The 144,179-nt window shown below is 44.1% G+C and overlaps 1 protein-coding gene and 1 non-coding gene across 3 annotated transcripts; both read right to left on the reverse strand.

The window, feature by feature from the left end:
• Window positions 1-2,390: 2,390 nt before the first annotated feature.
• RP1L1 (RP1 like 1) lies at window positions 2,391-71,694 on the reverse strand. Of its 2 annotated transcripts, XM_073673885.1 has the most exons (5): window positions 71,555-71,664; window positions 55,193-55,491; window positions 29,117-29,759; window positions 16,765-16,936; window positions 2,392-10,238 (listed from the first exon to the last, which is right to left on the reverse strand). In XM_073673885.1, the coding sequence occupies exons 3-5, from the start codon at window positions 29,738-29,740 to the stop codon at window positions 4,657-4,659; spliced, it is 6,378 nt and encodes a 2,125-aa protein (XP_073529986.1). In that variant the 5' UTR covers window positions 29,741-29,759; window positions 55,193-55,491; window positions 71,555-71,664; the 3' UTR covers window positions 2,392-4,656. The 2 variants fall into 2 exon arrangements, with proteins under 2 accessions (XP_073529987.1, XP_073529986.1); XM_073673886.1 differs by lacking the exon at window positions 55,193-55,491 and having other exon boundaries at window positions 2,391-10,238; window positions 71,555-71,694.
• A 62,304-nt stretch (window positions 71,695-133,998) lies between these two features.
• On the reverse strand, window positions 133,999-134,081 carry TRNAL-CAG (transfer RNA leucine (anticodon CAG)). Its single transcript has one exon. It is a non-coding gene; the product is annotated as a tRNA-Leu (tRNA).
• Between the last annotated feature and the right edge of the window lie 10,098 nt (window positions 134,082-144,179).

The raw sequence follows: 144,179 nt of genomic DNA on the forward strand, positions 1-144,179 counted from the left end.
GGTGCTTTCAATACACTCGGATGCCGTTCAGACTACAAGGGGCCCAGCCACCTTCCAGAGGGCTATGGATCGGATCCTAGCCCCACATAAGAAGTGTGCTGCAGCCTACCTTGATGACATTGTAGTCTTTAGCCCAGACGGAGCTAGTCATCTACCTAAACTACAGGCCGTTCTGGATGCTCTAAGGAAGGCGGGATTTACCATAAATCCGAGAAAATGTGCCGTCGGAAAAGAGGAGCCAAGTACTTAGGCTATGTCTCTGTCGTCGGGAGAGGCGAAATTAAACCACAAGTCAATAAAGTAGAGGCAATCCAGACCTGGCCGCAACCGCTCTCCAAGAAGCAAGTAAAAGCATTCCTGGGAATGGTGGGATATTACTGGAGGTTTATCCCAAATTTTGCCATGATGGCCGCACCACTGACGGATCTCCTGAAAGGCACCAGATCAACCATGGTGAAGTGGACGGAGGAAACATCTATCTATCCTATATCTATCTACAGTCATGGCCAAACGTTTTGAGAATGACACCAAAATTATATTTTCACATGATCTGCTGGCCTCTGGTTTTTATTAGTGCTTGTCTGATGTTTATATCACATACAGAAATATAATTGCAATCATATTATGAGTACCAATAGGTTATATTGACAGTTAGAATGAGTTAATGCAGCAAGTCAATATTTGCAGTGTTGCCCCTTCTTCTTCAAGACCTCTGTAATTCTCCCTGGCATGCTCTCAATCAACTTTTGGACCAAATCCTGACTGATAGCAGTCCATTCTTGCATAATCAATGCTTGCATTTTGCCAGAATTTGTTGGTTTTTGTTTGTCCACCCGTCTCTTGATGATTGACCACAAGTTCTCAATGGGATTAAGATCTGGGGAGTTTCCAGGCCATGGACCCAAAATCTCTATGTTTTGTTCCATGAGCCATTTAGTTATCACCTTTGCTTTATGGCAAGGTGCTCCATCATGCTGGAAAAGGCATTGTTGGGCGCCAAACTGCTCTTGGACGGTTGGGAGAAGTTGCTCTTGGAGGACATTCTGGTACCATTCTTTATTCATGGCTGTGTTTTTAGGCAAGACTGTGAGTGAGCCGATTCCCCACACATGAATGGTTTCAGGATGCTTTACAGTTGGCATGAGACAAGACTGGTGGTAGCACTCACCTCTTCTTCTCCGAATAAGCTGTTTTCCAGATGTCCCAAACAATCGAAAAGGGGATTCATCAGAGAAAATGACTTTGCCCCAGTCCTCAGCAGTCCACTCCCTGTACCTTTTGCAGAATATCAGTCGGTCCCTGATGTTTTTTCTGGAGAGAAGTGGCTTCTTTGCTGCCCTCCTTGAAACCAGCCCTTGCTCAAAGAGTCTCCGCCTCACAGTGCGTGCAGAAGCACTCACACCAGCCTGCTGCCATTCCTGAGCAAGCTCGGCACTGCTGGTAGTCCGATCCCGCAGCTGAAACAGTTTTAAGATACGGTCCTGGCGCATGCTGGTCTTTCTTGGGTGACCTGGAGCCTTTTTGACAACAATGGAAGCTCTCTCCTTGAAGTTCTTGATGATGCGATAGATTGTTGACTGAGGTGCAATCTTTGTAGCTGCGATACTCTTCCCTGTTAGGCCATTTTTGTGCAGTGCAATGATGGCTGCACGTGTTTCTTTAGAGATAACCATGGTTAACGGAAGAGAAACAATGATACCAAGAACCAGCCTCCTTTTAAAGTGTCCAGTGATGTCATTCTTACTTAATCATGACTGATTGATCGCCAGCCCTGTCCTCATCAACACCCACACCTGTGTTAATGGATCAATCACTAAAACGATATTAGCTGCTCCTTTTAAGGCAGGACAGCAATGATGTTGAAATGTGTTTTGGGGGTTAAAGTTCATTTTCTGGGCAAATATTGACTTTGCAAGTACAGTAATTGCTGTTAAGCTGATCACTCTTTGACATTCAGGAGTATATGCAAATTGCCATTACAAAAAATGAAGCAGTAAACTTTGGAAAAATTACTATTTGTCTCATTCTCAATACTTTTGGCCACGACTGTATATATCCTATATCTATCTATCCTTCTGTTTATCTCTCGCTATCTATTGTCTCTATCTATCTTTAGTAAATAACTGGCAGTAACCCAAAAATTAGCAATGAAAACATAAAAGTGTTTCTTAGCCCATATCAGTGTGACATTTTGAGTCTGATACACACTGAGCCTTCCTCAACAAATTCTTAGAGTGCTGTTTGTTCTTTGTTTGATATGTTATAGACGGCCTCTTAGGTTTGCACCTATATTTTTACGTAGATCTATCTCATTGTCGCCTTTCATTCCAGTGTTATTAAAAATGTTTAAAATTGTTTTAATAGTTTATTTTTATTATTTTCAGATAAAGTTACAATCAGCGTTGCTTTTTACATGTTATACAGCAAGTACAGCACATGTCACCTTCTGTGTGATCCGATAAGATGCTGCTAGTGACCGCGCTACAACTGTACATCATCTTACACTCTCAGAGATAAGCGTTTACATGATACAAGTTACATCACATCACCGGACGCTGCTTGCTGGATGAATCCTGGTAACTGTAAACTCAGCTTGTTCTGGCACCAGTGACTGTGGAAGTCCATTGTTCCATGGAAAGTCTGTTTGTTCAGTCAGATGTAATATACAGGTGCGATAATTATGAAAACCGAGCAAGACATTATTAAGTAAAATTATTACCAATCACAGAAATGATTACAGTGATCATTGAAGAATGAGAAGATTCGCGCCCCCAATTTTTTCCATTTTATGTACAGGCGAAATGTTCTATAATTTATTTACATATTCAATATTCTTGTGCAAATAGTTAATAAAAGTAACAGTGACTAGCAATGGTTATTTTTTTTTAGTCATTTGACAACATGAATGGATGGATAGATTTTAGATAGATAGATGGATAGATATGAGATAGATAGATAATATATTCAAAAAAGTTGGAACAGCACCAAATGCAGTGAACAGCGGGTACAAGGCCTCCCAAATAACTCTCCTGTTATCAAACATATAGTTTTAAAGAAAAGCAGTCAGCCTTCCAAAAAGTAGTGAAAAAAAGAGCTTTATTAGCCCATCAGGTGATAGATAGATAGATAGATAGATAGATAGATAGATAGATAGATAGATAGATAGATAGATAGATAGATAGATTGCTATATTTAGAAATTAGATAAATAGTTGCATGGATAAGTGTCATATAGATAGAATTGAGATGGATTGATAAAAATAAGGAAAATAGAGAAATAGATAAGAAATAGATAGCAATGAAATAGAAAAATAAATACTGTAGATGTTTGACAGAAAATAGATATGAGATAGATGATTGGATAAGATAGATAGACAATAGGTGATAGATAGACAATAGATATGAGAGATAGATAATATATAGAGAAATAAATAGATGATAGATAATAGATAATTAATAAATAGATAATAGATAGAGGGATAGATAGAGAGATAGATAGATAGAGAGATAGATAGAGAGATAGATATTCTACATATAAAACTTGAGCATCTGCAGATTTTTGCTGGTTGCTTGTAGAACAGTTGACAGCTTGTAATATATGGGGATTAGTGCACAAAAACATTTCACAGTATAGGTGATAAAAGTATGATCGGTAGTAGTCCAACCACTCAGGCCTCCAGGAATCCCGAGAATGGAGGTTCCAAAATCCCATGTGTGCATGTGACCACCGCTCCATTGACTTCTATTGGTCTATGATCAGGATTATACAGTATGACCAACTCTTCCACAGACAGTGAAAGAAGCTGTGTCCATGCATGTGCACTATTGCTCCCTTCACACAGGGGACAAGGAAGCCCTGTTCTTGTGATATCATATTGGTCAGACCCTACTGTCACACATTTATGTCATGTATGTTTACAGGTAATTTGATGGTGGGATAACCTTTTTATGCTCTGTTCATACTTGCATCCTAATAAAGCCTCTGTGCCAGATTCCTTTGTTCTTGAGATGAAAAATAGGGAAGGAAGATGAAGGAACACATTTTCTGAAACTAAGTTTTATAAAGAGTCCCTGGTGCTCTTGTTACAATCCAGTGCAACATTGTGTCTGCCGTCCAAGTGGAAGATGCAAAGCGTTATCTGTAGTTCATTGCTCACTCCTGCACTGTGCTCTATTAAGGGTCGTATTCCTGGATCAGAATCCTGTGAAGGTCTTGTAAAGTCTAAACTTTGCAGATGCAAATCACCCGGTGAGGGGACCATGTATAGACAGTGACCAAGAAGTGAATTTGGGTTGTTTTGAACTTCACAGATGGCAGAATCGTCAATGGAGCTATGAATTAGAATGGGCTGTAATACCAGCTGTGTCACCAGATCAGCAGAAGATAGATGATACAAAGTAACTCAACCTCTTTTATGTAGATCTTAAACTTTAAAACATTTTTAGAGATAAACCACTCTAAAAGATGAATATGCTACATTCATGATAACTCATAGACAAGCAAAGGCTTGTCTATTTTAGCGACTGCCAATTGATATCAGTATTTTGAAGCTGTTTATAAGAAGAATCTGCAAGAAGAGGGGTAATCTACATTGTAAAACATCATTTTAGTAAGATCCAAGCTTCAAACATGACCCTAACGGTTATGGTCTTTTTTCTAGAAATCCAAGTCATCTTGATCAATGATGTCTTCATCTCTACAATTTTTGGATTTATTGTCACACTCTTCAAAGCTTCCATTGTTGTTTACATACACTTGGCCAATTGTTTCATTTTTTAATACACCGTCAGGGCTATCCCGTGATGAGTCTCCATCTTCATCTACGGATGAACTATCAGGATACATCTGTGTGTTATTTGACTGTCCATTTGACAATGTTTCTTCTGTATCATGGTTTTCTTTGTATTCTGCTTCGGCATTTTCTTCAGAACCATTATGTGTTATGAGAGAGACTTGACCCATACAAAGTTTATGTAAATACGAGCCGTCTTCTTCTCTGACATCTTCCTCAGTGTTGTTAACAGAGTTCATTATTTCATCTTCTTGGCCATCATCTTCGGCGTTGATTACCGGGTTAGTGGTTTTGTTTTCATCAATGTGGGCTTCATCTTCTTGGATATCTTCCTCTGTATTCATATCGGGGTTAGTTGCATTATCAAGGATGTGGCCTTCATCTTCTTGGACATCTTCTTCAGTATTAATATCAGGATTAGTGGTTTCATTTTCAACAAGGTCATCTTCATTTTCTTGGACTTCTTCCTCCATCTTAATAACAGGGATAGTTGTTTCATTTTCGACAAGGTGGTCTTCATCTTCTTGGACATAGTCCTCCGTGCTGACATCAGGGTCAGTTGTTTCATTTTCGACAAGGTGGTCTTCATCTTCTTTAACATTGTCCTCTTTGTTGACATTAGGGTTAGTTGCTTCATTTTCAGAAATGTGGTTTTCATCTCCTGAAAATTCATCTGTTGATGCATGAACTTCTTCAGTATATATTTCCCCTTCATTCTCAGTCTCATTCGTTTCCTCTAGATTACTTGTTAATTGTTCTTCCCCGGGTGGACAATCGGAACTATGTTCATCATCATTCTCATTCTCTTCACAAATTGATGTATTTCCATCAGGGCAATTAATGCTTGTCTCTTTTTCAATGGTAGAATTTTTCTCCAACGCATCAGAATTAGAATTTTCGAAATCCTCCTCCAAATCTTCTGTAGGTTTAATTTCATGAGGTCCATTACTTTCCAGTTGTTCGCTTTCTCTTTCTTGATCTTCAGCTATAGATTGAAAATCACTTGAGTCACAGCCTTCACATTGATCTTTTACTGACTTTATTTCTTGACTAACACTATCTTCAATTAAAATATCTGATTCACTGTTATGAATTTCTTCACCAGCTGCTTCATTGGAAGCTTCTTCATTCTCGGTCGAGCAGCCATTCACTATGCTTTGTTCAGCTTCTGTGCTTTGTTCCTTTAGTGATGGAAGGACTACACCATCACCTACATCATTTTTAGGGTCATTGTTCTCTCTCTTTACTTTTAAAATTTGTTGTAGGTCAAATGCTTTAATGATTGGGGCATTGATAGCAACTGCTTGTGGTTTAGCTAATTTCAATGCTCTTTTTTGCTTGATACATTTTTCACATGGGCAGAAGTCGTCATTAGGTTGCCCACTGCTGTCATCTCCAAAAGAAGCACTGAATGTTAGATCTTCTTCATCAGTTTCAGATGAAATTTCATTTGTTCCAACACCCTTGTTGTCTCCACATGCATAGCGGTGCATGGACACTCTATGCATTGTTTGTAAACGTCTTCTTCGTTCATCGGCTTGCAGAGAAAACTTGCCTTCAACTGGAGGCCGCGGAACTCTAGCTCCTGTCTGAGATTTTATTCTCTTGAGTTCATTCGAAATGCTCCTCTGGATTCTTTTACTTACTTCATTTTTAAGTTCAGCAATCATATTATCGAGATTTTCATTATCTTCCAAATTCCACCGGACTTTGAACTCATTCATGGCATCTACATAGTGAGTCATGAATTCTTTCTCAATTTTTTTCAGCAGTTTTAATACCCAAACTGGATCGGCTACATGTCCTTTTTTCTCCTTATTTTTCCCATTTGAATCAGATGTAGAAATGACGGTTGACGGACTATCACTTGGAGAATTGATGTTGTTTGTCTCTGGTGAGTTGGACTCATTGGACTTTGGTTCTCCATCGTGGCTAAGAATATTCATGTTATCATTATTTGAAATCCTGTGTTCTTCTACCACTTCAATACATTCAGCATCATTTACATTATTTACTGAATTATAAACTCCCTCTTCTTCTGTTTCATCTTTTACATCTGTTTCAAATGCGTTGTCACTTTCGTTGAACTTCTTCTCATTCATGTTTTCATCCACGCTGCATGGTTTAACCTCCTGAAAACTAGCTGTATCTTCCTCATTTGTAGTTTCTTGTCCGTTCTCTTCACCGTGTTCTTCGAAAACTGTACTTCTGTGTTCACAGCTTTGCATATTTGCAGTAGCACATTCTACCTCTTTAGCTACTATAGTAGACAATTTTCCATCATCAGCCCTTCCAATTGCCACCATGTGGTCACCTCCACCAGTTATGCTTCCATCACCAGATCCTTCAAAGCCACTATTAATGTCAACTCCTGAAGATGAAACGGGTGTTAATTCATCATCTCTAGAGTAGCGTTTTCCAGATTTAATGTTGGTGATACTCTTGTTAGTTGAACCCTCTGCCCATAATGCCTGTAATATGTTTAACAACTCAAAGTACTTTGGTTTTCTTAAGTCATTCGTACTCTTTGTGATCTCTGTTTGGCCTTCATCTAGAAGCTGTAGACTAGCAAGGCATGATATTAGGATAGTGGCAGAATTACTGAGCTTTCTTCCCATGGTCTGAGATACTTCTGGTAAGCTGTTCGAGCGATCGAATTTTGAGTCTTGAAGAGGGTTTAGCAATGCTTTCATTATTTGCACAGAGGTCTGTATATTTTTCGGGAGAAAATTTTTGTCACAAGTAAACTCGTTTTGTACTGCCTCATTTTTAACATTATTTGCTGCTACCTTACTTGATAAAACAGATTCCTCAACATCTATCCCATCAGAAATATTTATGTCCTGAATGTCATTTTCAGTAATAATGCAATTTATGTCTTGAGATATCTCTTCTTTAGTCTCATTGCTGTTGTGCTCCTCTTTTACAGACTCCTCAAGCAAATGTCCTTCTTCTGGTTCCATATCAATGTCTGTTTTTGAAGCATCTGTTCCTATCTCAGGATCAATTTTTTTCTGGCATTCTTCCACTTCATACTCAACAACCATTGTTTGTGAGGGAATCTTCCTTAGCCATTCATTTACTACTTCCTCTGGGGTCACATTTGGTAATTCAGATGGAACAAGCTCGATGTTTATACTGTTTACTGCATCTAAACATTCTCCCTTGTGTTTTTTCTTGGAAGACCTAGAACTATTCTTACGTTTTTTGGTACTTTGCAAGCCTTCTGTACTATTATGACTAGTCACAACAGTTTTTGACCTTTTGCAGGTCTCCGTACTCTCTCTAGATCCTGTCATTCCCTTTGATGCTGGTGTTGATGTTCTTGAGTTTACAGTATTTTCCCCATTCATGGTTTTTACCTGGTCACTCGATATACTAGAGCTAGATAATCTAAAATGTGCTAATCTTACATTTTGATGGGTTGGTTTTCCTTCAGGAGGTGATGGACTTTGGATACAATTTGTATCAGAAGCTTCGGTTTGACTAGTCGCGTCAGCAACCATGACGTCATTTACTGCTTCCCCTGCTTGTGACATTTCTCGGTTACTATCATGGGTAGAGTTCTGGTCAACTTTTTCAGAAGAACTTTTAACTATACTGCTCCTTTCAGACAATGATGACACTCTAGAGCTAGCATTGAAGATGGGTTCATTTTCATGACAACTGGCACAGTTGAATTTAGAGCTAAGGGATTTACTTGAAGCCCTCGAAATGGGAAGTTCACCATCGTCATTTACTCCGTGATCTGACTTTTCAGCACAAATTGATGATTCATTGCAGCTTTCCTGATGGTTTAGCGTTTGCTCATCATCTTGTACACAACTTGGTTGTATGGATTCAGATATTGAGGACATTGACTGATGTGACGTGGTGGATTGAAAGCTCTGCCCCTGATGTTCAGTAAAGGATGTGCTCTTGGATTGAGACAGGATAGCTTCGCACTCACCCGCACTGTTCTCACAATTATCTATACTTTCAAGTTTCGTAATCAAACTTTCACTGTTTTGTTTCGAAACGGAAGATAAACAAGGAGAGTTCCGGAAACTATCTTCATCGAGTCCATTGACCTTCACACTTTTTTTAGAGGAAGATCTAGATTTAGTTGAAGATCTGGAAAGTGTTCTTGTTGAACGCTTATCATAATCATCAAGACTAGTTTTCCTAGAGGATTCTTTTTCAGAATGTATACTATTGCTATCATGTGAGCTATTTTTCTCTTCCGCAGGTTCACTTCCACAGGGATCTTCTGAGTTTTCTGTTTCCGCCGATATGTCTTGCATATTCTTCAGTGATCCCTTAGAACTAGGTTGATTTGTTTCTTCTTCCTCCTCATTATAGCTAAGGTTTGATGCAAAGCTTTTTGTGTTTGTGCTATTTTTTTTCATTATTCCATTTTGACGCTTTCTAGAATGTAACGATGACTGTGAACCAACACTTACTCTTGCACTACAGTTTTCACCATCAGAACAAGGAGTGGGAGATGCTTCTATACACTCTTCTGAGCTGTCGGCATGACTTCTATGGCTACATTGTTCTTCAGACTGTTGGTTCTTCAAGGATCCTTGACTTTTTAGGCTGGAACTAGACTTACTTTGACTCCTGCATCTTTTTGTTTGTTCATTATCTGATACTGCATCTACGTTTGAGGCTACGGTTGACCGACCGCTCCGGCTTGCACATTGACTAACTGTTGAATATGTAACCGTTGTATCTCCATTTTCTTTGATTTCGGAATAATGTGAAGACTTTTGCACAATATGCTCTGTGTACTCTTCAGAGGACATAGAATGTAAGCTATCAATCGATGCCTTTTCATTGCACACCAATCTGTGTCGTGAGGATGTACTTGAAGTCGATGATCGAGTTTGCCATGTAGCTCTTTTCACATAATCCTCTTGTTGGTTGATATGCATTGGGTTTTTCCAAATATCATACTCTTGACACTGCATGCCACAGTGACTGCAATACATGTCCTCTGTGCCCACGTCGTTTATCTTTGAGGTATACGAGTCACCATCACATGGGTAAAATGATTCATCTGTCTCTGAATAATTTTCAGTGTTCAATTCTCCCATCTTCATATTTTCATCATATAAGCAAAGTTGTTCGCACTTTGCTTTACCTATCGTACTGGACTTTTTTATCTGTGTGGACCATTGAAGCGTTTCCTCGTTAAGGAGACGGAATCGAACCTTCATCTCTACTGAAAGGCTGCCATCTTTGTTTACGTGAACTTTTTTTTCAATGTCATCATTGAGTAAGGAGTGTCCTGTGTCTGCTGATTTTTCACGAGGACACATATTGGGATAAGACCCGTAGCCGCTGTTTACTGGTGACATGTTTAATCCATTTGGATATGATTTTTCAGATGACAGAGATGTCCTCTTGCTTGATGCTGACCGAGGGTGGATCACGCTCTTTTTAGCTTTTAGTCCAAAGTTCGCTGCACAAACATAAATAAACAGAAAAGAATGTTAGTTCTATATAGACATCAAACTAATGTGTAGTGTTTAATTGTGTTACGTCTATAAGGGTAGAGAAGAGCATGAGACAGGGATCTAACATGCAAATTAGATGTTCCCCCAAAGAGAATTTTGGGAGGAGAGCGCATTTGAAAACATTTTCTCATAGCCTGTAAAGTCTTCCAACACCAGATGGATCTCTACAAGTAGAATTGGAGCCTAGAACCCAAGGGTCCCACTCCCAAGAGGACCCTTTGACCTATATGAGAAAACCAACACAACTAAAGGCCTATCATAGTTGGGCCCCTGTTGGAGATTTTGCATTGGGGTTTACAAGCTTCAAGTTAGGCCACGTTAGGCTTCTTTTCAGATACTCTTAGTGAAGGGGTGCTATATGAGTGTTGACCCTACAGGTGTCTGAATTCATTGAGAATGAGAAATTACTGAGGGACGCCACTTTATAGGCACCGCACTTTCCCAACTTAATCACACCTCTCTTAGACCAGGCCATGTCGCCAGAACTAATAATCGGGACTTATGTATACTTCTGGTTGTATGTCTGAGCTGTAATGACATGGCACACATCTTTATTGAATTATTTTTTTCTGCTTGATTGGCTTGACCATTGCAGGGCCTTTTGGTCTTTAGGGTTGAGGAATCATCTATGTGGCCTTTGTCCTTTCTCTACATCTTTGCACACATTTTTGTAGCACAGGGGTGAGAGAAAGCAATGTCTGAGGTTTTCAATAAAAAACTAAATATGTAAGCCAGTGTGTGAAGCATAAAGTAAAATGTTATGTGAGGGCATGTTAGGTTTTGTTTTTTTTAATACAAGGTTCAACCTAGGAGTTCTTTAGTGCTGCCAATACTTCAATCTGTCAGCAGATTTTGCTATGTAATCTGAGAGCAATATAATGTAGAGGCAGAGAGTCTGATTCTAGAGATGTGTCACTTGTTCGGCAGCTTGTTGTAGTTTCAGTACAATTAGTGTTCTATCAGCAGGAAATTACCACTGCAGGACTAGGTGTCACATGCAAATCAGTCCAGCTAATATGTGTAACCCCACCCCCACCACTGATTGGCAGCTTCCTATGTACACTGTCAGCAAGCTGCCAATCAGTGGTGTGGGGACGGGGTTATACACAGCTCAGCATTCTGTCCACTGCAACATCTACAGCAGAGAAAACAGAGATTTTATCAAAACTACACCAAGCAGTCCTGTTGATCTAGTGATCAATGTGAATGGTATGGAGGGCTAATCACGGAGGGAGGCAATACCGGTTGGCATACCGGATGGAACCATCCTGTGTCTGAATGCAGGTCAACCCCGACGCGCGTTTCGGACGGGGAGTCCTTCGTCAGGGTATAGATACATACACACCCCTTTTTTAAACCTCTCCGGTTCTAAGGAACACTACCACCTGTACTAGATCTTTCCTTCCCTCTCCCACCCATCCCATCCCCCTCCCTTACCCCCCTCCTCCCCTCTGTTCCTTTGTCATGAGGGCATCACGTATCAGCAATTATACACCATGTGCACTGTAGGAGTTAGGCATTGTTATACTACCATTGATTACAGACTTTTATGAAGTGCCTAATAATACAACATTGTTTACTCATCAGTTTTATATTTGATTGATCTAATTATTTATATCTTTATACATAAGATCATTAAAGTATTATATAGGTGTATCAAATGGGCACGGCATAACATCATTTTTGTACCTGGTGGTAGTACCTTGGTTTCTACATACTATAATTTTTTGTATCTGCTGGTAGTACCTTGGTTTTTACATACCTTATTATAACATTATTTATATGTTCATTCTCTATTGATCCTTTTATCATGATTCAAATGTCTAATTTTTGTATTTGCATGCGGGCATTCTCGTGCTTGTAGTGTCACTGTAACCAGTACTTTAATAAAGGTTTTTTATGTATCCCAATTATTGTCATACTGATAATTGGACTCGACGTTCGGTGGTTCTCTTGTTTGTTGGGTCACCAAATATTGATGTGATTTACATTTCTCCTTTGTTCAATCACTTTGCATTTTGTTAATTGATAAAAAGAAACCATTAAATTTTTAATTTTTAAAGCAGTCTTACTACGCAGCATTTTTCAACACCTGCCTACCTGGAACTTTTTCATGTGTATGTTGATATCTAATTGCTTCCATTTAAAGGCCTAAAGCTAGAGGCTGCACTACTGAGAAATCCTGACGACAACATATTCATCTCTAATTTCTGCTGTTAGCATTGACAGTGTGAGGGTCTAAATCATGCATGTCAAACTCTGGCCAAATTTGGTCTGAAGGAGTATTATATTTGACCAACAACGCCAGCACCAACTCCCCCATTATACTGTATGGAGGACTATATGGGGCCAATATATTGCATGGACGACTATGTGAGGCCTATTATACTGTATAGGGGACTGTGTGAGGACCATTATACTGTATGAAGGACTATGTGGGGCCCATTATACTGTATGGAGGACTATGTGGGGCCATTATACTGTATGAGGGACTGTGTGAGGCCCATTATACTGTATGGGAAATATGTGGGGCCCATTATTCTTTATGGAGGACTATGTGGGGCCCATTATACTGTATGGAGGACTATGTGGGGCCCATTATACTGTATGGAGGACTATGCGGGGCCCATTATTCTATATGGAGGACTATGTGGGGCCCATTATTCTATATGGAGGACTATGTGGGGCCCATTATACTGTATGGAGGACTATGTGGGGCCCATTATTCTTTATGGAGGACTATGTGGGGCCCATTATACTGTATGGAGGACTATGTGGGGCCCATTATTCTTTATGGAGGACTATGTAGGGCCCATTATACTGTATGGAGGACTATGTGGGACCCATTATTCTGTATGGAGGACTATATGGGGCCCATTATTCTGTATGGAGGACTATGTGGGGCCCATTATTCTGTATGGAGGACTATGTGGGACCCATTATTCTGTATAGAGGACTATGTGGGCCCATTATACTGTATAGAGGACTATGTGGGGCCCATTATTCTGTATAGAGGACTATGTGGGGCGCATTATACTGTATGGAGGACTATGTGGGGCCCATTATTCTGTATGGAGGACTATGTGGGGCCCATTATACTGTATGGAGGACTATGTGGGGCCCATTATTCTGTATCGAGGACTATGTGGGGCCCATTATTCTGTATCGATGACTATGTGGGGCCCATTATACTGTATAAAGGACTATGCGGGGCCCATTATACTGTATAGAGGACTATGTGGGCCCATTATACTGTATGGTGGACTATGTGGGGCCCATTATACTGTATGGAGGACTATGTGGGGCCCATTATTCTGTATCGAGGACTATGTGGGCCCATTATACTGTATGGTGGACTATGTGGGGCCATTATACTGTATGGAGGACTATGTTGGGCGCATTATACTGTATAAAGGACTATGTGGGGCCCATTATACTGTGTGCAGTGCTGTTAATAGATATCAAGGTTGGCCTGCGACTTTGTCCAAGTTTTTTATTTTAGCCCCTTCTGTATTTGAGTTTGACACTCCTGGTCTAAATCATTAACAATGGCAATATGTACTTGGCTTGAATAGTGGGAATATTGATATATATTACTATTTGGATCTACATGAGTTTTTCATGGACAAAATGCACCTAGACAGAAATCAGTCGGGGACTTGCTGATATAATAATCTCTCAGTAGAGCAGTCTAAAACTTTGGACCTTTGACATTGACACCGGATACAGTTTTGACTTTGTTTTCCTTTTTCTTCCAGTAGGTTGAAAATGTCGAAGCCATGAGAATCCAGAAAAATTCATTCTTTATCGTAAATCTTCTGCTTCACCTTCCCACAAATAGTCTTAACCAATTCCGATTTAAGATGCTCAGAAGTCCCTGCAGTTTATGCAGAAAGATTTTTAAGAGATTGAGAATCTTCATGTCCTTCCTCTCCTAGTTGAGTTCTCACGACAGTCTTCCCCCCTTTTCTGGCCACGAGAACTTTGAAGTGCATTTCTACAAGCTAATTCCTGTCTGGGATCAAACACTATTTCATGGACCTTGGATTAGCTGAAGAAGGGGAAGCTCAAGGAATAGACAGTAAAAGATGGTGCTCTTGTATAAACCTTCCTGGAAATAAATCCTGACTTGAGCTTCCAGACTCAACATCTCCATAATTTTAACTTTATTACACTGTGATGGGACGTAACATTCACACATGGACAAAATGCAAAATGTACGATTGTGAAGACCCAGCCCCGGAAAGGATGATTATTCTGAACTTTTTTTTTTTTTTATAACAAAATATTACTTTATATTTTATTATATATTCATTTTTAAAACATTTTATGAATCTTGAATGTGTATATAATAGAAAGTGTGCTGATGTGTTAACTAATAACAGGATTACAAAGCTCATGACATCAAAGATAAACTACCCGACTCGTAAAATCTCCAGTTTCACCATAAAAGTTTCACTGTCCTCTTAATGTTTATGAAATGGAAACTCTAAAACTTTATTGACTGATATATAGAGATCTGGATCAGGTGCAGGTGGGTTTTTTTGTTTAAGATTCAAAAAAATACTGAGGTTCCTGCAATTACTGTTCTAAAAGTCACCATAAAGTGGTGTTCTTTAGTCCCGTAGCATTTCCTATCATTTGGTAAATTTGTGGGGTTCCAGTTTCCATGCTGAAACTTCAGCGTCTCTCTTTGGGCAAAAAAAGTTGCACACAACCATAGAATGGTCAGATTTTTTGGGGATGGTTGCAAGATCTCTTGGCTACAATGAGGACCCATTGCATGCTGGCTTTAAAGGGAATCTGTCAGCAGGTTTTTGCTAGGTAATCTGGGAACAACATGATGTAGGAGCAGAGACCCTGATTCCAGAGATGCATCACTGCTTAATGCAGTTTTGATATAATCCCTGTGTTCTCTGCTGTAGATGTAGCAGTGCTCCGAATGCTGAGCTGTGTATAACCCCGCCCACACCACTGATTGGCAGCTTCCTGTGTACACTGTACATTGTCATCAACCTGTCAATCAGTGGTGAGGGGGCGGGATTACGTAGATTAGCCTGACTGCCTGGCACGAGACACCTAGTCCTGCAGTGATAATCTCCTGCTGATAAAACACTTATTGTATTGAAACTACCGTAAGCTGGTGAGCAAGTGACACATCCCTGGAATCAGGGTCTCTGCCCTTACGTTATGCTGCACTCAGATTACATAGCAAAAAGCTGAGCTCTGTTACCACGCCACCACCACTGATTGTCAGCTTTCTGCCTATGCACAGTGTGCACAAAAAGCCGCCAATCAGTGGTGTGGCCAAGGTTATAGAGATCTCAGCACTTAGAGAACAGCTAAATCTGCAGCAGAAAAAACTGTGATCAAAACCACAGCAAGCAGTCCAGTAAGTGACCCATCGCTGGAATCAGAGTCTCAGCCCCTACATCATGCTGCTGTCAGATTACATAGGAAACACCTGGTGACAGATTCCTTTTAAACACAACCTGAATACAAACATATTCATGTAGCTTAAAAGGTGAAACAAAGTCATCCATGGATCATAAATTATTCCACCAAAGGACATTTTTTTATTTCTTTTATTTTCTTGTATTTGTGTGGTTACTGATAGGAATTGTAAACCCCAAAAAAGAACATAATCAGCTATTTATTTTGTGTAAAGGGGGAATTTCCACAGTTTTTTTCCCTATTCTGTAGTTATATGTAATATGGTAGTAAGTTGTGGTTTACATAACATCTTCTCCAAGATTCATTTAGGTGATGTCAGGCTAAAAAAGGACGGGACATGTTCAAATTCAATAAATAAATATGCCCAATCCCTTGATCTTAAAGGGATTGTCCATTACCAGACAACCCCAGCTTAAACAATTTTGAACCCAAGTTAAAATGAAAACAACGTATACTCACCTCCTGAAGTGGCGCTGTTCCAGCGATGTTGGCGCTGCTGTCCTCACCGGTGACGAGACTTGTGCCATATACTGGTTGCAGCCAATGAGTGGTCGCTCGTCAGCTGTAGCCTTTACCATTTCATCCGAGCGGACGTCCACCAATAAAATATTCATGAGCTGCAGCCAAAGAGCAGCTGCTGATTGGCTGCAGCCAGCATGTGACCCAACTTGTTTCCCTCTACTCAGAATACGTGCATTCTTGGCCAAACTGAGCATACATGCATGCAGGACATTTGCTGTCCGCCCAGTGAGTGTTCAGCCAACAGCTATTAAAAGTGCATGAACAAGAAGAAAAGAAGCTGGAGATTAAAATAACAGGGAATGTGGAAATATCAGAGGTAATATGGCTGACATTATGGACAGACAGCAATGGCCTGTCCCTGAGATGAGAAGTCTGGATATTGTTGAGGATACAGGATACAGTCAAGATTTTTTTTTTTCCGAAAGGTAAGCTCCAAATGCAATGCGGGAAAAAAGAGTCAAAGCTCACATAACCTCTGACTACGACTACACTTACCATTTTTCTTATTGTCCATGACCTCAGAATTGTTACTTAGATGAGATCGGAGGCCTGGGAGCTTGTCAGTAATGCTTTTACGCATATTTTCCATTTGGATTGGCTTGAAAGGCTCTTTCCCTGCACAGATGAGGATGTTGGAGGACTGCAGAACTGATTGTATATTTTCAATCTGTGGAGCACAAACACTATGTTTATTAACTCTGCTAAATTGTACATTAAAAATACAACCTTTATTATTCACAATAATAAAAATACTTATTTTTTTTTAACCCTATGTGGATGTTAACTTACTCTTGCAACACCTACCTAATTTGTTCAACTTCTTTGCCGCTGCCATCTTTGTCCTCCTATGAAGGTCAGCCAGATGCTGAGCTTTATAAGAGACCACAATTTACACTATATAGTGCTGCAAATATTTTAAGGGCAATCAAAGGTTCAAGCCCCCTAAGCAAAACATAAAAACAAAAGTAAAAAAAAAAACAACAAAATAAAATAAAAATACAAAAATTTGAATAGTTAATAATTGGAATGATGGAACTAAAAAAAATGAAAATAAAAATAAAAAAAAAAGACTTAAAAAAAAAAATATATATATATATATATATATATATATAAAAAAAAACAGTACAATTATTCAAATCACTCTGTTTCCCTCATTAAAAATAAAGAAATGAAAATAATTAAAAAAATAAATAGATTTGATATTGCTTGGTCCATAACAGTCCTGCATATAAATATATAAAATGAATTAATCCAAAAGGTAAATGCCATAAAGAGAAAAAAAATCAAAAACACAATAATTGCATTTTTTTTTCTATCACACCTCCCTAAAAAAATAAATACAATAAAAAGGATCAAAATGTCGTATATACCCCAAATTTGGTATCAAAATGGTCAGCTCGCCATGCAAAAAAACAAGACCTCACACAGCTCCAATGACAAAAAAAAAAAAATATTATGGGTCTCAGAAAACGGTGACACAAACTAATTTTTTTTTATTTACAAACTTCTGAATTTTTTTTTCACCGTTTAAAGTTACAATGCAAGTTTGGAATCTCTGTAATCTTACTGACCTGAGCAATCATGTTTGCAGGTCATTTTTACCATATAATGAATGATGTAGAAACAAAACCCAAAAAACCAATGACACCATTTCAACCAACTTTGAATTTCTTCCTGTTTTTCAGTACATTTCAGTAAAATGAATGATGCAAACTCATCTTGAAAAAAGAAAACCCTCATATGGCCCAGTGAATAGAAAAAAAATAAGTTATTGTCAATTGACAAAAGCCTTGGAAGGGCTGAAACGTTTTGCTATCTGATATGTGGAATAAATGAGTTGATTTTCTTCACATGAGTGCCGGGACCGGCTTTCTTTCTTGGAATACCATTCCTCCACGTGCACCACCTCGTAACCAGTGCCGACTATTTTTTATTATACTGTGTTGTTCAATATCTTTATCAATGATTTAGATGAAGGAATTGAGGGTAAACTGATTAAATTTGCTGATGACACAAAGCTAGGAGGGATAGCTAATACTAGAGAAGAGAGAGAGAGAGGATTCAAAAAGACCTAAATAAACTGGAGCAGTGGGCAGCAACCAACAGAATGGTTTTTAACAGGGAAAAATGCAAAGTACTACATCTGGGCAATAAAAATGAAAAAAACATATACAGAATGGGAGGAATAGAGCTAAGCAACAGTACATGTGAAAAAGACTTAGGTATACTAATAGATCATAGACTGAACATGAGTCAACAGTGTGATGCAGCAGCAAAAAAGGCAAATACAATTCTGGGATGTATTAACAGAAGCATAGAGTCTAGATCATGTGAAGTACCGTATCTTTCGGACTATAAGACGCACTTTTTTCCTCCAAAATTTTGGAGGAAAGTGGGGGGTGCGTCTTATAGTTGGAATGTACTATATTATACTGTTGCTGTGGGTGGTGGGGGTGTGGGGCGAGCGGAAGTGCCGGAGGAGCGGGGCACAGGAGGCGGCGGCTGCTGCTGACACTGTGCACGCTATTAAGGAGAATGAATATTCACTGTTCCCCATGCCCATGGTCGTGTGGAGCACTGAATATTCATTCTTCTTAATAGCGCGCACAGTATCAGCAGCAACCGCCGCCTCCTGCTGCATACCAGGATGGGGGTATTAGTACAGAATTGGGGGGGCATTACCCTTATAACAGTTTCAGCAGCAGACCCCCTCCCCCATAACAGTGCATCATGACCACCACATTTTTTTGCTTCAATTTTTTTTCTATTTTCCTCCTCTAAAACCTAGGTGCGTCTTATGGTCCGTTGCATCTTATAGTCTAAAGAATATGGTAATTATTCTCCTCTACTCCTCTTTGGTCAGACCTCATCTGGATACTGCGTCCAGTTTTGGGCACCACATTTTAGAAAAGACATTGAAAAACTGGAGCAAGTTCAGAGAAGAGCGACCAGAATGGTGACCGGTCTGCAAACCATGTCCTATGAGGAACGGTTACAGGATTTGGGAATGTTTAGCTTGCAAAAAAGAAGACTGAGAGGAGACTTAATAGCTGTCTACAAATATGTCAAGGGCTGTCACATTGTAGAAGGATCATCTTTATTCTCATTTGCACAAGGAAAGACTAGAAGCAATGGGATGAAACTGAAAGGGAGAAGATACAGATTAGATATTAGAAAAAACTTTTTGACAGTGAGGTGATCAATGAGTGGAACAGGCGGCCACGAGAGGTGATGAGTTCTCCTTCAATCAGAGGCTGGACAGACATCTGCCTGAGATGGTTTAGTGAATCCTGCATTGAGCAGGGGGTTGGGCGCGATTACCCTGGAGGTCCCCTCCAACTCTACCATTCTATGATTCTATGAAAGACATCACACACATCCAGCCTATATTACTGGGAGAGACACACAGACCTCACATCCAGCCTATATTACTGGAAGAGACACACAGACCTCACATCCAGCCTATATTACTAGGAGAGACACACAGACCTCATATCCAGCCTATATTACTGGGAGAGACACACATAGACCTCACTTCCAGTCTATATTACTGGAAGAGACATATGGAACTCACATCCAGCCTAAGCCTATGTTATAGGGAGAGACACACAGACCTCAAATCCAGCGTATGTTATAGGGAGGGACACACAGACCTCACATCCAGAATAAGCCTATGTTATAGGGAGAGACACACAGACCTGACATCCAGCGTATGTTATAGGGAGGGACACACAGAGCTCACATCCAGCCAATATTACTGGGAGAGACACACAGACCTGACATCCAGCGTATGTTATAGGGAGGGACACACAGACCTCACATCCAGCCTATATTACTGGGAGAGACACACAGGCCTCACATCCAGCCTATATTACTGGGAGAGACACACAGACATCACATCCAGCCTATATTACTGGGAGAGACACAGACATCACATCCAGCCTATATTACTGGGATAGACACACAGACCTCACATCCAGCCTATATTACTGGGATAGACACACAGACCTCACATCCAGCCTATATTACTGGGGGAGACACACAGACCTCACATCCAGCCTATATTACTGGGATAGACACACAGACCTCACATCCAGCCTATATTACTGGTAGAGACACAGATCTGATATCCAGACTGTCACGGGGTTCTTTTTCCAACATCACAAAATCAACAGAGTGAGAGAAGAGTGAACAATCCCAAGACCTTTATTATAGGAAAAACCAAAAGTTCCATATATAATCCACCACACAGAGGATAAAATAGTCCAGAAATACAAATGCAGTCCGGTAAAGGGACAAACACCCTGGGAGATGAGAGTCCAACAATCCAGCAGACAGAGGATAAGATAGTCCAGATGCTTCTCCGTATATATTCCTCCAGCAGTATTTCCATAGTCATCCAGGTTTCTCCCATTCTCTCTGATGTGCTGTCCTCACATCATCGTCCCACACAGAATCTAACTCACTTGTCTCTCATGGCTGATATTTAAAAAGTCCCTCTCCTCATTCACAGGGCAGTGGAGGAAGGTGGCAGGGCTAAGGTGTCATTGTTTGAGCATTTTATCAGTTTGCATTGTTGGTCCTTCCATTGCTCCCCAAATAAACAGCTAGCCTGGTTCAATATGTAGTTAGCATATTAGCAAACAGTATTGTTCACTGACCCTGTGCAAAGATAACAGTACAGTAAACTGTGGGAGCTGATATCAGATGATAAATAACAGCTATTCATCAATTAACAAATATCAACTCATCCTACAAGAGAAGTCAACATTAGAGGGAAGGCACAGAGGGCACAGAGCAATAAGAGAACGCTCTGAAAATCAGTAAAATATAAATATAGACAAAATGATACCCACATACCATATCACACCATCACACAGACTATGTTACTGGGAGAGACACACAGACCTCACATCCAGCTTATATTACTGGGAGAAGCACACATAAACCTCACATACAGCCTATATTACTGGGAGAGACACACAGACCTCACATCCAGCCTATATTACTGCGAGAGACACACATAAACCTCACATACAGCCTATATTTCTGGGGGAGATACGTAGACCTCACATCCAATCTATAATACTGGATGAGATACACAGACCTCACATCCAGCCTATATTACTGTGAGAGACACACGGACCTCACATCCAGCCTATATTACTGTGAGAGACACATGGACTTCACATTCAGCCTATATTACTGGAGACACACAGACCTCACATTCAGCCTATAATACTGGATGAGATACACAGACCTCACATGCAGCCTATATTACTGGGAGAGACACACAGAGGTCACATTCAGCCTATATTACTGTGAGAGACACACGGACCTCACATCCAGCCTATATTACTAAGAGGGACACACAGACCTCACATCCAGCCTATATTACTGGGAGAGACACACAGAAGTCACATTCAGCCTATATTACTGTGAGAGAAACACAGACCTCACATCCAGCCTATATTACTGGGAGAGACACACAGAGGTCACATTCAGCCTATATTACTGTGAGAGACACACGGACCTCACATCCAGCCTATATTACTGTGAGAGACACACGGACCTCACATTCAGCCTATATTACTTGGAAAACCTCATTCCACAAGAGAAAAATCTGCAACTTGGATGAGGCTGCAAACTGCTTATGAAGTAGTCTGAAAATTAATGAAGGAATGAAGACTGAAACTTGGTGCAATTTTATTAACTAAAGATAACCAGTGGCCACTACTGTCAAATATCAGTAGTGGAAGAGCTACTTTTAAGCCCTGTGATGAAATTCTGATTTGCTCATAACAAACTGTATTCTGTACAAAAACATTTCTTATATTGGCTGTTTCATCAATGAAAATGCTTTTATATGCCCTATACATGTCTATCATATATTACTACAGCATGCCTTTCTATATCTTTCCTATACACCCATCCAATCCATCCTCAATCCACCTGTCTCCACTTTCCTGTATCACCTATTTTATGCATTGCCAAACAAAAATATTTTAAAATACTCACAAATGACATGCAAAGCGGTCTACAAAATGTCCACTGCATATATCTTTGCCATTATATGCCTCTTCATTTCTGCCTCTTGCAATCCCTGGTCCTCACAAGACCTTCTTCTTTCTTGACTTAGATTTCTCCTGTGCTTCCCTTATACTGTAGAATGCATTAACCCAACACATTAGACTTTCTCCAACCCTCGGACTTTCAAAAGCAACTTGAAAAGTTGTCTCTTCATAAAAGCTTTTTACCTGCAACAACCCGATCTCCAGGACACAACTTTATACTCAGTTTATTACTGTTTCTTCATCTTTGCAACATCTGGTCTGCCAAGGTCATCAAAGAACAGAAGGTTCCTTTGCAACAAGGAATCAGTAAGTTCAACATCTTGTTTGAGATGGAGTTTCAAATAAGGTTTACAGCTTTCTTGAAGAAGCCAGAAATTGCTTACATTTTCCTGCAAAGTCTTTCAGGTAAATTAATCCTGGGTTCTGGAGAAAGGATGGTGCAACAGCTGCATGAGAAGATTCGCTCTGAGTCTGAAGTCATCTTTGCCCTTATCTACCGCTTCTGTCACACGCAACCTCCAGTCCTCATCAGACCTTCTTGTCTTCTCTCCTTTTGTCTCCTTTTTTGCAGGAGGTTCCAAGATTTTTCCTGTGCTTCCCCATACCCTAAGGCTACTTACCCCAACACTTCAGACTTTTTCCCATCCTTCAAATTTCAAAAATCAACCTGAAAAGTCCCCTCTTATGAATCACATTACCTGCAACAACCCTATCTCCAGTACACAACGGTATAAGAAGCTTACTGCAGTCTCTTTCCTCTTAAGTTGTAAGCCCTCGCGATCAAGGTCCTCTCTGCTTGGAGTTTGTCGTATTTGCTCTTATCGTAATGCTCTCTGTATTTCCCACATGGTGCCATTAATGGTATAGCAGTAAAAGAGCCACAAGCCATTTATTGTCGGGAGCATTGTTTAAGTCCTAAAAACTTATCAAAAAATTGTCCTCATCATAAGAAATTTAAAGTGAAACTGACAGCTGATACATGCTGCCCAATCCATGGCCAGCATGTATTGGTCAATGGATGTATGAACTCAGCCAAGTATGTTTGTCTCTGAAATGTTGCGGCGTTTCAGAGAAAAACATACTTTAAAATGCACTGGGGACCGAGCCTTGCTGGAGACTAGTCGGACAGGCAGGTCCCCGGCCGCTTCTCCCTGCCTGCTGCCCTGGATTGCCCCTTTAAGGCTTTAACAATCTCTCAACCTTGACAGCCAAAATGAGTGGTACAAAGCAGGTTCAGGAGCTGAAATCGATCCATATGCTGCTTTGAGAGATATTTGATATACAACAGGCTCCTGCTGCAAAGGCTAGAATCAGAAATATTTCTGAACCACGCTATTTAACCCCTTAGGTGCCAATCCCTTGTGACCATGGAATCTAAGCTGTTAAACAGAGGCAAGAAACTTTATCATCCCATTGAGGAATGTCGATTAGCTGTGATGGTAGCCAGTGGCTTAATAAAAGCCTCAAAATGTGCCATCTTTGTACACTTATTAATCCCTGCCAAGGACACAGATCTACAGGATAACAGTAACACAGGAGTAGAGAACTGATAACACAGATTCACGAGGACCAGTTTTGCTGGCCCTTTAATACCTCCTTGCACTACAAACATGCAGCGTTTACTACTGAATAGTGATGAGCGAGTATGTTCTGTTAACCCTTTCGGCGAGCATGATCGGGTGCTCGCCGAGTATCTTCAGCGGTGTTCGGTGTTATGTTTTAGTCACTCAGTGCTCATGATTTGCGACTGTTTGACAGCTTTAATACATGTGAGGAATGCCTAAGAAACAAGTATTCCTCACATGTATTAAAGCTGTTAAACAGTCGCAAATCGTGAGCACGGAGTGATTAAAACATAACACCCAAGCACGCTGAAGATACTTGGAAAACACCTGAGCATGCTCGTAAATCTCGAGTAACGCTCATCACTACTACTGAACACTGTGGTGCATACAATGAAGGATTACATTCTGACTCTGTCCAGTGCCAGCCTCAGGACGTTCTTTGCGGGAGGAATTAGTGTGTTATGCGCTCCCGTTCTGTTCCTATTAAGAAGGCAGCAGTGCCTCCTGTGATGCATATGCTCCAGCCCTAGCGTCTTCTATGTGATGTATATGCTCCAGTCCCAGTATCTCCTTTGCAATGTATATGCTCTAGCACCAGTGTCTCCTATGTGATGTATATGCTTCAGCACCATTGTCTCCTAGGTGATGTGTATGCTCCTATCCCAGTTTATACTGTGATTTATATGCACCAGCTCCAGTGTCTTTGTGATGTATTTTCTCCAGTCCCAGCATCTCCTATGTAATGTATATGTTCCAGCACCAGTGTCTCCTATGTGGTATATATGCAGCAGTCCCAGTGTATCCTATGTGATCTATATGAATCATCCTCAATGTATCCTATGTGATGAATATACAGTAGTCAGTAGTCTCAGAGTCTCCTATGTGATGTATACAGAAGTCTCCATGTCTCCTATGTGATGAATATGCAGCAGAGTCTGTCTCCTATGTGATGTACACTGCAGTGTCCATGTCTCCTATGTGATGTATATACAGCAGTGTCCATGTCTCCTATGTGTCCATGTCTCCTATGTGATGCATATATAGCAGTGTCCGTTTTTTCTATGCGATGTATATACAACAGTGTCTATGTCTCCTATGTGATGTATATACAACAGTATCCATGTCTCCTATATGATGTAAAGTGGCGACCAAAAGTTTTGCATTTTTTTTTAAAGTATGATTACTTCTGTCTGGTTGTTGTGATGCTATTCTTCGGGTGATTTTAGTAAACCGGAAGGAAATTATCACTAGATGTCATGAAGCTTATTATTCTGAGAGCGAAGTCAGGCAAAAGTCAAAAAGAGCTAGATATTGAATGCAACTGTTCTCAGAGTCAAGTGTCATGTATATTAATGAAAGAAAAAGAAGGTTATGAAACAGCTGACAAACCTAGAAGTGGACGACCACAGAAAACTTCCTCCAGAGTTGATCACATTATTAAGAAAAAGTTAGTATCCGATGTCCATAAAAGTGCTGTACAGATTTAGCACGAAATGAACAAAGGGGTCAAAGTGAGTCGTCAAACTGTGGTGCGACGCTTAAGAGCAGTAGGGCTGAATGCACGAGTTCTAGTCAAGAAGCCTTTCATCACTGCAAAGAAACGCAGTCTGACTTGAGTTTGCAAAAGAACACAGCCAATGGAAAGAAACAGATTGGTCTAAGGTGTGGTCGGAGATAGCAGTCTCCATGTCTCCAATGTGATGTATAATCAGCAGTTTTGTGTTTCCTATGTGATGTAAATACAACAGTCCTAGTGTCTCCTATGTGATGTATATACAGCAGTCTCTGTGTCTCCTATTTGATGTATATACAGCGGTCTCGGTGTCTCCTATGTGATGTATGTACTGAAGACCTCCCACTTCTTGAGTTCTATAACGTTCGGTGAGCTGTGCTGAATACAACATAACACCACAGCTGCACTAAAGAGAAGAAGCTCCAGCAATCACTTTAGGGGGGAGTTAATTAAATATTGGACCAAATATAGCAGGATCATTTTCAGGTTGATGATTTTGTACAGCCCGCAACTGAGGTTATAAATACCCAAATGCCCTTGGCTAAAAAAAGGAACAGGACAATAAACTGCAATCCAGATGAATTACAGTTTATTGTACAAGCGATCACACGATCAAGTGTCCTTGTGGGATTTAAAATAAATAAACAAATAAAAAATATTTTAAAAAATATTAAAAAATAATAAAAAGGGACATTAAAAAAAAAATCCTTTTCCTGTTTGATACTTAAAAAAATATATATCAATAATAAAGAACACACCTAATGGTCTATTAAAATATAACAAACAAAATAAAGCAAATATTGTCAGCTCAGCTCACACAATTGACAAAAAGTGCCCCTCCCTGGCACAAAAGCATCGAGACAGAGCAACAGCAAACCGAAAATCCAGCATCCAGAGAGCTCATTGGGAAAACAGCTTTACTCAGATCATAGTAAAGTCCACATGGAGCCTATGAATACAGGGTGGCTGACATGTTTCACATCGCATCAGTCCGTACTCATGGTTTAATACCAAAGATGAGCGAATACATATGGAATTAAGTTCTACTCTAACATTACAAAAAACACATTCGCCAAAATGCAGATTTTTTTGTAATTTGCACTGCACTACATAAGTACTACAGTGTATTATCAATGTGATCCCTTTGTGGGACCAGTAAGTACAGTAAAAAGAAAAAAATATGTTTTTAAGTATAACAAAAAATTTAAAAATTAAAATCTTAAAATCACAGTTAATAATAAAAATATTGCATATTAGTAAAAAATAATATAACCCTTAGATGAAGTCATATATTTGGTATTGCCACATTCATAATGACCCGAACTATAAAATGGTATCAATTTTCGTCCCGTTTATTGAACGTCGATAAACTATATATAAAACACTATGCCATAATTGCCCTTTTTGTTAGTCTTGGCTCAAAAAAATAAAACCTGATCCAAAAGGTGATATGTAATCCAAAATTGTACCAATAAATACTTCAGCTTGTTACCCCAAAAAAAACTAGCCCTGATACAAATCTATGAAGTAAAAAAGGAAAAAGTTAGGGCTGTTACAATATGACAACCTCAAAAAAGTGACAGTTTTGAAAAAAAAAAAAAAAGCAGTTTTTCTTGTGAAAAAAGTAGTAAAACTTAAAGAAAAAGTAATAAATCGGGCATCAACATAAATGTATTGACATTCAATATAACAAAATTAAGCCCTTATACATTGTGAAACTTATAGCTCTCAGCATATGCCGACCCCAAAACAAATGATTTTTTTCTAAGAGTGTATTAATTGTACATAATTCCTTCCCATAAAGGTTTAATAAAAGTTTAAGAAATTATATGAATCCCAAACTAATGCAAGTGAAACATACAACTCAGTCTCCCCTAAAAAAAAAACAAGCACTCATATAACTACAGTATGTCACCAAAAAACCTACAAAAAAAAAGTTTGTGACAATAAAAATGTAAAACAAAATGTTCTGACATAAAGGCCAAAACTGTCTGGGACGGCAAGAAGCTTGAGAATTGTATTTCTGACAACTTACAATCTTTTGTTAAATTGAGCAAGTGTTTTTTGTTTTTTTTATAAACTTTATCTTTAAGTTAATATTTTCTTGTGTTAGATGGAACCTACAGAAAACACAGTACAGGGATGAGCAGGATCCATCCTTCAGACAATGTATGACAATGTGACTAGGCCAAACCCGATAGAGCAAAGCCTGATTAACAGTTAATGATGTGTAATCTGATAATGTCTTCCTTGTTCCTGAGCAGCGTGAGGAGTAGTCACACAACAGCGGGAATTTTACATTTGGTGTAAGAGTGATACAACTAAAGTGATACCAAAGCTGTCTCTCCAGCTTTGCACATCTAGAGGTGACATTTTGCCCCTTCTTCTTTGCACACTCGCTCTCGCTCAGTGACATTGGATGGAGACGTCTATGATCAGCAATTTTCACATCTTGTCACAGATTCTCAATAGGATTTTGGTCTGGACTGTGACTGGGCCGTTCACACACAGGAATATGTTATGCTCTGTACCAGCCATTGTAGCTGTGGCAGGATGTTTAGGGTCGTTGTCCTGCTGGAAGGTGAACCTATGCACAGCCTCAAGTCTTTTGCAGCCTCTAACAGCTTTCCCTCCAGGATTTCCCTGTTTTTAGCTCCATCCATCTTCCTATCACATCTGACCAGCTTCCCTGCTAAAGAAAAGCCTCCCTACAGCATGATGATGCCACCAACATGTTATACGGTGGGGATGGTGTTTTCAGGGTGATGTGCAGTGTTAGATTTCCGCCACACAAAATTCTATTTTTTGTCTCATCTGACCAGAAGACCTTCTTCCACATGCTACCTGTGTCCCCTACATGGAATGTAGAAAAAGGGGCTCTAGTCAGATGAGACTAAAAGAGAACTTTTTGGGCTTAATACTAAACGCTATGTGTATAAACTTTTCCATACCAGGGGTAACAACTTGCCCACCATTCCATTCTCTGTGCTCCCTAACTATCTGGTCACATAAATGCTTACTTTTGGGTGGCTGTTTGCATGTAGTTTTCAAAAACAAACTGGGTGGCATGCACATATGGCCCACCCCTATCCTAAGTGGGAGGCAAAGTGGACTCCTATAATCCCCATAGGTGCAACCTCCACTTTCTTTACTACTCTCTATAACTCATTTTTGGCATATAATTTTGATATGCTAGAAAAGTCTCAGATACCCCTCTAACTTTTATTATGGCAGTTTGGCATGATTCAACATGACAATGTGTCCCTTTGTTGTGCACTTCTTTTTCTATACAAAGGAAAACACACTGTCTAGCACTAGGAAGACCACCATGTTTTGTCTTTAAGGGGTTTTCCAAGCAAAATTAATTTTAGAAATTAGTTTCTAAGTTTCCCTAATATAGTTGGTTTAGACCAGGTTTCCCGATCATCTTGTAGCTCTTCCATCAATCTACTTAACACAGGAGAATGTGTGAAGGACGATGACTGACTTCAAACACTGTCAACGCGGGGTGTAAAGACAGAACAACTACCAGAGTATCAGAGCACCTTGCGTAATATAGGACTGTATTAATAAATTACCGTATATAAATTATGATTTTTTATTTTCCTAGAAAACCCCCCTTTAGACATAATCTATCGTATACAGCTATTCACAGTTAAGAACATCGTGTTTCATATAGTCACATGAATACTTACTCTTCTTCCATCCACAGTATATAACCTTCGCACAGAATATTGCAAGAGATCGGAGGCGTCCTCCACAAAAGTCCTGAAATTCCGCGCATTCCTCCGATTTAGGATGATAGAACGTCTAATTGTTGGATCCCCATTCTTCACAAGTACAATTTTCTTCCTTACTTTCGGCACCTGTTGAAAATGTGTAGCAGAGTATTCCTCTTCAGGGTCCCCATGTTGACCCTGCTTTCTGGAACTATCTGGACGACTGCCTCTATGATTTCCCCCTTTGCGTCCAGTAATAGGTAGCACATGCTTTTTGTCAGAGCAGATATAACTTCCTCCATCCTGAAGTTGCTCCAGTCTGCTTATATTATGTGTACCCCGAGGAGTAGTAATTGTCCGAACCCCAAACGGCAAAGGAACTTTGCTTGAAAGATCGTCCATGAGGGCGCTAAAACTTTTGAAGCTACGACGATTAATGGCCATCTTTACTCCACTGAACTGAGGATCTCCGCTCTTAAAGAAAGTTATTTTCTTTGCTGGGGTCACTACAGAGACCGCATGAGATCGAACCACTGGCGGAAAAGGCCGATCTGGACTGGATGGAGGGGCCGAGTAACCTTCAGTTACTGATGGATTCATTCTGCTAGGTAATCTGGATCTGAAATTTAGAACAATTGTCATTACCATCATATCAATTTACAAAAATACAGATAATAAAACTTTTCATGTATACCTAGGAAATGTAGAAATAAATGATTGAGATACAACTCACCAGACTTGTTTGATACATTGTCATAAATAGACAAACTGCAAATCACTTTATTTAATAATTATATTGTCTTAAGCCAAAAAAACACTTCAAAATGCAGACTACTAGTTGTCTCTCTGCTGTGTAACTTACTGTCCTCTGCCCATTTTTAGGTGTAACCTATCTCTATCAGCAGAGATGCAGAAACAGATTACAGGAAGTGGGAGCAGGTCTTTGTTCTTTCTCTCGGAAGTGACAATGAGTTTTTGCATCTCTACAGGAAGTGGTGGAGAGTCTTTTTTGCTTCTACAGGATGTGGGGAGGATCTTTGTCTCTCTACAGGAAGTGGGGTAGGTCTGTCTCTCTACAGGAAGTGGGGTAGGTCTGTCTCTCTAGAGGAAGTGGTGGGTTGGTCTTTGTCTCTTCTACAGGAAGTGAGGCTTGGTCTTTGTTCCTCTTTAGGGGGTGGGTTTTTATCTCTCTATAAGAAGTGGGGTGGTTCTTTGTCTCTCTTCAGGAAGTGAGTGCCAGTCTTTATCTCACTTCACAAAGTGAGAATGAGTGGGTTTATCTCTGTATAAGAAGCAAGGGTGGTGCTTTGTCTCTCTTCTGGAAAAGAGGTCTGGCCTTTCTCTCTCTTCACAAAGTGAGAGTGGGGCTTTGTCTCTCTAGAGGAAGTGGGAGCAGGTTTTTGTCTCTCTAGAGGAAGTGGAGGTAGGTGTTTGTCTCTCTTCAGGTAGTGAGGATGGGTCTTTCTACAGGAAGTGGAGGGAAAGTCTTTGTCTCTACAGGAAGTGGGAGCAAGTTGTTGTCTCTCTACAGAAAGTGGCGATGGGTGTTTTTCTCTTTACAGGAAGTGAGAGCAAGTCAACGTCTCTCTGCATCTGCTCTCCTTTCTCTTAAATTGTATACAGTGTAATCTATGTCTATCAGCAAAGATGCTGAAACAGATTACAGGAAGTGGGAGAGGGTCTTTGTCTCTCTATAGGAAGTAAGGATGGGTCTTTTTCCTCTCTGTATGAAGTTACAATGAGTTTTTGTATCTCTATAGTATGTGGGAGTGATTCTTTGTCTCTCTACAGGAAGTAAGGATGAGTTTTAGTCACTCTACAGGAAGTTGGGGTGGGTCTTTGACCCTCTATTAGAAATGGATGTGGGTCTTTGTTGCTCTTCTGGTAGTGAGGGTTGGTCTTTGCCTCTCTTTATGAAGTGGTAGGAGTTCTTAGTCTCGCTGCAGGAATTGAGAGCGGCTCTTTCTCTCTCTAGGAAGTGATGGCAGATCTTTGTCTCTCTAGAGGGAGTGGGAGAAGGTCTTTGTCTCTCTTCAGGTAGTGAGCGTGTCTTTTTGTTTCCCTTGAGGTAGTGAGGGCAGGTCTTTGTCTCTCTTGAGGTGGAAGCTGGTCTTCATCTCAGTACAAGAAGTGAGGGTGGGTTTTTGTCTCTCTACAGGAAATGGAGGTGGGTGTTTGTCTCTCTTCAAGTAATGAGGGTGTGTCTTTATCTTTCTACAGGAAATGAGGGTGGGTCTTTGTCTCTACAGGAAGTGGGAGTTGTTGGGGGAGGGTATTTACCCCTGTACAGGAAGTTGTGAGGGGTGTTTTTCTTTACAGGAAGTGAGACCGGTTCAATGTCTTTCTTCTTTCTCTTAAATTGTATACAGGTATAGTAGAGAAACGAGCTTTCAGTTCAAGGAAGGCAGGCCCTTGGACAATTACAGACACAATTTATGCTGGGAAGTGAGAGAAATAAGCATGCCACATCTATGGAGCTTACAGAATGCCGATGAAGAAGAGCCACCCTTTAAAGGGAGTGGATGGCAATTTCTAGAGTAAAGCAATCAGAATAGTTCCCGGGCATATTACACTGCAAAACAGTTTTACCTTGAAGTATTTGTGTGAATGGACATGTATGCTTTTTTTTACAGCTGTTTTTGAATTATTTGATTTATTTTTAATAAAGACACGGGAGTACACAGTGAAACTTCTCTAAAACTCCCACTTTGAGAAAACCAGGCCCTTATTCAAATTACATTTCCAGTTCCACTGAATATCATGCATATTGGCCATCTACTTGGATGAAGACCATTGCCCAGAAAACCACCCCTCAATGGAGCTTTGTGTGCTCGCTGTTCTATAACTGGGCTCATCTGCAGTTATGTTTGCCAAAATAGCATCTAGTAAACACTGAAGGAGTATTCCCACCTTATAAAGTCATGGTGTAGCACCCTGAGGATTCGGCTGCTACAGGGGTATTGCACCTCACTCCAGAGGTGTGGTATTCCACTCCCAGGTAAGGATGGAGTGTGGGACTGAGCTTAGTAGGCTGCATGCACTACATACATCCCATTTCCGGGGGACAGAACAACGGTACTCCCACCAGTATATGTGCAGGTACGACAGCGTCTGTCCCTGGCTGGAGTGGGAGGGGGGTGGAACATCCCAGTAGTGTAGGGGCAGATAGGGGGAGTAGTCTGGGTAAAGCTAGGAGCCCATTGGGTGCTGGTCACCTGGGTTCACACATAGAGGGAGTATATAAGGTGGGCACCATCTTAGAATAGGGTCTTTGGTAGAGTTCAGCCTGAGGAGAAGCAGAGCAGAGGAGCTCAGCCAGGAGGGCTGACAGGGAGCTGTGGCTCCGGCTGGGCCCAGCTCCAGGGCCAAGCCTGCAGTGAAGAGAGAGGAGTAAGAAGGACCCAGAGAGAAAGACAGAGGGAACCCCAAGAACCCAGAATCAGACCAGAAAGGGTGAAGGGTTGGCAGAAAAGGGCACCGGATCCCAAGCTGGCAGAGGCAGAAGTAACCCTTAACCAGGAACCGGAGGTTGTGGTCAGGATCTGCCGCGACCCTCACCAAATCCACTAGAAAGGCACACCAAGTATAGGGTCAGGGAGCCCAGAGGAGGCTTGACCACCAAGAGACCCGAGGGAGCCGGCCAAAAGTGGATCCCTGGTGGGAACGGCCAGAGGAAGGGAGAGTCAGAAAGGAGCTCAGGACCACGCTCCGGAATTGCCTGGGGGTTGGCCGAGTCCAGGACCTGGTGGACGCAGCACGGCTCGGGTGGTCACTCAAGGCCAGAGTGACTAAAAGGACACCAGTAAGTAAAAACCCTGAACTGCATCTCCTGACTCTGCCTCTCCTTCCTGCACCATCACAACCCCCATCATCCACACCTGCTGCCCTGAGGCCATACCCCTCCCGTTGGGGGTTATACCATCACTGCTGCACCTATACCACCGGCCTCAGCGGACTGCTCCGCAGCGGCGGCTTCAAAGCCGCACTCAACGGGTGGCGTAGTCGACATCAAATTAACATCTACTGCCATAGACTGCCACTTAGTTTGACACCCTGGGCACGGACCGGGTCACCGCCACAAGGACTACTACCCCCATACAGATCCGGCTCCGGGTATCCCCTTGAACATGGCCCAGGGGGCGCGTCAATGGCATAATGCCGATGTATAGGACTCCAGTGATCCAGAGAATAAACTGAATGTGGTGCTCCTTTAGTGCGGAGTTCCCTCCTAGGTTTTCCCTGCACAGAGGGGCTCTTGTAGCTGGTCCCATTTTTATTGGTGTTGTGCTGCTTTTTCCTTGCACAGTGTGCAGTTGGGACTTCACTGTGCAGGTAAAACCTGTAAGAGGAAGCTGTGAGAAAGAAACACTGTTCACTTTATTCACAGGAATATTGACCTCCACCGCAGCATCACCTTCATTCCCAGGATCAGTCGGTGTCCCAAATGTTGGAAACTGCCCAATCGTAAAATGATGTCAATATGCCATTAATTTACAATATGAGACTACCTACTGGGCTTGCATCATATTTGGGCCACACATTTGTGGTTCCACTGGGGTTTCTGCCAGAATCTCTGAAAAACTTGATTCAGATAAGACAGAATCCCCGACGGAGCCATTAACCATAGCGAATCAGTTTTGTGCTCCATCTGGCCTTCATTCTGGCAGTTTTTGTCTTTTTAGGAAGCACAAAAGAGTGGTCTACTGCCTAAAAAAGAAGGACATTGTTGGAACGGAGTCCAGATGGAGCACAAAAGGGACTCATTATCGTGAAAGGCTCCTAAGGTGGGATTCCATTCAAATCATAATTTCTGGGGGATCTTAAGACTGAAACCCCCTGATGGAGCCACAAAAGTGTAGCAAAAAAATGTATGTGCACATAGCCTTTAAACCAGGGGTGAGGAAAATTCTGTCGGCCAAGGGGCATTTGGATATTCATACCATCCTTCGGGGGCCGTACAAATTGTACGCTAACTCTACCCACAAAGTAAGTCTTGACGTTGGCACTGGTGTCAGGACGTAATCTTTCATTGCACATGCCTCATCATTCAGTAGTGAAAGAAGCATTGTGTGTGCTCACAGATCAAGAAGAAACGAAAGGGCATCAAAACGCAACTGCCGACCCATGCACTGTTGTCCCCAGGAATCTGCCCAGGGGCTGGAAAAATGGCCATCAAGGGCCATAAATGGCTTCCCCATCCCTGCTTTAAACCCACAAGGAAGCTGAGCCAAAGAGAGATAATTTGAAGCCAACTCTTTATGGCTTCAAGCAGAGCTTGCTCAGCAACACATGGAGTCCCTGTTGAGCCAGGCTGCGTGGTGCCATAGTGTACTCCCATATCATCCTCTAAATGATTGATCAGAGAAATCTATCGATGCCAGCATAGGGCATCATAGAAGTCAATGGAGAACATAAAATGTGCATGGGGTCTTAGATAGACAAGCTAGTATGATCAAATTTAGAAGTCAAGCACCTGATCAAGACCAAATCATTTTTTGATACTCCTCGTGGGCTGGTTTTGATGCTCAGATTCCTGTTTAAAAGGGCAATCCAGCCAAAATATGATGCACATCTTCTTTATGGGGTATATAGCACATTGTTCTGCAGCATTATATCCCACTGATGTAATAATACCTCAGCTATTCTTGCAGGTCATGACACAGGAATATTAGGCTTACAGGGGATTATCACGAGTCAGGATGGTATTAGTATGCAGAGGAAGGTGACAGCTATCCAATAAACCCATGCTTATGCTTGGTACAGTGAATCGGATGTAACGGGACACATACCTGTAATAAGCATAGGATGTTATATTTACCAGTAAAATTTATTCTACAGTCCTCAACATTGATGTTGCTAAACTAAGTACGAAAAATTGCGGAATTATGGAAATCCCAGGATGGACTCACATCATAATTATTTGCAAATGATGAAGAAATAGAAGCAATATTTTAAAAACGTTACGATATATTCAGTATCGAGTATGAGCACCATGCGCAGAAATAGAGAGAGATCATCACAAAAGAATGTCACACTGGTCTAACTCCCTGGATTATGGTGTGGGGTGAGCCGGGTCCTTCTAGGCTTCATTCCAGATTTACTAACAGCTCAGCGATACATTAATTTGGTGGTGAAACCAGTGGCTTTCCATTTCTCCAAAGTGTCTCTGGAGAAGTTTTTTAATACCACAATGCCAAGAAGCATGTTGCTTGTGCTACTGTGAGCAGCCTGCATGGCCTAAACATCCTCCCATGGCTGCAGCGTCTCCGGACTTGTCTCCATCGAGCACATCAGGGATGTCATTGGTCGGTGATTACACAGGAGCCGCCAGCAGCGGATCTTGATGGTTTGCCCAAGTGCATTCAGTGGCAGAACGTATGTATGTTGTGACAGAGTCACTGGTGTTATATGCGAGGAAAGTTATGTGACTGTGCTATCGTTTATCTTTTGTTTTGTTGTTTTGCCAGTAAGGCCGTGTTTATTTTGCTGGAGCTGAAGGGCTTTATGCCATACAATAAAGCCTGCAGAGAAAACCCGGTTCCTGAGTCTACTTCCGAAAGAAGCCGAGTGAGTCGTCTTACCACATTGTGCATATAATATAATAACATGACAAATGTAAATTAGGTGACAGTGAAAAAAAAATAAAAACACCAAATTCATATGTATTGTATACATCTGAGGCTAGAGCTGTTCTGCCAGCGTACCTCACTTAACCCAACATGTGTTCCAGCTCATGTCTTTGGTATTGCTATAGTTTTTTTGTATTTTTTATACACAGGGGCGTGACTCCCACATTTTTGAGCTGGGCATTTTGTCTATATAAACAAAATGCCCAGCTCGAAAATGGGGGAATCACGCCCCTGTGTATAAAAAATACGGGCAGGTGCCTGATTAGTCAGGCCTGGGTACTGCTTTTCCCCCATCCGTTTTGAGCTCTGCTGACACATAGGATAATTAGTACTATGTTATTTACTTGTACCATTACTATTTAATTTAGTAACTTACCACAGGATATTTGCTTATTTTGTTCTTATCTTAGATTTTGTCCGTACGTCAAACTCAGTTAAAGTTTCAATAAATCTATGAAATACCATGCAACTATTGTGCAGCTATTGTGTAAAGCTTGTCTACATTACAATCACATTGTCTCCATCATGGCCAGAGTGCCCCTCGTACAACCACATTGTCTCCATCACAGCCAGAGTGCCCCTCGTACAACCAGGGTCTCCATCAAAGCCAGAGTTCCCCTCATACAGCCACAGTGTCTCCATCACAGCAAGAGAGCCCCTCGTACAGCCACAGTGTCTCCATCATGGCCAGAGTTCCCCTCATACAACCACAGTGTCTCCATCATGGCCAGAGAGCCTCTCGTACAGCCACAGTGTCTCCATCATGGCCAGAGTGCCCCTCGAACAGCCACAGTGTCTCCATCATGGCCAGAGTTCCCCTCGTACAGCCACAGTGTCTCCATCATGGCCAGAGTGCTCCTCGTACAGCCACAATGTCTCCATCATGGCCAGAGTGCCCCTCGCACAACCACAGTTTCTCCATCCCGGCCCGATAGCCCCTCGTACAGCCACAGTGACTCCTTCATGGCCAGAGTGCCACTTGTACAGCCACAGTGTGTACATCACGGCCAGAGTGCCCCTCGTACAGCCACAGTGTCTCCATCTAGGCCAGCGTGCCCCTCATACAACCACAGTGTCTCCATCAAGGCCAGGGTGCCGCTCATACAACCACATTGTCTCCATCAAGGCCAGAGTGCCCCTCGTACAACCACAGTGTCTCCATCAAGGCCAGCGTGCCCCTCATACAACCACAGTGTCTCCATCAAGGCCAGCGTGCCCCTCATACAACCACAGTGTCTCCATCAAGGCCAGAGTGCCCCTCGTACAACCACAGTGTCTCCATCAAGGCCAGAGGGACCCTCGTACAACCACAGTGTCTCCATCAAAGCCAGAGTACCCCTCATACAACCATAGTGTCTCCATCAAGGCGAGAGAGCCTCTCGTACAGTCACAGTGTCTCCATCACGGCCAATGTGCCCCTTGTACAACCACAGTATCAGAGTGCCCCTACTTAAACCACAAGGTCTCTATTATTTCCAAACTGACCAAACTAAAATCACAGTGCCTCCATTACAGCCAAGTACCCACATTGCAGCCAAAGTATTTGCATCCCAACCAACCAGAGTGCCTACTAAAACCACATGGCCTTCATTACAGTCATGACAGACATTATGTCACAATGTTCCCATTACATCCCCAGTGCTTCCATTACATCCATGCTATTCCAATCAAAGCCAAAGTAACCCCATCACAGCCAGAATGCCTCTATCATAGTCACAGATTTCCTATCATCATTAAGAGTGCTACCATCAAAGTAACAGTGCCCCTATTACAGTCACAGTGCCCCCATCACAGCCAAAGTACAACTATCACAGCCAACATGCCAATGACTGCTGTTACACATGACTATACTAAATGTTGAATAAAAAAAAATAAGAAAAGAGAGAAAAAAAGAAAGCGAGAGAGAAGAAGAAAAAAAATGAAGAGAAAGAAAGAAAAATAAAGAAAGAAAAAGACAAAAAAAGAGAGAAAGACAAAAAGAGAGAACATTAAAAAGACAAAGAGAGAAAGAAAGAAAGCGAAAGAAAGAGAGAAAAAGAGAGAAAGAAAGAAAGAAAGAGAAAGAAAGATGGGAAGAAGGGACTGAGGATTGTCAATACCTGCTGCTATACATACTGTAAGTCTACTAAATGTTGAATAAAAAAAAGAAAAAAAAAGAAAGAAAAGAAATAAGGAAACTAAAGGAAGAAAAGAAAGTAAGTAAAAAAGCATAAAAGTAAAGAAAAAGATAGAAGTAAAGAAAAAATGAAAAGAAAGAATATAAAAAAAAGAAAGAAAAAAGGAAAAGAAAAAAAGTAAAGAAAGAAGGAAAAGAAAGTAGAAGAAAGATTGAAACATATGGGGAAGGAAGACGGGGTAGAAAAGGAAATAATGGATAGAGGGAGTAAGGAAAAGGAGGGAGAAGGAATGCATAATTAAAAAAGTGGAAAAGATGGAAAAGGGAAAGGAAAAAAGGAAGGAAGCAAAGAGGCAGTGAGGGAGGGAAGGAAGGAATGTCTCATGGCCATCTAGGATTCTTCTTTACAGTAGTGGAAACAAAGCTCGTAGCCAGTATCATGCAGTCCTCCTGCCATTTAGACATTAATGATATGATTCCATCGATCCGGACATGGTCTTGTTAATGAAAGCACATTGTACATGAATTATTGGAAAAAGCAACCAATAAAAAGAACCTGAGCTGATCCGTAGGTTAGAATGAGGCACCATGGTAGAGCCATAAAATATTTGCCCTTTTGAAGCATGTGTATGTTTACTATCCTATTCAATAATAGAACTGTGAGCGTTGCATGAACCCGCGATTACGGCATCTTTAAAAGGGTTGCTCATGATTAGAAGATCATGGTTGCTTTCTTTCAGAAACAACGCCACCCCTGACCATGGGTTCTGTCTGATATTGCAACTCAGCCCCATTGAAATGAATGAAGCTGAGCTGCAATACCAAGCACAACCCATTGTCAGGCGTGGCGCTGATTCTAAAAGAAAGTGGCCATATTTTTCTAATCCTGGACAATCTCTTTAAGAACTGCTGAATCTACAGCTTGTGAATGTGACGCTTCGTGGCTCTGGACCCACAAAATCTGAAGAAAGAACAAGTTCTCAAACAGCTGTGTCGAAAGAACAAATAAAGAAAAGTTATGGGTCCTGGAAGAAGGGATGAAAAAAAAAGGTAAAAAAGTACAAACTCCTGCCTTGTCTATCATCCTACCCATGCTACCCATAGCCAGCTGAAATCAGCAGGACCGGCCGACCATGTGTATGGTGGACCCCCGGTTTCGTATGGATCAGGCAGTTGAATTTCAAACATCTGACCATTTGTTTGTCCATTGAAAACCCATGATAGCTTGGCCAAGGCAAGTGTTCATGTGTGTGGAGGAGGAGACATGGGTGAAATTATCACAAACTCGGCCCAGAGGAAAAGGCTCCCTGCTCCATCGCTAACTCTGGTAAATCACAGGTTGTTTAAGGTCTATGGCCTATCAGTGCTCGGGAGTGTGCGGAGTAAGTGAGGCAGCGCAATGACATCACATCATTGCATCACCTGTGCATGGCCATGGGCTGCAGGGAAAAGAAGAAGGAGGATGTCGCCGCCGCATTAGTGTTATTATTATTGCAAGAAAGCAATGGCAGTTAACAGGAACAGTGGAAGTCAAGATAAGGTCTGGAAGATGAAGCAAAATTTGAGTGAGGGCTGCTCGTAGGATTGCTAGAGAGGCAAATCAGAACCCCCTCTTGACTGTAAAAGATCTTCACAAAGATTTAGCAGACTCCGGAATTGTGGTACATTGTACTGTTCAGGGACACCTGCACAAATATGGCCTTCATGCAGGGCCGGCGCCACCACCCGGCGCACCCGGGCAAGTGCCGGGGCCCTGGACAAACAGGGGGGCCCACTGGCTATCTGGGACAAAGCAGCCTCCTGGTATTAGCTCCGCGTAGCGTCTATACTGGAGTTGCTCCTGGGAGGTGATGATGTGGTTGGAAGGGGCGGGGCCTCCTCCCGTTCAGTGTGGACCCCATACCAGGAAGCAGGGTGGTGCTGCTGGAGATGAGGTGAATGCTGATACTTCACTACAGATCCTGAGAGGACTGAGGAGCTGCAGAATGGGTCAGTATGGAGACAGCAATTATGTATTTTAGTTTTGTATACAGTATATAGGTCTAAGTTTAAAGGGTCTAATACTGTGTTTTGGGAGTATAAAAAGTGGATCAAGTTACTACATATGGGGTTGCATGTCGTTTATCTTGCACAGGGAATGTGCATAAGTTGCATGGACGGTTCTGCAGGTTGTGGGGGCTTGCATAAGTAACGGCGTGATGCTGGGGGTCTTGCACAGGGCACGGGTGAAGCATGCATGTGCAGTATGTTGTGGGGGCTTGCACAGGGAATTAGTTAATGTTGCATGTTGGGGCTATGTAAGTGAGTGATGCATGTTCTAGGGCCTTTCACAGGAAAGGGGTTGTCCACTACTAGTACAACCCCTTCTCATACCCTTATTTTGGCCCCAATAAAATAATAAAGCTTATACTCACCTCCCGTGCTGGCGCCGTTCCCGCAGTATCGGCACTCGCAGTCCCGGGGTTCTCGTGCGGTTGTTCTGACACGTGATTCCGGTGCTCAATCACCGTCACTGTCCCCACCTTCAGACAAATCTAACATGAAGGGGAAGTCAGAGATCAGCTGCAGCCCGGACTTCCAAAGGTGGGGACAGTGACGGTGATTGGGCACCGGAATCACGTGTCAGAACAACCGCACAAGAACCCCGGGACTGCGAGTGCCGATACTTCGGGAACGGCGCCAGCACAGGAGGTGAGTATAAGCTTTATTATTTTACCGGGGCCAAACATGGGGTAGGAGAAGGGGTTGTCCTAGTAGTGGACAACCCCTTTAATGTAGCATTGTGTGGGTCTTGCACAGGGAAGGGGGGTTATGTTGTATGTCATTGGTCTTGCACATGGATGCATGTTGCTTCATGCACAGTGATGCATGTTGGGGGGACTTGCACGGTGAAGGGGGCGATGCAAGCATGGCAATGCATGTTGTGGGGGATTGCATAGGGGAGTGATGTTGCATGTTGGGGGCTTGCATATGCATGTAAGTGATGTTGAGGGTCTATCACAGGGAAGGGGATGATGCATGCATGTGCTGCATGTTGTGGGGGCTTGCGCAGGGAATGGGTTAATGTTGCATGTGGGGCCTTGCATATGTAAGGGGGTGATGTTGCATTTCTTTCCTTTTGCACAAGGAATTTGACTGAAGCTGCTTGCACAGGGCTGCATGTTGGGGGTGTACACAGTGAAGGGGTGCATCTTGAATTGTGGTATGTGTTAAAGGGGCCCACTGAGACTCTTTCGCCCGGGGCCCACAAAAACCTGGAGCCGGCCCTGCCTTCATGGAAGAGTCATCAGAAGAAAACCTCTCCTGCGTCCTCACCATAAAATTCAGCGTCAGAAGTAGCAAAAGAACATCTAAACAAGCCTGATGGATTTTGGAAACAAGTCCTGTGGACTAATGAGGTTAGAATAGATCTATTTGGCCACAATGATCAAAGACATGTGTGAAGAAAAAAGGGCCAGAATTTCAGGAAAAGAACATATCGTCAACCATTAAGCCATAAAGTATGAGGGTGAATCAATCATGCGTTGGGGTTGTGTTACAGCTGATGGCATGGGAAACATTTCACGGGTAGAAGGAAGAATGGATTCAATGAAATTTCAACAAATTCTTGATGCAAACATAACACCATCTGTAAAAAAGCTGAAGTTGAAAAGAGGATGGCTTCTACAAATGGTTAATGATTCCAAACACACGTCAAAATCCACAATAGATGACCTCAAAAGGCGCAAGCTGAAGGTTTTGCAATGGCCCTCACAGGACCCTAATCTGAACATCATTGAAAATCTGTGGCTAGACCTCAAAATAGCAGTGCGTGCAAGACGACCCAGGAATCTCACAGAACTGGAAGGATTTTCAAGGAAGAAGGGATGAAAATCCTTCAAACAAGAATTGAAAGACTCTTGTCTGGCTGCAAAAAGAGTTTACAAGCTGTGTTACTTGCAAAAAGGGGTGCTACTAGGTACTAACCATGCAGGGTGCTCATACTTTTGCATTGGCCCATTTTCCTTTTTGTAATTTTTAAAATGTAAAAAATTACAATATAAACATATTTTGCCTAAAATATAAAGGAAATGTGTCATCTGTAACTTTAGGCCTTTTAGAGATCATTTCATCTTCAATTTGCTTAACTGTTCACAATAACAGTAATTTTGACCAGGGGTGCACAGACTTTTACATGCCACTGTACGTCTAATATGTATGGCCAGCTGACGTCTAAAGTGGTCTGCAGATGGGTGAAAGCAGAGAAGATTCAGATCTTTCTATCATGTTGTTCACTTCAACTCTGGAAACATGTTTTTAGGATGTATAGATGGGTGGATCTCTAGGAGGAAGGACCTCTCGGAAGAATATACACCTGTACAATTTCTGCTCCTCTAATTTAGGCAATGGGTTCACTTTTTGCCACATGAAGAAAAAGACTGAAAACTCCCTTGGGAACATACATTAAACTTTCTTACTTTGCTCGGTGCAAGGGAAGTCTAAACTAGGCTGCACCTCGTAGGCATTATGAATCAGAGATATCTTACCACTGCAGGAAACGTAACAGGGGTGCACAGTTTTATTATTTCTACTCCGAAAACCCCCATTTAACACTACTTAAAACTTGTGCCTTTCACCAGGGTAACATTTTTTTGATCTTGTGTAACATGTTGGTGGATTGTTTTCCACAGGAAGAAGATAAGTGGTTTCGTCTTGAATTACATCTGATCAGGATTTGTCCCCATCTGAACCTGGCTTTGTGTTTATATCTTGGCAGGCTATGAGGATGTTGTATGAATTTGATATCACTTTATAATTTCCCATACATGGAGCGCGGCTAATGCCGTCATCACCAGGAAGGGAATGGTAGAATTGTACCCGCTGTGGAATAGGATAGGAAGTTCGTACAGTCGGGCACAAGCAACGTGACGCAGAAGAGTAGCATATCTCTGGCCTGACCATGTAACATGTTACTTCACGGTACGGTTTCGTGCCGAGGAAGCTGCTTCCAGTGCTAATCCTTCTTCCCAGAAGACATCGGTGTTAATCAAGTCATCTGCTCCGGTAGATTAAGGTCAAAACATTGTCACTGGAGTGCAGTTTGTACTGTTATGTCATGGAGCTCAGCTTGTGCATGGACATCGAAAGTGCCATTCAGTACACCCATGAAGTGAATTGCAAAAAGTTATTTTTTCCTGCAACTTTTTGATTCTTTAAGAGAAGAGACCTCAAATCCAATCAGTGACCCATAATTTGGGGAAACTTGCAAACATCTATATATGAAGCTCCCACATATGTGATTAAAGCATAAACATATATTGGTTTGATTTTTGATGCTATTGCATGGGTCCTGAGTATATCAAGGGGGAGCTATGGTGCATCATGACCAGAAGCAGCAGACAGACAGACAGCCAGACAGCCAGACAGACAGCCAGACAGACAGATAGATAGATAAAGCCTTCCTAGCTTCGTGATTAGTTGGTACAATAAGAGACCTTGAAACCTGCATGGGACGGCAGCAATAATTGAGCCAACCTGGAAAGAGAGGCATGGAGAGCATACGATGGCTTTGAATTGAGTGAGTTGTTACATATTGCTCCATGATGACTTATTGGCTTTGGAAGAGGAGGAATTCCCTGAGCTAAATTGTAGACAGTTGGCACTGTATGGTGACATGTAGAGATTTGCAGATTTCAATTTGCAGGACCTTGGTTTAGCGGCCATGTCACTATTCTGTGGCCGTCAGAGTCCTGGAAACCATCTCCTTATGTTCTGATTAGTAGGCCCAACGCGATGTCATGCATGCATCACACCCCAAAGATGAAGATGCGCTAGACCTACAAATCAGAAGAGATGCTGGGGACCTGAGCAGGTAGGAGGCAGTTAGCAGGTCTCTGGTCTTGCGGCCATGGATAAGGGTCCTGCAAGTTTATTTGCTCATCTCTAGTGAGGTGCATTTGACTCTCCCAGCCTGTTTGCTCTCAGATTACCAATGGGGAGGCACAGTGATAGAAACTATGGCCTCTAGGCAAAGCAGCCCTGTTGCATAAGAAAAGAAGAGGACATGTGGCCTGTACTATTGATGCTGCTGGTGCTGTGGCCTGAGACTGCATGAAGCACTGAAAGAGTTGAGTAAACTGTGGCCTGGATCGTGGCCTGATTTAGCAAGGAAAACTTTAAGCTGCACTAAAAAAAACTTGCTGAGAGTGTGTGCATTTCTGATATCGGTTCTACCCTGGTTTACCGGTTTCCAATAAAAAATACTTTTATTTTGTGTGCAACTGTTCCTGTAGATTGCCATAACCACCAAACTCTGTGCTGTAAAATACCTGAAAAGCTCTGTTTCAATGGAAACTAGTGTAACTGTCAAGCTCTGTGCCACTCTAAAGTAGTGTAATTGGCAAATCGTTTAAAGCTGTAAAGTAGTGTAACCTACCAAGTTCTGTGTCTCTGTAATGTAGTGTGACTGACAAGCCCAATGCTGCCTTAAAAGTAATTACAGTGTAACTGCCGGGCTCTTTGTCGTTGTAAAGTATTGTAGATTAAATGCCAAGATCTGTTTTTCTGTAAAGTAGTTTAAATGCAAAGTTCTGTGTCACTGTAAAATGGGATAACTGCTATGCTCTCTGCAGCTGTAAAATTAGTGTAACTGACAAGCTCTGCATTGCTGTAAAGTAATGTAGCTGCCAAGCTCTGTGCAGCTGTAAAGTTGAGTTACTGCCAAGCCCTGTGTTGATGTAACAAAGTACAACTGTCAAACTGTCGATGTAAAGAAGTGTAACTACTAAGCTCTGTGCAGCTGTAACGTAGTGCAACTGCCAAGCTCTGTGCAGCTGTAACGTAGTGCAACTGCCAAGCTCTGTGCAGCTGTAACGTAGTGCAACTGCCAAGCTCTGTGCAGCTGTAACGTAGTGCAACTGCCAAGCTCTGTGCAGCTGTAACGTAGTGCAACTGCCAAGCTCTGTGCAGCTGTAACGTAGTGCAACTGCCAAGCTCTGTGCAGCTGCAACGTAGTGCAACTGCCAAGCTCTGTGCAGCTGCAACATAGTGCAACTACCAAGCTCTGTGCAGCTGTAACGTAGTGCAACTACCAAGCTCTGTGCAGCTGTAACGTAGTGCAACTGCCAAGCTCTGTGCAGCTGTAAAATCATGTAACTGCCAAGCTCTGTGCAGCTGTAAAATCATGTAACTGCCAAGCTCTGTGCAGCTGTAACATAGTGCAACTACCAAGCTCTGTGCAGCTGTAACGTAGTGCAACTGCCAAGCTCTGTGCAGCTGTAACTTAGTGCAATTGCCAAGCTCTGTGCAGCTGTAAAATCATGTAACTGCCAAGCTCTGTGCAGCTGTAGTGTACCTGCCAATCTGTGTCGATGTAAAGTAATGTAATTGCCAAGATCTTTGTCACTGTAAAGTAGTGTAACTGCCAAACTCTGTACAGCTGTAAAGTTGAGTAACGGTAAAGCCCTGTGTCAATGTAAAGAAATGTAATTTCCAAGCTCTGTGCCATTGTAAAGTCATGTAACTGTTAAGCTCTGTGCAGCTGTAACATAGTGCAACTACCAAGCTCTGTGCAGCTGTAACGCAGTGCAACTGCCAAGCTCTGTGCAGCTGTAACATAGTGCAACTGCCAAGCTCTGTGCAGCTGTAACATAGTGCAACTGCCAAGCTATGTGCAGCTGTAACATAGTGCAACTACCAAGCCCTGTGCAGCTGTAACGTAGTGCAACTGCCAAGCTCTGTGCAGCTGCGACATAGTGCAACTACCAAGCTCTGTGCAGCTGTAACGTAGTGCAACTGCCAAGCTCTGTGTAGCAGTAACGTAGTGCAACTGTCAAGCTCTGTGCAGCTGTAACGTAGTGCAACTGCCAAGCTCTGTGCAGCTGTAAAATCATGTAACTGCCAAGCTCTGTGCAGCTGTAAAATTATGTAACTGCCAAGCTCTGTGCAGCTGTAACATAGTGCAACTACCAAGCTCTGTGCAGCTGTAACATAGTGCAACTGCCAAGCTCTGTGCGGCTGTAACATAGTGCAACTACCAAGCTCTGTGCAGCTGTAACGTAGTGCAACTGCCAAGCTCTGTGCATCTGTAACATAGTGCAACTACCAAGCTCTGTGCAGCTGTAACGTAGTGCAACTGCCAAGCTCTGTGCAGCTGTAAAATCATGTAACTGTCAAGCTCTGTGCAGCTGTAGTGTACCTGCCAAGCTGTGTCGATGTAAAGTAATGTAATTGCCAAGATCTTTGTCACTGTAAAGTAGTGTAACTGCCAAGCTCTGTACAACTGTAAAGTTGAGTAACGGTAAAGCCCTGTGTCAATATAAAGAAATGTAATTTCCAAGCTCTGTGCCATTGTAAAGTCATGTAACTGTTAAGCTCTGTGCAATTGTAATATAGTGAAACTACCGAGCTGTGTCAGTTTATGGAAGTGTACCTGCCAAGCTCTGTGCAGCTGTGAAGTAGTGTAACTGCCAAGTTCTTTTTCAATCTAAAGCAGTGTAACTGCTAAGCTCTATGTCTTTGTAAAGTAGTGTAACTGCCAAGCTCTATGTCTTTGTAAAGTAGTGTAACTGCCAAGCACTGTGCAGCTGTAAAGTAGTCTAACTGCCAAGCTGTGTCGATGTATAGAAGTGTAACTGCCAAGCTCTGTGCCACTGTAAAGTAGTGTAACTGCCAAGCTCTGTGTCGATGTATAGAAGTGTAACTGCCAAGCTCTGTGCCACTGTAAAGTAGTGTAACTGCCAAGCACTGTGCAGCTGTATAGTAGTGTAACTGACAAGCTCTGTGTCGATGTATAGAAGTGTAACTGCCAAGCTCTGTGCCACTGTAAAGTAGTGTAACTGCCAAGCACTGTGCAGCTGTAACATAGTGAAACTACCGAGCTGTGTCGATTTATGGAAGTGTAACTGCCAAGCTCTGTGCAGCTGTGAAGTAGTGTAACTGCCAAGTTCTGTGTCAATCTAAAGCAGTGTAACTGCTAAGCTCTATGTCTATGTAAAGTAGTGTAACTGCCAAGCTCTATGTCTTTGTAAAGTAGTGTAACTGCCAAGCTCTATGTCTTTGTAAAGTAGTGTAACTGCCAAGCTCTATGTCTTTGTAAAGTAGTGTAACTGCCAAGCACTGTGCAGCTGTAAAGTAGTCTAACTGCCAAGCTCTGTGTCGATGTATAGAAGTGTAACTGCCAAGCTCAGAGCCACTGTAAAGTAGTGCAACTGCCAAGCACTGTGCAGCTGTATAGTAGTGTAACTGCCAAGCTCTATGTCTATGTAAAGTAGTGTAACTGCCAAGCTCTATGTCTTTGTAAAGTAGTGTAACTGCCAAGCTCTATGTCTTTGTAAAGTAGTGTAACTGCCAAGCTCTATGTCTTTGTAAAGTAGTGTAACTGCCAAGCACTGTGCAGCTGTATAGTAGTGTAACTGCCAAGCTCTGTCGATGTATAGAAGTGTAACTACCAAGCTCTGTCCAGCTGTAAAGTCGTGAAACTGCCAAGCTCTAGTCCACTGTTAAGTATTGCAACAGCCAAGTGCTTTGCCACTGTACTGCATTTTAACTGTCAAACTTTGTGAAACTGTTGTGTAGTGTAAAGGCAAAACTAAGGGACTGTTCCTGTTATCATGTAACGGCCTCAATATTGACATGTAACCATTAAGCTTGTATCCTTTAATGGGAGATTGTAATTCATAACTACTAACTACACTTGCCAGCCTCACTTCAAATAAATTTGCATTATTTCGATCCTGCCATGTCTCTGTCCATCACTGCACCAACCTTGAGCCGTGTCCTAGTTTACAGAGCCACATATAAGTTCTGTCTCACAAAATAGAGCAACATCCCTCATAATGCAACCAGAGTGCTCCCATAACAAAGCTAGCCAAACTAAACCACTAGAGAGCCAGCCTCAGCCTTCAGAATAGTGACAACCATAATCTCCGATAACAGAGCAAAAAAAAGGGTCAGTTACAGGGCCATCATAAAAGACAGAGATTTACTTACCTAACAGTGACAGCCATATCGCCTCTATTGAAACCATCCCAAATAATATCTCCAAGTTTATGCTTACTTCCTTCATGTCCCTGCATCCCTCTGTCTTCAGCTAATAGGAATGAACTCTGGCTATAAAGTACAATACACCCAAAATGATAAGTTTATAGATAATAGGAAAGGGAGAAATTATCATGCTCTTTTTCAGAGGTGGAAGGGGAAAATGAATTGAAATAGAGGCAGCAATTGTAAAGTAGCAAATTGTAAAGATGATTATTAGTAGCGTATAAGATGGTCGATGTATCTTGAGGGTGGGTTTCACCTTCTTTTGAGTTTCCTGGTGTTCATGAGTAGGATACTTTAAATTGTAATGATGTTTATTGATTGTTCAATCCACTGATTATGAAAACACATGTGAGCAGTGGGTGTCCGAAAAAAAAGGGCTGTGTTCACATGATGTATTTTTTCGCTGTGATTTTCCAAAACGATGGGCATTTTACCGCATTTTTGGAAAATCATGGCAAAATAAAAAAAAAAACGCATCACAAAAAGAATCGTGTGAACATGGCCTTAGTCAACATTTTCCAGTCCAGGTCTGATTGGTCATAAAGAAATTCAGATCACCAGTACACCAAAAAGGTTTGGAATCAAGAGACTGGAAAAAACTAAAGTGGGTTGGAAAGTGAATGATTGCTATGGCCAAATCATTCCTTCCGGTATCAATAGATTGAAAATAAACAACTAGAAAAATCTGCAGCAAAATCCTCATGACTAATTTACAATTTAGTTGTGGAAAAGGTGAAGATTTCACCCATTATGTTGCAAAGGTTAAAATCTGCAAGAATAGCAGCAGCAAATATTAACATGCTGCAGATTTGAAATCCTTGGTAAATTTGCAATGCTGATTTTTGACCGTAGCATGTGAATGAGACTTAATGCTGCTACAGTAATACACGGTGGATTTTGGGCACAGAAATCTGCAGCGGAAAAGTTGATGAGTTATTGGCTCACCGTAACATACCCCAACACAAGGGTGTCACAAAAAATCATGGGGCTCAATATCAAAACTTGAGATCAGGCCATCAAATGCTCAATTGTTTTGGTCTCCTCGCAGTATTTTCCTTTTCATTTTCGACAGAACATGCTAATATGTATGTCCAACCAACCGTCCTTGAAGATGTCGATAGGGCATGTTCGATTTTGGATTGCCAATCACTTTGTAGTCAAGTAGATAAGTCACCAGCAGTGTTGTCTATCGGTGGCTTTCTTATAGAGAACACAGAAGCGCTCCACCGAACAAGCGTTCCTGTGTATGAGAGAGACGACTGTGATCGCTGTCAGCCAAATGATCGGCTGAAGCATCTTTCGGCCTACAGCCATATATACAGTGTTCCAAATTATTATGAAAATGCTAATTTTCTCTGATTTTCCTGAATGGTTGATGCAAATGAGTCAGCACAATAGTGAGATTATCACCCGTTAGAGGATAAATCACATTTTACTCGGCAAACCTCCCAGTTCAGTGACAGTTCAGTGCCGACAGCTGTCAGTGACAGCGGAGTGGCAAGGGAGCAAGTTCGGGGACCCATGCCGTTGGTCCTCACACCCATATCACTGTGATCGTGCAAGTGGTGCTGAAATATCAGCACCTCCTGCCCGATCAGAGCAGGAGCTCGGCCGTGCCGGTGGCCAGACTCCTGCACTAACACCCAGGAGCGGTGCCAGCAGTGCCTCTGGCTGTTAACTCCCCAAAATGCTGCAATCGAGCGCGATCACAACATTCGGGAGGCAGGCAGAGGGACAGGAGCTCCCTCTGCCTTCAGATTGGCGCCCCCGCTACATCATCGCGGGGCACCAATCATTGCCATGGTGACCCGGGATCGTCATGACAACCCCAGGGCCACCAAGCTACGGAAAGCTTCTGAGACCATGCTCAAAGCATGGTCTCAGAATCTTTCTGTACAGTTGTAATGCACTGCAATGCTAGGGCATTGCAATGCATTATGCAATTGCATTAATGCAATAGTGGGACTATGTAACAAAGTTTAAAAAAAAGTAAAAAAAAAAAATTAAAAAATAATAAATAATATATTACACTAATAAGTACACATATTTGGTATCGCCACGTCCGGAACGACCCAATCTATAAAAGTGTCACACTAGTCAAGCCCTTCAGTGAATGCTGTAAAAAAAAAAAAAAAAAAACATGGCAAACTATGCTTTATCATCATATCTCTGAAAAAAAGAGGAATAAAATACGATCAAAAAGACGAAAGGAAATAAAAATGTTATCGCAAAAACGAATTAAAAAGTTACCATTCTCAGCATACGGCGATGCAAAAATAATTATTTTTTCTATAAAAGTTTTTACTATGTAAAAACGCAAAAACATAAAAAAATACAAATGTGGTATCGCTATAATTGTACTGACCCGAAGAATAAAGCAGCCTTACTACTTACGAAACAAAATAAAAAAAAAAAATTGCTGGATTGTTTTTCATTCTACGTCACCAAAAATCGGAATAGAAAACGATCAAGAAATGATATATGCTCGAAAATGGTACCAATAAAAATGGCAACTCATCCCACAAAAAAACAAGCCATCACATGACTATCGGCAGAAATATGGAAAAATTATAGCTCTCAAAATATGGCGATGAAAAAACTTATTTTTGCTAAAAAAAGCATCTTTTAGTGTGTAATAGCAGCCAACCATAAAAAACTATATAAATCTGGTATCGCTGTAATCGCCCTGATCCGAAGGATAAAGTCGTCTAATCACTTATATTGCACGAGGAACGGCGTAAAAAATAAATTAAACCAATTCTTCACCTGCTGTTCATTTGTTCATTCTGCCTCCCAAAGATCGCAGTAAGGCTCAGCTCACATTTATCCTGCGCTCTGCGCTGAGCGCTTGCACCGAGGTTTCCATGTAAATCTCTGAAATATGTGATTCAGACGGATCTCCTGGCAGAAGATTCCCTATAATGAGGCAGACGGAGGAAATGTGGATGCTGTCTGGCCTTTGATCGGGCGGTGTCCATCTTATTAGGTGTGCATAAAAGCTTGGTCGGCCACAGTTTTTTGCACCGCTGAACAGAGGCCAGACGGAGTCCAGAGTAACTCTGCTGCCTCATTATAGTGAATGGATCCATTGGGGGTTTCTTCTGTCACGTCACTCAGAGATTTAGATGGAAACCCCAAAGAAAGTGCTTAGGGTAGAGCACAGGATAAATGTGATCTAAAACGTTATGTAAAATGTTCCCAATAAAACCTTCAACTCAATCCACAAAAAAAGACCCCACTCAGGCCCGTCATCTGTTAATGGAAATATAGGGGGTTTCCACGTAGTACAAAGGCTCTGGAAAAGTACTATGGCTTCTAGCCCCCCAAAAGAAATCCAGCAAATTCTGCACTCCCAAACCCAAATGCCCCTCTACCTTCTGAGCCCCAGTGTGTGCCTAAACCACATTTAGCATCCACATTTTTGGCAGGGGTATAATTTCCAAAATGGGATCACTTGAGGGGGGGTTCTGCTCTTCTAGCACTTAGGGGCTCAGTATATGGAGTCCACAAACTATTCTAGGAAAATATGAGCTCCAGGAGACAAATAGCGCTCTGTCCCTCCCGAGTCTCGCCGTGTGGCTAAGCAGCACTGTACAGCCACATGTGGGGTATTGCCACATTCAGCAGAAATTGTGTGACATATTGTGGTGCCATTTTTAACCAATTTCCCCATTTAAATGTAAAATCTGGGGCTAAAATAAAATTTTAGTGGTAAAATTGTAATTATTGTTTCTTCACTGCCTAATGATATAAAATTCTGTGATCCAACTGTGGTGTCAATATGATCACTGCACCCCTAGATGAATTCATTGAGAGGTGTAGTTTGTAAAATGGGGTCACTTGTGGGGGATTCTGTTGTTCTGGCACCTCAGGGGCTCTCCCAGTGGGTCATGGCACCCGCAAACCATAACAGTAAAATCTGTACTGTAATATGGTGCTTCTTCCCTTCTGAGCTTTGTACTGTGCCTCAAAAGTATTTTTCGACCACACATAGGGTATCGGTGCACTCAGGAGAAATTGAAAAACAAATTTTGAGGTCAATTTTTTCCTGTTACCCTTGTGAAAATAAAAAAATTGGAGCTAAAAGATCATTTTTGTGGAAAAAAATTAGATTATTTTATTTTCAAGTGTCTACGTTATAAACTTCTGTGAAGCACCTGGGGGTTTAAGATGCTCACCACACATCTAGATAATTTCCTTGAGGGGTCTAGTTTCCATAATGGGGTCACTTATGGGGGGCTTCCACTGTTTAGGCACATGAGGAGCACTCTAAATATGACATGGCGTTAGATCTCGATTCCAGACAATTTTTACTTTAGGGGGGGGTGAATAGTTATGCACACTGAAGTTTTCAGTTATTATGTCCGATTTGTTGTTTGCTTCACAATGAAAAGAAAACCAAATGTTCCACAGTTGTAGGCATGTTCTTTACATGAACTGATGCAAACTTTAAAAAAAACTGTGAAATTCCAGGTTGTGTGGTAGCAAAACACAAAAAATGACAAGGGGGTGAATACTTTCACAAGCCACTGTAGATGTAGTTGTCTCAAGAGAGTGACTGCATCTGGAATACTATCCAGGCACCAAAATAAGCAAGGTCTGGACATTAAAACCTTGGAAAGACTATTTACACCTTCAAACAAACTTCCTAAAAGCAAAATTAAGTAACTTTCTAACCAGTCTTCATTAAAAATATTCTACTACAGATTGTAAGTTTTTTATCTAGCGAAGTGATCTGCAAAAATGTTACAAATCCTCCTGTTACAAAGCTCCTGCTCCTGATAGCTCTCTCTTTACCTCCCCTGCCTTCTGTCGGTGTTAGGCCACGGCCCCATTATCAGTATTTGGTCAGTATTCGATCAGTATTTTTTCTCAGGAGTGGGAGACAAAACCAGGAGCGGGGGATAAATGCAGAATTGGTGACTTGTTTCTATTATACCTTTTCTCTGATTGTTCCTCACCTGGTTTTGGCTCCCACTCCTGAGAAAAATTACTGACTGAATACTGACAAAATACTGACAGTGGGGCCGTGGCCTTAGGCAACATTCAGATGTTCACTTTTTCAGTATCAATACATTATCCAAGCTTCTCCTACTCATTATCAATACAAAAAGGACAGCAGACAGATGGAATGGATGCAATCTGAGAGCTATCCATTTCTTTCACTTGAATAGGAAAGTTTGATCATTAAATCAGATAAAAAAATGAACATAGTCAGGTTTTGGGGGTGTTTTTTGTGGACAATTGGTCAACAATAAAATCAGACATGTGAACATACTAAAACACAAAAATAGGTACATGTTCTATCCATCAAAAAACATGAAAAGAACAAAAACCATGAAGCATAGATGCCTGAATGAGGCCTTAGAGATAGCAGCATGGAGGGGGCTGTACAGAGATCTCAGGAGTAGAGAGGAGAAAAACCATCTATAATTCTAGGGAGGGCAGAGAAAAGGGGGGAAAGCACATGAAGAAAAAATAAGTGCAGGATAGAAGCTGTGCTGAAATATTAGCTAATAAAGAAAACATCTTAGATACACCAGAACATCTAGACTATATTACTGGGATAGATGTACACGCCTAAGATCAAGCCTGTTTTACTGGGAGAAACACCTAGCTATCATATTCAGCCTGGGAGAGCCACACACAGATCTCAATTCCAGTATATATTACTGAGAAAGAGAGACACACAGACCTCACATCCAGCCTATATTACTGGAGACACACAGACTTCACATCCAGCCTATATTACTGGAGAGACACACAGACCTCACATCCAGCCTATATTACTGGAGACACACAGACTTCACATCCAGCCTGTATTACTGGAAGTAACGCACACAAACCTCCCATTCAGCCTATATTACTGGAAGAAACAGACATGGTCCTCTCATTCAGCTTATATTATTATAAGAGGCACATACACCTCACATTCAGACTATTTTACTGGGAGAGACACACACAGACCTGACATCCAGCCTATATTACTAGGAGAGACACACACAGACCTGACATCCAGCCTATTTTACTGGGAGAGTCAATCCCAAAAGAAAAAAAAAAAAATCAGAAATTTGGACCAGACTGTGAACTACATATCAGGATGTCTGAAAATGAATGAGGGAATGAAGATTGCAGACTGAAATTTAGTGCAATTTTTTTTAACTAAAGTTGTCACTTGTGTGACTTCATGTTCTGTATCTATAAAGTTGATGCAAAAATAAAGATTATTATTATTATAATAATGATGCATACCATTAGGACATAATATTCAATGTATGTACGTGTATTATGCAAAAATGTGAACAAAATGGTTTGCACATCGTATTGGCTCCACGTTTACACACTGAGGTAAGAACTAAGCCTTTAAAAGGATTGTCAGATCTGAATAACCACTTCTCCAAATAACCACTCATTGGCAGTCTGCTGATCAGGTCCAGAAGGTGAAACCTGGTGGCGTCCTTTCTTGGTGACATGCCACGTGACTGCTATGAGCATCATGGTGGAAGGGGAACTGGCAATAAACTGTTAGTCCCCACAAGGGGGGAGACCCATTCTTACTTTTGTACAGAGCCCTATGAGTCTATACTTCTGCAGGAAATCAGCTGCTATGATTAGGGCAAGCAGCAGGAGCCTGACCAATTCTGGTATTACATTGTGCCCAATCAAATGTGTGGGTAACTATGTAAAGATTACGCCACGTGGGCGAATAGGGGGAGGTGTAGAGCATTCACCCTAATAGAGATAACCCCATTATAGTTATAGCCGTAAAGAAAAAAGTCAAAGTGGTGACAGGACTGAAAACTTTAATTTTGTAAATGGCTGAAAATATCATTTAAGTTGTTTAGAAAAAAAAAAGGTAAAATTCACCGATCCGACATCCTCATGCATTTCTCAGTGAAGGCCATGTTCATTAATCTATCTCAAGAAAATGACAAAGCCTGAATAAATGTTAGAAAGCTGGTGCTAAAGCATTGATAAATATCTGCAAGTAGAGGCAGACTTATGTAGGTTTTTCAATTTTGTGTAATTTTCTAATGTATTATCCAGTCTTTTCAAGATATCCGTTTCCTGTCAGTAAAAGGCACCTTTCTCCTTTGCATTGTCCTGACCATGTTTTTTTTTTCTGAAACCATAGAGAGCTGTGATACACTGCAAACCTTGTGGGTTTCTCTCAACAGCAAGAGGTGATCTAATTGAAGTCTATGGGAAAGTTGTTTTATTTCTTTAAACAGCCCCTTAAACCAGCAGAACACAACGTAACATATCTCTGATAATAAATGATACCTGGTTCACAGCAGCATTGGTAGATTAGTTCCCCTTTGTCGAGTCGCCCTCTTCACAGTCGTTCCTCTCCAGCTACGTAATTCTTGGCCCATTCTGAAGGAAAATGCGATAGAATGGATTCATCCACAGTATCCAAAGCAGAACCCGTCAACGAGCCCCTGTCAGGATCCGGTGACGCACCCTGGTTCTGTTGCTTGACATCTTTGCTGATCCACACGAAAAAAGGAATCTGATTCGTTTTGAGTGGTCACTTTGGAACGGATTATGATGACCGCAAAGCAGATTACTGAGAGAGACATCTGTAGGGAGGATAATTAACTAATAGGGTTACTGAGACCATTTGCTCCATGTACTCAGAGACTGACTGTCGAATACTTACATGGTGATTTTCTGTTTTGTTAATCATTTATTTTTATTCCTGTATACATTATGCTATCTCCAATAAGTGTAGCCCTGTGCGCTGTGAGTACAGGATCAGTAATGTAATGTATGTACACAGTGACTGCACCAGCAGACTAGTGAGTGCAGCTCTGGAGTATAATACAGGATGTAACTCAGGATCAGTAATGTAATGTATGTACACAGTGACTGCACCAGCAGAATAGTGAGTGCAGCTCTGGAGTATAATACAGGATGTAACTCAGGATCAGTAATGTAATGTATGTACACAGTGACTGCACCAGCAGAATAGTGAGTGCAGCTCTGGAGTATAATACAGGATGTAACTCAGGATCAGTAATGTAATGTATGTACACAGTGACTGCACCAGCAGACTAGTGAGTGCAGCTCTGGAGTATAGTACAGGAGGTAACTCAGGATCAGTAGAGGATCAGTAATGTAATGTATGTACACAGTGACTGCACCAGCAGAATAGTGAGTGCAGCTCTGGAGTATAATATAGGATGTAACTCAGGATCAGTACAGGATCAGTAATGTAATGTATGTACACAGTGACTGCACCAGCAGAATAGTGAGTGCAGCTCTGGAGTATAATACAGGATGTAACTCAGGATCAGTACAGGATCAGTAATGTAATGTATGTACACAGTGACTGCACCAGCAGAATAGTGAGTGCAGCTCTGGAGTATAATACAGGAGGTAACTCAGGATCAGTACAGGATCAGTAATGTAATGTATGTACACAGTGACTGCACCAGCAAAATAGTGAGTGCAGCTCTGGAGTATAATGCAGGATGTAACTCAGGATCAGTAATGTAATGCATGTACACAGTGACTGCACCAGCAGAATAGTGAGTGCAGCTCTGGAGTATAATACAGGATGTAACTCAGGATCAGTACAGGATCAGTAATGTGATGTACACTACCGTTCAAAAGTTTTGGGTCATCCAGACAATTTTGTGTTTTCCATGTAAACTCACACTTTTATTTATCAAATGAGTTGCAAAATGATTAGAAAATATAGTCCAGACATTGACAAGGTTAGAAATAATGATTTTTATTTGAAACAATAATTTTCTCCTACAAACTTTGCTTTCGTCACAGAATGCTCCTTTGCAGCAATTCCAGCATTGCAGACCTTTGGCATTCTAGTTGTTAATTTGCTGAGGTTATCTTGAGACATTTCCCCCCATGCTTCCTGAAGCCCCTCCACAAGTTGGATTGGCTTGATGGGCATTTTTTGCGCACCATACGGTCAAGCTGCTCTCACAACAGCTCAATGGGGTTGAGATCTGATGACTGCGATGGCCACTCCATGACATTGGTATTGTCGATGATCCGTTTAACCAAACCATCTAATATTAATACCCATCTCCCCATGAAACTCTTTTACTTAACTAAAATAAGACCAAAACACCATATACTTTGGGAAAAACTGGCCACAGCAGCCTATATTTAAACAAAATTACATAGATAAGTAATTAAATTAACACACAATGGTAGGAGGGTCCTTGAAGCTCCAAAGATCTGGTGATTAACATAAACCAACAATTAACACCAACTTGCCCCCAGCCGATACCCACTGGCTCGAGAGCACCACAACCCAACATGGGTTCCAAAAATTACTTCCAGTTCCCGGGCTCCGACATTCCCTGCCGTGAGACCCCCAAAACCAGATCAGCAACCAATTAAGGAATCCATACCCAAATGGACCCCTTATACCAATTTAAAACTAACTTCAAGGACCCCCAACCGCCACAACGAGGGCGCTTTGAATATCTCAAATGCCCGAGACCCCCCCCGAACGAAAAGCTATGGCCCTCTCAATGCCCTCTTGCAACCCCAAAGCCCACATGTCAATACCTACTGCGTTCAAATGCACACCATCTGCCAACCAAAATTCACCCTCTCCTTTCTCTAACTCAAAGTGCCGTACAGCAATCCCCCCATTCCTAGTAACAAAACTAGAGACTGCCCTATTAACTTTAATCCTGGCTTTATTGATTTTCTCCACTGACCTAGCCCTACGCCAACATCTTCGAGGAACAATCTCCGACCAAACAATAAACAAGCCTGAAAATGCCACCCACAAATGCAACAAATCATTTTTAACATCCCTTATCAACTCTCTAAAAGGGCATGAACCTAGGTCGTTCCCCCCCCACGTGCAACACCAAAATGTCAGGTGACCTATCTAAACGCGCACTGTGATGTACCTCCTGCAGCACTCTGGACCAACTCATGCCTCTAAAGCCCAACCACCTAATCACAGCTGTTTCTCTGTCAAAACCGAGCTGCCTTCCTGCAGGCCTTATATCCGCCCTCAGTGCTTCCCAGTGCACGTAGGAGTGTCCCAGAATCCATACCAATGCGGAATTGGAACCTGCAGAAAATACAAACAAACTTGAACAACTCTCGCAATAACAACACCTGCCGTAAATCAAACATTAAAGTTGTATTTCACCCTGAGCCTGAGGTCTGATATAACTCCGATAACGCCTCGATTCCCAACGCCCAATGCGCTGTATAGTCTCCCCACTAAGACCACCCGCAGCCGCTTCTGTTGCTGCTCCAATCCGAAACTAGTGGGACCCAAAACAGGATGCATCTAACCCTAATGAATTTAAACACTTCCTAAATACCGCTATGAACTGATATCTGGACAATAAGGAACCGTCCTCATGACACAATAACGGACCACCCTGCTTTGGTTCGGCCTCCCTAAACAGCTGCAAGCATCTTAGCGGACACATAATGGAATTCCCAATTGCTCTCAAAACTACACGCCTCCCTTTACCCAACTGGTCCGTTTTAGATTTCCTGATCCAAAATTCCACACCTCCTGAGGTGCCAATCACATCTGCTGACAAAAGCCCCCCGCCCACTGACCTGCTGGGTGACACGATCTCACCCAACCTCAACGCTCCAAAGAAGGCCAGGGAGAAGGCCAATCTAAAAAGACAGATTTCAAACCCGGAGCAACACACAGAAGGTAACACCCCCCCAATCTTTTCCAAAATGCCAAATGAAACCGGTCTCCTGGAGTCCACTTGCCCTTTACCTTTCCGAAACCCCTTCAAAGCCTGTTTGATCAAAAAACTTTTTGTCAAATCTCTCTGACCATGAAACTTGAAACCAAAAGCCAAAGCCGCCATAGTCCGAGAGATTTTTGCTAACGACCAACCCTCCCCAGCCCCTTGACTAATCCATGACAATAGTGCGCCTAACTGATCGTCATCCTGAGCCATAAGCCCGACTGTATTAAGCAACCGATCTTCCCATAAATGCCAAATAGACTTATATGCTTCCCAAGTTCCCCCCGCCAACGATGACCTAATCAGCGACTCAGCGGCCCGCATACCACCTTCCAAAGCTCTGGAGGGCACTCCAGCCCCTTATCTGCCGCCTCTGGTGCCAACTGCCGGAAGCGCTCCCACTGAAAACGAGAAAGTGAGTCAGCAATGGCATTCTGTGAGACGCTGTCACATAATCATTCATGGAAAGGCAAGTCTGCACTAACTGTCGTAGAACCCTAATCACTGGAGGTGAAGATGCTGTAATGTTATTAATTGCAAACACAACCCCCATGTTGTCGCAATTAAACCTCACCCTCTTATTTTGCAGTTCCCCCTTCCACAAATATATTGCCACCAAAATGGGAAAAATCTCTAATAGGGCTATGTTCTTTACCAATCCTGATGTTACCCACTCCTTAGGCCAACTGGATGCGCACCATCGACCACTAAAGTACACCCCAAAACCTGAACTTCCCGCCGCATCCGTGTACAACTCCAAAGCACAGTTGTCCTGTACTTCCTCCATGAGCAATGAGCGTCCATTATATTGCTCCAAAAATTTCTCCCACACTACCAAATCGACTCTGTGTTCAGCTGACAAACGCATGTAATCATGCGGCAATTTTAGACCCGCCGTAGCACTGGCTAACCGGCGAGAAAAAATTCTCCCCATAGGAATAATGCGACATGCAAAATTAAGTTTCCCAAGAAGAGACTGCATTTCTCTCAAAGTCATCTTCTTTAACTTCCTAGCCCGTGCGACCTCTTCCTTCAAAGCCTTCACTTTCTCCTCAGGCAACCTAAATTCCCAATTCACTGAATCAATTACAATTCCTAAAAAACAAATGGTGGTAGTTGGACCTTCGGTCTTTTCTGGAGCCAAAGGCACTCCGAAACGCTCTGCTACCCACTGAGTCGCTCTCAGCAAAATTTCACAACATGAAGAATCGCCCGAACCGATGCACAGAAAATCATCCAGGTAATGTATAATGGATTCGAGCCCTGTCACATCCTGTACGACCCATTCCAAAAATGTGCTGAAAGCCTCAAACAAGGAGCAGGATAAAGAACATCCCATGGGCAAACATCTATCTGCGAAAAACTCGCCCTCCCAGTAACAACCCAACAACCTAACACTTTCAGGATGAACGGGCAACAACCGAAACGCTGATTCCACATCCGTCTTAGCCAGCAATGCCCCTTTACCACACTGTCTGACCCACCGATCCGCCTCATCAAATGATGTATAAACCACGGAACATAGTTCCGGATCAATCTCATCGTTCACTGACTTTCCCCGCGGATAGGAAAGATGGTGAATGAGCCTAAACTTATTAGGCTCCTTTTTGGGCACCACCCCCAATGGCGATACTACTAAATTCGAAAAAGGAGGATCGGAAAACGGACCCGCCATACGCCCCAAAGCTACCTCCTTTTGTAACTTAGCAGAAACCACCTCCGCATATTGATCTGCTGATCTAAGATTTTTCAACACCCGGGGAATCTCGAATGGAGGTGGAGGAATTTTAAAACCGTTAGCAAAACCTGATACTAACACTGCAGCTTTTTCCCTATCGGGAAACCTACTTAGATAAGGGAGCATCGCGGTTAGTTTCACCGGCGTCTCCCCCTTGGGAATTGTTGGCCCCTGGCTTAGCCTTCTTTTTGAAACAGCTGGCAGCACCGTGTGATGATCCACTGCAGTGCGAGCAAAGATGCTTGAACCTGCAGTTAGCCCCAAATTTGCACTGGCCTTCGTTGAACTGCCAGCATAAACCCGGTTTCTGCGTTCCCGCTTGCCCTGACGTGCCTCCACTCCCCTGCGTACTTGATTGACCCCCGGAATGGCCGGCAAAACCGGCCCCTCCATGAAAGGAATGGCCGGCAAAACCGGCCCCTCCATGAAAGGAATGCCCTAATCTAGAAGGAGCCATCACCCGTAACCAAAGGCCAATGTCCTTCTGATCCCATCTTATGGCAGGACGAATAGCTTTCCTCTGACGAAATTGCTCATCATAACGAAGCCATGCTTGTCCCCCATAAGTTCTGTGAGCCTCCCCAATAGCATCCATATAGCAAAACAAGGGAGAGCAATTCTCCGGTGCTTTTTCACCTATTACGCTCGCCAAAATGGCGAATGCCTGCAGCCAATTAGTAAAAGTCTGCGGGATTAAGCGCCATCTTTTCTTTTCCTCCTCCTCCTTCTTACTATCATCCTTCTTACTTTTTTCCAGATTAAATTTCACCAGAGGCAAAAGAGAAAAAATTTCGACGTATTCATCTTTCCAAATTTTTTCCCTCACCTCCTTCTTGAGGTGTGCACCCAATGGACCCTCAAAACACACGTAAACCTCGCCGTGAGACCTATCATCCAAATGAATTCTACACTCTTTTTCTTTCTCTGTCTGGACTGACACCGAAACGGGCTCAGGCAATTGGCTCGCGCCCCCAAATCTATTACCTAAGCTATTCAGCCCGCCCCATTGCGGGCTCACCCATGCGGCTAAATGGCCCGAAACAGCACTACTACCCCTTTCCAAACGCAACAATAACTCCCTCACATTTGCTAAAACCTCACTCACACTCTCCCCAACCTGTTCCTGACTTTTACCCCCAGCCACTGCCCCCCGATTAGCACTTAAAACTGGGGATAAAAAATTCTGGGATAACGAACAAGACATAGAACCCAACTCACCGGGCTGCGGAGGAGCTGTGATCCCCCCAGCCGATAATCCCGACTCCAGCCGTCCATCCCGACTTCCGATTCTTCCCGTTGGACCCTCTACCTCTTGAGGCCCGAGCACCACCGATGCACTGGATCCCGGCGATGCAGCCCTGTAAGGCCGAAAGTTACTGACATGCACTGGAGTTGAAGAAGGACCAAAGGGTTGTGTATGTGGGGACATATTAATATCACCCGACCCCCTGTCCGCTCTGCCCACTGCCCGCAAGGTCTGTGTATTGGCATCCGGTCCTGAATTTAACGCTGTCCAGCGACCATCTGTAAGGGCCGGTAACAACACTTGCCTGTTATCACCGCCCGATTGCTGCCCATCGTGGATAATCCTGCTGTCAACTGTGTCTGAGGAGGCGGGCCGCCCGACCGGAGCATCGCCGATGCGACCCCCCGTGACGTCACTGGTGTTGCGAGGACTGGCGCGTGTAGGCCCCTGCCCGAGCGCAGGCTGCGGCCTACTAACCGCCGCATGACACGTGCTGGCAAGCGGATTCCTCCCAGACCGGGGCCTGCTGCTGCGCTTCCTAACCGGCACCCGGCCTGGAGGGTCCCCGGAGGGGCTCCTGCGCCTGCGCTGTGTCTGGGGAGCTAAATCAGGCGACAGCCTGGCAGGAGGCCGCGCCCGATGGGAACGCCGCTCAGGCTGCGCTGACACAGCCACCGTCCCCGCTCCCCTTCCAACGATCGCCGCTATCTGCTCTTCCAGCCAGCCCGCAGGGTGCGACTCTGCAGCTGCCCTCAGGGACTCAAACAGCTGCGCAGTGGACGCCATGAGGTACGCAGCACGATGTGGGGGAGACAACTCACCACCCTTGTGAGCGGGAAAATGTGACGCCCCTCCCCTCCCTGGCACTTAAACCCCCCATTAAACCCCTCCCAATGCTAATAGCCTTAGCCACTCCCTCCAACCCATTGTCATGCAGGCCTGCGTCCAAGCCTGCGGGGGAGGGGGCGGCTGTACTCCGGCCTGTCCTTTACAGATAGAATACCAGCCACCTGCTTCTTCCCTAAATAGTTCATGCATAATTTGGAGGTGTGCTTTGAGTCATTGTCCTGTTGTAGGATGAAATTGGCTCCAATCAAGCGCTGTCCACAGGGTATGGCATGGCGTTGCAAAATGGAGTGATAGCCTTCCTTATTCAAAATCCCATTTACCTTGTACAAATCTCCCACTTTACCAGCACCAAAGCAACCCCAGACCATCACATTACCTATTACCTCCACCATGCTTGACAGATGGCGTCAGGCACTCTTCCAGCATCTTTTCAGTTGCTCTGCGTCTCACAAATGTTCTTCTGTGTGATCCAAACACCTCAAACTTTGATTCTTCTGTCCATAAAACTTTTTTCCAATCTTCCTCTGTCCAATGTCTGTGTTCTTTTGCCCATAGGGCTTTTTCTTTGCCACTTTGCCCTGAAGGCCAGCATCCCGGAGTCGCCTCTTCACTGTAGATGTTGACACTGACATTTTGCGTGTACTATTTAATGAAGCTGCCAGTTGAGTAGCTGTGAGGAGTCGATTTCTCACACTAGAGACTCTAATGTACTAGTCTTGTTGCTCAGTTGTGCAGCGGGGCCTCCCACTTCTCTTTCTACTCTGGTTAGAGGCTGTTTGTGCTCTCCTCTGAAGGGAGTAGTACACACCGTTGTAGGAAATCTTCAGTTTCTTGGCAAGTTCTCGCATGGAATAGCCTTCATTTCTAAGAACAAGAATAGACTGTCGAGTTTCACTTGAAAGTTCTCTTTTTCTGGCCATTTTGAGAGTTTCATAGAACAAACAAATGTAATGCTCCAGATTCTCAACTAGCTCAAAGGAAGGTCAATTTTATAGCTTCTCAAATCAGCCAAACCATTTTCAGCTGGGCTAACATACTTGTGCAAGGGTTTTCTAGGATTTTCTAAATATCCATTAGCCTTCTTACACAGGTAGCAAACACAATGTACCATTAAAACACTGGGGTGGTGGTTGTTGGAAATGGGCCTCTATACACCTATGTAGATATTGCAATAAAAACAAGACGTTTGCAGCTAGAATAGTCACTTACCACATTAACAATGTATAGAGTGTATTTCTGATTCATTTAATGTTAGCTTCATTGAAAAAAAATGTGCTTTTCTTTCAAAAATAATGAAATTTCTAAATGACCCCAAACTTTTGAACGGTAGTGTATATACACAGTGACTGCACCAGCAGAATAGTGAGTGCAGCTCTGGAGTATAATATAGGATGTAACTCAGGATCAGTGCAGGATAAGTAATGTAATATATGTACACAGTGACTGCACCAGCAGAATAGTGAGTGCAGCTCTGGAGTATAATACAGGATGTAACTCAGGATCAGTGCAGGATAAGTAATGTAATATATGTACACAGTGACTGCATCAGCAGAATAGTGAGTGCAGCTCTGGAGTATAATACAGGATGTAACTCAGGATCAGTATAGGATCAGTAATGTATGTACACAGTGACTGCACCAGCAGAATAGTGAGTGCAGCTCTGGAGTATAATACAGGATGTAACTCAGGATCAGTGCAGGATAAGTAATGTAATATATGTACACAGTGACTGCACCAGCAGAATAGTGAGTGCAGCTCTGGAGTATAATACAGGATGTAACTCAGGATCAGTAATGTAATGTATGTACACAGTGACTGCACCAGCAGAATAGTGAGTGCAGCTCTGGAGTATAATACAGGATGTAACTCAGGATCAGTAATGTAATGTATGTACACAGTGACGGCACCAGGAGAATAGTGAGTGCAGCTCTGGAGTATAATACAGGATGTAACTCAGGATCAGTACAGGATCAGTAATGTAATGTATGTACACAGTGACTGCACCAGCAGAATAGTGAGTGCAGCTCTGGAGTATAATACAGGATGTAACTCAGGATCAGTGTAGGATAACAAATTTCAGGAGCAGATAAAGCTACAGGACTCCATAAATTTTCCATTTTTACCCAAGAACTACACTTTGTGTGAGTCACTGATTACCCCTAATGTAAGTCTAGTTGCTATTAAGCTTTATGGTGAGAGATAACAGGGATAATTGATGTCACTTCTCTCAGGTTAGTATGTGATTTTGTGTAATCCTATAAATATGCAGTCTCTAACCATTGTACCCTGAATGGTGCAGATTGACTGATCGTTAGATGATGGACTTGTGACGGCTTGCTATCCTGACTCAGCAGAGAGGAGACTATGTTCTATGTTCTGTCAGAAGAAGAAAAAGTATTGTAGTAACTCCAGGCATAAAAGAAAACTATAGGGCTCACAGTCACCAGGCACCATGAAAAGGGCAAAAAAAATCAACAAAACAATCCTTTCATTTTGAAGTTTTAGTGCAAACCATATGGTAAAAATCTATGGAGCATGCTATGCCAGTATCATTAAGATGACCGCTCTTGTTGATCACTTAATGTTAATGTTCAGGTCCAAAATTCAGTGCTGATTTATTATCTTCAGTGATATCGCAGCATAGTTTTCTACTAAATGAAAAAAATCAGCCACCACTAGGGGGACGTCCGGAGCTTATTTCATACATTGCTATTATTGTGGTCCTATCAAATAGACCAGATACAATTTCAGATCTACAGGTCCAGGAGCATTTGGGAAGCAGTGACCATAATATGGTAAGTTTCAATGTAATATTCAATAAAACATTTAAAAAGGGGAAATGCAGAAACCTGGAACTTTAGGAAAGCTTCAACAAATTAAGGACAAAGAGTTTAATCGTGTAGAATGGAATCACATCCTGGTAACTGGGGATACCGAACATAAATGGGGCATGTTTAAGGATATAGTACTAGAATCCTGTAAAAAACTTATACCATCTGGTAATAAAATGTCCAGGAATAAAAAGAAACCATTATGCATAAATAAGACAGTACAAAATAAAATAAGACAAAAACAAAGGGCATTCAAAACCTTGAAGGCCAAGAATACAGAAATAGCATTTCAGGAGTAAAAAGATCTCAATAAGAAATGTAAAAAAGAAATCCTGCTAGGAAATTTACACACGTGGTCAAAATTGTTGGCACCCCTCGTTTAATGAAAGAAAAACCCACGATGGTCACAGAAAAAACTTGAATCTGACAAAAGTAATAATAAATTAAAAATCTATGAAAATGAACAAATGACAGTCAGACATTGCTTTTCTGCTTCCACAGGATTTTTTAAAAAAAATTAAACTCATGAAATCGGCCCGGACAGAAATGATGGTTCTTCTTAACTTAATATTTTGTTGAACCTTTTGAGGCAATCACTGCAAATCAGACGATTCCTGTAACTGTCAATGAGACTTCTGCACCTCTCGACAGGTATTTTGGCCGACTCCTCATGAGCAAACTGCTCCAGCTGTCTCGTGTGTGAAGGTTGCCTTTTCCATGTTTCAGCTCTTTCCAAAGATGCTCAATAGGATTTAGGTCAGGGCTCATAGAAGCCACTTCAGAATAGTCCAATGCTTTCCTCTTAGCCATTCTTGGGTGTTTTTAGCTGTGTGTTTTGGGTCATTATCCTGTTGCAAGACCCATGACCTGCGACTGAGACCAAGACACTGGGCAGCACATTTCTCTCTAGAATCCCTTGATAGTCTTGAGATTTCATTGTACCCTGCACAGATTCAAGACACCCTGTGCCAAATGCAGCAAAGCAGCCCCAGAATATAACAGAGCTTCCTCCATGTTTCACAGTAGGGACAGTGTTCTTTTCTTGATATGCTTCATTTTTCCGTCTGTGAACATAGAGCTGATGTGCCTTGCCAAAAACTTCTATTCTTGTCTCATCTATCCATAGGACATTCTCCCAGAAGCTTTGTGGCTTGTCAACATGTAGTTTGGCAAATTCCAGTCTGGCTTTTTTATGATTTTTTTCAACAATGGTGTTCTCCTTGGTCGTCTCCCATGAAGTCCACTTTGGATCAAACAAAGACGGATGGTGCGATCTGACACTGATGTTCCTTGACCTTGAAGTTCACCTTTAATCTCTTTAGAAGTTATCCTGGGCTCTTTTGTTATCACTTGTATTATCCGTCTCTTTGATTTGTCATCAATTTTTCTCCTGCGGCCACATCCAGGGAGGTTGGCTACAGTCCCATGGATCTTACATTTCTGAATAATATGTGTAACTGTAGTCACAGGAACATCAAGCTGCTTGGAGATGGTCTTATAACCTTTACCCTTAACATGCTTGTCTATAATTTTCTTTCTAATCTCCTGAGACAACTCTTTCCTTTGCTTCCTCTAGTTGTTGAGTGTGGTACACGCCATATCACCAAACAGAACAGTGAGTATCTGTAGCCCTATATACAGGCCCACTGACTGATTACAAGATTGTAGACACCTGTTATGCTAATTAGTGGATGACTACCTCTTGAAGCTCATCAAGAGAATGCCAAGAGTGTGCAAAGCAGTCATCAAAGCAAAAGGTGGCTACTTTGAAGAACCTAGAATATAAGACATATTTCCTCTTGTTTCACACTTTTTTGTTAAGTATATAATTCCACATGTGTTAATTCATAGTTTTGATGCCTTCAGTGTGAATGTACAATTTTCATAGTCATGAAAATACAGAAAAATCTTTAAATGAGAAGGTGTGTCCAAACTTTTGGTATGTACTGTATTTCATGAGTTTAATTTTTTTTTAAATTCTGTGGAAGCAGGGTTGAAAAACAATGTCTGACTTTCATTTGTTAATTTTCATAGATTTTTAATTTATTATTACTTTTGTCAGAATCAAGTTATTTCTGTGACCATTGTGGGTTTTTCTTTCATTAAACGAGGGGTACCAACAATTTTGACCACGTGTGTATCTACAGAGAAACAAATACACTGTGTTCCAAATTATTATGCAAATAATATTTTCTCAGATTTTCCCAAATTACCTATATGAATTGCAGTCATTGTAATTTTCCAGTCAAATAACTATTAGAGTACAATTGAAAGGTTTTTGTACAAACTGCCTATGATAACAGGATATTTTTAAAAAAATAAAACACTCAAACTGCACTCAAAATGCATGTTCCAAATTATTATGCACAGCAGAGTTTTCAACCTTTTCATTTTAATAAAGAACAAAAAAATGGTCATTTTTGAAATTATAAGCATTAGCAGGTTATTAGAAACTGAAATCAAACAGTTTTCAACTCAAAACTTTATTCTAGGTGATGTTACATTTGCACATAGGACCCCTTGTTCGAAAGGAGCTTCTGAACTCTCTCGTCCATTGAATTTGTCAGGTTTTGGATGGTTTCTGCTTCCAATTGTTTTGCATGAGGACAGAATACCCTCCCAGAGCTGTTGCTTAGATGTGAACTGCCTCCCGCCATCATAGACACTCCTTTTGATGATGCTCCAGAGGTTCTCAATGGGGTTGAGGTCAGGGGAGCATGGGTGCCACACCATAAGTTTGTCCCCTTTTATGCCCATAGAAGCCAGAGATGCAGATGTGTTATGTGCAGCATGAGACGGGGCATTATCATGCATGAAAATGATCTTGCTGCGGAATTCATGGTTCTTCTTCTTGAACCATGGAAGGAAGTGCTGCTTGAGAAACTCAACATACATTATGGAGTTCATCTTTACCCCTTCAGGGATCCTAAAAGGGCCGACAATCTCTCTCCCCATGATTCCAGCCCAAAACATTACTCCACCTCCTCCTTGCTAGCGCCGTAGCCGTGTTTGCATGGGGTGTCCATCAACCACCCATCCTCCACTCCATCCATCTGGACCATCGAGATCATTTCATGCATGATAATGCCCCGTCTCATGCTGCACATAACACATCTGCATCTCTGGCTGCTATGGGCATAAAAGGGGACAAACTTATGGTGTGGCACCCATGCTCCCCTGACAGTTTCTGTTTGATTTTCCTGCTAATGCTTAGAATTTCAAAAATGACCATTTTTTTGTTCTTTATTAAAATGAATAGGTTGAAAACTCTGCTGTGCATAATAATTTGGAACATGCATTTTGAGTGCAGTTTGAGTTTTTTATTTTTTTAAAAATATACTGTTATCATAGGCAGTTTGTACAAAAACCTTTCAATTGTACTCTAATAGTTATTTGACTGGAAAATTACAATGACTGCAATTCATACAGGTAATTTGGGAAAATCTGAGAAAATATTATTTGCATAATAATTTGGAACACAGTATAGCCAGTGACATTAAAATAAATACCCAAAATTTTAGAAATATATTAATACCAAAAAGAAAAAAAACGGATGGCATCGGCCCCTTAAAAGATGATAATAACCATATAACTATAGAGGACAAAGAAAAGGCTGAGATATTAAACAGGAACTTTTCATCCATGTTCACCAATAAACCGTCTGTTTCAGGGATTTTTCACCAAGGCAAAAATCAAAGTTCTCCACCTGATATAACTAGTTTAACACAAGAAGTAGTACGCCTGCGTCTGAGCAAATTAAACATTGACACATCCCCCGGCCCAGATGGCATTCATCCACAGATATTGACAGAGCTGAGCTCAGTAATTGAGAGACTGCAGTATCTCATCTTCTTAGGCTCTCTTGTAACAGTGCCACAGGACTGGAGGATGGCTGATGTGTCCCGATATGTAAGAAGGGTAAGTGTAGCGCCGGCGTGTCTGCACATTCCCTGCCTCCCCCAGCAGAGACGCCGACTTACTCACTGCGGCGGCCTTCGCCCCCCTCCTCCTTCTCCTGCTGCTGTCGCCCTGGGTCTGCGCATGACTCGCAGATCTCAGGGCACTGTGCTTAGGGCGCGCACGCTCCTCCCCTCTTAAAGGGACAGCACGCGCCATCCTAAAGTTTCCCCAGCCAATGGCTGGGAGACACTTATTATTTAAGACACCTCCACCTATTGGGAGGTGCCTGAGCAATGTTGTTAATCTGCTTCTTGCACGCTTGTAAGTTTTTAGGCCCCCAGTTCGTTAGTACCTGTCTGTAACTGCTTGTTCCTGTCTTTTTCCTGCCGGTCCTTGCTTGTGCCTTCCAGCTGTACCTGCCTGCACCCACCTGTATACCAGCCGTTCCTGCCAACACATGCCTGTGCGCACCTGTGTACCAGCCGGACCCACCTTTACCTGCCTTTGCCCACCTGTATACCAGCCACACCCGCCTGTGCCCACCTGTGTACCAGCCGTGCCCGCTTGCACCTGCCTGTGCCCACCTTTTTACCAGTCGCACCTGCCTGCATTTGCCAGTACCTGCCTGTCTACCAGCCGTGTCCGCCAGCACCTGCCCCTCCTGGGTTCCTGTCGTTCCTGCCCGTACCAGCTAAACTTTCCTTTCTTGGCCGTTCAGCCTACTGTCCCTTGATGGCCACCTGCCGTGCATCAGAGGTCAGTCTTGGTGTAGCACCTAGTCACGCCCCTCCAGGCTCTCCTCGGGTCACAGCACCGTTGGTTCCACCACTGCCATTACAGTAAGAAGGTGGATCCAGGCAACTGCCACCCTGTAAGTCTGACATTAGTAGTCTGAAAAGGTTTTGAGGGCATTATAAGAGATGACCTGAAGAGATATATTGCAGAGAATAATATAATAAATGATAATCAGCACGGATTCATGAAGGATAAGTTGTGTCTAACCAACATGTTGGGTTTCTATGGGGAGGTAAGTGCAAATCTGGATGTTGGTAATGCGACTGATGTCATTTATCTGGATTTTGCAAAGGCATTTGATACTGTACCACATAACAGCCTTATACTGAAGCTACAGAAGCAAGGACTTGGGGGAACTATATGCAGAAGGGTAATGAACTGGATAAAAGACAGGAAACAAAGAGTCGTTATAAATGGTACATTCTCTAAATGGGATACAGACAGCAGTGGGGTACCGCAAGGATCAGTACTGGGATCAGTGGGGTACCGCAAGGATCAGTACTGGGATCAGTGGGGTACTGCAGGGATCAGTACTGGGATCAGTGGGGTACCGCAGGGATCAGTAGTGGGAGCAGTGGGGACTGCAGGGATCTGTACCTGGAGCAGTGAGGACCGCAGGGATCTGTACTGGGAGCAGCGGGGACCACAGGGATCTGTACTGGGAGCAGCGGGGACCGCAGGGATCTGTACTGGGAGCAGCGGGGACCGCAGGGCTCTGTACTGGGAGCAGCGGGGACCGCAGGGATCTGTACTGGGAGCAGCGGGGACCACAGGGATCTGTACTGGGAGCAGCGGGGACCGCAGGGATCTGTACTGGGAGCAGCGGGGACTGCAGGGATCTGTACTGGGAGCAGCGGGGACCGCAGGGATCTGTACTGGGAGCAGCGGGGACCTCAGGGCTCTGTACTGGGAGCAGTGGCGACCACAGGGCTCTGTGCTGGGACTGATTCTTTTTGACCTGGAGAGTAAAGTGTCAGTCTTTGCTGATGACACCAAACTATGTAAGATATTAAAAACTGACCTTTGACATTACAATATTGCAAAACGATCTGGACAAGATGTCTGAATGGGCAAACACTTGGCAAATGAGGTTTAATATTGATAAATGTAGAGTAATGCACCGAGGACGGAGTAATCCTATTACTGCATATACATTAGATGGGAGTATACTCAGGACTACAGAACAGGAGAAGGACTTGGGTATTCTGGTTACAAGTAAGCTGAGCAGCAGTACTCAAAGTCAGGCAGCAGCCGCAAAAGCAAACAAGATTTTAGTGTGTATAAAAAGAGAGATAAAATCCTGCGATAACAAAATATTGTTTGAACTTTAGCCTGCTAAAAAAGAAAATTGGCACGCACGAGTGGCAGCGACAGGAGAATGGCGATGTGTTCTTTGCTTTTACTTTGTTTCCTGAACTTCAGGAACACAATACCATATAGTGGAGAGTAGTGAATGATGTCTGCTTCTGAAGCATGCAGCCGCTGTATAGTCAGCAATGATCTACTTTTGAGTTGTGCTAAACATCATTGCACAGCTAAGAAAAAAGACGGATTTTGGTAAGACCTTACCTGTAAAATCCTTTTCAGCGAAGGAAGGAAGGGAGACACAGTCATTACTAGTGGGTAGGCGGAGCCCACATAGGATAGAACACCTCAGATTAAAAAAGAGTGTTGTCCGGCCCCTCCAGCTTGGGCTCCTCCTACTCCAGCTCTCCAGTCCGTACACAAGCTAAGGAAGAGCAAATATCACCAGCGGAGCAACACAACCCCTTCTGAAGAACTTCAGAGAAAAAACAAGAGACAGGTTATGCATATAACAGAAAAACCACACAGTCCCAGGTACTACTCACTGGACCTGACCACGCGATGAGCTGGCAATGCTGGAACAGAGCCTTAGCGCGCCGACCTCAGCCCAGATAATCGCTATCAGAGAAGGGTCACGCTGCATCTGAAAACACAACAACACACTTCTGCCATGGGAGGGAGCTGTGTCTCCCTTCCTTCCTTCGCTGAAAAGGATTTTACAGGTAAGGTCTTACCAAAATCCGTCTTTCAGCAGCAGATGGAAGGAAGGGAGACACAGTCATTACTAGTGGGACGTCCCAAAGCAGTCCAAAAATTAAGGGTGGGAAAAAACCAACAGAGGCAGAATCCCAACAACCTAGAAAAATGCGCAACTAGCGCTAAATACAAGTTAACGATAACTTAAACTACAGCCGCCTGCAGGACCCTACGTCCTAAGGCTGCATCAGCGGAAGCACTGACGTCCACCTTATAAAACTTTGTAAAAGTGTGGACGGAGCGCCAGGTAGCCGCCCGGCAGAGTTGAGCTGCCGAGGCCCCTTGATGAAAAGCCCACGATGAACCCACAGCTCTCGTGGAGTGAGCTCGAATCTTAATTGGACAAGATTCGCCCTTGAGTCGGTAAGCCTCTAAAATGGCCGACCGAATCCATCGAGCTATAGTGTCCTTGGAAGCTCGTTGACCACGCCGACGACCTGCTGGAATCACAAACAGAGAGTCCGATTTCCGAAAACCTTGAGTAATAGACAAATAGAACTTCAAAGCCCGCACTAAATCCAATGAGTGCAAGGCCCGTTCCTTCGCATTCCTCGGTTCCGGACAGAGCGAGGGCAACACAATATCCTGGTTAACATGAAATTGTGACACCACCTTAGGTAGAAAGTCGCCCCGTGTGCGAAGCACCACGCGATCCGGGAGAAACTCCAGAAAAGGAGGCGAGCAAGAAAGAGCCGCCAGTTCAGAAACCCTTCTCAAAGAGGTGACTGCCACTAAAAAGGCAACCTTCCAAGAAAGCAAAGAAAGGCTAACGGAGTCCATAGGCTCAAAAGGCCCATGTTGAAGAGCCTCCAAGACCAGATTGAGCCGCCAAGGGGACACAAGCGCCTTCCGCGGCGGAAACTGACGGGTTACCCCACGAAAAAAGGAACGAACGTCCCTACGCGAGGCGATAGCCTTCCGAAACAGCAAGGACAAAGCAGAAACCTGACCCCTCAGAGTGCTAACTGCCAAACCCTTGTCCAGGCCATACTGCAAAAAGGCCAACAAATTGGGAATGGAAAAAATCCTCGGGTTCCTTGAAGAACCCGAACACCATGAAAAGAAGGCCTCCCAAGTCTTGTGATAGATCCTAGTAGTGGCAGGACCCCTGGCAGCTCGCAGAGTGGCAATGACTTCGGCTGAAAAACCTTGACGAGTCAAGATTTCGGTCTCAAGAGCCACGCCGTCAAACGCAGAGACTTCAGGTCCGGATGACGAACGGGCCCTTGGGTTAACAGGTCCGGGCGAAGAGGGAGAGGAAGTGGAGGCGCAGCCAGAAGCGACACCAGCGTCGAGAACCACGTCCTCCTTGGCCAGTCTGGGGCTACTAACATAGCCGGGACTCTTTCCAGTCTGATCCGACGCAACACCAGAGGAAGTAAGGATATCGGCGGGAACACATAGATTAGCTCGAATTGGCCCCACGGAGCCACCAGAGCATCCACCGCCACAGCCTTCGGATCCTTGTACCTGGACATGAACGTCGGTAACTTGGTGTTGAACCTTGATGCCATCAAATCCACTTGAGGAGTTCCCCAACGGGAGCACAGCTGTGCAAAAATTTCTGGGTGAAGACTCCATTCTCCGGGATCCACCTTCTCGCGACTGAGGAAGTCCGCCGTGATATTCTGAACTCCCGGAATGTGAATCGCAGAGATGGCTGGCACCTTGGCCTCGGCCCATACCAGGATCCGAGACACTTCCATCATGAGCCTGGAGCTCCTCGTTCCACCTTGATGGTTGATATACGCGACCGCCGTCGCGTTGTCTGTCTGCACTCGGACTGGCAGACCGTTTAAAGGGACCGTCCAGTGTTGGAGGCAAAGGAAAATCGCCCTCAATTCCAGGATGTTGATCGGCAGGACAGACTCTTCCGACGAGCATACTCCCTGAATCCAGAGATCGTTCCAGACACCCCCCCAGCCTGACAGGCTGGCATCGGTGGTTATGACCGACCACCTCGGAAGGAGGAAGGACTTCCCCAGGGATAACGCTTCCGGACGTAACCACCATTCTAGAGACTCTTGCACCCTGTGGGAGATGATGACACTGCGATCCAGCGAAGCCTGTGATCGATCCCAACGGTTCAGAATGAGCATTTGGAGAGTCCTGGAATGAAATTGGGCACACGGAAGTGCCTCCATTGACGCCACCATCAAACCCAAAAGGCGCATACACCTTCGAAGGGACATTGCTGTCGAAGACTTCATAACCTGTACATGTCGAAGAAGACTTGCTTGCTTGTCTGGAGGCAGGGACACCACTGCTCGTACCGTGTCGAAATGCATCCCCAAAAACAGGATTGACTGCGACGGTTCCAGAGACGACTTCTTCCAATTGACCAGCCACCCGAAGTCCTCCAGGAGCTGAAGGGATAGATTGCGAGCCGTCACCGCTTCCTCCTTTGAGGACGCCACAATCAAAAGGTCGTCCAGGTAGGGAAGAACCGTAACCCCCTGTCTTCGAAGGATCGCCATGAGAAGTGCCAGAATTTTTGTAAAAACTCTGGGCGCCGAGGCCAACCCGAATGGTAGGGCCACAAACTGGAAATGGTCCTGACCTATGGCAAAATGAAGGAAGCGTTGGTGGGCCCTTCCGACGGGAACATGCAAATAAGCGTCGCGAATGTCGATTGACACCAAAAAGTCGTTCTGCGACAGGGCCGCCACAACCGAGCGAAGCGACTCCATGCGGAATTTCCGGGTGCGGACATGCCGATTCAATCTTTTGAGATCCAGAATGGGGCGAAATTTGTCCTCCTTTTTGGGGACCACAAAGAGGTTTGAATAAAACCCTCTTCCCCGGTCCTCCGGCGGAACCGGTACCACCACACCCTTCTGCAGAAGGGAATCGACCTCCTGCCGTAGAGCGGCAACTAGCTCGGGCTCTGACGGAATGCGAGATCGGCAAAACCTGTCCGGGGGTCGAGAAAGAAACTCTATGAAGTAGCCTGCTGACACAGCCCGCGTCACCCAGGCGTCCGAAACGCGGGACGCCCAAGTCGATTCGAATTGGAGCAGGCGACCCCCCACTCGAGAGCCCTCGAGTGAAAACCTGGCGTCAGTCCGCCTTAGCGGGCTTTTTGTCAGCTTCCCGCTTGTCTTGACGGAAGCTCTGTTTCCAGGGAGTGCGGGATTTCTGAGAAGCCTTTTTTCCTGAAAAAGAGGGACGACCCGATCCCCAAGAGGGCTGACCGGACCGTCCCCTGGACCGAAAGGGCCGCCGACTACTACCGGCACTAGGCCTGCCCGACGCAGAAGCCACAGTTCTTCGCTGTGGTAAGGCCGCTTCTTTTGCCTTTGCCTTGACAATCAGCTCCGTGAGGTCAGATCCAAATAACTGACCACCCTTGTAAGCTAAAGATAGCAAACCTTGCTTGGAAACCGCGTCCCCGGTCCACTGTCTGAGCCACAGTGCTCTTCTGACTGTGACCGCCGAGGATTGCGCCCTGGACAGCAGTGACGCGGTATCCAAACCTGCATCACTGCCATATCGGGCCGCATCCTCCAACAACTTGAAAAGCCCATCTACCTCGGATAGCGGGGATCCATCCTGCCACGCCGTCTGTAGACGGTCCAACCAGCTTAGGGAAGCTTTACAAGCACACATGGATCCTAGCACCGCTCTGAATCCATGACCCGCGGCCTCGTAGATGGATTTCGCCGCCATCTCCGTTTTTCTGTCCAGCGGATCCTGCAGACTCGCCTTCCCTTTAACAGGCAGTAATGAGGATTTGCTAAGCTGGGATAAAGGGACATCCACTTCAGGAGAAGGAATCCAATTATCAATCAACTCCGTGGAACACGGATACAGTGCCTCAAAAAACCGTGTCCCCTGAAAACGTTTATCTGGACACAGGCGTTCCTTCTCCACTGCCCCATTAAGCTCATCCAGAGATGGTAATGCCAAGCGCGACCTATGCGACTCCTGAAACATCCGGGCCGACTTACCAGGACGTCTAGTTACCTCCTCCGGAAACTGTAACGCCTCCCTCATGGCTCCAATAAAAGCCTCTGCACGGCCCAAAAAAGAGACAGAGTGCCCATGCCGATCGTCCTTATCCGAATCGGACATCTCCCCATCTGAGCTTGAAGGGGAACCCTCCATAACAGAGATCTCCGAGTCGCTGCGCGGGGAGGGCAGTACCGGCCTGTGGCGCTTCCTGCCATGAGAGGATCTAGCTGACACCCAATAACCTAGAAGGTCAGACAGGCCATCAATAGAACGAGTGAGGGCCTCCATTTTGACCACTGCCCCATCACCGAAACCCCCGACCGCTGCGCTTGACGCCGTCGAGGACTCCTGCGTGTCAGACACGCGAGACTGATCCTGTAGCGGACCTGGGAGACGGTCCGCACCTCCTGGACCCTGATCTGACATGCCCTCACACAGTATATGGCAGGTTAAGCCTGTCAGTAAGTAGGACAGTGTGGTTTCTTAAAAGAAAGCTGAAGGGTTAAAGCTCTTAAAGAGAGAGCTACCCCAGCTGACCCCCAATTAAGGGATAACCGCCTAATAAGGGGTTAATGTTGCAGACTCCCCACAACCTCTGTGAAATGAAAAGGATGTGCGAGCCCCAGACAAAAAAGGAACCTCTATATGAGGTAATAGCTGCAGGACAGCACAGTCTGCCACCTTATTGTGCCTCAGAAAGGTGCCCTGCGCTGAGGGGGTGAGGGGTTAAGCTTCTGCCCTGACAGGCAGAAGCGACTCACCCAGCTGGCCGCGGTGCAGTGTTCCTTCGGTCTGTCGGGAGGAGAGGAGAGTGAGGAGCCCGATGGAAGCCGTTCAGTAATGGCCGCCGCGCTGTGAGGAGAGAGAAGCCGGAAGAGGAGGGGCAGGAGAAAGCGCGCGCTCAGAGCGCTTCCTGCCCGCGAAAGACCGGGAAGGCGCGAAGCCACGCCCCCCGCCGGCTTCAAAAAAAGCGCGCGCGACTCCTCCGCTCTCCGCTCCTGCCCCGCTTCCATGTCCTGCAGGCATCCACCTGCGGACAAAAAAACACAAGTCACCACATGAATACATGTAGCAGCGGCTGCCGCAGCAGCCGCTGAAGCACTGAAAACACATTAACATGCTGAGTACTCACCCAGCTGAGCGCCACAGGGACCCCCAGGGATTTGTGGCGCTGTGCCCAAGCTTCCCCCCAGGGCGGAGAACGCAGTGACCCCAGATGCGCGGTTTGCGTCCCCGCCAGGGAAGCATCCCTCATCCCCCGGGGCCGGCAGGGTTCTGCAGGGACCTCTCTCAAAGGGTAATGCAGATCCGCCAAGGGAGGGGTGGGGGTCCAGCAGCGCTGAGACCCCTGAGACCTCAAGACCACGGGGGTCCAAGTCTCTGTCCGATAAAAATAAAAAAAATTTCTGAGGAGCTGCTTCCAGCAGCGATCACCCTCTGTGACCTCAAATTTTAGACTGGAGAGCTGGAGAAGGAGGAGCCCAAACTGGAGGGGCCGGACAACACTCTTTTTTAATCTGAGGTGTTCTATCCTATGTGGGCTCCGCCTACCCACTAGTAATGACTGTGTCTCCCTTCCTTCCATCTGCTGCTGAAATAAGCAATGTTCTTACCAACATTTGTTCTGGCAAGTGATAATACTACATTAGAGTTCTGCTGTTCGACCTTTCTTTTCTCCAATTTGTTGAACAAATTTAGGGAATAACTAGGGCTAATTTCTTGTAACATGTGACGCTCGATCATAAGGCAAATCAGTCGTAACTTGTTTACTTGCATCTATGTTTTTCAATAATCGTGAGGTTTTCATACAATTATTTATTCGCCCCTGATAAAGTTAGAGTTGGCATTAATTTGGCCGATTCTCACTCTTTGTTACAGGTTCCCAAAAAGGAGTTTGTCAGAACTAAATGACTATTCAAACCAAGCACAGATGTATGATGTACTCTTGGCATGGCAAAACTCTTCACCTACCTATCTTCTTGTTCTTCATCTATCTCTGGTCTCATCTAGCTCATTTAAAGCCATGAGAAAGAGGATGGCCGAGATAGGTGGAAAACAAGTAGGTGGGAAGGTGGACTGAACAGTTTGCCAATACAAGTTTGCGCCGATCACCTGTGCTTGATTTGAACAGTCATTTTGTGCTAACAGGACATACCTTAATGGGCTTGTCCACTACAAGGACAACCCTTTCGCAATCCCTTTGTTTTCCCCCAGTAGAAGTATAACACCTCTACTCACCTCCGGTGCCATTTCAGCGGTATTGACACTGGCTCTCCCAGGGCTCACATGACTTTGTTATGTCACATGATCCCTGAGGACAATCAGTACTGGCTTGACTTTCCACTTCTACAGATGTAATTCACATCCAGAGAAAGGGAGAGAGCAGCCACAGCTCTCACTTCCTCTGGATGTCTGATTTGTCCGAAAGAGAGGAGAGTGAAGCCAGTGCTGAATGGCCGCATAAGAAAGTTACGCGAGCCACAGGGGAGCCAGTGGCGACACCACTGGAAATGACGCCAGCACCAGAGGGGAGTATAGGTGTTATTATTTCACTGGGGGGGGGGGGGTATAGGGATTGGAATAGGGTTGTCAGAGTAGTGGACACCCCCTTTAAATATAGACTGTTATTGGTGGACAGCAGAGGCTGAAAGCAGTGGTAAGCCCCTTCCCTTGTTTACACTGGATGCCACAATCAGTATTGATCATGGAGTTTAGTAGATGAACAGAATTTGAAGGTTTGCTCTTCATCCTATACACCAGAAGTGCTGCTGTCAATCACAGTCGTCCTCCTGCTATTGATCGAGCAGGGGTAATTGAAGTGACCATGCAAATGTCTTGACCGACCTGTACATCATTGCGCCTCTGGGTGGAATAAACCAGGTCATAAAGTTACGTTATGGTGCTCCTAGGGGTTTACAAAATACCAAAGTTATCATTTCACTGGCCATTCTTATGTAAATATGCCAAGCAGACTAGCAGCCCATCCACTGCAGAACAGAGAATATCTACACAGAATAAGGGCAAATATTAATGAAGCTGCCCAAAATTTTTCAAAAGTTCTGTAACTGCTGCAAATGCATTAAAATTAAAAGAACAAACATAACAAACTTACTCTGTATTTTCTGCCAGTCTTTGTTTACCTCCCTGCCGTGAAGGATAAGAGGACACAGCCCATCAGAGACCAACAGCATGGCAGGACAGGTCCAGACTGAAAAGTAATTTAGAAAAAGCAAAAAAAAAAAAGATAATCTAGATATACATATCTAACTAGTTCTTACAGTTACTGATCATTGAATGTTGATTTTGCTTCCCATATATACAGTTGAAACCAGAAGTTTCCATACACTGTATAAAAATACACATCTGATGTTTTTCTCAGTATCTGACATGAAATCAGAATAAACCTTTCCCGTTTTAGGTCAATTAGGATTACCATCATTTTTAATATTTGCCAAATGCCAGAATAATGAGAGAGAGAGAATGTTTTAAGGCATTTTTATTACTTACTGCAAAGTCAAAAGTTTACATACATTTCATTAGTATTTGGTACCATTGCCCTTAAACTGAATGACTTGGGTCAGACGTTTGGGATCTCCTTCCACGAGCTTCTCACAATAGTTGGTCGGAATTTGGGCCGATTCCTCCTGACAAAACTGGTGTAACTGATCCAGGTTTATAGGTCGCCTTGCTCGCAGCCTTTTCACCTATGACCATAAATTTTCAACAGGATTGAGATCAGGGCTTTGTGATGGCCACTTCGGGTCATTGTTCATTTGAAAGACCCATTTCCGCTCAAGCTTTAACTTCCTGGCTGATGTCTTGAGATGTTTCTTCAGAATTGCCACATAATCTTCTTTTCTCATGATGCCATCTATTTTGTGAAGTGCACCAGTCCCTACTGCAGCAAAACAACCCCACAACATGATGCTGCCACCCCCGTGTTTCACAGTTGGGATGGTGTTCTTAGGCTTCAAAGCTTCTCCCTTTTTTCTCCAAACGTAACGATGGTCATTATGCCCAAAAAGTTCAATTTTTGTTTCATAAGACCACAGGACATGTCTCCAAAAATGAAGGTCTTTGTTCCTGTGTGCATTTGCAAATATTAACCCCTTAAGGACCCTGGGGTTTGCCATTTTTTGCATTTTCGTTTTTTCCTCCCCTTGTTCCCAGAGCCATAGCGTTTTTATTTTTTGGTCAATATGGCCGTGTGAGGGCTTATTTTTGCGGGACGAGTTGTACTTTTGAACAAGATTACTGGTTTTACCGTATCGTGTACGGGAAAACCGGGAAAAAAAATTGAAGTGCAGTGAAGTTGCAAAAAAAAAAAGTGCTATGCCACAGATGTTTTTTTTTTTTTTTTTTTTTTAACCACGTTCACTGAATGCTAAAACCGACCTGCCATTATGATTCTCCAGGTCATTACGAGTTTGTAGATACCAAACATGTATAGGTTCTTTTTTATTTAAGTGGTGAAAAAAAAATCGAAAGTTTGCTAAAAAAAAAAAATGGCGCCATTTCCAAGACCCGTAGCGTCTCCATTTTTCGGGATCTGGGGCCAGGTGAGGGCTTATTTTTTGCGTGCCGAGCTGAAGTTTTTATTCATACCATTTTGGGGTAGATCTGATGTTTTGATCACCCATTATTGCATTTTATTGCAATGTTGCGGCGACCAAAAAACGTAATTTTGGCGTTTAGAATTTCTTTCTCATTAAGCGATTCTGAATGCGGTGATACCAAATATGTGTATGTGGGTTTTTTTTTATTATTTTATTTTGAATGGGGCGAAAGGGAGGTGATTTAAACTTTTATATATATTTTTTTTTTATATATTTTTAAAAACATTTTTTTTACACTTTTTGCTTGCTTCTATAGTCTCCATAGAAGACTAGAAGCAGCAACTGTCCAATCGCCTCTGCTACATAGAGGTGATGAGCAGATCACCTCTATGTAGCAGAAATGCTCCTGTGCTATGAGCGCTGACCGCTCATAGCAATCAGTACATGACAACCACTGGGGTCTGCTGCAGACCCAGGGTTGTCATGCCCACCCATCAGTGACCCGCGATCATGTGATGGGGTCACCGATGGGCAGGGTAAGTGACGCGCTTCCGGCACGGCGCTGTTAAATGCCGCTGTCAGAAATTGGCATTGTCTTTTTATATAGTGTATGTAAACTTCTGGCTTCAACTGTATGTCCCTCTGTTGCTTTTTCCCACTGGTTTAGTAGTGGAATGTAAAGTTAATGTCAGAATTAATTGCAAAAATTTATATGAGATCATTTCCAGGCATCCAGGGCATCAGTTATTAAACCCTACTAGTCCTGGAGCTGTTTAAAAGAAAAACATTGCAAGTAGCATTTTTTTCATCCAACTACTGCAGATGGATTTATGCACAAAGTTCACAACTTTGTTATATGTTGTAACTTTGTTACAGCCATGAAACAACTGATGTATAGAAACCTAGCCTTAGATTTTGTTTCTACCTATCCTGCTGTCTATTCTTTTTTCCCTTTGGTGTGGTAGTGACACAACAGAGGGACATGGAAAGAGATGAGCGAATAAATACGCAGGACCCTAAGTCCACCGGTCAGGTCAGTATACCATGGCCGCTGGACAGAGCACTGCAGACAGGCTCTTAACTGTTGTTATCCCCCTGTTTCTTTTTTGATTAGCCAACCTGGCGCCATGTGTTAATGTCACACCGCAACGATGACAGTGCAAGGCCAGCGAATCAAAAGAGTGACTTGATTTGCTCATCTCTGGAAACAGATACAAGAACTGATCTCATAGTTTGCTGGAGATCGTTCACATCACCAGGTTGCATTTTCAACACAGATCCATGTTTGTGCAGTTAAAACGGGAGAAAAAGTTGGATGACAGCAGATACATTACTGCATCAGTTTTCAGATGCAACTTGACAAATGAAAATCTTAGCTTCATTGAAGCTTCAATGTAACAAGCTATAATGTTTCTGCTTGTAATATTTATTTTTGTATGCACAATATGTAACAATGTAACATATTTATTTGCTGGAGACTGATTTATATTCTTTGTTTTAATATTTTCCTTCATTTGGATTTTCATTTCCTCACTAAGGAAGTGCCAGGTTTATATGCTTTAGTGGTGATACAATGAGGAGCAATTTAACAAAACTTGCTAGAAGTCAAAACAATGTGGCTGTCTATGGCACACAATAAAATATTTCAAACTCCCAACCTTCACCGTCCTGCACTTTTTATCTTTTTTTTTTATTTTATTTAATTTAAAAGGAACCTGGCAGCTGATACACATTGCCTGATCCATGGACAGCATTTATCAGACACTGGCAGCATGATTTCCACTATGTATGTTGAACTCTTAAATGTGACGTTTCAGAAAAAACATACTTTAAAAGAATGTCAGAGTCCAAGCTGCTCGGGTGTCTAAGCGCTTAGGCGGGTAGTGATGAGCGAACGTGCTCGCCCCTGCTCGGTGCTCGCCTGAACATCACGTTGCTCGGCGAATATTTCCGGGTTGCTCGGCGGGAACTCGGTCTCCTCCCTGCATGTTTGGCGCTCTTTAGAGAGCCAATGAACATGCAGGGATTGCCTGTCACTCACTGTAATGCCGTAGCCATGTTGGTTGTTGCATTACAGTGATTAGCTGGCTGCACAGCGTCATCAGGTCTATATCAGACCTGGCACCGATGTGCTCGTCATAATCACTCCGGATCAGACAGTGTAGGGAGAGGTGCTGCTGAGCTAGGGAGAGATTCACAACATATACACTGCTCAAAAAAATAAAGGGAACACTGAAATAACACATCCTAGATCTGAATGAATGAAATATTCTCATTGAATACTTTGTTCTGTACAAAGTTGAATGTGCTGACAACAAAATCACACAAAAATCATCAATGGAAATCACATTTATTAACCAATGGAGGCCTGGATTTGGAGTCACCCCCAAAATTAAAGTGGAAAAAGACACTACAGGCTGATCCAACTTTGATGTAATGTCCTTAAAACAAGTCAAAATGAGTCTCAGTATTGTGTGTGGCCTCCACGTGCCTGTATGACCTCCCTACAACGCCTGGGCATGCTCCTGATGAGGCTGAGTATTGTGTGTGGCCTCCATGTGCCTGTATGACCTCCCTACAACGCCTGGGCATGCTCCTGATGAGGCTGAGTATTGTGTGTGGCCTCCACGTGCCTGTATGACCTCCCTACAACGCCTGGGCATGCTCCTGATGAGGCTGAGTATTGTGTGTGGCCTCCACGTGCCTGTATGACCTCCCTACACCGCCTGGGCATGCTCCTGATGAGGCTCAGCATTGTGTGTGGCCTCCACGTGCCTGTATGACCTCCCTACAACGCCTGGGCATGCTCCTGATGAGGCTGAGTATTGTGTGTGGCCTCCACGTGCCTGTATGACCTCCCTACAACGCCTGGGCATGCTCCTGATGAGGCTCAGCATTGTGTGTGGCCTCCACGTGCCTGTATGACCTCCCTACAACGCCTGGGCATGCTCCTGATGAGGCTGAGTATTGTGTGTGGCCTCCACGTGCCTGTATGACCTCCCTACAACGCCTGGGCATGCTCCTGATGAGGCTCAGCATTGTGTGTGGCCTCCACGTGCCTGTATGACCTCCCTACAACGCCTGGGCATGCTCCTGATGAGGCTGAGTATTGTGTGTGGCCTCCACGTGCCTGTATGACCTCCCTACAACGCCTGGGCATGCTCCTGATGAGGCTGAGTATTGTGTGTGGTCTCCACGTGCCTGTATGACCTCCCTACAATGCCTGGGCATGCTCCTGATGAGGCTGAGTATTGTGTGTGGCCTCCACGTGCCTGTATGACCTCCCTACAATGCCTGGGCATGCTCCTGATGAGGCTGAGTATTGTGTGTGGCCTCCACGTGCCTGTATGACCTCCCTACAACGCCTGGGCATGCTCCTGATGAGGTTGCGGGTGGTCTCCTGTGGGATCTCCTCCCAGACCTGGACTAAAGCATCCGCCAACTCCTGGACAGTCTGTGGTGCAACGTGACGTTGGTGGATGGAGCGAGACATGATGTCCCAGATGTGCTCAATCGGATTCAGGTCTGGGGAACGGGCGGGCCAGTCCATAGCTTCAATGCCTTCATCTTGCAGGAACTGCTGACACACTCCAGCCACATGAGGTCTGGCATTGCCCTGCATTAGGAGGAACCCAGGGCCAACCGCACCAGCATATGGTCTCACAAGGGGTCTGAGGATCTCATCTCGGTACCTAATGGCAGTCAGGCTACCTCTGGCGAGCACATGGAGGGCTGTGCGGCCCTCCAAAGAAATGCCACCCCACACCATTACTGACCCACTGCCAAACCGGTCATGCTGAAGGATGTTGCAGGCAGCAGATCGCTCTCCACGGCGTCTCCAGACTCTGTCACGTCTGTCACATGTGCTCAGTGTGAACCGGCTCTCATCTGTGAGGAGCACAGGGCTCCAGTGGCGACTTTGCCAATCCTCGTGTTCTGTGGCAAATGCCAAGCATCCTGCACGGTGTTGGGCTGTGAGCACAACCCCCATCTGTGGACGTCGGGCCCTCATACCACCCTCATGGAGTCGGTTTCTAACAGTTTGTGCAGACACATGCACATTTGTGGCCTGCTGGAGGTCATTTTGCAGGGCTCTGGCAGTGCTCCTCCTGTTTCTCCTTGCACAAAGGCGGAGGTAGCAGTCCTGTTGCTGGGTTCTTGCCCTCCTACGGCCCCCTCCATGTCTCCTGGTGTACTGGCCTGTCTCCTGGTAGCGCCTCCAGCCTCTGGACACTACGCTGACAGACACAGCAAACCTTCTTGCCACAGCTCGCATTGATGTGCCATCCTGGATGAGCTGCACTACCTGAGCAACTTCTGTGGGTTGTAGAGTCTGTCTCATGCTACCACGAGTGTGAAAGCACAACCAACATTCAAAAGTGACCAAAACATCAGCCATCAGCCAGCATTGGTACTGAGATGTTTTCTGTGGTCCCCACCTGCAGAACCACTCCTTTATTGAGGGTGTCTTGATAATTGCCAATAATTTCCATGTATTGTCTATTCCATTTGCACAGCAGCATGTGAAATTGATTGTCAATCAGTGTTGCTTCCTAAGTGGACAGTTTGATTTCACAGAAGTTTGATTTACTTGGAGTCATATTCTGTTGTTTAAGTGTTCCCTTTATTTTTTTGAGCAGTGTATATATATATCCATCTGAACTAACAGTCCTTCTGAGGAATAATCCAGCTGCATATATTCAGTGGTGATGGCAGGAGTTAGGCAGGCAGGCAGGGTATGTGGCAGAGTGCAGTGCATATAGTGCAAGAGGGTCCATAGCACGTTCCTGTGAACGTGCTATGAAACAAGAAATGAAACACGATGTGTCTGATGATATCTCACACAGCACATGGCCAGATAAGGTTGTAAAATGTTAAAATGACATTTCCCAGTGAATGCATTTGTCACGGTTGAAAGCAATGCAAAAGTGCAAAAACGCATCAAAAACGCTACGTGTGAACATAGCCCAAGGTGTGGAGGAGTATTTTTGTTTTAGGTTATTTATTTTGCCTTATATACAGGTCATTACCCTGGAAAGGATGTTCCTTAACATATTTCCCAGGAAAATCCATTTTGGTTTCGTTTTTTGTATGTTTTATTCTGAGTCCGTAAAAGTGGCGTAATACTCAGACAACATTGTTCACAGAAGTGACCTGAGAGTGAGAGATGCTTCCAGGGGTCATCCCCATGCTGTTCCCATGTCATTTGAGCACTGTTCCCATCAATTTGGGCAATTTTTAGGCCCTCTGCAGACCACCGTGTGAAGAGTGGGCCGCCAGAAAAATGCTTGAGCTTCCCATAGACTTACATTGGGCTCGTTACTTGGACCGGCCACTCAAGCATTCCAAATTGCTCGACTCGAACAATGAGCACCCGAGCATTTTAGCGCTCGCTCATCACTAGTCACAGGTAGTACTGCAAATAACAGAAGTAGCTGGGATGTTCTCATTATATATAGCCAACCACAGTATAAATGATAAATAGAGGGGTCTGACTTCTATATGTTAGTGAATACTCTGCCCGACACAGCCCAGAATATTTTATGGGTGTACCTACTTTTTACAAAAAAATGTGTCTTGCTCCATCCCATGTCGTTTTACACATAATTGATATCCACAAGAGACTTTGCTTCTGAGAATACTATATATAGTACACGGAGCCCACCACATAGCCAAAAATAAAGGTTGGTATAGCAGACCTGAATGTGTGTAACTCCTAGAGCCAAAAAAAATGAACGAAGACGATCGACAACAAAACCTAGCATGAAGCCTCAGTCCAACATGATTACCGTCAAAATCAAGTTCAAGATATGAAAAGCTCACGTTAATTTTGATCTCTTCAAACTACATGGATTTTACACCCAGTGACGTCACAGTACTGGGCTAACGCACCCAGTGACGTCACAGTACTGGGCTAACGCACCCAGTGACGTCACAGTACAGGGCTAACGCACCCAGTGACGTCACAGTACAGGGCTAACGCACCCAGTGACGTCACAGTACAGAGATAACGCACACAGTGATGTCACAGTACAGAGATAACGCACACAGTGATGTCACAGTACAGAGATAATGCACACAGTGATGTCACAGTACAGAGATAATACACACAGTGATGTCACAGTACAGGGATAATACACACAGTGATGTCACAGTACAGGGATAATACACACAGTGATGTGACAGTACAGAGATAATACACACAGTGATGTCACAGTACTGGGCTAATGCACCCAGTGATGTCACAGTTCAGGGATAATACACACCGTGATGTCACAGTACTGGGATATGGCACACAGTGATGTCATAGTACAGGTATAACGCAGACAGTGATGTCACGGTACTGGGATAATGCACGCAGTGATGTCACAGTACAGAGATAATGCACACAGTGATGTCACTGTACTGGGATATGGCACACAGTGATGTCATAGTACAGGTATAACGCAGACAATGATGTCACAGTACTGAGATAATGCATGCAGTGATGTCACAGTACAGAGATAATGCACACAGTGATGTCACAGTTCAGGGATAATACACACAGTGATGTCACAGTACTGGGATATGGCACACAGTGATGTCATAGTACAGGTATAACGCAGACAGTGATGTCACGGTACTGGGATAATGCACGCAGTGATGTCACAGTACTGAGATAATGCATGCAGTGATGTCATAGTACAGAGATAATGCACACAGTGATGTCACTGTACAGGGATAATACACACAGTGATTTCACAGTGCTAGAATAATACACACAGTGATGTCACAGTTCTAGAATAATACACACAGTGATGTCACAGTACAGGGATAATACACACAGTGATGTCACAGTTCTAGAATAATACACACAGTGATGTCACAGTTCTGGGATAATGCACACAGTGAAGTCACATTAATGCAATAACGCACAAAGTGATTTCACCGTACAGGGATTATACAAATAGTGTTGTCACAGAGTGCCAGGATAATATACACAATGATGTCACAGCACATAAAGAGATCACATAGTGCACTGTTATCTGACAACACATGAAAGAAAAAAACATACTAATGTCACTTTCAGGTATAATACAAAACACGCTGTCACAGAACAAGGTAAAAACTCATGCTGCAAAAAAGAGATAACATTGCAGGTGTTAACATAGGACATAAAACCATGAATGATGGGAATGCATTTGTTTTTCCACTCCCATTTCAGTAGTTATCACTAACTGCACTTTATGTCTTGGTTGTTGGGCCCCAGAGCGGCAAGACTAGTAATTACACTCACGGTGCCTCCTCGCTTCTTGTTTATGAGAATGTCCACAATTATGATTAATGACTTTGTGAAAAATCAATCAAGCATCCAGCAGCTAAAATTTCTGTGATCAGCCATTATGGTCAAGAAGAACTGCAAACAATCACACAGTTTGGGGCTACCCACGAGACAACCTCATTTGATTCCATTTATTCTGCCCATGGCTTCCCCCATTTAAAATAAGGTATCCCCTCCAACTTTGAGGGCAGGGGGCTTAAAGTCCTCTCTCTGAAAGGATCAGTAGTGAGCATGTGTGACCACCACTTAAATAGAAAGTGAATGGAGCAGTGGTCGCACATATTAATTATGGGGACCTCCGCTCCATCCTTGTGTTCAGTGTGGGTCCCAGAAGTGGCTTAGCACTCATCTGCGTAAAAAAAACAAACCTCTGATTTCTGGACTGAAAAGTCGGACGAGTGTCATGCGATTTTCATGCGAGTACAATGCGATTTTTCTCACCTAGCATCCAAAGGACATCTGATTTTCATGCGGATGCAATCTGATTTTAACATGAGCTTTTACATAGAGGAATTCTCTAGGTCATCATCACAACTTTCAACGGATAGATATATACAGTTGTGCTCAAAAGTTTATATACCCCGGCAGAATTTTTCCTTTCCTGGCCTTGTTTCAGAGAATATGAATGATAACTTTTTCTCCACTCATGGTTATTGGTTGGGTGAAGCCATTTATTGTCAAACTACTGTGTTTTCTCTTTTTAAATCTTAATGACAACCAAAAACATCCAAATGACCCTGATCAAAAGTTCACATACCCCATTTCTTAATACCGTGTATTGCCCCCTCTAACATCAATGACAGCTTGAAGTCTTTTGTGGTAGTTCTGGATGAGGTTCTTTATTTTCTCAGATGGTAAATCTGTCCATTCTTCTCGGCAAAAAGCCTCCAGTTCCTGTAAATTCCTGGGCTGTCTAGCATGAACTGCGCCCTTGAGATCTCCCCAGAGTGGCTCAATGATATTGAGGTCAGGAGACTGAGATGGCCACTCCAGAACCTTCACTTTTGTTCTGCTGTAGCCAATGACAGGTCGACTTGGCCTTGTGTTTTGGATCGTTATCATGTTGGAACGTCCAAGTACGTCCCATGCGCAACTTCCGGGTTGATGAGTGCAAATTTGCCTCCAGTATTTGCTCATAACGTTCTGCATTCATCTTTCCTTCAACTTTTACCAAGTTTCCTGTGCCTCTGTAGCTCACACATCCCCAAAACATCAGCGATCCACCTCCGTGCTTTACTGTAGGAATGGTGTTCCTTTCATCATAGGCTTTGTTGACCTCTCTCCAAATGTAACTTTTATGGTTATGGCCAAAAAGTTCAATTTTGGTCTCATTACACTAAATTACCTTGTACCAGAAGTTTTGAGGCTTGTCTCTGTGCTGTTTGGCATATTGTAGGCGAGATACTTTGTGGCATTTGCGCAGTAATGGCTTTCTTCTGGCGAATCAGCCCATTTTTCTTCAAGTGCCTCCTTATTGTGCATCTTGAAACAGCCACACCGCTAGTTTTCAGAGAGTCCTGAATTTCAGCTGATGTTATTTGTGGGTTTTTCTTTGCATCCCGAACAATTTTCCTGGCAGTTGTGGCCGAAAGCTTTGTTGGTCTACCGGACCGTGGTTTGGTTTTAACAGAGCCCCTGATTTTCCATTTGTTAATCACAGTTTGAACGCTGCTGACTGGCATTATCAATTCCTTGGATATTTTTTTGTATCCCTTTCCTGTGTTATACAGTTCAACTACCTTTTCCAGTAGATACGTTGACAATTCTTTTGATTTCCCCATGACTCACAATCCAGAAACGTCAGTGGTTGGATGAAAGATGCAAGAGTCTGTCTGGATCCCAGAAACTCACTCAGATTTTATGCACTCACACTGATTACAAGCAAACAGGTCACAGGTGAGGATGTTACCTTTAGTAGCCATTCAAGCCCATTTGTATCAAATTCTGTGCATGTTATTAGGCCAAAGTCACCCGGGTATGTAAACTTTTGAAGGTCATTTGGATGTTTTTTGGTGTCATTAAGATTTAAAAAGAGAAAACACAGTAAATGGCTTCACCCAACGAATAACCATGAGTGGAGAAAAAGTTATCATTCATATTCTCTGAAACAAGGCCAAGAAAGGAAAAATTCTGCCGGGGTATGTAAACTTCTGAGCACAACTGTATGTACAGTACAGACCAAAAGTTTGGACACACGTTCTCATTTAAAGATTTTTCTGTATTTTCATGACTTTGAAAATTGTACATTCACACTGAAGGCATCAAAACTATGAATTACCACATGTGGAATTATATACTTAACAAAAAAGTGTGAAACAACTGAAAATATGTCTTATATTCTAGGTTCTTCAAAGTAGCCACCTTTTGCTTTGAGGATTGCTTTGCACACTCTTGGCATTCTCTTGATGAGCTTCAAGAGGTAGTCACCGGAAATGGTCTTCCAACAATCTTGAAGGAGTTCCCAGAGATGCTTAGCACTTGAAGGCCCTTTTGCCTTCACTTTGCGGTCCAGCTCACCCCAAACCATATCGATTGGGTTCAGGTCTGGTGACTGTGGAGGCCAGGTCATCTGGCGTAGCACCCCATCACTCCCCTTCTTTGTCAAATAGCCCTTAAACAGCCTGAAGGTGTGTTTGGGGTCATAGTCCTGTTGAAAAATAAATGATGGTCCAACTAAACGCAAACCGGATGGAATAACATGCAGCTGCAAGATGCTATGGTAGCCACGCTGGTTCAGTATGCCTTCAATTTTGAATAAATCCCCAACAGTGTCACCAGCAAAGCACCCCCACACCATCACACCTCCTACTCCATGCTTGACGGTGGGAACCAGGCATGTAGAGTCCATCCGTTCACCTTTTCTGCGTCGCACAAAGACACGGCGGTTGAAACCAAAGATGTCAAATTTGGACTCATCAGACCAAAGCACAGATTTCCACTCGTCTAATGTCCATTCCTTGTGTTCTTTAGCCCAAACAAGTCTCTTCTGCTTGTTGCCTGTCCTTAGCAGTGGTTTCCTATCAGCTATTTTACCTTGAAGGCCTGCTGCACAAAGACTCTTTTCAGTTGTTGTAGAGATGTGTCCGCTGCTAGAACTCTGTGTGGCATTGACCTGGTCTCTAATCTGAGCTGCTGTTAACCTGCGATTTCTGAGGCTGGTGACTCGGATAAACTTATCCTCAGAAGCAGAGGTGACTCTTGGTCTTCCTTTCCTGGGGCGGTCCTCATGTGAGCCAGTTTCTTTGTAGCGCTTGATGGTTTTTGCAACTGCACTTGGGGACACATTCAAAGTTTGCCCAATTTTTCGGACTGACTGACCTTCATTTCTTAGAGTAATGATGGCCACTCATTTTTCTTTATTTAGCTGCTTTTTTCTTGCCATAATACAAATTCTAACAGTCTATTCAGTAGGACTATCAGCTGTGTATCCACCTGACTTCTGCACAACACAACTGATGGTCCCAACCCCATTTATAAGGCAAGAAATCTCACTTATTAAACCTGGCAGGGTACATCTGTGAAGTGAAAACCATTTCCGGTGACTACCTTTTGAAGCTCATCAAGAGAATGCCAAGAGTGTGCAAAGCAGTCACCAAAGCAAAATGTGGCTACTTTGAAGAACCTAGAATATAAGACATATTTTCAGTTGTTTCACACTTTTTTGTTAAGTATATAATTCCACATGTAATAATTCATAGTTTTGATGCCTTCAGTGTGAATGTACAATTTTCAATGTCATGAAAATACATAAAAATCTTTAAATGAGAAGGTGTGTCCAAACTTTTGGTCTGTACTGTATATATATACAATCTTTACAAGTTCAATGAAACCACTAAATCTTAATATTCAAGTGGATTCAAGTGTTTTATTGTGGATATTTTATTACAATTAGTATTTTGTCATGTCACCCTTACATTTTATCACCATCTGCAGTCGTTTAGGCATGGATTCAGCAAGGCTGGCTAAGTATGTGGAGTCCATGTTTACCCACAGTGTCTTCAGCACCTCCTTTAGATTGTTGATGTCGCTGGGTCGTGTCTCTTGAACCTTGTTTTTCATTAAATTCCAGGCATTTTCTATGGGGTTAAGGTCAGGGGAATTACCTAGCCACTCTAAAATGTTAATGTTATGGTCACTGAGAAACTTTCTCACGGCCTTGGCTTTGTGGACAGGGGCTCCATCATGCATAAAGTAATCACACTGATGTACGACCCAAAAAGTAAGCATGTGTTCTTCCAAAACAGTAATATAATTGCTTGCTTTCATAGTTACATTCTTGGGAAGGAAGTACAAACCTGCCCTGCCCATGCTTCTGTGGCGCCCCGAGGGTTCGGTTGCCACAGGGGTATTGCACCTCAACCAGAGGTGTGATATTCCACTCTCAGGTAAGGATGGAGTGTGGACCAGGGCTCAGTTAGCTGCACACACACATACACATTCACCCCATTTCCGGGGGACAGCTCGACGGTGCTCCCATATAATTGCAGGCACAACTGACTATGTCCCTGGCTGGAGTGGGGAGGGGGGAGAGAACCCAGTGATGTAGGAGCAGTAGGGGACGGTTTCTGGAGCATAGGAAGGAGCTCATTGGGTGCAGGTCACCTGAGCTCAGACACAGAGAAGCAGATAAAAGGTGGGGGCCATCTTAGGAGGGAGTTCAGTCAGTCAGAGCAGCAGAGAGAGAGAGCTGACAGGGAGCTGTGGCTCAGCCTGAGCTCAGCTCCACGAGGCAGGCCTGGAGAGAAGGCCGGGGCCAGAGAGGAGAAGAGGAGAAGGAGAAGGAAAGAAAGAGGAGAGACAGAGGAGTAGAAAGGCTCCAGAAACAAGAAGGCAGAAGGGACCCTAAGAGAGCAGAACGGACAGCAACCGTTGCAAGCCTGCGTTATATCGGGTGAAGGGTCAGGCTGTGGAAGGGTACCGGCTTCCCAAGTTGGTGGAGGTAAATCATCCCCCAGCCAAGAACCGGAGGTCGTGATCATTTATTGGTGCGACCCCTTGCTATACCCGCTAGGAAGGCACCACATAGGGTTAGGGAAACTGGCGCCAAGTTTTACCAGAGAAGGCCCGAGGCAGCCGGACAGAAGCGTGGTCACTGGTGGGGCACGAGAGGCCAGAGAAAGGATAGAAGGGGGTCCTGTGCCACACTCCTGAATTGCCTGGGGGTTGACCGAGCCCCTCACCTGGTGGACGCAGCACGGCTTGGGCAGTCATTCCTGACAGAAGTGACTTGGATATCAACTGTGAGTAAAAGGCCTGAACTGCACCATTGGACTCTGTGTGATTTATGCTGCGCCTGCACCATCACCCCCAGCATCCACCTACATTGCCCTGAGGCTACACTCTTCCCTTGGGGAGTTATCCTATCCCTGTGCTGCACACCAACACCAGCCTCAGCGGTCTGCCTTGCAGCAGCGGTCATCCCTGACCGCAATCCACGGGTGGCGTAGTCGGACATTCCCAAATCTATAAATAGACTGCCACAGCATTTGGTCTGACCACCCTGAGCCACAGGATCGGGTTGCCACTACTACCCCCAGCATCGCACAGAAGCCCGGTTCCGGGTGCCCCACGGCCCAGGGGGCGAGTCACTTCCACTGAATGCAGCCCACACCATCACACTGTCAGGGTGTTTAACAGTCTTAACTGTATATTTTGGGTCATACCGTGACACGGTACTCAGACGACGCACAACCTTTGAGCCTCCCCTGACCAGCCTGAAAGTGCTCTCATCACTAAACATCACTTTCTTCCACTCTTCAGATGTCCAATCTTGATATTTATTAGAAAAGGCAAGCCTTTTCTTCTTCATTGCTGCTGTGAGCAGGGGCTTCTTTGTGGCACGGCAACTTGGTAGACCCAGGTCCTTCTGCAGGCGGTGACGAATTGTCCTGTTCTGGAGGAGCATAGGGTACTTGTTTTTTAGTTCAACAGCAGTTATAGAAGGATGTGACATCACTTCAGGCTTCAGAAGCTTATCAGTCCTTGGTGAAGTCTTTTTAGGTGCGCCAGAGCCTGACTTCCTCTGCGGTACCATCCCAGGAGGCAATGATGCCGCCGACCGCTTCAGTTGATAAATTGCTTCTCTTGACACTCCCAGATCTCTAGCTACAGCAATCATCGAATCCCCCTTCTCGAGCAGAATCAAGGCACAGGATTTCTCTTCCATTTTAAGCTTCTTTCGACCCATTGTGGGAGATAATAAAAAACTGAGGGAGATAATAAAAGACTGCCTAAACTGGCTGAGCTGCACATAACAACCAATCAGAGTGCAGCTTTCGCTTTACCAGAGAAGTGAAAACTGAGCGTTGATTGGTTGATATTTGCAACAAAGCTAGCTTTAATATTAGACAGTTTTTTATTATCTCCCCCATTGTGTACACTTTTAAAAAGTGAAATTATGATGTGGATTTTATATGTAAAGTTTTTTTTTGCTGCGCAAGTGTAAAGATTTTTTTTGCCGGCACTGTATATGTATACATACACATACACATACACAGTACAGACCAAAAGTTTGGACACACCTTCTCATTTAAAGATTTTTCTGTATTTTCATGACTATGAAAATTGTACATTCACAGTGAAGGCATCAAAACTATGAATTAACACATGTGGAATTATATACTTAACAAAAAAGTGTGAAACAACTGAAAATATGTCTTATATTCTAGGTTCTTCAAAGTAGTCACCTTTTGCTTTGATGACTGCTTTGCACACTCTTGGCATTCTCTTGATGAGCTTCAAGAGGTAGTCACCGGAAATGGTCTTCCAACAATCTTGAAGGAATTCCCAGAGATGCTTAGCACTTGTTGGCCCTTTTGCCTTCACTCTGCGGTCCAGCTCACCCCAAACCATCTCGATTGTGTTCAGGTCTGGTGACTGTGGAGGCCAGGTCATCTGGCGTAGCACCCCATCACTCTCCTTCTTGGTCAAATAGCCCTTACACAGCCTGGAGGTGTTTGGGGTCATTGTCCTGTTGAAAAATAAATGATGGTCCAACTAAACGCAAATCAGATGGAATAGCATGCCGCTGCAAGATGCTGTGGTAGCCATGCTGGTTCAGTATGCCTTCAATTTTGAATAAATCCCCAACAGTGTCAACAGCAAAGCACCCCCACACCATCATACCTCCTCCTCCATGCTTCACGGTGGGAACCAGGCATGTAGAGTCCATCCGTTCACCTTTTCTGCATCGCACAAAGACACGGTGGTTGGAACCAAAGATCTCAAATTTGGACTCATCAGACCAAAGCACAGATTTCCACTGGTCTAATGTCCATTCCTTGTGTTCTTTAGCCCAAACAAGTCTCTTCTGCTTGTTGCCTGTCCTTAGCAGTGGTTTCCCAGCAGCTATTTTACCATGAAGGCCTGCTGCACAAAGTCTCCTCTTAACAGTTGTTGAAGAGATGTGTCTGCAGCTAGAACTCTGTGTGGCATTGACCTGGTCTCTAATCTGAGCTGCTGTTAACTTGCGATTTCTGAGGCCGGTGACTCGGATAAACTTATCCTCAGAAGCAGAGGTGACTCTTGGTCTTCCTTTCCTGGACGGTCCTCATGTGAGCCAGTTTCTTTGTTGCGCTTGATGGTTTTTGCAACTGCACTTGGGGACAATTTCAAAGTTTTCCCAATTTTTCACACTGACTGACCTTCATTTCTTAAAGTAATGATGGCCACTAGTTTTTCTTTACTTAGAATTTGTATTATGGCAAGAAAAAAACAGCTAACAGTCTATTCAGTAGGACTATCAGCTGTGTATCCACCAGACTTCTGCACAACACAACTGATGGCCTCAACCCCATTTATAAGGCAAGAAATCCCGGTGACTACCTCTTAAAGCTCATCAAGAGAATGCCAAGAGTGTGCAAAACAGTCATCAAAGCAATAGGTGGCTACTTTGAAGAACCTAGAATATAAGACATATTTTCAGTTGTTTCACACTTTTTTGTTAAGTATATAATTCCACATGTGTTAATTCATACTTTTGATGCCTTGAGTGTGAATGTACAATTTTCATGGTCATGAAAATACAGTAAAATCTTTAAATGAGAAGGTGTGTCCAAACTTTTGTTCTGTACTAATATATATATATATATATATATATATATATATATATATATATATATATATATATATATATATATATATATATATACACACATATATACATATACAGTTATATGAAAAAGTTTGGGCACCCATATTAATCTGAAGCTTAATGTTTTATAAAAATTGGTGTTTTTGCAACAGCTATTTCAGTTTGATATATGTAATAACTGTTGGACACAGTAATGTTTCTGCCTTGAAATGAGGTTAATTGTACTAACAGAAAATGTGCAATCTGCATTCAAACAAAATTTGACAGGTGCATAAGTATGGGCACCTCACCAGAAAAGTGACATTAATATTTAGTAGATCCTCCTTTCGCAAAAATAACAGCCTCTAGTCGCTTCCTGTAGCTTTTAATGAGTTCCTGGATCCTGGATGAAGGTATTTTTGACCATTCCTCTTTACAAAACAATTCCAGTTCAGTAAAGTTTGATGGTCGCCGAGCATGGACAGCCCTCTATATATATTCACACACACATATACAGGGTGGTCCAAAAGTAGGTGGACAGAAAGTGTAATAAGGTTATGAAGAGGGAGATTTATCAAACACTAAATTGCAGCCGCCTGTCTGGATCATCCTCCAATAAACCATGAATTAGACGTGGACGGTGAGCTTTCCACCCAATAGATTTCAGGATTCGCATGATAGAAGCTCGTGAAATTCCCAATTCCAGAGAGGCTCTTCTGTGGACTTTTTTGGACTCTGAACAAATGTTTCAGCAACAAGTTGTTTATTATCTTCTGTACAGACTGTTTTGGGTCGAGCAGTTTTTGGAGCATTAAGGATTGAGCCAGTGGCATTGAATTTGTCACGAATGCGGTAAATGGTTTGTCTCTTTGGGGCTTGAGTACCAAGTGTTTCAACCCAATTTGCTCTAACGGTTTCAGCATTTTGAGATTTCCAATACTCTGTTAAAATCCATTTTCTTTGATCTGTATTTAAATTATTTGCCATTATGTGTTATCTGAATTATCTGAAATGAAAACAGATTTGAGGGAGATCTATATGTGAAAACTAGATCTGTGAAACTGGCTCAGTTGCCCTTAGCAACCAATCATATTCCACCTTTCATTTTCCAAAGAGTCTATGAGGAATGAAAAGTGGAATCTGATTGGTTGCTAAGGGCAACTGAGCCAGTTTCACTTTATACCATGTTTGATAAATCTCCCCCTTCCTATCCTTATTACACTTTCTGTCCACCTACTTTTGGACCACCATATATATATACATACACATACACATACATACATATATACATACATATACACACACAGTTGTATCAACCAAGAGAAATTGCCGAATGTTGTGTCCAAAAAGAAATATCATATGACATATGAGGTATAATAAAAAACCTTTATTCGACTATGGTTACAGTGGTAAGAGGAGCACAAGAGTGTCCGCATTCATAAAAAAAAATTTTAAATATATGTATACATACAAAAAGCATCTCACCTACATAGGCATATATGTACAAAACAGTAGTATATAATGAATAGAGGCCTCAGCAGTTAATTTACATATATCTATAGGGTACTAAAGGTAGTACAGAATGTCCATACATGATAATGTTAAGAGCAAATAGAAATCATTGCATACAAATATAAATATCTAAGGATGACTACCATGTAAGCACCATAATGGTAATATAATGTAATATATGAACAAACACCCCCAGAAAGGAGGGAAAAGGGGAGGGGGAAGGGGTGGTGAAAGCTCAATGATGTGACCACCTGTTGAATACTAAATGTAATAAATATTATGACAGGGAAAGGTGCAGAAATGCCATATGTTACCTGATCAGGGTGATAAGGTAGAATGCGGAACACACCCCGACGCGCGTTTCGGACGCTGAGGACCTTCGTCAGGGGGTTCAGATCCTTTGAACTGGAAGGTTTAAATAGGGGTGACTAGCCAGTCATAGTAAGCGGTATTGACCGTGAACACTAAAAGACGGGAACCGGAAGTCCGGGATTTGACGGGCCGGAAGGGGGTGGAATCATTGCTATACGTAATAGCATGCCAATGCAGCGCGGTCAAAGCAAATATTGCGCATGCGCCATTCAGAGGGGCCGGGAGCCACTGACACCCGCGTCATGTGACTGATGACATCGGAGGTCTGAGTCAGCTGACACAGAGACGCCGGGCCAGGGACACCCAGAGCATGGACGGCGCATGCGCAAACCTCCGAACACTCTGCATGGGTAATAGAATAACATAGAAAGGGGAAGGAGCGAGAAACTAAGAAGTAGTGCCCAATCAAGGCATAAAAATATATGTGTACATGTGTAACATCGCAGACAAAAAAGTGGAAGATATGATAAACAAAATAACGACATATATGCATAGTGGAGAATGACAAAAAAGAAAAAGTATAAATATATATATAATTATTAATGATGGATAGTAATAAGAAAAGAAATAAGAAGGGAGAAGAAAATAATATATATATATGTGTAATGTATATGAATAGATTAAACATACATATATAAAAATAAAATATCACAAAATACATACAATTGTATGAACAGAATAACATTTTTGTATAATATTCTATATAATATATATATATGAATGGTGAAGGATAAATGGGAGAGTAAAAAGCAAATATATGTGGTTAAATGTATAGGTGCATAAACCAAACACTAAAAAAAGTGTATAAATGTAAAATGTGAGAGAGTGAGAAAAAAAGGAAGAAAATGAGAAAGTGTGAGAAAAAAAAAAATAAATAAATAAATATATATATAAGTAAGTGTTAGAGTGAAAATATGTGTAAGAATATGCATATTAATAAAATATTAATAAATTAATTATATGTATAAAGAGACGCTCCTATAAGATCAACTTGATGTTCAATAGAAAGTTGAATATGGATTTCATGCGAACACCGCCACTTGAACCCGAGACGTCCGTCATCACACAGTTGAAAAAGGATATAACCGAGAAGGGAAAGGGGAAACAGGACTGGTCGTCACCAACCAATGTCACAGATAATGGAACATGAGCTATGATAAAATATATAAATATAGAATGTTAAAACCAATTAAAAACAAACATACAGTTCAAGGGCCAATGCAGTTTACAGAAAGGGAACATAACTAATATTTTCATTCAGGCCTAGAGGACAAACTGTTTTGAGTGTCCAGATCCATTTTGTTTCCATTTTTGCCAAAGACTTGCTAACTTTACCACCTCTAATGTTAGGTTTAATGTGGTCAATACCAATTACCCGTAATAGAGAGGCATCACAGTCATGATATTGCTTGAAATGCCGTGGGAGTGTTTTTAACAGGGAAATGTCATTGATCTCTTTTGCTGCTCCTATACCTAAGACATGTTCCCTTACACGGACCTTCAATTGGCGAGTAGTCAGACCCACGTAAATCAGTGGGCATGGGCAGGTAGCATAATATATCACTGCCGACGTAGTGCAAGAGATTGAATGTTTAATCTGATATGTCAACTGTCCATCAGAACTACAAAAAGACTGGGCCCGTGCAACGTTAGGACATGCAACGCATTTACCACACGGTTTACAGCCATGGAATGGCTTTGAATTGGATAAAAATGTAGTCAATTCATTGGTGTAATGACTATCCACTAAATTATCACGTAGATTACGGGATCTCCTAAATGTGATATTAGGTTTTGTATCCAAAAGGTTGGACAGAATCGGATCTGATAAGAGAATTGGCCATGATTTCTCCAAAAAATATCGCATCAGCCCAGTCTGACCGTGATATTGTGTGATAAATCTAATACGTTTATTGGAAGTCGGTGTCTTGTTGGAGTATAGAGTTGAATGTCTTGAGGTGTGTTTTGCTCTGTTATATGCTCTTTTTATTGAGCGATGACTGTAACCTCTACTGAGGAATCTATTTTTGAGGTCAATTGCTTGTTGTTCAAAGTCTGTATCAGAACAAATCCGACGCAACCTCAAAAATTGGCCCACAGGTATAGACCTGATCATAGCGGGAGGATGAGAGGAGGAAGCTAACAAAAGTGAATTCACTGCTGTTTCTTTACGAAAAAGATCAGTTTGAAGGCAATTCTGAGTGTCTCTCTTAATTTTAACATCCAGGAACTCAATAGAGTCCTTGTCAGAGTGATAGATCAAATGTATATTAAGGGAATTTTGATTAAGATGCCCCATAAAATCAGCAAGGTCATTCGTAGTGCCCTGCCAGATCAGGAAAACGTCATCAATGTACCGCGTCCAAAAAAGGATGCGGTCCATTGCGGCGCACTGATCGGACAGAAAAAGGTCCCTCTCCCACAACCCCAGGAAAAGGTTGGCATAAGATGGTGCAAAAGATGCCCCCATGGCAGTACCCTGGAGCTGCAGGTAGAAGGACCCTTTAAAAAGAAAAAAGTTATGCGACAAAGTAAATTGTAAAAGCTGAGTGATAAACTTACTCATGATGGGAGACACAGAAGAAGTATGTAGGAAGAATTGCGTGGCCTGAATCCCATCAATGTGCCGGATACTAGTGTACAAGGACTCAACATCACATGCAACTAAAAGTGTATCTGGGTCAATGTGAAGGCCGTCAATTTTTCTTAAGAAATCACTCGTGTCCTTGGTAAAGGAAGGTAATGATTCGACCAGCGGCTGTAATTTGGAGTCGATAAATCGGTTCACATTTTCAAGATAGTTACCCCGACCAGAAATGATTGGGCGACCCGGTGGAACCTTTGAATTTTTATGAATCTTCGGAAGTAAATAAAGGGTGGGAATAGTGGATTCTTTGACCAACAGTGCTTGATGTAGGTCTTTAGAGATAACATCATCATTTTTTGCTGTCAGAAGAATTTCTGACAGTTCTGTATGAAATTTCTAGAGGGGATTGAATGTCATTTTCTTGTAGCATCTAAAGTCGTTTAATTGGCGAAATGCTTCCACCTCGTACATAGCCTTCGGCCAGATCACCACATTCCCACCCTTATCCGCAGGTTTAAAGACAATATCAGGTAATTCACGGAGTCTCTGAAGACATTGCCTCTCTGCTCTAGTAAGATTGTCAAAAGTGGAGTAACGAGGTATGTCGTTGAAATCTTTGCTCACCACTTTAACAAATGTGTCTATCGTGGGGCAGGTTGACAATGGAGGAAATTTATGTGAACGTACTCGAATGGAGGACGGAATCTTACCTCCAGGGGGACAATTATGTTCTTCAGCTAGTTCCTCCAGGATGGTGAACGCCTCCTGTTCCAGTCTCTGTGGGAAACAATTGTAAAGTATTTGTATCATAGAAGTATCGTTTAAATAAGAGGTTCCTCGCAAACAAATGCAAATCCTTGATGGCAGTGAATCTGTCAAATTGAGCCGTAGGACAGAAACTAAGGCCTTTTCCGAGTAAAGAAATCTCAGTGTTAGAGAAAATATAAGAACTAAGATTAATTACCTTAAGACCATTTCTATTTTCCAGTGAATAGCCAAGGTTGCGTTTGTTGGGGAGAAACCGAAATTCTCGTTTGCGTTTAGGGGTGGAAAAAATTGACATAGAGACGGATGAGGAGGCAGTAGACACATCACTGGATGCAGGATTAGACGTAATGGAAGAGGAACGTTCTCTCTCAGTGCCAGACGTTAAAGGTCTCCTCCATTTATATATCCTGCCCATGGCAGCATCACGTTGATCTCTATTGAGTTTATTAGATTGATTTTCTTGTATTTCTTTGACCCAATTATCGATATATTTATTCATCTGCACCTCAATATCTTGCAGCTGATTAGATGTAAGGTCAGCCTTAGCAGTTGTATATGTCGTTTCCAATTTTTTATCGATCTCTATGATGGATTTGGAATTTAATTCAATCAATAGCTCCATAAACCTCCTGGATGTTTCATTACAAGCTTGTTCCCAATTGCGTATGAAATCATTATCCTCAATGGCAAAAGATGGTACAACTCTAATCCTAAGTGCCCTAGGAATGAGCTGTTTAAGTATATAGTTTTCCAAAAATGCCTTATTCCACCAGAGGCGGGTTCGTTTAAACAGCAAATTTTTAATGATCTTAATAGCTGTATCAACCTGTAAACCAGCAGGGCCCAAAGCATTCCCACCACTGTCACCAAAGACATCTTTAATTTGTCCCTGCCAGGAAATTTCCCTGGCTTTAAAGTCCATGACCACAGTGACGATACCTGTGCGAAACACAGAAAATTACTGAATATGCAGACACATAGGATATAGCCACATATATAGGAGTTTCATCAGAGACCAGTTGGTCAATATAAAACGTCCAGATGATGAAGGGATGTGTGCTATATGGACGAAGAATGGCAGACCATTCGGCTAAACATGCAACAACCAAGAGAAATTGCCGAATGTTGTGTCCAAAAAGAAATATCATATGACATATGAGGTATAATAAAAAACCTTTATTCGACTATGGTTACAGTGGTAAGAGGAGCACAAGAGTGTCCGCATTCATAAAATTTTTTTTTAAATATATGTATACATACAAAAAGCATCTCACCTACATAGGCATATATGTACAAAACAGTAGTATATAATGAATAGAGGCCTCAACAGTTAATTTACATATATCTATAGGGTACTAAAGGTAGTACAGAATGTCCATACATGATAATGTTAAGAGCAAATAGAAATCATTGCATACAAATATAAATATCTAAGGATGACTACCATGTAAGCACCATAATGGTAATATAATGTAATATATGAACAAACACCCCCAGAAAGGAGGGAAAAGGGGAGGGGGAAGGGGTGGTGAAAGCTCAATGATGTGACCACCTGTTGAATACTAAATGTAATAAATATTATGACAGGGAAAGGTGCAGAAATGCCATATGTTACCTGATAAGGGTGATAAGGTAGAATGCGGAACACACCCCGACGCGCGTTTCGGACGCTGAGGACCTTCGTCAGGGGGTTCAGATCCTTTGAACTGGAAGGTTTAAATAGGGGTGACTAGCCAGTCATAGTAAGCGGTATTGACCGTGAACACTAAAAGACGGGAACCGGAAGTCCGGGATTTGACGGGCCGGAAGGGGGTGGAATCATTGCTATACGTAATAGCATGCCAATGCAGCGCGGTCAAAGCAAATATTGCGCATGCGCCATTCAGAGGGGCCGGGAGCCACTGACACCCGCGTCATGTGACTGATGACATCGGAGGTCCGAGTCACCTGACACATAGAGACGCCGGGCTAGGGACACCCAGAGCATGGACGGCGCATGCGCAAACCTCCGAACACTCTGCATGGGTAATAGAATAACATAGAAAGGGGAAGGAGCGAGAAACTAAGAGGTAGTGCCCAATCAAGGCATAAAAATATATGTGTACATGTGTAACATCGCAGACAAAAAAGTGGAAGATATGATAAACAAAATAACGACATATATGCATAGTGGAGAATGACAAAAAAGAAAAAGTATATATATATATAATTATTAATGATGGATAGTAATAAGAAAAGAAATAAGAAGGGAGAAGAAAATAATATATATATATGTGTAAGCAGCTCGAAGACCTGACATGTATATGAATAGATAAAACATACATATATAAAAATAAAATATCACAAAATACATACAATCGTATGAACAGAATAACATTTTTGTATAATATTCTATATAATATATATATATATGAATGGTGAAGGATAAATGGGAGAGTAAAAAGCAAATATATGTGGTTAAATGTATAGGTGCATAAACCAAACACTAAAAAAGTGTATAAATGTAAAATGTGAGAGAGTGAGAAAAAAAGGAAGAAAATGAGAAAGTGTGAGAAAAAAATAAATAAATAAATAAATAAATATATATATAAGTAAGTGTTAGAGTGAAAATATGTGTAAGAATATGCATATTAATAAAATATTAATAAATTAATTATATGTATAAAGAGACGCTCCTATAAGATCAACTTGATGTTCAATAGAAAGTTGAATATGGATTTCATGCGAACACCGCCACTTGAACCCGAGACGTCCGTCATCACACAGTTGAAAAAGGATATAACCGAGAAGGAAGGGAAAGGGGAAACAGGACTGGTCGTCACCAACCAATGTCACAGATAATGGAACATGACCTATGATAAAATATATAAATATAGAATGTTAAAACCAATTAAAAACAAACATACAGTTCAAGGGCCAATGCAGTTTACAGAAAGGGAACATAACTAATATTTTCATTCAGGCCTAGAGGACAAACTGTTTTGAGTGTCCAGATCCATTTTGTTTCCATTTTTGCCAAAGACTTGCTAACTTTACCACCTCTAATGTTAGGTTTAATGTGGTCAATACCAATTACCCGTAATAGAGAGGCATCACAGTCATGATATTGCTTGAAATGCCGTGGGAGTGTTTTTAACAGGGAAATGTCATTGATCTCTTTTGCTGCTCCTATACCTAAGACATGTTCCCTTACACGGACCTTCAATTGGCGAGTAGTCAGACCCACGTAAATCAGTGGGCATGGGCAGGTAGCATAATATATCACTGCCGACGTAGTGCAAGAGATTGAATGTTTAATCTGATATGTCAACTGTCCATCAGAACTACAAAAAGACTGGGCCCGTGCAACGTTAGGACATGCAACGCATTTACCACACGGTTTACAGCCATACAATGGCTTCGAATTGGATAAAAATGTAGTCAATTCATTGGTGTAATGACTATCCACTAAATTATCACGTAGATTACGGGATCTCCTAAATGTGATATTAGGTTTTGGATCCAAAAGGTTGGACAGAATCGGATCTGATAAGAGAATTGGCCATGATTTCTCCAAAAAATATCGCATCAGCCCAGTCTGACCGTGATATTGTGTGATAAATCTAATACGTTTATTGGAAGTCGGTGTCTTGTTGGAGTATAGAGTTGAATGTCTTGAGGTGTGTTTTGCTCTGTTATATGCTCTTTTTATTGAGCGATGACTGTAACCTCTACTGAGGAATCTATTTTTGAGGTCAATTGCTTGTTGTTCAAAGTCTGTATCATCAGAACAAATCCGACGCAACCTCAAAAATTGGCCCACAGGTATAGACCTGATCATAGCGGGAGGATCATTTATTATACCTCATATGTCATATGATATTTCTTTTTGGACACAACATTCGGCAATTTCTCTTGGTTGTTGCATGTTTAGCCGAATGGTCTGCCATTCTTCGTCCATATAGCACACATCCCTTCATCATCTGGACGTTTTATATTGACCAACTGGTCTCTGATGAAACTCCTATATATGTGGCTATATCCTATGTGTCTGCATACACACAGTTGTATATATGTATGTAGATACAAATATACATATAGAAAGATAGATAGGTATATGTGAGTGAGACACATGATCAGTGTTTTGCATGTGTAGCTTACTGTACATGTAATTTAGTAATAAATAATTCAATTTCTGAAAAAAATGGTGTGGGGTCCCCTTAAATTTTATAAACCAGCAAAGGGAAAGCGAACAGCTGGGGCTGATGTTTATAGCCTAGGAACAGGGTGATACCCATGTCACTTCCCAGGCTATTAATATCAGCTCACAGCTGTATACTTAGCCTTTACTGGTTATTGAAATGGGGGATCCCAAAAAAATGACTTGGGGCACCCCTATAATAACCAGCAAAGGCTAGGCAGACAGCTGCAGGCTGATGTTAATACGCTAGGAAGGGGGCATGAATATTGGCCCCCTCCCAGACTGAAAACATTAGCTCTTAGCTGCCCCACAAAAGGTGCATCCATAATATGCGCCAATTCTGATGCTTAGCCTCAGCTCTTCCCACTTGCCCTGGTGCGGTGGCAAGTGGGGTAATAGGGTTGAGGTTGATGTCCGCTTTGTATTGGCAGCTGACATCAAGTCAAGGGATAAGTAATGGAGAGGCACCTAGAAGACGCCCCCATTACTACCCCATACTCAAATTGTAAAAATAAATAAATAAAACAATAAAACACCCAGAATACAGTTCTTAATTAGAAATAATGACAGACTCCTTTATTGAATCTATATTTACCAAAAAGCCTTATACTCACCTTTACACCCAATCCATTGAAGCCCATGTCACCTGTAAAAAAATAAAAATAATAAAGCATATAATACTTTGTTTATAGACAACTCTAGCTCTGCTAAATATAGATGGCAGGCTGAATTGTTGCATGATGTGACTATACAGCCAGCCATCCAGCAGAGACACTGAGCTGCGCGGGCTTGGGCATCTCATTAACTCGCGGTGACGTGATAGATAGATGTATGTGAAGAATAATATTTCCTTGGAAAACTATGTGTAAATGACATAGAAAATTCCTCTATGTAAAAGCCCATGTTAAAATCGCATTGCAATCGGACGGCACTCACATGGTCCGAGTGCCGTCCGATTTTTTAATCGCACCCATTGGCTTGCATTGGCCAGTATAGTCTGAGATACGAGGACAATCACAGCATGCTGCGATTTTTTTCTCAGACTGATTTCAGCTGAGAAAAATAAAGCAGATATGCAGAGACTCATAGATTAACATTGGTCAGAGTGCAATCTGATTTTTATACTGATTGCACTCGTCGGTTTTTCATGCAGAGGAGTATGAGCCCTTAACCTGTGAACCGCTAGCGCACCTGGAGTTCCTACCACCAACCCAGTATAGCACTGTGGCGCCCAGCTGCGCTTGGTACCACAGATCCTAGAAGTGTGCATTAATGGAATCCTCCACAAGAGGCCCCCATGAACATTCACACATCTCCACCTTCCACCTCAGACCAGGAGAGGGAGCCCGTTAGGGATATAAATAGGGACGGTGGAGCTAGGCAGTGAGCAGATCCTCTGGAGAGTTCAGCAAGTGCAGACCTGAATACAGAGTCGAGCTCAGTCTAGTCTGGAGTCTACAGAGTCAAGTCTGAGAGAGGTCAGCCTGCAGTGGAGCCCAGTCCAGACGCAGTTGTAGCTCAAGTAAGTGAGCCCAAGGTGTGCCGACGCCTGTAAGAGCGGTGAAAAGCGGCAAGCTGCCGTTAGTGTGAGTAGCCTAGTGAGGGCCCGAGCGTGGCCGAAGTCGAGTGGAAAGTGAGTAGCAGTGGGGGCAGAGGAGCTTACCCAGCTCACCCCGAAACATATACCGGACACCAGGTCCGAGCTTACCGGGATCTCTACGACCCAGTAAGGCATAACCGGAATCCCTGGAGAACTACAGGTCCCAGGTTCACCAGAGAGCTGATACGTAACAGAGCCAGGAGACACATAGGCCCCGTAAGCTGGGAGCGTGCACTCCAAGAGAAGGCCCTACCACAACGTCAGCCGGTGCAGGACAGAGATAAAGTTAGGCCTAGCTTTAGGCAGGTCAGAAACTTATTACGCAGAGGCAAGAAACAGGAGGCCCTACACCCGCTCATTGGGGAGGACCCTGACATGCACCCTTCACCCTACAGTGCTCCAGGATGTGCCTGAATTACCCCCAGTAAAAGGTACTGAAGTGACTACTGTGTCCGTTCCCGTTCTAGCTCTGACCCGGCTGGGTCTCGCCCGTCCTGCATCCCCCTCTCCGCACACTGCCCTGAGGCCTAGCTCCACCTGTGGGGAGCTACACCATCGAGCTGCCTTATCACCGGCCTCAGTGGACTGCCGCAGCGCTGGTGATTCTCACCAGAAACCCCAGGTGGAGTCACGAACTTTCATAAAGTTAACAAATCATCCCCTTTTAAAAGCTAACCCCAGGGTACGGGCCCGGGAGCCGACCACTGCGACATCCCCAAGGCCAGGCAAAGGCCCGGGTACTGAGGCGTCCCCATCCCTCTGGGCGTGTCATCTTTCCTGGCGTCACGAACAGGATCGCGTGCCCGCTGCAACGACAGAGTGTTATGCCCGTTGCCACCGGGTACTGTGCACCTTTAATTAAAAACTGTGTATGTTAAACTGTGGTGAAGATTGCCGCCATTGTTGGGCCGCCGAGCGAGAAGAAGAGCGTAACCGCGGGAAACTGAGGGGCGTACCTGCAAAAGCGCGCGAAGCCCCGGACACGCCCCACGCCTCGACATCAAACCAGTAAGCGGCAGGTCCTGGAAGGAGCGTCGCTGAACGCTCTGACGTAGGACGCAAGCGACGCAAGGTCCTGAAGACGACCGTCACCTGCGGAGCTGCGGCCTACCGGAAGAAAAGAAGGCCACGATTCGCTAACGGGGAGCCAGGATGTTCGAGGAACAGCACAACGCCGGAATACCGGTTAACGGCCCTGATGTTCAACCCGCGCCCGGCGCCGAGCAGGCCGAAGCGGCCGCTCCACCAGCAGCGCCTGTAACCCCTGTCATTCCCATAACTCTACCGTACATTCCTGGAGCAAAGTGGCTCCCCCAGTACAACGGCAAATCAGATACCCTGTCTGGATTTAAACGGAAGATATGCGGTATCTTGGACATGTACTCTATGACAGGCAAGCAGAGGGCCGCTGTTGTATTAGGACAACTGACTGGTGCTGCGGAACGGGAAGTGGAAACATGGTCGGCCGCAGACCAGGAGTCAGTGTCCGCAATCTTTAAAAAGCTACAGACTGTTTTTGAGGATCATACTGAGGCGGACCTCCGGATAAGGTTCTACAACTGTTCCCAACAGCCGGAGGACAATGTTCGGGACTATGCCTGGCGTCTACAAGGGGCCCTGCGGGCTCTGAAACAGGTTAGTCCGACCAGCATCGAAAATGAAAACAAAATGCTGAAGGAACAGTTTTTCCGGGAACTGAGGTCTCCAGAGGAGAGCAGGACTGTGCGTTGGTGGTCCTTAGATCATCAAGATGCTACCTTTGACAATCTTAAGGACATGGCTATAAAAGGACTGCAGCCCCTGGAAACAAATGCCATCCAATGTTACCAGGGTGGGGCTACCCCAGTGCCTGCTACACCCACCTTTTCCCCAGTGGCTGCTGAAGCCAAGGTTCCAGCAACGTCCCCTAGAGAGCTGGACAGTCAGCGCTCTGAAGTGTGCCAGTTGAGCAAAACCCTGACCACTGTGCTGAGTGCTCTGCAGCTGCGGACGGAGCCCGAGGAAGGAGGGAAAATCCTGTTAGCCGATAGCCCTGAGGATGTCCCCTGGATGCGAAGGAGGAGGAGGACAACACCACCCTCTACGAGGATCAGTGACCAGCGCCGTCCACAGAAGGACCCTAACTGCTACCCCTGCCGCAAGACCGGACACACCGCCAAGAATTGTCCTTTAAACGAGAAAACCCTGGGGCCCGAGGGCCGACACCCAGGAGTAACTCAGCCAGGCCCCTCAGACTGGTACAACAGGTTCGTCGGAGGAAGACCTTTCCTGTCCATTGTGCTGGACGGCATCCCGACGCACGCTCTGCTGGACACAGGATCTCAGGTAACGATAATGCCTGACGTCCTCTACAAGAGGTTCTGGTCCATGGACGACCTATGTCCGCCAGCTCCAAATCTTTCTGTTTATGCTTCAAATGGACTCCCCCTTAACCTAATAGGGGTTAAGAATGTGACAGTAAAAGTGGGGAGAGTGGAGCTGAAGGACCAGGGGCTAATTGTAGTAGAGACTAATCCTGATGATACCAATCCATATATGGTACTAGGCACTAACATTGTTGGTAACTGTTTGGGAGAAGTTGTGTTCTTGCTCCAACAGATAGCTGACACTGCCAGACCAGGACAGAGGAGGGCGCTGCAGAAGGAGATCAGAGTCCTGATGTACCAGCAGCAAGTAAGGTTAACAGATGGTGAAATCGGTAATGTGCAGGTGACAGACCCCATACCCATTGTGATCCCCCCAATGAGTGAAATGCTTATCTGGTGTTGAGCTGCTATAGGTCTTAGAGGACAGAGCTACCAGGCAGTAGTAGAACCCCTTTGCTCCGAGCACAGACCCACGCTCTTAACCGCCAGAGGAGTGGTAGATGTACGCAATGGGAGGGTGCCCGTCCGTCTTCTCAACTGTGGGGAAGATGAGGTCAGATTGCCACGTTATGCCACTGTTGCCAAATTACATGCTGTAAATAACAACTGCATTCACAAGGCGGAGTCCTTAACCTCACCAGACGAAGTGGAGGATGATGACCCTGCAACCCAGGTGGAGGATTGGTGTCAACAGCTCCATGTTGGGACAGACACCACTCCTGCCCATCAGAAACAGGGTGTACACCGGGTGGTCCAAGAATACGTGCAGGTGTTCAGTAAACATCAACTTGACTTTGGGAGGATTAAGGGGGTTCAACATCATATCCCCACAGGTGACCATCCACCCATCAAAGAACGTTACAGGCCTATACCACCAGGACACTACCAGAAGGCTAAGGAAATGTTGCACGACATGAGAAAGGCGGGGGTAGTAAGGGATAGTTGTAGTCCCTGGGCAGCTCCCCTAGTGCTAGTTAGGAAAAAGGATGGGAGCATGAGAATGTGTGTAGATTACCGACAAGTAAATCGCATTACACATAAAGATGCATACCCTTTACCACGCATAGAGGAGTCCCTAGCTGCCTTAAAGTCTCAAATTACTTTTCCACCCTTGACCTCACTAGTGGGTACTGGCAAGTAGCTGTGGCTGAGGAGGATCGGGAGAAGACGGCCTTCACTACCCCGATGGGACTCTGCGACTTCAACAGTATGCCGTTTGGACTCTGCAATGCCCCTGGAACGTTCCAGAGATTGATGGAGTGCTGCCTGGGACACCGCAACTTCGAGACTGTGTTACTATACCTGGATGACGTGATAGTGTACTCCAAAACGTATGAGGACCACTTGAAGCACCTGGCAGAGGTATTGGAGTCACTGTCCCAGTACGGGATGAAGTTGAAGCCCTCAAAGTGCCACCTGCTCAAGAGAAAGGTACAGTACCTGGGGCACATTGTCAGTCCAGACGGGGTAGCACCAGACCTGGAGAAGGTCACTGCCATCCAGAAGTGGCCGGAGCCAAAGAACCTCAAAGAGGTGCGTCAGTTCTTGGGACTAGTAGGATACTACCGGAGGTTTGTAAAAGACTACACCAAGAAAGCAGCTCCTCTGCAAGACCTCCTGGTAGGGCAGTCCCCCAAAGGCAGAAATCCCCCATTCCACTGGGGTAAGGAGAAAGCAGAGTCATTTCAGGAGATGAAGGAGATCCTGACAGGCGATGAGATCCTAGCCTACCCTGACTACAGCCAACCGTTCCTGCTGTATACAGATGCCAGCAACGAAGGACTGGGAGCTGTCAGAAGCAGAATGGCCAAGAGAAAGTGATCGCATGCGCAAGCAGGAAGCTCCGCCCGACAGAGAGGAACCCAGAGAACAATAGCAGCTTCAAGTTGGAGTTCCTGGCCTTGGTCTGGGCCATCACTGAAAGGTTCAAGCACTACCTAGCGTCCAGTAAGTTCACTGCCTTCACTGATAACAACCCCTTGACCCATCTTGAAACAGCTAAGCTAGGGGCACTGGAACAACAATGGATGGCTCGGCTGTCAAACTATCAATTCACAATTAAATACCGGGCGGGCCGCAAGAACGCCAACGCCGATGCCCTGTCCAGGATGCCTCACTAGTCAGACACAGAAGAAGAAGTGGATGACCTGGAAGATTGAGCTACCTGCCTTTCACCGGAATGGGATGATCCACGAGCAACGAGCCTCCAGGAGGCAGCGTGGAAAGACGTTAAACCCCCTGCCTCACCACAGCTGGAAAGAGACCCAGGACAGTGACCCGGTTGTCAGCCGCATCAAGGAGCTGATAACCCAAGAAGGTTCCTCCCTGGAAAAAGAAGCGTCTCTGCAAGCAAAGCAGCTGTGGAACGAGAGAAGCCGGCTGTTTATCTACCGTGAGAAGCTGTGCCGGAGGTACGTCAATCCAAAAACCCATGAGATGGTATGGCAAATAGTGGTCCCCAAGACAGACATCCAAATGGTGTTGGAGGCCTACCACGATCAGGCGGGGCACTTTGGCTGGAAAAAGCTAGAGACCCTGCTGAAGTGTTGATTCTACTGGGTAGGAATGCGCAGCTCCATTGAGCGGTGGTGCCGGGACTGTGGACCCTGTGGCCTCAGAAGAAAAGACTACAGCAGCCAGAAGGCATCCCTGCAACCCATCAAGACGACTCGACCCCTGGAGATCGTGGCCCTGGACCATGTCAAGCTGTCCCCCAGCAGGTCAGGATACTCTTATGCTCTGACCATGGTGGATCACTACTCACGTTTCCTGGTGGTCGCCCCCGTCAAAGATCTGATGGCAGAGACAGCAGCAAAGACGTTCCAAGCGTATTTCTGTAGACCCCATGGTTATCCTGAGCAGGTGCTGACGGACCAAGGCCCGGCCTTTGAGGCTGAGTTGTTCAAGGAGTTCTGCCATCTATAAGGGTGTAAGAAGACAAGAACTACACCGTACCATCCACAAACCAATGGTCTCTGTGAGAAGATGAACAACATCATCATCGATCTGGTAAAGACCATACCACTTGAGGAGAGAAATCAGTGGCCAGACCTACTACCTGACCTAGTAGATCGGTACAATCACATACCAGTAAGTTCCACCAACTGCACTCCGGCATATCTCATGCGAGCAAGGCCAGAAAGCTGCCCATGGACCTGGAGCTTGGTGTTGTAGAACCAGATGCGGATGTGACCACTGAGAACTGGGACACGACCAGACAGGAGCAGTACAGAAGAGTACAAGCCTGTGTTGAAGACAGTCTCACTCGGGTGATGGACAAGCAGGAAGCTCAATACAGCAGAGGTGCCCAAGCAGAACCCTTCACACCTGGTGAAGTAGTACTAAAAAGGAAAAGAAGGAACCACAAACTTGATGACCAGTGGGAGAGGGAACCCTACACTGTGTTGAATTCAAGATTTGATAATAAGAAGTCCTGCATAATTAGTAGAGACGGAGGAAGGACGACTGCAACAGTATCCAGGGATCACCTAAAGTTGTGTCCAGATCTACTGAAACCTCAAGAGGAAGTGCCTCTCGTTATCCCGGAGGAGCCTAAAGAAGCAGTAATGCACACTGACTTAGGAGATTTCCCGGCAGATTGGCCCCAACTAGGAGGAGCAGTAATATTCCCTGTAATCACCTTCTACCCACAGCAAGAGCCAGCTCAAGAAGAATCCCCGGATGAAGGATCCCCGGTAGGAGAAGAGCAAGAAGGCCCAGCCAATGGTGAACTTGTCAGTCCAGTAGAGAGGTCAATGCAGCCTTGTAGCCCCTCCACACCTAGTACTGATACATTGGAAGGTAGAGCATCTATTAGTGCCTCACGCATTCCAGTACCACGCAGATCCACGCGTAGTACTAAAGGTCAACCCTCTGTCAGGTATAATCAGTAAGATAGCTAAACTCTGAAAAGTGTAGATAGTTACCCTTGGGGTATTATATAGCATTGAATTAAATTGAATTATAATGTGATTTCGTGCATATGTATATTATTTTGTGCTTTGTTTTATTACTGAACAGTTCAAGTTATATGGACACTTTGCCTAATGACTTTCTTATTTATCTAAGAACTCCGTGGCTGAGGACTGTGTGCAGCCCAAAAACTATTTATTGTATATAGTTGCGCTCCCTGGAGTGCCCCTTTAGGTGACCTCAGAAGTAAAACCTGTCTGGAGTGGCTCTACTGGAGGTCCAACTCGGGATCTTCATGCCTTGCAGCCACCCCATGGCCTACGTTGATGGTTTGGGACAGGTCCCTCAAACCACCAAGTACTCTACCCTGTGAGATGGATATCCTGTCGGGGAACCTCATCATAAGAGACTTGAATTCTAAGGACGCTTTGTACCTGTTTATGTTATTATGCAACGTTTAAGAAATGTGCCTCCCATAAAGGGAAGAGTTATTGCATTGTTAATGTTTACTATTGTTGTTTTAAAATGTACTTCAGCCCGGGAGTGCTGAGCTTTGCTAGGGGGGAATGTGGCGCCCAGCTGCGCTTGGTACCACAGATCCTAGAAGTGTGCATTAATGGAATCCTTCATAAGAGGCCCCCATAAACATTCACACATCTCCACCTTCCACCTCAGACCAGCAGAGGGAGCCCGTTAGGGATATAAATAGGGACGGTGGAGCTAGGCAGTGAGCAGTTCCTCTGGAGAGTTCAGCAAGTACAGACCTGAATACAGAGTTGAGCTCAGTCTAGTCTGGAGTCTACAGAGAGTCAAGTCTGAGAGAGGTCAGCCTGCAGTGGAGCCCAGTTCAGACGCAGTTGTAGCTCAAGTAAGTGAGCCCAAGGTGTGCCGACGCCTGTAAGAGTGGTGAAGAGTGGCAAACTGCCGTTAGTGTGAGTAGCCTAGTGAGGGCCCGAGCCTGGCCGAAGGCAAGTGGAAAGTGAGTAGCAGTGGGGGCAGAGGAGCTTACCCAGCTCACCCCGAAACATATACCGGACACCGGGTCCGAGCTTACCGGGATCTCTACGACCCAGTAAGGCATAACCGGAATCCCTGGAGAACTACAGGTCCCAGGTTCACCAGAGAGCTGATACGTAACAGAGCCAGGAGACACATAGGCCCCGTAAGCTGCGAGCGTGCACTCCAAGAGAAAGATGTCCTGCGATGCCTGCACATGAGGTAAGAGAGATAGTGAATCAAAAATACTAAACTCCATTTCTAATAGGAGATATTTTCTAATATTATCATTATTATACCTACTACATATTGGAATAGGATCTTTGAGATGGGAATACCCGTTTAACTCGTCCCGCAAAAAAACAAACCCTTACATGACTGTCGGCAGAAGTATGGAAAAATTATAGCTCTCAAAATATGGAGATGCAAAAAACAATTTTTGCAAAAAAAAAAAGCATCTTTTAGTGAGTGAGAGCAGCCAAACATAAAAAAATAATATAAATCTGGCATCGCTGTATTCACACCGACCCGAAGAATAAAGTCGTCTAATCACTTATACTTCACGAAGAACGGCGTAAAAAAAATAAGTAAAACCAATTCTTCACCTGCTGTTGATTTGTTCATTCTGCCTCCAAAATATCGCAGTAAGCTCTACGCTGAGCGCTTACACCGGGGTTTCAGTGTAAATCTCTGAAATACGTGATTCAGATGGAACCCCCAGCAGATGATTCCCTATAATGAGGCAGATGGAGAAATTGTGGACGCCGCCTGACCTGTGATCCCACGGTGTCCGTTTTTCTAGGTGTGCATAAAAGTGCGGTCAGCCACAGTTTTGGGCACCTCTGAAAAGAAGGACACCGCTGAACAAAGGCCAGACGGAGTCCAGAGTAACTCTGCTGTCTCATTATAGTGAATGAATCCCTTGGGGGTTTACTATGAATCACGTCATTTGGAGATTTAGATGGAAACCCCGATATAAGTGCTCAGCGAAGAGCGCTGGATAAATGTGATCCAAAATGTTGTCTAAAATGTTCCCAATAAAATCTTCAACTCAATCCACAAAAAAAGCAAGTCCCCACTCAGGTCCATCATCTGTTAACGAAAATATAGGGGGCTTGCACGCAGGGCTGTGGAGCCGGTGAGCCAAACCTCCGACTTAGACTCCTCAATTTCCATGACACCAACTCCCTCATACATGGCTCATGTTTAAGTGATAAATTTACTGTAGTACAGATTCATCACAGCTAAAAGTCTAGACCCTTAGATCAGGAATAGGACAGATATTTATAGGACATTTCATAACTTTCCCAAATTCTTATGGAAAAATATTCCCCACAAACTGCATTGAACTACTGTACCCAATTTATTATATATTTTAGGAGTTGGAGTTGGTCCATTTTATACCGACTCCACGACTCCAACTCCGACTCCACAGTCCTGCTTGCACGTTACTGGTACTACAAAGGCACTGGAAAAGCGCTATGGCTCCTTGCCCCCAAAAGAAATCCAGCAAATTTTGCACTCCCAAATCCAAATCACCTCACTTCTGAGCCCCACAGAGTGCCTAAACCATATTTAGCGTCCACATGTTTGGAATTTCTGTAGTGATGAGAGCCCGACTAATTTATGGGTGCATGTCTCCAGAAGCACGAGCTGGGCATAACGTACGGTCACTACAATGTATTGGGCACTACAATAGCAGATTTGCAATTTTCACTCAGCAACATCCACTGCTGCTTGTTTCTGGAAAACACCCATGGAGTCAAATCATCACTAAAGTTGTAGATAAATTCCCAAAGGGATATAATTTCCAAAATGGGGTCACTTGGGGGGGGGAGTATTCTCTTCTCTTCTAGCACTTAGGGGCTCTGTATATGGAGTCTGCAAACTATTCTAAGAAAATCTGCGCTCAAGGAGGCAAATAGCGCTCTGTCCCTCCCTAGTCTCGCCGTGTGGCTAAGCAGTACTGTACAGCCACATATGGGGTATTTCCACGTTCAGCAGAAATTGCGTGTCAAATTTTGGTGCTATTTTTACCCATTTCCTCTTGTGAAAATGTAAAATCTGAGGCTAAGGCTGTGCGCCCACGATGCGGATGTAATGCGTTTCCGCGGCGGAAATACCGCATTAAAATTGCTTGTTAAGATGTCTGCCATGTTTCCCAATGATAACCCGGATGTGCTGTGCACATGCTGCGGACATTTCTGCTGCGGATTATCATTGCGGAAAAATCCTTTATTGTGCGATTTTGCGGCGAAATCGCCGCCATTGACTTGCATTGAACCGCATAACAATGCTGTACTCTCCTCCAACACGGATACCATGGAACCTGCAAGCTAATAACGAATTATAAAGTAAAAAATAAAAAAATACATTCATAATCACCTCTCTGGCGGCCGCCGGCGGCGTCCTCTCTCCTCGGCGGCCCGCAGTATTCTGCCAGGACCTGGGGTGACGTCATTTAGTCAACGGATGGTTACGCGACTGCTGACGTCAGCGGTGAGGTGATTGTCGGGTGACCATCAACTGACTAAATGACATCACCACAGGTCCTGGCATAACACTGCGGGCCACCGAGGAGAGAGGACGCCGCTGGGAGCAGACCAGGGGCCGCCGGAGAGGTGATTATTAATATTTTTATTTTTTACTTTATAATTCTTTTTATTTTACTATAGGTGCAGTATTTTAAGCAGAAATCTCGGTCACACAATATAAATCCATGCCAGTTGCATGGATTTATATTGTGCGACCAACTTGTCAAGCCCTTTTCCAAGTGATGCTAAAATCGCTTGGAAAAGCACTCGAAATAATGCATGCTTAAACGCATGTAAAAACTCTTAAAAAACGTTTCTCCCTGGCAGAAAAAAACTCATGTAAAATCTGCATGCGTTTTTTCTGCCAGGGAGAGGAAAAACGCTCAGGAAATTTCTGCTTAAAATCTGCATCGTGGGCACATACCCTAAAACAAAATTTTTGTGGTAAAAATGTAATTATTTTTTCTTCACTGCCCAATGGTATAAAATCCTGTGATACACCCATTGTGTCAGTATGATCACTGCACCCCTAGATGGATTCATTGAGAAGTGTAGTTTGTAAAATGGGGTCACTTATGGGGGTTCTACTGTTCTGGCACCTCAGGGGCTCTTCCAATGGGTCATGGCACCCGCAAACCATAACAGTAAAATCTGCACTAAATTATGGTGCTCCTTCGCTTCAGAGTTTTGCACTTTGCTTCAAAAGTAGTTCACGATTACATGTAGGGTATTGGCGTACTCAGGAGAAATTGCACAACTGAGGTCCATCATTTTAGCTCTAAAAATGTAATTATTCTTTCTATACCGCCCAATGGTATAAATTTCTGTGAGACACATGTGGTGAATTCATTGAGAGGTGTAGTTTGTAAAATGACGTCACTTCCGGGGGAAGGGGGCGTTCTGCTGTTCTGGCTTCTCAGGGGCTCTGCCAATGTGACAAGGCACCCTCAAACCATTCTAGCAAAATCTGAGCCCCAATATGGCACTTCTTCCCTTCTGAGCTTTGCACTGTGTCTCAAAAGTAGTTTTCGACCACATATGAGGTATCGGTGTACTCAGGAGAAATTGCACAACAAGTTGTATGGTACAATTTCTCCTGTTAGCCTTGTGAAAATGACAAATTTTGGGCAAAACCAACATTTTTGAGGGAAAAATGTACTTTTCATTTTCACAATTCAACATTATAAACTTCTGTGAAGCACCTGGGGGGTTCAAAGTGCTCACCACACATCTAGATAAATTCCATGATGGGTCTAGTTACCAATATGGGGTCACTTGTGGGGGGTGTCCACTGTTTAAGAATATTAGAGGCTCTCAAAACGTAACATGGCGTCCGCTATGGCGTCCATAGTTTTATCCCACATATGGGGTATTGGCATACTCAGAAGAAATTGCACAACAAATTGCGGGGTCCATTTTCTCCTGTTACCCTTGTGACAGTAAATTTTTTGTGAAAAAAAGTAAAATATTCATTTTTTTTCCTTTCACATTGCATTAACTCCTGTGAAGCACCTGAACGGTTAATAAACTTCTTGAATGTGGTTTTGAGGACTTTGAGGTGTGCAGTTTTTAGAATGGTGTCACTTTTGGGTATTTTCAGTCATATAGGCTTCCAAAGTCACTTCAAATGTGATCTGGTCCCTAAAAAACACCAAGGTTACTTACCGGTAGCCGGTTTTTCCAGAACCTATGAAAGAACACCTGAGAGAGAGGATCCGCCCTTCAAGGACAGGAAACCATCTGAAATAAAAGGGCGGCACCTCTCCCCCGCTTCAGTTGGTTACAGAGCATTGAGAGGACCTCCATAAAATAGAGTTAAACACAAATCCAACACCACATCAAATAGCACCCAACACACGTGCACACCCATATGGTGAGAAAGAAGGGGGGGGAATATACGGGTGCTGTCATGGGTTCTGGAAAAACCGGCTACCGATAAGTAACCTTTGTGTTTTCCCTTCACCCATGACAGCACACCTGAGAGAATTTTGTAGAAGAAACACCTTAGGGAGGGACCACCGCTTGTAGCACCCTTCTACCAAAGGTTAAGTCAGATAGGCAGGATAGATCCAAACGGTAGTGTTTGAAAAAGGTGGATGGTGATGACCATGTAGCGGCCTTACAGATTTGATCTATCGATACCTCTGCCTTCTCTGCCCAGGAGGTAGCCACGGCCCTGGTGGAGTGAGCTTTGATGCCGTCCGGGATCGGGGTGTTACTTGTAGAGTAGGCTAAGCAAATGGCCTCCCTAATCCATCTGGCTATAGTTGCTTTCATCACCCCATACCCCTTCCTACTACCCTGGGTATGTATTGTAATAGAGCCCTTCTAACATCAAGGTTATGAAACTTTTGCTCCCCTGGGTTCTTTGGGCTGTTACAAAAGGAGGGCAGAACAATTTCCTGAGATCTATGAAACTTGAGGGCAACCTTAGGAAGGTAGGCTGGATCAGGCCTCAATACTATTCTATCCTCAAATATTTGCGTATATGGAGGATTTATGGATAGGGCCTGTAAATCACTTACTCTACGGGCCGATGTTAAGGCTACCAAAATAATTGTTTTGAGAGTTATGTATTTGGCGGACAACTCCTGAACTGGTTCAAAGGGTTCCATAGTTAGTGCGTCAAGTACTAAATTTAGGTTCCATGGAGTAACTTTGGGTATTGAGATTGGCCTAGATCTAACGCAAGATTTAATGAACCTTGTAATCCATTTATTGGTTGCAAGGTTATGGTTATATAGCGCACCCAAGGCAGAAACCTGGACCTTAAGTGTACTGGTAGCTAGACCTAACTCAAACCCCTTCTGTAAGAACTCCAGGATGGATTTAATTGGAGGTTTTTGGCTTAATGGCTTTCCTAGAAAATGTAAAAATTTTCTCCATGTTCTACCATAGATTTTGGTGGTTATGGGCTTTCTACTTTTTAATAGAGTAGACACTAAACCTGATGAAAACCCTTTGCCCATCAATATTGCCCTCTCAAATTCCATGCTGCTAGGTGGAAACCCTTCACTTGAGAATGGAATATTGGTCCCTGAGCTAGAAGGTCCGGGGTCTCTGGTAGGATCCATGGGTCTGATTGTGACATCATCCTCAAAAGGGAGAACCATGGTCTCTTTGGCCAGAAGGGGGCTATGAGAATCACTCTCGCTTGATCCTTTCTGATCTTCCTCACCACCAGAGGTATCATAGCTATCGGCGGGAATGCATAGGCCAACTTGAAGCTCCAAGGAATCTGGAGAGCATTTATTGCCAAAGGGTTTCCCCTTGGGTCTAGTAAGCAGAATTTCTCCACTTTCCTGTTGTTTTTGTCGGCGAACAAATCTATCTCTGGTAGACCCCACAGCTGTACTATCTGATGGAATACTCTGGGATTCAGGGCCCATTCCCCTTGTCTCAACTTGTTGCGGCTTAGGAAGTCTTTCGCATTGTCTATGCCTCGTATGTGTAGCGCTGTGAGGGATGGAAGATTTTTCTCCGCTATTTGAAAAAGCGTGCCTACTGCTTCCAGAATACAATAAGATCTTGTTTCCCCCTGGTGGTTTATGTAGGCCACAGTGGTTCTGCTGTCCAACATAACCCGAACATGGTGACCCTGGAGTAAAGGGAGGAAGCCTTCTAAAGCGTTTCTCACCGCCCATAGCTCTTTTAGATTTGATGACCCCTTTTTCTCTAGGAATGACCAAGGGCCTTGAATCATGTGATTTTCTAGGTGTGTGCCCCACCCTTAGTTGCTTGCATCGGTCGTGATGATGTCTTGTACTGGTGTGTCCCACTGGACCCCCCAAGATAAATTTGACCTGTCTGTCCACCACAAGAGGGCGTCCCTGGTTCGCAAGGAGAGATGTACCTTTCCTTCTAAATACCCTTTTAACAATCTTTGTGCTGACAAGATTTCCCACTGAAGGTTTCTTGTGTGAAATTGGGCCCACTTGACTGCCGGAATGCAAGATGTTAGAGTACCTAGCAGGGACATAGCCTTCCTTAAGGACATGTCTGGGGTGTGTATGGCTGCTGACACCAAATTTGTGACTTTGTCTATTTTGCTGTCGGGTAGAAGACAAGTCTGACTCTGAGTTTAGGGTAAACCCCAGAAAGGTCTGGATCCTTGCGGGCTCTAGCCTTGATTTTTGGGCATTGATCATCCAGCCTATGTTCTGCAAGACAGCCATGACTTGATTCAGTTGTGAAATACAGTGGCTCTCTGAATTCCCCACTATAAGGAAGTCGTCCAGATATGGTATTATAACTGTATTCTGAATGCGGAGAAAGGCTGTTACCTCGGCTATCAGCTTGGTGAATACCCTTGGAGCAATCGACAACCCGAAGGGAAGAGCTTGGAACTGGAAGTGTCTGAGACTTCCTTGAATGTAAAGAGCAACCCTTAGATACTTTTGATGACCTGGGTGAATTGGGACGTGATAGTACGCGTCTTTGAGATCTATCACTGCCATAAAGCAATTGTGAAAAAGAAGCTTTATTGTTGAGTTTATTGATTCCATTTTGAACATATGGTTGTTTACAAACCGGTTGAGGCCCTTTAGATTTATAATAGTTCTGAATGAACCGTCCGTTTTTTTTTTAATTAAAAAGAGAGGGGAATAAAATCCCCTTCCTTTTTGACTGACCGGAACCTCGCATAGCACTTGCTTGTTCAACAGGTTCAAGATCTCTGATTCTAGGGCCAGTTGTTCGTCTGGGGATTTTCTTACCGGAGGCATCACAAACGAGCGGTATGGCTGCTGAAGGAATTGAATCCGTAGTCCATCTCTCACTATGTTGAGGACCCAGGGACTGGAGGAGATGTTTCCCCAGGCATGAAAAAAATGAGAAAGTCTCCCTCCAACTTGTGGCCTGGTGTCATTGTGGAGGCTTTTTGGAGGGACCCCCGAACATATATCCGCACTCTTTTTGTTCTTAAAATCCCACTCTCTTTTTTCCCCCAGGGGGCGACCTCTACTAAATTTCCCCCTCCGAAAATAGGTCTTTCTGGCATCCGCCAAAAACCCAGGGAACCTTCCTTTCCTGTTACTTGCTTTCTCAAGGACATCGTCCAATTTTTTGCCAAAGAGAAATTGGCCGTCACAGGGGATAGAACACAGTCTAGACCAGTGGTCTCAAACTCGGCTGGGTATATGGGCCGCAAATGGAAAAAATTTGAATTTGGGGGGCCGCATTTTTTGTTCAATGTGACATTTTTAGTGATACCATTTTTTTTTGTATACATCTTTTGAACATTTTTGCCGTGTTTATTTTTTTATAGCTTGGGTCCTTATGGATGTCGCGATAATAAACGTGTACTTTTTTGTGTTTACTTTAGTTTACATATAAAACAGCATTTTTAGTGCCCAATATTTTTTCATGCTTTATTTTTATTTTTTTGATTTTTACAATTTTGTTTCCCCCAATTGGCCACATACAGTAAAATTGTCTTACAATTAGCATCATATAGTAATAATGGCAAACATCTTGTAGTAATGTCCCCATCTTGTACTAATGTGCCCCATCCAGGTCCCCATCCTGTGGCTCTGTGCCCCATCCAGGTCCCCATCCTGTGGCTCTGTGCCCCATCCAGGTCCCCATCCTGTGGCTCTGTGCCCCATCCAGGTCCCCATCCTGTGGCTCTGTGCCCCATCCAGGTCCCCATCCTGTGGCTCTGTGCCCCATCCAGGTCCCCATCCTGTGGCTCTGTGCCCCATCCAGGTCCCCATCTTGTGGCTCTGTGCCCCATCCAGGTCCCCATCTTGTGGCTCTGTGCCCCATCCAGGTCCCCATCTTGTGGCTCTGTGCCCCATCCAGGTCCCCATCTTGTGGCTCTGTGCCCCATCCAGGTCCCCATCTTGTGGCTCTGTGCCCCATCCAGGTCCCCCTCTTGTGGCTCTGTGCCCCATCCAGGTCCCCCTCTTGTGGCTCTGTGCCCCATCCAGGTCCCCCTCTTGTGGCTCTGTGCCCCATCCAGGTCCCCCTCTTGTGGCTCTGTGCCCCATCCAGGTCCCCCTCTTGTGGCTCTGTGCCCCATCCAGGTCCCCCTCTTGTGGCTCTGTGCCCCATCCAGGTCCCCATCTTGTGGCTATGTGCCCCATCCAGGTCCCCTCTTTTGGCTATGTGCCCCCTGTGCTGTTCTTCACACACATAAAAAAAAAAAGATGATTCTCACCTGTCCTCCGTTCCCTCGGCGGCCTTCCTGCAGATGTGGCCCGCAGGCACCACAGAGTCAGACCCCTTGACGATCCCGACCTGGTCCAGGAGGAGCCGCCGACAGCAGCGCTGCATTGCCGCACACAGACTGTCTCCCAGCACAGCATTTCCAATGCCAGCCGCCGGCCAATCAGAGGCCAGCAGCTGACATCAGCGTACGGCAATGACGTCATACTCGCTGCGCCAACACGCAGATATCAGCTGCTGGCCTCTGATTGGTCAGCGGCTGTCATTGGAAATGCTGTGCTGGGAAACAGTCTCTGTGCGGCAATTCAGCGCTGCTGTCGGCGGCTCCTCCTGGACCAGGTCGGAATCATCAAGGGGTCTGTGCCTGCGGGCCGCATAAAGCAGCCTCAGGGGCCGCATGCGGCCCGCAGGCCGCGTGTTTGAGACCCCTGGTCTAGACTTTGATTGTAACTCCTCAGGACATCCCTTGAGCCACAGAACTCGTCTAGCCGCGTTTGATAACCCAGCCGACCTAGCTGCCAGTTTTACTGAGTCAGCAGAGGTATCTGCTAGGAAGGCAGCTGCACCATGCAACATGGGGAGGCTGGCTAGAATTTTTTCCCTTGACATCTTTTTATTTTTCAGCTGATCTTCCAACTGCTGTAACCATATCATAAGGGAACGAGCGGTACATGTTCCTGCAATGGCCGGCTTTAGACCTCCTGCTGCGGATTCCCAGGCATGTTTTAAAAAGGTATCCGCCTTCTTGTCTAAGGGGTCTCTAAGTACCCCTGAGTCTTCAAGAGGGAGTGCCGATCTTTTTGATGATCTAGACACCGCAGCGTCAATTTTTGGCACCTTGTCCCAGTTCTCAGAGTCCTTTAGGTCAAAGGGATACTTCCTCTTTGAGGATGAAGGCAAGGCTCCTACTTTCTCAGGTTTTCTCCATTCTCTATTGATAAGTGCCTGGACCTTAGCGCTCACCGGGAAGGTGCGTTTTTTTCTTTTCTTCTAACCCTGCAAACATTATATCTTCTAGGGACTTAACGGATTTATCTTCCTTTAACCCCATAGTGGTTCTGATGGCCTTTACCAATTTGTCTGTGTCTTCTATAGGGAAGCATGGTCTCCCCCCTCTATCGCTGTATGAAGAGGAAGAGGATGAGGACGAGGACGAGGCCCCACTATGCTACTGTCCATCCGATAATACAGAGGAGTCAGAGTCAGAAGAAGGATCAGATATGATTTTCCTTCTTTTTTTCAAAATAGTTTTAAGGGAGCCCTCTACCTCCGATCTGATAACCGATCTGAGGCTGGCTGCAAAATCCGGGGTACCCTCACAAATAGTTTTCTGAATGCAGTCGGAGCAGAGCTCCTTCTGCCAGTCTATTGCTAGCGGGCATTTGCATATGGCACAATCTCTGTTAAGCTTCTTGGCGGTTACTTTCCTGGGTTCCTCCTGGTGATTTAAACACACAGTAGGAGCCCATTAGCAAATATATCTAGTGACATTCAGAAGATCACTCACCCCACCACTGCGGATACCGGAATTGAAGACTGTTTCAGGATACGCGACGCATCCCTCCGGGAGACCGTGGAGTCCTGAGAAGCTTTACCCCTCTGACTCGGACGACCGCTGCTCCTTCCACTGGACCCTCTTGACCGGCGAGCAGACAGAGGTGGCGATGAAGGTGGTAGCGACTGTGGCCGTGGCGACAGCTGCTGTTGCTCCATGTCAGACATTATGACGAGCAGCGTTCTGACCCCAGTTGCTCCTCTTTATAGGGAGACGGGCAAAATCAGCCACCTCCTGGTCCCTGCGGTCTCCTTCGGGTAATTAGGCCCCTCCCCCTGGCGCCGTTCTCCTCTCGCAAACGTCGCCAGCGTTTTTGCCATGCCGGCCGGCATTATACAGGGCGCCGCCATGTTTTCCTTCGGCGCCGCCCCCGATGTCATCGGGCACGCCCTACCCAGCGTGCTCCGCACCATGACGTCAGAGGCACATGACCGCGGTCACATGGACGGCCGGGGGAGGGCAGCGCGGCGGTGTACGGAAGCCCAGGACCTCTGCACCGCCTGCGTCAGCACGTGCGACAGGTCCCCGGGGAACCTGCGGACGGCTCTACCAGCACCTGAAGGCCGGTGCCACGGACAAAACAGCCTGCTCTTCCAGCGCAGGGACAGGCCTGGGTAAGTTCTCTTCAGCATAACAGCCGTCTGATTATTTCGTGAGGATTCCCATCAAGGACAGGAAACCAACTGAAGCGGGGGAGAGGTGCCGCCCTTTTATTTCAGATGGTTTGCTGTCCTTGAAGGGTGGATCATCTCTCTCAGGTGTGCTGTCATGGGTGAAGGGAAAAAATGGTTTTGTAAATGTTGTTGGGAAAATGAGAAATTGCTGATCAACTTTTAACCCATCTAACTTCTTAACCAAACTGGCCTGGGGGTTGAACAGGTTAAAGGAAAACTACTTAAGAACATTCCACATTATTAAGCAGGCACAGGTTTCATGCGATATGGGAACGAAAATGGATCTCTCTGCTGATGACAAGGTATGGGAGCATTAGATATTTTCACAAAAACTTAAAAACTTAAGCGTGATCATTGTACTATGAAAAGACTTGTGGCTGATACAGAGCACAGATGGGTTCACGCAGATAAAAGCACGCTCCCTGCAGTGTACCGCTGGCTGTCGGGAGCATTTTTTTTTTACTTTTTTTTTTTTTATCATGGGCACGCCGGCTCGGCAGAGCAGACTACTGCTCCCACCAGCCACGCCACTCTCGCTGATATCAGCGGGAGCGGCGGTCGGATGTGAGAAGTAGTAGTCCTCCTCTGCCCACCTGGGTACCACCCGCAGCGCGTTTCCGCCGCGAATTCGCTCCCATTGGCTTTAATTGATACGCAGCAAATCTGCAGGTATAGATATTATACCTATGGATTTGCTGCGCTTCAATTCAAGTCAATGGGCGCAAATTAGCGGCGGAAACGTGCAAAGAATGGACATGCTGCAGTTTTTTCCGCGATGGTAATCCTGAGCGGAAATTTCCACATCATGTGCACAGAACATCAGGATTACCATTGCAATAGCTGGCAGACCAATTGGCAAGCGTTTTCTCAGCGTTTCCGCGGCGGAAAAAACGTTGCGGAAATGCGGCAAAAACGCTTCATGTGCACATACACTTAGGCTGGAATCATCAGAACATCAGACAGCCCTCGTTTGCCCCTTTAGGGTCCCTTAAGGTGTGAAAGTGACCTCTGCAAAGTATATAGAGTTTCTGACATAACTTTCTTCCATGGTACAAAAAGAAGAACCATACCATCCACAGTAAAATTATTTTCATGCTGACAATGCACCATCTCATGCTGCAAAGAAAACCTCTGAGTCATTGGATGCTATGAGAATAAAAGGAGAGAAACTCACGGTGTGACCACCATCCTCCCCTGACCTCAACCCTACTGAGAACCTTTGGAGTATTCTCAAGAAAAAGATCTGTGAGGGTAGGAGGAAGTTCACATCAAAACAGCAGCTCTTGGAGGGTATTCTGACATCCTGCAAAGAGATTCAAGCAAAAACTATCCAAAAACTCACAAGTTCAATGAATGCAAGAATAGTGAAGGTGTTATTAAATAAGGGCTCCTATGTTAACATGTCACTTGGCCTGCTAAAATGTTTTTGATTGAAAAAGCTTTTGATTTCAGTAAATGTGACCTCATAATGCTACAAATTCAACAAATGACCATTTTCACTTCTTTACAACCTATAAAATGTTTAGAAACTCTGTTGCGGCAATTTGGTGCATTTTTAGTTTTGAAAAAGTTACTGTTATCATTGAGATATTTATCCAGTAAAATGTGATTTATCCTCTATGACCTGAACATTATAGTGACTCATCTGCATCGACCATTTAGAAAAATCAGAGGAAAATAGCATTTGCCTAATAATTTGGAGCACTTTGTGGGAACAGTTTGGGGAAGGCCCTTAATCTGTTCCCCATAACGATGCCCAGTGCACAAGGTCTATGCAGACATGGTTTGGGGACTTTGGTGGAAGAACATGACTGACTGGACAGAACCTGGACCTCAAACCCATTGGTATGAACTAGACAGGAGATTGTGATTGTGCCTCTTCCCAACGACAGGGTCTGATCTCACAAATGCTCTTTAGGATGAAGGAGCAAAAATCCCCACAGAAATCTCCAAAATCCTGTAGAAAGTCTTCCCTTAAGTGTGGAGGCTGTTATAGCTGCAAAGGGGCAAACGCCATATTAGTGTCTATAGGATAGTAGCTCCTGAAGGTGTAGGTGTCCCAATACTTTTGCACATATACTATAAAGTGGCGTGGGGCAGTAGCCATGGACGAGATACATGAAAGTGGGGATCCTCGCTGGGTGTGTGGACTTGTGCTATGGGAGTGCTACACCCTTGCAAGCCACCTGATGCCGGTGACTTCGGCTGGCCAGGACCGGATGTTGAACAGTTCAATGAGGGAGACCACCACTCAAAAATAAACAGTCTTCTACTAAACAGCATCTTGGAGGGAACTATGTACAGTAGATAGCGGGTGCAATACTTCACAAATGTTTTCTTTAGCACACGGAGCATCTTCACATACATCCTCCCTGTCCTTCTCAGAATGACTCGGTTCTATCTCACTCTGTCCTAGATCTTCACCACTACCCAGCACAGTACTACAGTCCAGTAAGTGAGAGTCCTATTCTCAACCCGCGGTTCCGCGTCCTCTCTTCCTCTTCAAGGAACTAGTTTGCCACTATGGCCTTTATTCAGTTTCTTGGCTTCTGACGACTAAGAACTCCCGCCCAGGGCACTCTCTTCGTCTCACAATTTCTGTTCCGTCTTGGCCTGTTACCTCTCTGAGTTGAAAACTAGGGGCCACACTGCTGAGCGTCCTGTCCCAGGACCCAGGATGTGTCTCCCATTGATCATTCTGTCCTTCGCTCACTTGTCTCTCTTCAGGATCATGCTATCCACTGACTTGATCTCCACACACGTCAGGAACACCCACGTCATGCGGCTCTGCATACTAGTCAGACCCTAGATCTCCTTCTACGGCACGCTGGGCCCTATCCGACATCTTAACAGGAAACTGTCTCTTTTCCTTCACATTAGCCCCTCCTACTCTGGGCTGGTCACAAACATTAACCCTAACTCTCCCTACTGTCAGGCACAACACAATACTAATCGCCAACAACGCATGTCATAATATACATTACAACAATATGCGTGACTTCAAGGGGGAATGTGGGCAGTATGTCCATCTCCTTACATACAGTTGCAGATTTAGTGTATGAAGCAAATCCTATAATGAGTCATTGTTGCATGGTCTGTCAAAAAAAACTAAAAAAAATAGTGAAATTGAAATAGGTCAGACCCCATTTTAGTCAATGGGGTCTGTGGTAAGACATTGATGATGGGTCTATTAAGGTATGAATTCCATTTTTCTGGTGCTATGATGGAACAAAAAATTTACACAGAAAAATAAAGCAAACCTACTGTTATACTGAGAGAGAATCACTAGAGTCCTTTTGTAGGTTTGCAGTTTTATGGTGAACTAGCTTCACATGAATGGGAACTTTGTTCTAAGAAATTCTGATTAACTCAAGAAGGAATCAGTAAATCCCGGGCTGTCAGCAGTCTTGTCTTAGAAAGCTATGTCTATAAATACATATCCACCAGTATACAGTATACACCCAGAATATAATCAGCTTACCCTAAACCTACCAGTGCTGTGTACTGGGCTGAAGGCCTGAGGACGAACACATCATCTACAGCATACTTATAATGGGTGTTTCGTTACATATAATGCAGTGTCACATGTAATAACTCAGACCTAGCTGTACTCTGCGGCTCTTAAAGGGGTAATTTATGATAAATCATCTGACAAGTCTTAAGTTACACAGTTGTTGGGCAGCATTACATCACTTCATGTACTTGTTATTAAAAATCTCATCACTAAAAGCATTGCTGCGGTCAGTAATATTAGCATCTAGTCTTACCCTAAGGTCAGTTTCACATTAGTTAAAACAGGGCCGCATTTTAGGGCCAATATTAGAGCTGAAACGTCTGAGCCCCCGTGTGGTTCTGTAGAGATTTCGCAGCTGATATAACTTTGGTTTGGTTAAATCATGTGGAGTCCAGGATTTGCAGCCATATTAATTATCCTTTACTGCAAAAACGTAAAGCGGTGTTCACACACGAGTAGTAATTAATGTCATAATCTCTGAGTTATCTTGCAGCGACTGTCTGCAAAATAAAGGGACCGTTTACATTATTTGCAAACTTTCTGGCAAAATGCAACCAGGCAGTAGTGATTCTTATCAGTCTTGCAATATTCCCCAATACTCCTAAGAGATGGTGTATCACTTATCACATAACTTTCTAATGAGTGGGAGACTGACCAGTTGGACCCTCACTAATCAGGGGAAGGAAGAAGCCGCAGTTCCAGTGTAGCGTTGTGTCCCATTTAGGTTACATCTACATGTACAAATTTTGCTATGAAAATCACAATAAACTCCAACAAAATATATAATTGTGTTTAATGCAGATTTTGTTACTTATTTGCTGAGGATTTTATTTTATGTGCTGCAAAAGGCAAATCCGAGGTGAAAATGATAAATGACATGTTGTAAGGGTGTGGACTGTACTGTCACGTTCCTCTCCATGAGGACACCAATCGCGTCATGTGTATAGTGTCATGTGTCTTTTATATATTGTGTCATGTGAAGTGTAAACGATGTCCTGAGGTTTTTAAATGTATTAGGTAGTCATGTGATATGGCAATGTATAAGTAATGTATAATGTTGGTAGTGTACAGTGCAGCATAAGTATAGGGTAAGACATAAGTTAGGGATTAGGTAATAAGATAGTGACTGTAGCTAGTTGGTGACAATAGTGCAAGATACAGTTAATATTTGGGACTAGCCCATAGTGGGAGGGGAAGGAGCCAGTAAAAAGGACACTGCTTCCTGTTTTGAGGAGAGTTTGTAGATAGAGTCATAATGTCAAGTTCAAGGTTCAGTGGGCTGACAGTGGAGGCGAGTATATATTGTTCTGGGCGGTAAGAGGCCTTAAAACAATTCCCTGCGGACATTCCTGCAATGTCCGGAGGTCAAGGCTCGATACAGGTGCTATGACGAGCACCTCAACCTCTTCCATACAGAAGAAGATGGCTGTGGAATCGCGTGTGGGAAAGGTAATGGACCTCAGGTGTACTTCTGAACTGGACCAGGAATCCCTGGGGCTGGGACAGGATCAGTGAATGTAGGGATAGTCAAGGAAGAACGGATAGAAATGCTGAAAATGTACTATACTAACGAAACAAGAAATGGAGAGTGTTGTGCCCGATATTGAGTGTTACAATCTGATGCACTTGAACTGTCGAGTAAACTTCTGTGTGTTGAAACAAACTGAAGAAAAAGAAACCCCGCCCGTTGCAGACAGTCAGTGGAGAACGGGTGGGGACTCGCAGAAAAAGGACAGGTGAACTAGAAGTGGCGGGGCAGCGGAGAAGTACACCCATTGCAGAGCGGGCCGGCGACATTGTTGGTGAGAGAGATGGAGAGCAAACATCAGAAAATGGAGAAGTGCAGACTGCTCTAAGAGAGAGACAGCCGGTGGTCCAGCATGGCACTCCGCAGGGGACCAGGAAGGTTGGAGTGGAGGTGATGGCTGGATCAGCAGATGGAGGAGGTGAGGCCGGATGGACTGGCGAAGCCAGAAGTCCCACCAAAGGCTCCAAGTCCGGAGCAAGACCCCAAAGCAGAAGCGGCCATGTCAGTGTGGCCGATGCCCTGCAGCAGGGCTAAACGATTGAAGAATATAGTGGCAAAATGGCAGGTGAGTACCTCACAGCCCCCCAAAGAGGTACCGGTCCAGGAAGCAGCCCCAATACCACGGCCCCAGATGTACGTGGAGGTGGGACCCCCACCCCGGACCCTGTCAAGGCTAAGTGGGTGGCAAAAGTAATTCAGGAGAAAAAGAGGACAGAGAAGTGGGTACAGGCCCAGCTAGATCTCCCCGGGGTTGGAATAACTGGTGACCGGGTGATGCATGGCCTGGTGAGGTACTTTGATGACAAAAGGGGGTATGGCTTCATTCAGGAAGTAACTACTGGCGACCGGGTATACCTTCAATGCCGGCTCCCTATGCTACGGGCCCACCTTACAGGAGAGGTAGTGCGTCTGCTTCGTGCAGGAAGACGGGCTGCAGGGATTGCGTGTTACAATCTGATGCACTTGATCTGTCAAGTAAACTTATGTGTGTTGAAACGTACTGGGTGTCCCCTCATTCATTTGCGGCGGCTCCTGAAGTTGAAGACCTGGAGACAGCTGAGGCCTGCAAGTGAGCGTAACGCACCGTACACGCGACAGCACATTGAGACTTGGACACAATTTTCCTATAAAGTGCCAGGGCGACATGGAGCAGCAGCTCGCCCATTACCACCCCCATCTGGCACCTTACAGTTCTGAAGATATTAAATGTGCACTGCACTACAGACAGGGCTGTATTATGCACTCATGCTGCCCTACACACTTTACGTGGTTACATCCCCTACGAAAAGTCAGACTAAGGCTGTGTGCCCATGGTGCGTTTTTTAAGCGTTTCCACAGAGGCAAAAACGCTGCAGAAATGCTTAAAAAACGCTTGGTAGAAGGTCTGCCATGGTCCCCAATGATAATCCGCATGTTCACATGCTGCGGAAATTTCCGCTGCGGATTATCATTGCGGAAAAAAACGAAGCACTACCAATTATTTTGCGGAAGCGCTGCGTTTTTGCCGCCATTGACTTGCATTGGAACGCATGGAATCCGCATCACTGCATCTGCACATGCGGATTACATGCGTTCCAATGTGCGGATGGTACCCGGGTGTGGAGGACAGGAGACTCTCCTCCGGACCCGGGTACCATAGAACCTGTAAAAAAAAGAATAAAATGAAAAATAAATATTATACTTACCTACTGATGGCCCCCGGTCTCCTTGTCTTCGCTTGCCGGCAGATCGCGGTGGACTGAAGGACCTGCGCTGACGTCATTTAGTCATGTGACGGGTCACGCGACAGCTGACGTCGGCAGGTCCTTCAGTATACCGCGAGCTGCTGGCAAGCCATGACAGAGCGAATCAAGACTCCGGGGTCCATCAGAAGGTAAGTATAGATTTATTTTTTTATCATTCTTTCGGTCCCACTATATATGCCGGTTGCATGGATTTATATAGTGTGACCAAGTTGACAAGCACTTTCCAAGTGATGCTAAAATCGCTTGGAAAGTGCTTGACAAACCGCATGCGGAAATGCAAGTGAAGAACGCTTCACATCCGCATGTCCCTGGCAGGAAAACGCATGTACAATCCGCATGTACAATCCGCATGTGTTTTTTTCTGCCAGGGAGATGCAGAAACGCTCAGGAAAAAATCCGGAGCATTTCTGCATCGTGGGCACATAGCCTAAGAATATATTCACACGAAGTAAGATACACTAGGAAGCCGCTCAGTAGTTTTTTCAATACAATTTAAATAAAAAGTCGATGGCCAAATGATTTTGGAAAAACTACCATAAAGACGCAAAAAAAAGACGTTTCAGGACAAAAGATGTTAGCATGTTCTGAAACGTCTTCCACCTGAGAAACTCACCGGGGTCACAGACGTGTACAAACCGTAAGAGTGTCCATACCCTTTCAACAGTCTGGGGCCTTAACTAATAATGTTGTGACCTCATCTTGCTGCAGAGACGTTAGCAAGGTGAGCACGCTGCAGTACGTCAGGGCAGGGAGCTAACTGGGGCTCCTCTGACCCTGCAAGTCCCATTGCCTTCATAGAATCATTCATGTTTGCGTCTCACAGATGAAAATACAAATTCAGGTGAGGGGACGGTCTATTTGGACACATATGAATTCGGCACCACTTTCCCTTTAATATGATTGCTGGTGGGTTGCCAAAGTAATCAGTGGTCTGCTGAAGGTCTCCATCGCCACCATATTGGTTGGCTGGGCTTCGGTGATAAAATATTCATAGAAGGTCAAAATTTTCACTGCTGCAATACTCCGGTACTGTAGTATATAGAACAAGCGATCAAACACTTGTAGCTTCAAGTACCCGACAGGGACTGGAAAATACAGTGAAAGGTCCAAAAATAAAATAAAAATTAAAAAAAAATTTCATCATAAAAGATTGAATCACACCTCAAGTCCAAAAAAAACCATAAGGCATATTTAGTATTGCAGCATTGTAGAATTCCGATTAAAATATATTATTTAATCCATAAAATAAGCTACGTAAAGGAAAAAAAAAAAAAAAACAAGCCCTCATACAACTCGATCGATGAGAGATAAACAAAAATTACGGGTCTCAGAAAATGGTGACACAAAGCAAAATTTTTTACACAAAGTTTAACTTTTTTTTTTTTTTAAATATATCTATATAGAGAAAAAATAAATAAATTGATAGTCATAAAAACAAACCCCTCCCCCCCTCAAAAAAAAATAATATAGTGGAAATGTGCGTTTTTCACATTACTTTTTTCCCCATGTTTCATGGTAAAGTGAATGGTGTCATTCAATACTACAAATAATCCAGCTAAAAAAAAAAAAAAGAAACTCACATGGCTAAGAAGAAGAAGAGAGCGTGAAAGCCCAAAGAGATAAATGGACTGTGATTAGGGGTTAATAGCTGATTGTAACATAGTTATTCATACTGTATATTATTTATTTTACTCACTTAAGGTATATAGCGCCATTAATTCCACAGCACTTTTACCATAATATTATGGAATTACTATTTATGCCATTCCCAATAATCAACAAACAATATTCCTGACTTCATGGCTCCTTAGCATGTCCTAGGAGCAATACTTTGGTGCCAGTAAATGAAAATGCTGCAGGCACACACTGAACAGCCTGATTACCGCAGAGTGTATACACCAATAAATAAAACCCTCACAGTAACATTATTAATAAGTGCATTTGCTCTAAAATCACACTGGCTTTCATACCAATCATCACTCATAGCCATAATCAAGCAAAATCTTTATATTCCTCTGTAAACAAGAAAAAAAATATTTTGTCAGAAGTGGGATTCGAACCCACGCCTCCAGGGGAGACTGCGACCTGAACGCAGCGCCTTAGACCGCTCGGCCATCCTGACTCTGGAAGCCTTAGGACCTCTCTGGACTGTAGAGCTTCTCTCAGAGGATCATTCGCTTTCTGTACACATAAATAGGTACGATCGCTGCCTTCTGCCTGTATATTGGTTGTTGCTAATGGTGCACTCCGCAATACGCTTCATGCTGCGGTATGGCCGCACTGCTGGCGCCTCTATAGACGGAGCTGGGTATAACACGCTAATCGCGTCACACAATAGAAAGTTTGCGGCGTTCTGTTGCCTAGGTGACGCTTATAGCAGTGGTGGAAGAAGCATGGGCTGTGTAGTTACAATGTGTCATCGCAGATACTGAGCCGTATACTGCTGCAGGACTGTAACGTTACGAGAGCCACTATGAACAGTGCCATAAGCAATAACAATGCTATTCCAGGACGGTATGGGTGCTAGAGACTGTCTATAAACAGAAACCTTCTGAATGTCAGTGCCTCCATGAACAGTGGCAGGGTGAGAGCGCTGCCTTTACTGGTCTCCACATAAATAGTGCCCCAATCAAACAGAGCTCCTATGAAACCTGCAAGCCACAGAGTGTTTTTTACAAATTACAAGCACCCTCATAATCAGGATAGCCTCACCCCAGATTGCTAGAAAAAATGTTCTGTGCATCTTCACTTCCCACTAATTGGGATTTCAGAGATAGCATGGTACAGAGCTCATCTCTTGCCCTCATCCCTATAGACCAGGGGTCTCAAACTCGGCTGGGTATATGGGCCGCACATGGAAAAAATTTTAATTTGGGGGGCCGCATTCTTTGTTCAATGTGACATTTTTAGTGATACCATTTTTTTTGTATACACCTTTTGAACATTTTTGCCGTGTTTATTTTTTTATGGCTTGGGTCGTTATGGATGTGGCGATAATAAACGTGCACTTTTTTGTGTTTACTTTAGTTTACATATAAAACAGCATTTTTAGTGCCCAATATTTTTTCATGCTTTATTTTATTTTTTATTTTTTTTACAGTTTTATTTCCCCCAATTGGCCACATACAGTAATATTGTCTTACAATTAGCATCATATAGTAATAATGGAAAACATCTTGTAGTAATGTTCCCCATCCAAGTCCCCATCTTGTACTAATGTGCCCCATCCAGGTCCCCATCCTGTGGCTATGTGCCCCATCCAGGTCCCCATCCTGTGGCAACGTTCCCCATCCTGGCGCCCATCTTGTACTAATGTGCCTCATCCAGGTCCCCATCTTGGGGCTATGTGCCCCATCCAGGTCCCCATCCTGTGGCAATGTTCCCCATCCAGGTCCCCATCTTGTGGCTCTGGTCCCCATCTTGTGGCTCTGGTCCCCATCTTGTGGCTCTGGTCCCCATCTTGTGGCTCTGGTCCCCATCTTGTGGCTATGTGCCCCATCCAGGTCCACATCTTGAGGCTCTGTGCCCCATCCAGGTCCCCATCCTGTGGCTATGTGCCCCATCCAGGTCCCCATGCTGTGGCTATGTGCCCCATCCAGGTCCCCTCTTGTGGCTATGTGCCCCATCCAGGTCCCCCTCTTGTGGCTATGTGCCCCATCCAGGTCCCCCTCTTGTGGCTATGTGCCCCCTGTGCTGTTCTTCACACATATAAAATAGAAAAAAAAAAAGATGATTCTCACCTGTCCTCCGTTCCCTTGGCGTCCTTCCTGCAGATGTGGCCCGCAGGCACCACAGAGTCCGACCCCTTGACGATCCCGACCTGGTCCAGGAGGAGCCGCCGACAGCAGCGCTGCATTGCCGCACAGAGACTGTCTCCCAGCACAGCATTTTCAATGTCAGCCGCCGGCCAATCAGAGGCCAGCAGCTGACATCTGCATATGGCAATGACGTCATACTCGCTGCGCTGACACGCAGATATCAGCTGCTGGCCTCTGATTGGCCAGCGGCTGGCATTGGAAATGCAGTGCTGGGAAACAGTCTCTGTGCGGCAATTCAGCGCTGCTGTCGGCGGCTCCTCCTGGACCAGGTCGGGATCGTCAAGGGGTCTGTGCCTGCGGGCCGCATAAAGCAGCCTCAGGGGCCGCATGCGGCCCGCGGGCCGCGTGTTTGAGACCCCTGCTATAGACACACCTATGACTACTGCTCTTTTTAAGTAGGAGACCAAGGACCCAATATTTTAATCATCAGTGGGATCAGAGTTTTATGATCCCCAGTGATTATACATAGGTGACATGTTTTTTTATGGGCCAACCCTTTTAACATTTTTCCACTCCATGACTTTCTATTAGGCCTCATTCTGACGTCCGATTTTCACATACAAGTGCCATCTATGATTTTTACCTGTGATAGTCTGTGAAAAAACTTGGACATGTGAATGGCCCCATTGACTATCACAGGTGAAAATCACAGATAGCACTCATACGTGAAAATCGGACGTGTGAATGAGGCCTAATACAAAGTCATGGAGTGGGAAAATGTTAAAGGGGTTCTCCACTACTTTATATGATCCCCCAATGTATTCCCCCAGGGCCCATAAGTGTTTCTCTAAATACCTTGTAGTGCCTTTTCTGCCTGTGAGCGGCGCTATCACTGGCCGCTCACAGGCATCACGTGACCCTCAGCTGCAGCCGGCTTTGACATCCACTGATGTGACGTCAAGTTACAGCTGCAGCAGGGGGTACTCACTTCTGCGTTCCACAGTGGATGCTGGGCTGTGGGCGGGGTTACCCAGAACGTCACACCCGGCATTCACCGCGTGCTCTCCCTTTCCTCATTCACTGGGAAGGAGCGCGGTGGATGCTGGGTGTGACGCCCACAGCCCAGCATCCACTGCGGGGAGCGCGTCACTGATGTCACGCCTCACTTGACGTGACATCAGTGACAGGTCACTTGATGCCTCTGAGCGGCCAGCGATAGCGCCGCTCAGAGGTAGAAAAGTCACCGCAAAAACACTTCTGGGCCCCGGGGGATACATTGAGGGGTTCATATAAAGTAGTGGACAACTTCTTTAAAGGGGTTGGCCCATAAAAAAATGTCACCTATGAATAATCACTGGGGATCGTAACACTGTGATCCCATTGAAGTTATCGGTCTCACAGAATGGCAACACAAACCAATTTATTTTTTTTTTTCAAACTTCAGAATTTTTTTAAGCCACTAAAATATAAAAACTTTGCAAATATTGTCGTAATTGTACTGATCTGAAGAATTATGTTTCCAACTCATTTTTACCCTCACAGTGAACGTTGTAAAACTGAATCCCAAAAACAATGACGGAATTGTGTTTTGTTTTTTTACTATTTCACCCCACTTGGGAATTTATTTTATTTTTTTTTTTATGGTGACATTCTCGACCACAACTTGTTCCACAAAAAACAGTATTTATACTGCTATGTTGACGGAAAAATAAAATAATATAGAAAAACCATGTTAATATGTTAGTTATTGTGGTGTTAATTTGCGAAAGTAACACATTTTTTTTCCTATTTGGACAATTTACTCTGTGGAAAAAAAAAATTATAAATATTTCTTTCTCCAAAAAAGTAAAGAGCTCTATGTATAAAAATGATTGGCAATTAAAGCAATTGAGGTATTTAAACTCCCACAAAGTAGCTAAGGACTTGCTCATTTAAAGCACCACTCCACCGTTTGTTTCCAGCGCTGGAGTGGCGCTTTAAATCTAAACCCCCTGCCCCTGGTCATATACTCACCCACCGGCATTGTCACAGTTTTTTCGTTGCCGCTGCAGTCCGCGGCACCATCTTGTGACAGTAGCTTCTGACTGGAAGAAAGTCAGAAGCTACATCACAAGCTCTCAATACAAGTCTATGAGAGTCAGAACGAGGTTCTCATAGACTTGTTTTAAAAAGTGACCTCCGCGCCACTCCATGAAACACTGGAGCTGTGCAGGTCACTTCTCACCGGAGACCGACCGGAGCGACACTGGAAACGGATCAAGGCGGTGGCAGGTGAGTATCAGACAGGGAGCAGGGGACTTACATTTAAAGCACCACTCCAGCAGTGCAATAAAAAAAACACGCTGTAGTGGTGCTTTAAGATAAAAAATGCCTACCTACACTTGTGTTCTTCTGTCCTATCCATGATGAGTGAATGGGAAATTGCCGTTGCTAATACTATCACGGTCATCTCCTAAGCCCTGGCAGACATGTTGTTTGTTTGAGCTTATAGTGCTAGATTTCTGCTATATGGATTATTATTATAGTCATGTGTGGAGTCCCTGAGGGCCACGTGACTCTGAGACTGATAAGGAGGTATAGTTACTGACATCACCGCTCATCAGAATCACCAGCTGCCACTGTGCTCCGCGAGACCCGGTGGCTCTGAACAGCGGTGACATCAATAACTACACTTCTCATCATAGTCGCCAGGTCTCACAGAGGGCAGTGGGCCTCTGCAACTCTGATGAGCGATGTAGTTACTGACTTCACAGTTCATCACAGCAGCTGGGTCTCGTGGAGCACAGTGGGACCTTAAGTGGCTGCTGCCAAAATCTATGGAGCGTCGTTCTCTGAACGAAGCTCCATAGCATTTGGACGTCGGATTCAGGGATCGTCGTGGGCAGGGTCGAACTGGGGTGTCTGGGGCCCACAGGGGGAATTGACCCTAGGGGCCCACCCTACAGCTATATGCAAATATTTGTTAGCCATTATCCCAGTTATAGAGGAGCATCAACTGTAAAACACCGGTAGCTCCTGCACATCTACTGAGCACACACCTTAACTGGGATGTACAATTATGGTAGTTTGCATTAAAGGGCTTCTTTGGTTAAAATAAGTTGTAATAATACCATATACAAAAGGAGAAATACCGCCACACCATGATTGGACTACATATTACACCACATAGTGACCAAATAATACCACATACAGAGGACAAATACCTCCAACACCATGACCAGACCACATATTACAACCACATAGTGACTGAATAATACTACGTACAAGGCAGAAATACCACCACACCATGACCAGACCACATATTACCACCACATAGTGACCGAATACTACAATACTGATTATGAATAAAAACCACAATACTAACAACACTGTTATTACCACCAGTGACATTATACACAGGAGTGTACAGTGTACAGTAAAAAGGCAGTGTACAGGTGATACAGTGATCACCAGTGATATTATAGACAGGAGCTCTGTATATAGTGTCAGTGTACAGGTAATACAGGGATCACCAGTGGTATTATACACAGTAGTGATGAGCGAGTATGTTCTGTTAACCCTTTCGGTGAGCATGATCAGGTGCTCGTCGAGTATCTTCAGCGATGCTCAGTGTTATGTTTTAGTCACTCAGTGCTCATGATCTGCGACTGTTTGACAGCTTTAATACATGTGAGGAATGCCTAAGAAACAGGCATTCCTCACATGTATTAAAGCTGTCAAACAGTCGCAAATCATGATCACGGAGTGATTAAAACATAACACCCGAGCACGCTGAAGAAACTCACAAAACACCCAAGCATGCTCGTAAATCTTGAGTAACGAGCATGCTCGCTCATCACTACACTGGAGCTCTGTATATAGTGTCAGTTTACAGGTAATACAGAGATCACCAGTGACATTATACACAGGAGCTCTGTATAATGTTGTGTAGTGAACAGGTAATACAGGGATCACCAGTGACATTATACACAGGAGCTCTGTATATAGTGTACAGGAAATACAGTGATCACCGGTGACATCATACACAGGAGCTCTGTCTACAGTGTAAAGTGTGTACATGTGATACAGTGACATCTCTAGGTGAAGTCCTTCATCTTCACTTTTCTTCTTCGTTTGGCCCAGACAACCATCACTTCTTGCTGTCAAGACTTGTCTCTGGAGAAAATAACTAATTTATAGCTGATCTCTTCCAGAGCACATTCCCCGCTTCAGATTGCCTGAAATAGTGATGTTCAGCCAAGGATCAGAGCTCCTAAGAGCACCGATCCTAGGCCGTTGCCTAGTAACGCCAGCTCTGGCCCCAACCCGCTCTGATTGGTGCGATCGCACCAATTAGAGCGTGAACGCGCGGTGAACGGGCGGTCAGGGGGCGGTGACCGGCTGGTGACCTGCCTGTCACAGCTCCATGACCCCCTGTGATGTGTGCACAGGCCCCAGCCAGCTCTGATTGGAGTGATCGATGATGACATCGATCGCACCAATCAGAGTGCCTGACCATAGGTGACCGGGCGGTCACAAGGCAGTGACCGGCTTGTGACCTGCCTGTTACCGTCCTATGACTCCCTGTACTGTCAGCTAAGGCCCCAGCAGCCTCTGATTGGAGTGATCGATGATGACATCGATGGCACCAATCAGAGTGCCTGACCGGGAGGTGACCAGCCTGTGACCTGCCAGTCATGGCCCTATCACCCCCCCCTGTGACCACCCTGCATCTCCTCATAGTTGGTGAGGATTTATACAGGGTGGTCACACATCTGATCTCTCTGTGCTGGGCCTTGTGGTGCCACAGAAGCCCGTGGGCCTTGTGGTGCCACACAACAAGACAGTCTCATACCTGCTCCGGTCGCTGCTCCAGTCTCCAGCTCCGGTCTCCTGCTGCTGCTAGGGTCTTCTCCTGCTCTGGACTGCTCCTGCGGTAAGCCTGCTCCTGCTGCTGAAAGAAGAACAGAGAAGACTTTGGTAAGTCCATCTCTGATCTCCCCTCATCCACCCCAATCCCCCCCCCCTCTCTTTTTACCCCCCTCTGACCCCTCTTTTTACTGCCCTCCCCTTTTCTGCCACCGAGAGCTGATCAGTACTTGATTACTACATCACTGATAAACGTCCGTGCTCGTTGCTCTCCAGGACTTATTTTTGTCCCTGTCCACCCCCCCCCCTCCCCCTACTTTGTACCACCTCCGTGCGTGCATCCAGCAGCCGCCGAACGTTGATCGGTGAGACAAATCACCGATCAGAACTCGCGTTCGCTACTTTACACTTTTTTTTCCACTAACCTTTTTTCTTTTGTAGAGGGCGGTCGCACTGTCCGATTGTGCACCGTGCTGGGCCTTGCAGTGCCACATAAACCTGTGACACCACAATCGCAGCTCCTGCTGCTGTGACAGAAGACATCTGACAGAAGACAACTGTAAGTAGGATTTTTTGATCCCTCCTCATCCACCCCAATCCCCCTCTCCCCCATCCCATACTCCTTTCTGCCACCAAGTGCTGATCACTACTTGAGCAGTACTTGATCACTCGACTTTTGTCGGGGGTTTTTTTTGTGCTTCCTGCAGCGGCCGAGCGCTGATCAGTGACCACAGATCACTGTTCCGCACTCATGCTGCTCGCTGTATTACACTTCTCCCCCTCCTTTGCACCACATCCATGCGCACATCTAGCAGCCGCCGAGCGTTGATTGGTGATATAGTTCATCGATCCGCACTCGTGCTCGCTGTTTGCACCACCTACGGTTGTTCCTTTTTTTCTATCCTTTTTTTTCCAGAAAAAAAAAAGTTTACACCAAGCACAATGACACACACGCACCATATACATAAAAAAAAAAAATGTCCCGCTCATCCCAAACTCGCTATTCAGCGGAGGAGCCATATGCTTTTCTTGCCTCCGACACTGACAGCGAGGGAGAGGATCCCACCTTTCTTTATTTTTCAGACTGTTCATCGTTGTCCTCCTCTTCTTCCACCTCCTCTTCCTCCTCAGGTGCTGCTGAACTGCCCCGCAGTCATCCCAGGAGAGAAGATGAAGCGCCCCCCACTACTGACCCCGTATGGACCTCACCCCCCGAAAATTATGAGCCACTGATTCTCGATTTCGTGGCGGAATCAGAAATCAAGTTTGATACCATCGGCCTCACAGAAATAGACTTTTTCAAAGTCTTTTTCTCTAAGGATTTTGTAAACCTCACGGTGGGCCAAACTAATTTATATGCTCATCAATTTTTGGAACAAAAAAACCCTCTTCATCATTTTCTAACTGGTCTCCTGTAGACGAAGTAGAAATTATGAAGTTTTGGGGCCTGGTTCTTCATATGGGGATCCTGAAGAAGCCAGAAGTTTGGCAATACTGGAGTGTTGACATTTTGTATAACACTCCAGTGTTCCTAATGGCCATTACCCCGAGACGTTTTGAGGCCATCCACAAGTTCTTGCATTACAATGATAATGCAAGGTGTCCTGCACGCAATGACCCGAACTTTGATCGTCTTTTCAAAGTTCGGCCGGTCATAGAGAACTACAAGTTTGCTGAAATGTATGTGCTCCAAACAGACATCTGCGTGGATGAGGCCTTAATCCATTTTAAGGGGCGGCTTGGATTCTGGCAGTATCTGCCCAGTAAGAGAGCCAGGTACAGAATCAAACTGTATAAACTTTGTGAGAGTACCTCAGGGTACACTCACAAGTTTAGAGTTTACGAAGGGAAGGTCTCCCGGATTGAACCCCCTGAATGTCCCAAGGATCTGGGAGTGAGTGGGAAAATTGTGTGGGATTTGTTGCACCCACTGCTGGATAAAGGTTATCACCTCTATGTGGATAACTTTTATACCAGTGTCCCTCTCTGCGCGAGGTACCACAGCCTGCGGTACTGTTCGCACAAATCAGAGAGGCCTCCCAAAGACGCTAACTGGGCAGATGCTCAAAAGGGGTGAGAGCAGAGTCCAATGTAGCAACCACCTACTGGTGGTCAAGTACAAGGACAAGAGGAATGTTCTTTTCTTCACCACCATACATGGTGATGGCAGCACCCTCAGCACTTTACGAGGTACCACTACACAGGTCGTAAAACCAGACTATGTACTGAGGTACAACAAGTACATGGGGGAAGTTGATCTCTCTGATCAAGTCCTCCAGCCGTAAAGTGCTTTGATAAAAGCCAAGGTGTGGTACAAGAAGCTGGCCATGCACATCATACAGATGACAATGCACAACGCTTTCCTTCTATCGCAATGTGCAGGCCAGATTTCTACGTCGTAACTTTGGTTCCAGGAGGTAGTGATAAAGGCCCTGATATATGGCAGTGGTGAAGGAGCGGGCCCCAGTACTTCCAGAACTGAAGGACCTCGAATTGTACCAGGCCAGGTTTTTCCAGGGGAGATCCCTCAAACAGGAAAAAAGGTAAGTCACAAAAGAGGTGCCAAGTGTGTTACAAAAGGGGAAAACGCAAGGTCACCACTTATCAATGCGACACCTGCCCCGACAAACCTGGCCTGTGCATGAAAGACTGCTTCAGAAGGTACCATACTTCCATGCACTACTAAATTAATTTCTGACGCATGACAACCTGACGAACACTACACAACTGACATAGTGTTAGTCAGGTTGTCATACGTCAGTTGTGTAGTGTTCGTCAGGTTGTCCTACACAACTGACATATGACTCTACATTATAAAATCATCATAAAAAAATCTGCATTCAAAAGCATCACTCCTTCCCTTCCGAGCCCTTACATGTTCCCAAACAGTAATTTTCTCCAATACATGGGGTATCAGCGTACTCAGGAGAAATTGTACAACAGACTTTGAGGTCCACTTTCTCCTGTTACCTTTGTGAAAATATTTTAACATTTTTGTGGAAAAAATGTGTTTTTTTTTTATTTTCACAAGTCAACATTATAATTTTCTGTGACGCACCTGGGGGTTCAATGGGCTCACCACACATCTAGTTAAATTCATTGGGGGTCTAGTTTCCAAAAAGGGGGCACTTGTTGGGCATTTCCACTGTTCAGACACATCAGGGACTCTGCAAATGCGACATGACGCCCACAGACCATTCCATCAAAGTCTGCATTCCAAAACGTCACTCCTTCCCTTCCGAGCCCTGCCGTGCGCCCAAACAATGGCTTTCCCCCATATATGGGGTATCAGCATACTCAGGAGAAATTGCACAACAACTTTTGGGGTCCAATTTCTCCTGTTACCCTCGTGAAAATAAAAAAATTGAAGGTAAAAGATCATTATTGTGGAAAAAAAAAATTTTTTTCACGGCTCTACGTCATGAACTTTTGCGAAACACTTGGGGGTTCTAAGTGCTCACCACACATCTAAATAAGTTACTTAAGGGGTCTAGTTTCCAAAATATGGTCATTAGTGGGGGGTTTCCACTGTTTAGGCACATCAGGGGCTCTACAAACGCGACATGGTGTCCACTGTCAATTCCAGCGAGTTTCGCGTTGAAAACATCAAAGGA

Source organism: Phyllobates terribilis, unplaced genomic scaffold (assembly GCF_046119375.1).
Source record: "Phyllobates terribilis strain yellow unplaced genomic scaffold, ASM4611937v1 Scaffold_3__8_contigs__length_932513732, whole genome shotgun sequence".
NCBI classification, from domain to species: domain Eukaryota; kingdom Metazoa; phylum Chordata; class Amphibia; order Anura; family Dendrobatidae; genus Phyllobates; species Phyllobates terribilis.

What these genes read in the sequence shown, in the direction of transcription:
- RP1L1 (XM_073673886.1), bottom strand. Translation starts at nt 29,740, where the DNA reads ATGAATCCATCAGTAACTGAAGGTTACTCGGCCCCTCCATCCAGTCCA. An exon ending in ATACTGTGGATGGAAGAAGA is followed by an intron (nt 16,937 to 29,116) that starts GTAAGTATTCAT and finishes TGTGCTCCACAG; the next exon opens with ATTGAAAATATACAATCAGT. An exon ending in CATGGACAATAAGAAAAATG is followed by an intron (nt 10,239 to 16,764) that starts GTAAGTGTAGTC and finishes ATGTTTGTGCAG; the next exon opens with CGAACTTTGGACTAAAAGCT.